Source organism: Gouania willdenowi, chromosome 18 (genome assembly GCF_900634775.1).
Source record: "Gouania willdenowi chromosome 18, fGouWil2.1, whole genome shotgun sequence".
Classification (NCBI taxonomy): Eukaryota; Metazoa; Chordata; class Actinopteri; order Blenniiformes; family Gobiesocidae; genus Gouania; species Gouania willdenowi.
Window position 1 is genome coordinate 9,644,585 of NC_041061.1, and position 101,403 is coordinate 9,745,987.

General features: G+C 39.3%; 5 protein-coding genes and 1 long non-coding RNA gene across 11 annotated transcripts; 3 read left to right on the forward strand and 3 right to left on the reverse strand.

The window, feature by feature from the left end:
* Positions 1-6,394: 6,394 nt before the first annotated feature.
* Positions 6,395-16,767, reverse strand: capgb (capping protein (actin filament), gelsolin-like b). 4 transcript variants are annotated; one of them, XM_028475017.1, is made up of 10 exons: positions 16,259-16,767; positions 14,309-14,593; positions 12,450-12,643; positions 9,949-10,103; positions 9,727-9,885; positions 8,816-8,965; positions 8,646-8,732; positions 8,441-8,573; positions 6,910-7,001; positions 6,395-6,748 (listed from the first exon to the last, which is right to left on the reverse strand). In XM_028475017.1, exons 2-10 carry the CDS (start codon positions 14,356-14,358, stop codon positions 6,683-6,685), a joined length of 1,086 nt encoding a protein of 361 aa, XP_028330818.1. In that variant the 5' UTR covers positions 14,359-14,593; positions 16,259-16,767; the 3' UTR covers positions 6,395-6,682. The 4 variants fall into 4 exon arrangements, with proteins under 4 accessions (XP_028330818.1, XP_028330817.1, XP_028330820.1 ...); XM_028475016.1 differs by having other exon boundaries at positions 16,254-16,767; XM_028475019.1 differs by lacking the exon at positions 14,309-14,593.
* A 3,774-nt stretch (positions 16,768-20,541) lies between these two features.
* On the reverse strand, positions 20,542-37,715 carry polr2a (RNA polymerase II subunit A). The gene is made up of 29 exons (XM_028474226.1): positions 37,387-37,715; positions 36,540-36,672; positions 35,626-35,762; positions 35,356-35,529; positions 34,245-34,526; positions 34,002-34,163; positions 33,681-33,901; positions 33,466-33,598; positions 33,258-33,382; positions 31,855-32,065; positions 31,564-31,773; positions 30,942-31,110; positions 30,774-30,868; positions 30,460-30,663; positions 29,280-29,502; positions 29,019-29,202; positions 28,760-28,931; positions 28,056-28,161; positions 27,767-27,972; positions 27,423-27,686; positions 26,699-26,906; positions 26,491-26,591; positions 26,311-26,415; positions 26,052-26,234; positions 25,763-25,966; positions 24,375-24,561; positions 24,183-24,296; positions 23,953-24,102; positions 20,542-23,341 (listed from the first exon to the last, which is right to left on the reverse strand). Exons 1-29 carry the CDS (start codon positions 37,471-37,473, stop codon positions 22,191-22,193), a joined length of 5,901 nt encoding a protein of 1,966 aa, XP_028330027.1. The 5' UTR covers positions 37,474-37,715; the 3' UTR covers positions 20,542-22,190.
* Positions 37,716-54,596: 16,881 nt separating this feature from the next.
* zbtb4 (zinc finger and BTB domain containing 4) lies at positions 54,597-69,880 on the forward strand. Of its 2 annotated transcripts, XM_028474896.1 has the most exons (3): positions 54,603-54,749; positions 54,907-55,002; positions 61,453-69,880. In XM_028474896.1, the coding sequence occupies exon 3, from the start codon at positions 61,469-61,471 to the stop codon at positions 66,944-66,946; it is 5,478 nt and encodes a 1,825-aa protein (XP_028330697.1). In that variant the 5' UTR covers positions 54,603-54,749; positions 54,907-55,002; positions 61,453-61,468; the 3' UTR covers positions 66,947-69,880. The 2 variants fall into 2 exon arrangements, with proteins under 2 accessions (XP_028330698.1, XP_028330697.1); XM_028474897.1 differs by lacking the exon at positions 54,907-55,002 and having other exon boundaries at positions 54,597-54,749.
* A 2,168-nt stretch (positions 69,881-72,048) lies between these two features.
* Positions 72,049-77,382, forward strand: shbg (sex hormone-binding globulin). The gene is made up of 8 exons (XM_028475238.1): positions 72,049-72,120; positions 73,679-73,776; positions 73,887-74,076; positions 74,472-74,633; positions 74,702-74,858; positions 76,468-76,604; positions 76,702-76,907; positions 76,979-77,382. Exons 1-8 carry the CDS (start codon positions 72,049-72,051, stop codon positions 77,106-77,108), a joined length of 1,152 nt encoding a protein of 383 aa, XP_028331039.1. The 3' UTR covers positions 77,109-77,382.
* A 1,819-nt stretch (positions 77,383-79,201) lies between these two features.
* On the forward strand, positions 79,202-98,312 carry neurl4 (neuralized E3 ubiquitin protein ligase 4). 2 transcript variants are annotated; one of them, XM_028474899.1, is made up of 29 exons: positions 79,202-79,384; positions 84,323-84,845; positions 85,526-85,591; positions 86,706-87,193; positions 87,894-88,005; positions 88,085-88,173; positions 88,253-88,325; positions 89,014-89,287; positions 89,481-89,662; positions 89,742-89,827; positions 90,363-90,525; positions 90,605-90,815; positions 91,291-91,367; positions 91,437-91,515; positions 91,716-91,885; positions 91,968-92,096; positions 93,144-93,286; positions 93,370-93,588; positions 93,663-93,761; positions 95,111-95,263; positions 95,343-95,510; positions 95,600-95,758; positions 95,878-96,057; positions 96,142-96,235; positions 96,317-96,424; positions 96,501-96,645; positions 96,736-96,848; positions 97,138-97,297; positions 97,383-98,312. In XM_028474899.1, the coding sequence occupies exons 1-29, from the start codon at positions 79,220-79,222 to the stop codon at positions 97,585-97,587; spliced, it is 4,833 nt and encodes a 1,610-aa protein (XP_028330700.1). In that variant the 5' UTR covers positions 79,202-79,219; the 3' UTR covers positions 97,588-98,312. The 2 variants fall into 2 exon arrangements, with proteins under 2 accessions (XP_028330700.1, XP_028330699.1); XM_028474898.1 differs by having other exon boundaries at positions 79,220-79,384; positions 93,141-93,286.
* On the reverse strand, positions 85,364-100,623 carry LOC114480614 (uncharacterized). The gene is made up of 3 exons (XR_003676135.1): positions 100,581-100,623; positions 90,357-90,773; positions 85,364-85,621 (listed from the first exon to the last, which is right to left on the reverse strand). It is a non-coding gene; the product is annotated as an uncharacterized LOC114480614 (long non-coding RNA).
* Positions 100,624-101,403: the final 780 nt, after the last annotated feature.

Below are 101,403 nucleotides of genomic sequence, written 5' to 3' on the forward strand. Positions count from 1 at the left end.
TATGTAGTAACTGTGTATATATGCACTCACTTTCAGCTTTGTTTTTTTTAAATGATACTTTCTTAATCCTTTCTGTAATTTATTCTGTTTTTCAAAGTGTCGAAATATCATGTGGTGCGACTGTCTGGCCATGACTGCTGTTTTTTTTTTATTAAAAAAACTCTTAAATCTATTGGTATTTCAGAGTATTTCTATTTTTATTTCCCTCATAATATTCATGCAAACATTTGCCAACGATGCCCATTGCGGTGACAATCCTTATACCACATATCTATGAAATAAACAGTCTGCTGTGTGTGTGTTACCTGTGTGTGCTGAGGGAGGCTGTTGACAGGCCTGCTGGGAGCTGAGCTGTAAGGCTGCTCTATCTCCTCGTGCAGAGCCCAGCGTACGGCACCGATGGAGCTGCTCTGGTGGATGGTGCTGTTGTTCTCCATGGTAAGTAAACCCAACCCTGGAAGGTGAGGATTCATAACTAATCAGGTTGAAAGTGATTAAATATTTATACATACATATTTTTGGCTCGGGCTACCGGACTCAAAACGCCACTCACTATGTTGTTGTTGTTCTTTTTGTTGTTGTTGTTGTGTACACTAGTTAAAATCACTACTTCTCTGTTATTCGTGAACGGATCGGGCTGAAATTTGGTCGGTATAATCTATGGATGTGTACGCATCGTCACTCGTAGCCAGATTTTTGATTTGGGGCCCAGGAAAAAAAGACAAAACTCAATTTCCCATTTATTTGCCAGTCAAATAATATGAAGGTTGGTGGTACCAAATTATTGGCACATACTAATATATAAAAGGGGCCCATTACCCCGTACATGTCACGGGGGCACCAGGGGGCCCTTTTTTTTAATTTTTTTTTTTTTAAATGGGGCCCGGGAGCCCACCCCCCATTTCCGGTCGGTAATTTCCAAATTTATGGGAACATAGTCATGTGATATATCGTTTCAAAGTTAAGTCAACATAGATTACGATTATGCCTCGTACAATTCGATTTAGGGCATGAGGGCCCAACCCCACTTCCATTAAAGTTGTTTCCTCATTTATTTGTGAGTCAAATATTGCGACAGTTGGTGGTACCAAATCATTGACACAAACCAATATATGAATGGGGCCCATTACTCCGTATGTGCCACGGAGGTGCCAGGGGGCCCCCATTTTTTTAATCAGTGGAACCGAGTCATTTGACTGAATTCTCGGGAACGTGGTATGTGCTATTCAGCGCCAAGACATTCCGTGGGCCCAGCTGTAGTTCATCCAAAATTGTTTTTATAAGTATTTGACAGTATGCAGTAAATTCAAATCATTGTAGGACAAAAACATACAATAACTACCACATACGTAAGATAATGATTCTGATACCTAATTATAAAAAGAACAGGTTTATAGCGAAGGTATTAAACACATGTCTTGGAGACACAATAAGGCCAGTGCAAAGGTTTGATTGGCCCTGTTAGAGCTCGATATATAACAACAAACGACCCAAAAGAAAAGTAATAAAACCCAAAATGTAATGATTGGTCAATAATATAACAAGATGCTTAGCTCAAAACATAAAAACGTTTTGTGGTCGTTATTACATTATGGGGCAAGCAACATTTTTTCCCCCCAATATTTGTATATATACAGTATATATAAATAATTAGTTTTGGAGAACCTTGACATTTTAGTGTTTTTCCTACCTTTACATAAATATATACATAAAAACTATTTATATTTATATAAAAAAGGCAAAAAGTTTTTACGTTTTTGGTTCATCTTGTTACATTATTGACCATTTAAAACATTTTGAGTTTTATTACTTTTTTCAATTACATTTTTGTTACATTATTAACCAGTTATTAAGTTTTGGGTTTTGTTAAAAAAAAGTATAACATTTTGGGTCTTGTAACATTTTGGGTTGTTGTTAAAGATCAGGCTTTAACAGGCCCCCCAAAAAATAAAGAATAATCCTGTTTGTTTGATAAATATGCATGTTTTACAGTTACAAAGGTGATGACGCACATGGGCAAAAAATTATAAACTGGCAAAACATTGTAGGGATTTGACAATATTAGTTTGGTTTTTATGTGTTAAAAAAAATAAATGTCAACATTTTTAATTTTTCTGATGTATAGGCAATACACGATGAGTAACTAATAAAACAATGCAGGCAAACTTCTATAAAGAGAAAAAAAAAAAGAGTAAAAATAAAATAGAGTAGAATATCTTTATTCATCCCGCAGTGGGGAAATTTATACAATACAATTAAATTAAATTATAAAATGGACAATAAAACTGTGCTAATGTTATTATAGCACTACATTTACAGTCACAATGACAGTGATTAATTAATTATACATTGAAAAACTTACTATTAGCAGACTTTAGGATCCCTTTCTTCTCCATGATGAGTTAGAAACTCCACCTGTTCAAAAACACCCAAAACATACAATTATAAGGACATTTACTTACAAAAATCATTAAAAATATAAATCTCTTTAAAACCTTTACTGATTGAAATACAAAACGTCAAATAATTCTTACACCATTACTTTCTCTATATTCGAATTGGATGTTTGTCTCTTTAAACAGTTACTGAATGAAAACACGTTTAATATCTAATTTTAAAAAAAAAGAAGAAATAAATGTCAAATTAAAACAACACAATGCTAAAACATTCCATTCTGTACTTTCACTTTCTCAAATATAAATCTAGTTTAAATAAAATGCAGTATAAGAAGAAAAAAAAGAATAAATAAATAAAATACAGTATGAAAATTTTAGCTGAAACCTCTTGTGATTAAAAGCTATTCTATTAAATAATGATGAGACTGAATGAATGAACAGTAAAACTCTCTCAGCTGCTGTTCCTACCTGCTCTGATGGAGCTGCTGCCGTACCCAGTAGAATGCAGTCTATCTTCACCTGGTCATATCTATCTGAGGGTCTCCCCGACCTTTGGACCTTTTTTTTTTTTTACAGCCTCTGAAGATAGTGAAGAGAAACTTTATGCAAAGCAAACCGTGTTCGCTTCTCGGAAGCTGCGTGAACTTTTATGGCAGCAACAACGCCTTGGATATATACGGTCAATCAGAGAGTCTGTGACGCAGGTCTGACTCTGCACCGTTCTCATATAAACTGTTCATATAGTGAGGGGCCTGCTGTAAAGGGTGGGAGCATAAATATTAATAACTGTGGGATTTATGGGAAACATAACTTTTTTTGGACACTCAAAGACGCTTTACATGGGGAATAAAACAAAAAAGGGGATTTATGGAAAAGCCAGTTTGAACAGGTGGGTTTTGAGTAACGATTTGAAGTTTGGTAGTGAAGTTAGAATGTTATATATTGTATTGTTTTAGTTTTTTTTCTCACTTTTACTTTTTATATAGCGTTTTATAACTTTTATGCTTTGAACCATTTGGAATGTTATATATTTTGTTATTGTTTTGCTTTTTCACTTTTACTGTTTACTTAGTGCTTTTTTAATCTTTATGCTTTGAATTATTTAGAATGTTTCCATTTCCATTTATTTATTTGAATTAGGACATTACATATTAATCAATGTGTCAGCAAACAGCGTCAACATACGTAAATATGTCGGAGTTAGTGCAAAAACTAAATTTCACCCGTTGCCCTAAGGCAGGAAAAGTATCTGTTCTGATTCTATTGGATCAAAGTGCTGCATTTGACACTGTAGATCATACAATTGTGTTGCACAGATTGCAAACATGGGTTGGACTGAATGGAAAAGTAATGCAATGGTTTAAGTCCTACTTGGAGGAGCGAAGTTATTTTGTAAGCATTGGAAACTTTGAATCTGTCAGATTACCAATATCCTGTGGGGTTCCTCATGGTTCTATTCTTGGACCCCTTCTGTTTAGCCTTCATAAGCTTCCTTTAGGACAAATTTTACAGAACTGTAAGGTTGATTGTCAGAGCTACGCAGATGACACAACTATATCTATCACTGAACCCAGATGACGATGGTCCCATTGAGGTGTTGTGTGACTGCTTAGAAAAAGTAAACTGCTGGATTAGTAAAAACTTCCTTCAACTAAACCATGACAAGATGGAGGTGATTGTCTTTGGTAACAAGGAAAAGAGGACTGCTGTCAGCAATTATCTTGAGTCTCGATCTTTAAAAGCTAAAGACCAAGTCAAAAACCTTGGTGTTCTGATTGACTCAGATCTTACATTCAGCAGTCAGATCAAATCTATCACAAAAACATCTTCTACCACCTAGAGAACATCTCCAGAGTGAAAGGTTTAATGACTCAGAAAGATCAGAAGAAACTGGTCCATGCTTTTATCTCCAGCAGACTGGACTATTGTAATGGTCTTCTGACAGGAATCCCCCAAAAGAGCATCAAACACCTACAGCTGGTTCAGAATGCTGCAGCTCGGGTCTCAACCAGAACAAAGAGGTCAGAACACATTACTCCAGTTTTAAAGTCTTTACACTGGCTCCCAGTCAGCCTCAGAATAGACTTTAAAGTTCTGCTGCTGGTGTATAAATCTGTGAATGGGTTTGGTCCAGAATACATCAGTGAGATGTTAGTCAGGTATGAACCCAGCAGGTCTCTCAGATCTATGGACACAGGTCAGATAGTGGAGCCCAGAGCTCACAGTAAACATGGTGATGCTGTTTTTAGTTGTTATGCTGCAAAGAAGTGGAACAAACTGCCAGCAGAGCTGAAGTCAGCATCTAATGTGAACATTTTTAAATCAAAGTTAAAGGTTTTTTTCTCTACTGCGTATGATTGAGAGAGATTTTTAGTCATGTTGTTGATGTCATGATGATTTTACTGATGATTTTAATTGATTTCACTGATGATTTTAAATGTTCTTATTGATTTTAAACAATTGAATGTTTTATCATGTAAAGAAGATTGAATTGCCTTGTGTATGAAATGCGCTATACAAATAAATTTGCCTTGCCTTGCAATGTGATTTAACATACAGTGGTTAAATATTCTACTGATTTTTTTTTAATGCAAATTTTAATCTTCTATATTTTATAAATTACTCCCTTTTCTGCTTTGTCATTTTTAAAACAATTTTATTAAATTACTTCTCTGTGTATTAGTCTCTAAACCTTTTTATATATATAATTTTTACCTTTAATCAATCAGTTTTTAAAAAAAAATTATGATTGATTTAAAATATTTCTATAGGATGTTGTTATTGGCATTTGTCTAACTCATTCGCTAAATAAACCCTCATAAAATCAGATCACATCATTGATCCTCACAGGGAGCGACTCAGATTTATAAGCATAAAGTATTGATTGCACTGATATCACACAGTAGCTCGATTACACGCACGTTATCACCCTGAGCACTTTTCATTGTCTTTTATGGTCGATTTTAACACGTGAGAACTATTCAAGATCAATAAAGTATAAAGAGAAATGATCCAAAGATCATTCATCCACCATAATGTCCCTGGTCCCATTGGAATGAAACAAGGGCTAAAACATGTGTGAAAATCATTTTAGTTCAGGGGCCAAATACGGAGCAGATAAGATCTAAAGTGGGTCACAGAATTCAACATTACTGTGCCCTTGTTTGCGCTTACGTATAAATTAATTGTAAAGTATGTGAGGCACCAACAATATCCTTAATAAACCTAAATTCTCTCTAAATATCCTCAATTATTTGACCGTTTTATATTTAATTTGGGGATATTTTGTAGATAATTTTGCAGGATTTTGGAAAACATGGGATTTCTTTCAACAATTTGAGATTAAAAATGACTGCCGTCATGTGACATAAGCATGGGAAAACTGTAAACCACGCAAACATTGTGAAATTCACTTGAATTTGTGTGTTTGGAGAGGCTGAGAAATATACAGCTAAATTAGTTGGTATTTTCCGCAATAATTCATGTTTTCTCCATCATTGGTACTTTTCCTGCGGGCCAAATTGGACGCTCTAAAGGTCCGGATATGGCCCCAGGGCCTTGAGTTTGACACATATGCCATAGATTTTCTATGGAAGTGAAAATATGAAGAGTTAGCCTGAAGCGACGTCAACGTAATGCAGTGTGTGAACACTAACTGGCTGAAAACTCTAAAATGGTACATGTGTTTAAGGCTAAAAGTTGATATAAATGACACAGATTACTGAAAAAGTAAAATTATTCCACTTAAGACAGATCATTTAAAGTTCATTCATGTAATGGTTTTGTATTTTTTAAATTAATGATAGGTGATTGGTTAGAATATGTCTTTGTTACGGGGTTGAGTGAAGGTAATCAGAGCAGCCGTGACCAATACATGAGACTTTAATCAAGTGTTATGTAAAGCCTTCTGTGTCGGGTGGAGACGCTACTCACTGTGGACTTTAACCCTGACGCCAACATGAGGAAAAAAAATGAAACCACCTCACTTTTTCCAAAGGTCTCGATTAGAGTTCGATTTATTTTTTGAAATGTCACATTAAACAAATGTAAAAAGAAAAACACAACTTTTAACTTGTTTAAGTTCTTTGTAAGTTCTTTTCTGCGTAATGTTTTAGTTTGATTTTTATAAAAATGGCATTAGATCTCAGATTTTGGATAGCTGCTGTTCACTATCTTACAAATATGTACATATTAATAAGCTAATATATAAAAAAGGGAATGTATTTTGTATGAGATGGTGTTAACAGTGCAGCCTCTTCTTAATGCAGCAAATAAAGCCTCTTGGTTTAGTTCCAGCTCTTGAAAAACTGCTTAAAGATGATGGTTTCCTTCCCCTGAGGCAGGATTTCCACCTGAAACAGAAGCAGGTGAAGTTTTACAGGTGACCTGAGCTGCACGTAAACCTGGTGAATGACCTGTGTGACGTGTTTGAAAGAGGCTGTAGCTTTAATGAGCGCTGGATGTTGCTGAGTAATGCAGACGAAGCGGTTTGTGTGGGAGTTCCCAGCAGTACCTGAGTTTTCATCTTGGGGTAGTTCATTTGTTGGATGAAGTTGTCCGCCATCTGCAGGGCCGCACTCTTCTCCTCAGCGTTGGCGCCTTTTCCTGACAATAAACCAATAAAAGTGAGATTAAAACCTTTAAGAGTAACTAAACCCCTGCTTTCTGCTGACCTGCCACTACAAGGGAAATTTAAAAAATGCCTTGATTATGGGCGTTACTGCTGTAGCAGTAAGACACGCCCACTCCTCTGTGCACAAAGACACATAATACACACAATGATGTGTCTGTACACACACACGTCAAGTGCATAAGCTGAGATGTGTCACTACAACCACACACAATCACATAGTGAAGCTCACACACAGCCTTACAGACACCACTCAGGGGCAAACAGACCTGCTCTCCCACTACATCACACACGCAGAGACAGACGGGAATACACACATAGCATAGATGTGTCTGTAAATACATACATAGTTTGATGAACCCTCTGATTAGACCAGAATCTAGCCAAAAACATCACCGCAGGAACACACGCAGCATGAGACTTCCTTAGTGAAGCTGTCAGTCAATGCTCACTGAGGGCTGTGATTGGAGGAAACCCTCCTCTCTCCTCTCAGCTTTTATAGGAGGGGCGGGGCCAACAGTGAAAGTGATGATACAGGAATCTTAAAGAATCCATTTCAGCCAATAGCAAAATTAAACTGTAATACCTGGCGTTCAACCCTTAGAGACCTGACTCTGACATTTTACAGCTAAATATGCAAAAATAAAATACTTTTACTAAAATGTGAAGTATGGGACTAAGATTGATTAAGAGCACTACTTAATACCTAAATACATATGTATTCAGTTGAGGTTTAGTTACTCTTTAAGGTTTTCCTCTCAAGGCTTTTAAGAGGCTCTTCCAACATATACTTTAATTTGTCTTTTAATGCAAATAGATTATCCTTCTTTCTAATAATATGAAGCATAAAACTTTAAAGTCAAAATTGAAATGAATAAATAACAACATACAAGTAAAAATAAACTATATAAAAACAATTCATGACTAATTAAACAAATGAAATAAAAACCAGTAATGAACAAATTAAATTAAATCACTGAAAGAACAAATTTGAAATAAATATTTGAAATTTATTCAAATAAATTTCTCGACTTTAAGATGTTTCCATTATTTTATTCCTAAAAGCACTTTTCATACAAAAGAATGTAAATTTGGTGCAAATTCCTCCTTTTCATGGTTGCACTTGATTAGACTCAGATGCTAATTCCAGCAAGTTCATTTTGTCTTCTTTTTGAATAACATATAAAGGTTTAATTTATTCAGAAAATTTTTTTTCAGGACACTTACTTTGATCTTCAGAAGATCAAAGTACATTTCCTGAAAAAAAGTTTGATCTCCTGGAGATCAAAGTATATTTTCTTGAAAAAAATAAAGTTGTCTGAATAAATGAAACCTTAACTCGGCTTGGATGCTGCTGGGGAGCAGATTTACTTCATATCTTTCTAATATCAAGAAAGGCTTTGAACTTCCTCACCTTTCCACACAAACACCTTCCCGTTGGCGCCGTTGTCCAGGATAAAACAGTCGTCTCTGGCCAGCAGCTCCTTGGCAAACGGGCTCTTCCCCGATACTTCGGTGGTGGTCATGGAGCCGGTGGCGTCAGACACCTGAGGAAGGAAGTAGTCTTGAGAGAAAAAGAAGACAAACGCAATCCAAGGTGGAGAAAGGTGAGGCTGAACCTTGTATAGGGAGGCAGAGTTGGAGGCGTCTGCTTTGCTGTCCTCTTCTGATGTGCTTTCTGCCAGCTGAGGCATCGAACCCAAAACCTGCTCAGAAGCACAGCACGTCTCACTCACTGCAATTGAAAACCTACGGCCTAATTTAATGGCATTCCTAAGTGTTTAGTAACCTTCAGCATCTCTTCTGGCTCCTCCCCCTCGCTGGTGTCCACAATACGAGCTTTACCGTGGCGATCCGTGTCGCGGATCAGCGAGGCGATCTCACGGACTTTCTGCTTCTCGAAGACATTGGCCTGCGATCCGATCCACGACACGATAATCTGAGTGGCAGGAAGTGATGTCATGTCAACCTTCTGGATGTTTCACAACCTGCTCGGGAGTACTTTCCAACAGGGTTGGGGTCAATTATAACTGTAATCGCGTAATTGATAATTAATTACAATTATGGCATCATTATAATTTGAATGTTGTTGTCGTAATCGTGATGAAATTGTGTTTGAGTTCAGAAAATTAAGTTTGTAATAGTAATTGCCATGAAAATTCGATAAATATTGTCAATTATAATTTAACACAAAACTGTTACAGTTCTATACACAGTTCTACACATATGTAGTTAACAACTATTAAAATATGTTTCATATCAAGCTTTCCCACATTTTACCATTTAAAAAAAAATTGAATTCAAGGGCTACAGATGCCCACACCAAAAATATTAAAACATATATTTTCATTGATTAGGAAGCCAAACAAGGTAACCACTAGATAGGAAATAAATTAGATCATAGATATTTGTTTTTTTGTGTATTTTACAGCTGATTTAGGACCTGTTATCATCTGGGATGCTAACAGAAAGCCAACACAAGAGGAAGATTAACTTTCATTAGGTTATTTATTTGAGTAATTTTGAATAATTGTAATTTAACTTTAGTAATTGAGAATGTAAATTGTCCTTCTGAGGATTAAAAAATTGTAAATCAATTGTAATTGGAAAAAATGCTGGTCATTGTAATCATAATTGAAATGTAATTGAACTGAAAAATGTAACTGACCCCAACCCTGCTTTCTGCAGTGTGGAACTCACGTCTCCAAGGTCGAGGATGAAGCAGTCGCCCTTGTTGAAGCTGCTCCAGGACAGCTCCACCTCCTTGGCACGAATGTTGCGTTTCCCTTTGATCTGGTACAGACGGTGCACCGGCCCGGAGCCCTGAGACCTCCTGAAACCAGACTCCACTCCACCCTCCTGCAAAACAAAACACGTTTAAGTCAAGTGTAACATCTTTACGTTTTTGTCTTCCTGCCTCACCTTGTAGCTGACTCCTCTGGGGAAGAGTTTCATGAACTCTGGGGACTCGTAGCTCTGGACGTGTCTGTGCTGGATGGGATCACCTCCCAGGAAGTTGTCCAGCTGAGTGGCCAGCATGGCACAGGCCACCTGCTCATCCCGGGATGACTTCTCTCCTGCAGCAGAGAGAACACAAGACACTTTAGAGAAAAACACCTTCATAATAATTCAAGGCTTTGTGGGTCAAGGGAAGCAAATGAAGTAATATTTTAAGGCAGTGGTTCCCAACCTTTTTCGGGTTGTGACCCCATTTTCATATCACAGATTTCTGTTTCTGTTGGAGATTGTGTGCAGTGTTTTCATTTAAAATATAACAATAATGTTTTGAGCTTTCGGCCTCTTCCTGCACTGTATGTTTATTAAACATTAAAAACTGTAATTTTAATCAGTAATTTTTTTTATTATTAGACATTTCAGGCAACCCCAAGGATGGAAAACCCTGTATTAAAGCTGATACGGAGGATGAAAAAAGAGAGAAAATTCTAAATCGATGTCCCTCCCTAAACAGCTCCCCTTCCCCCACTGCCTCTGCCAATCTACCAGAAGCCACGCCTCTACTTTTGTGCACGTGCATAGCAGAACATAACAAGGTTGCATCGGGTTTTTGATGAAGTTTTATACGTTGGCAATCGTGGAATGGGTAACTTTGGATTTAGGAGCGCTCCTCCATGATGCTATGCTGCTCAGAGCGATGCCTTGTTTATGCACGCGCATTCACTTTGATTGACAGTGTCCGCTGCAGGAAGTCAAACCCTATTGGCTGGGCGATCGCGGCACAATTTTCTATTTGTATAGGGGTCTATAGGATGAAGGCGGTACTTACATTGAGGTATATGAATGACCACCGGCAGTAGACCATTATAAAAGACTAGTTAGGCATTTTTCTGCATTTCAAAAGAATGATACATAAACATAGATTTCTCAGAAACTCTGGATATCAGCTTTAAGGCTTCATTTATTCAGACAACTTTTTTCAGGAAATTTACTTTGAAATGTACTTTGACATGTTTCGACTGCCAACTGTCAGTCTGCCTCAGAAGCATCTACTGATTGCTTTCATGTGCCCTACAAAGAAGACAAAAATTAATGAGCTGGAAAGCAAAAGAATGGTTGCTCTGACAAATATCTGACCACAGCGAGTGTTCTGTATTACCTGAGCGGTACATACATACCGCAAACAACAGCTGTAACAGCCTTCTGCATAATTCAAGAGCTCCGCTTCCCCTCCTCATCCTCCTCCCATCCTGCTCTGCAGCAGGTCAGCTCTGGATCTCATGTGTCATCGCTGTTAGTTAGAAGCTTATTATCTTTACAGGAGCCCAATGGGGTCGTGGTTAAGCACCAAACAAGGGTTAGGCTCTTGTGCTTTACAGAAACAGGAGAGGCGTCCATTCAGGAGGACAACGTTAAATCTGAGTCCTGACCTGAACCACTTCTCCTTTAATCCCACATTCTACTACAGGCGTCAAAGCACTGGGCCTATTCATGATGTGAACGAAGGTCGTATTCATCCACAATCACCTGTTCTAGATCAGGTGTTCTCATCCCCATTTGGGGTTGCGAGACACTGGGAGGGGGTGGCCAGATTCCTTTTAGAAACTAGGAATATTTTTTAACAAAATGAGCCCCTTTTTGCTTATTTTTACCCTTTTTCTGCAACTACACCAAACTTGCCATATTTTAACCTATATTTATCACTTTTTCTAAATATATTTTTGCTCCATTTAATGTATTTTTGCTACATTACTCCCATTTCTGCCACTTCTCCATCAAATTGCCATGCCTTTTCTGCACATTTTTCTATTTTCAAGACATTTTCACCACTAATAAACCCTTTCCACCACTTTTCCCACCTAATGTCGCATATGTTGACCCATTATTGTCACTTTTGACCTCTTTTCACCATATTTAATGCCTATTTTTTGGCAATTTAACCACATTTACAATTTGTCATGCCTGTTATTTGCCAGTTTAAATTAATTGTTCTAATACTGACACTTTGAACGCTTTTTTGTCCATTTTTGGCCACTCTAATTTGCAACTTTTCATAAATTTCTGTGGTTTTTAAAATCCCATTTCACTACCTTTTCCATCATTTTTGGTCACTTTTAACCTAATTTATTTCTGATTAAAACAAGGATTTACGTAAAGATGACTATACACTGGGGCACAAATAATAAACTTTCTGTATAACAGTGGATACTATTCAGATAAATAAATAAATGTGGTTATCACAGATTCATAGAACAATGGACCATCATTTTGCTGACTTTATTGATGAGCCCCAAAAATATCTCCCCTTTATTCCCCCTTATAGATGACCCTGTCTCCACATGAATGTTCTTCAATGTTCAGGTCTGTGTTCAACCACCTTCAGGTAGAGTGGGGGTCCCAAGGTTTCTGGCAATTTTATTATTATGGTCTTGGTAACCTGTTAAACATTAAAGGACTTTTTCTCTCACCAATCCACATGTGGATGTCTGCTCCCTGGTCCCCGCGGTTATCCAGCACTAGATAAGAGTCTCCATTAAAGAACGCTCCCACCTCGGACGCATCCAGCGGCACTGCCTTCATTTTTTCCACCCTCCACACACGCAAGCCAGGCGCTCTGGCCTCTGGTCCGAACTGACCCTGTGTTGCCTGGAAGGGGAGCATGCTGGAGGGAAAGGGGAGGAAAGTTAGCGGAGAACATTTCTATTAAACACATTACACAGCCACGCCCTTCCACACCCTAATTGTCCTAAAAGCATCCCGGAGGGTAGAGTCACATCATGAGTGCTGCACCACAAAAACCACAGCTTGTCTTGCTACTTGAATTATCATTACGTCACAACACCAGTGTCACAGCAAACAAGTGGGATCATGTCACATGTAGCAACAAGCCAAGTTCTGTTCAGTCTTCATCTGACACTTCTGTTTTTTTCCTTCACAGAAGAAGCAAAAGTGATTCATACAACCACAGACTCTGCCTCTTCCTCTTGTCTCAACATTGGTAGAAGTTTCCATAACCTCTTATTTCACTTCCATCTTATTCTAAAAGCTGCAGTGCTTTACTTTGTCTAAGTTCCTAAAGTGTTGAAAGTGGGTGAAAATCACCAAGAACTGTTTTTGTGACTCTTTTAAAGGTTCAGGAAAAGGTTTTTAAAGGCACGTGCTCCAAGGTGGTAAATATGTCAGACGTCATCACAACGATGCTGTAGCTGTTGCTCACGTTCGATAAGAGAGCTGCAGCAGATTTATGAACGCCAACAAAGCCGTCATCATTAGCCGCAAAATAAATAAACAACCTGTAAACAGAGCAGTCGATGGGAACGTGTCAGGGAGGCTCCAGACTGAAGCCATAACTGATAAAAGGAGAGAAAAATCAATGATGAGGATTTCTGCACACGTGCTGACCTCTCGGTCACTCCGCTAGACTGTACTTACAGTATATTTGTGTGTGTGTGTGGCATTGCTCTCTTAAAAATGCAACATTAGCCCAAATGAGATAACCTAAAGGAAATGAAGATGAAATAAAGAAAATTAACAAAATGATATACAATCATTACCAAGCAGGCAGAATATTTAACTATTAGTGATCATAGTCAATGACGTCAGCATTAGCATAAGCAGAGGCTTTAGCCTGGTGCTGTGTTCGAAATCACACACTAACATACTCATACTAACTCTGATGCCAAAGTTAGTATGTCGTGCATTCACATTAAATAGTATGAAAAGATTGAGTACACGAGAAATAGTCAGATGTATACTCTATAGGGACATTTTTGAAGCATGCACGGTGGGCACACAAGTAATACTCAACCGCCTCATGATGTATTACGAGCAGAATGAATAATCATACCAATAATATATAGTAAACAGTATATACACAATGAGTTTGTAGTGTGTAGTACGGAATGTGCCATTTCGTACAGCCTTGAAAATAACCATTGATTTCCAACCAGGGGTGCGCATATCCCTCATGGTACACATGCACATTCCTAAGGGTCAATTAAGACAATATTCCCTGTAATTTTAGAAGCTTGTTGTGAACAACATTCCGTGGACCTGAACCCATCAATGATAACTCTATGAGTCAGAAAATCTGAAACAGGAAATGGCTAGGGCAACCTGCTGCTCACACATAAAACCAAAATAGAAGAAGCTAGTGATAATTATATTAACACAAAAAAACTGAGGGAGGACTCAGAAGAAACCACTGCAGATTCCACCTGCCAAGACCAACTAGAGAGAGGCTGGAGCCGCAGACACAAGCAGAGGCCTGAAGTTAAGGTTACTGAGCTACACACACTTAAGGAGTAAATAAGGAGGCCGCACTCACTGCATGATCTCCTCTGGTACCTCCGCCATGCTGTCTGACTCCGGCTCCATTCTGCGTGTCCAATGAAGTGTGTGTGTGAGTGTGTGTGAGGTATGGAGAGGTCTGCCCCGGCGAAGTGCTTGAGCTTGAGCTCACCTGGGCTGGTCAGCTTAGAAGTGGGACGTAACTGGAGCTGCCACGATGAAAGCCAACCTGTGGCCCGTGGAGTCAGATTCCTACATCCGAGCTAACGCTAAACACCACGCTCAGGATTGGTGTGTGTGATCGCATGGTTTTCTTCTCTCCCTGCAGCGGTTTGTTGTGTTAAAATGAGAAAAAAAACTTCAATGTTCCTTATCAGAAATGGGAGTAATGGAGCAAAAAATGCCTTAAAAGGAGCAAAAATATGGTAAGAAAATTATTGAAAACAAGTTCAAATATGGCAAGTTTGGTGTAGTTGTAGAAGAAGGGAAATAAGCAAAAATGATCTCAAATTGTTCAAAAAACATTTTTGTTTGTCTAAGTTTTTTGAAGGCGTATGGCGACCCCCTCCCAGTGTGGGTCCTGACCCCAGGGTTGAGATGAAAAACCCTGCTCTTAAGGCTCAATTCTTCAACATCTTATATTTCCAGTTTAATATGCTCAGGGTCTTGTCTGTGAAGTGACCCCCATCCCTCTACAAGTCAGCCTAAACCTCCTGTTCCTTCCTGCTGCTGCACGCCTCAGTGAGGAGGAGGAAGAGGAAGGTGATCAGGCAGGTGAGGTTAGAAGGTTCCCACATAACTTCCAACCACAGATACAATTGGTCTACCGCAGTGTTTCTCAAATGGGGGTATGTGTACCCCTTGGGGTACGCAATGGCACTACAGGGGATACTTGAGAGAGAGAGAGAGAGAGAGGAAAATTAACAAATAAAGTGTTAGTCTTGGTCCCACCCCAGGTGTGAGATGACCTGAAGTGATAAAAACTATAGAAATACATCTATTCAGGAGCCACTAAATCAGTGATTTTCAACCTTGGGATTGGTCCCCCAATGCGGAGTCGCATTGAAATCTTGCACAATTGGAACATAATGTATTTATTCAATGCTGTTTTGGCATGGTGCATTCCATTTAATCTGGTTAGTCGTCTATGATGTGATGCATTTAATTGTTGTCTGCTCATTTCATTTTTAGTAGTTTCACAATGTCCGTTGATCATTTTAAAACAAAAATTAATCATATACTTAGTAACGGTTCAGTGTAAAAAATGCAGCAAATGTCTTTACTTCTTTTAAAGTGTATTTAAGTACAAGCAAAATTACTGATTTATAAAAAGACTCAAAAAAGTACAAGTACCAATAAAAGCAATTAAATTCCAGTTAACGTGTGTACTTGTAATCTGTTACTTTCACCTCTGCATTCAAGAGATTTTCACAACTTTTGTTGTTTGACTTTAGTAACAAGTTTAAATTCACACCCTTTTTATTCATTCACTCCTGAAATAATTCAGTCATTTAAGAGAGAGCGGTCCCTTCTACTGTGGTTGGATGTTTAGTCTAGTTGGATGGTTGGATGACAGTGAGAGGCACAAAAGTGTGGGAGGACAATGGGTTCATGGAGCCAATAACTCATTCACGTTTTGTTGAACAGAAATACAAGAACAGACCGGCTGGAAATAAGTGTTAGTTTGAAGAATCTGCAAACAGGAAGTAAGACTGGAGCGGAGAGGGTGGTGTTCTCTAAACAGTTTGAAACTAAATAAGTGTAGTTTACATACAGAGTGCTGCCTTTCCAAAAAAAAAAAACAACATTATGTCACTAGGAAATTCCACAGATTATCTCAACCTGAAGAATGTGAAGAGAGCAAACGGTGCTAAAGTGAAAAAAAAAAAAAAAAAAAAAAAAGCAAAAATAACTGAAAAACCTTGGAACACTAAGAGAAGCTGGCTGTAAAAGCAGACATGCAGAGGAAAGTGAGTACATACCTTACAGTGTATGCTGGTGGGAAGGAGCAGGTCTGAGCAGAATGATGCAAAGAGAAAAACCAGATCTCTGTTCTTTTCTCTCTCTCACCCACCTACTGCATATTTCCTGACTGTAGCCCGGCCCTCCGACACCACCACAAGACAAGAACAAAAAAGAACAAAAACTGAGTGAGGAATGACGACAGAGGCACAGCTCGGTTTGATGGGTGTGCTCCAAAAGAACTGAAGACAAAATAGTCTATTAAAATGAGTAAAGTACTGTTGATTAATTCTGTTCATGCTGTCAAACTAGCAATTCTGTATTCTTGAAAGAGACAAAGACAGGAAATAAAGCAACTAAACTGAAAACCAACACTGAACCACTGAATGCAATGTGAGACCTGAAATTTAAAATACAACAATGCTGAACTAAAACAATGTCCAATCCAAAGGCCACAAACTAGAATAATGACCAATCACAACATTAGTACAGGAAAGAACAATGGTGTGTTTTTTTTTTGGTGTCCATTAGACGTTTTTGTTCTCGTTTTGTGTGTGTAGAGTCATTAAGTGTATTTTCCAGTCATTTTGGGTATTTTTTTGTTGTAATTTGTGTGTTTCTGTTGTTGTTTTGTGTGTTTATAGGCAGTTTGTGTGTTTTTGTTGTGGTTTTAGGCATTTTATGTATACCTTTGTCGTGGTATTTTACGTCTGGAGTCCTTTCATGCATTTTTGTAGATTTTTTTTTTGTATTTTGTGAGTCATTGTGTTTTTCTTGTCATTTATGGTGTCTGCTTTCATTTATTGTGCTTTTTGTGGTCCTTTATTGTTGTTGTCTTTCTGAGTCATTGTGTTTTCTTTTTGTCATTTATGGTGTTGTTTTGGTCATTTAATGTGTTTATGTATGGAGTCATTTTGCTTATTTTTGTTGTATTTTTCAGCCATTGTGTCATTGTTATCATTTATGGTGATTTTGTTTTAATTTATTGTGTTTTTGTTGTCCTTTGGAGTATTTTTGGAGGCATTCTTTGTGTTCATTTTGGGGATCCCACAAAATTATACCAAGGGCCACATGTGACCCCAAGTCCACCAGTTGCCCATGTCTAGACGACAGTGTAGGGCTGAAAAATAGCAACTGCAGAACTAAAGAAAACGAAGAAGAAAGAAAAGTCAAATAACAACTGCAAGCTGGACAAAAAAATAAATCCTTTTTTTTTTTTTTTTAAGATCGGGAGGAGATCCCAGTATTTCATCATAGTTTTTATTGTTTTAAAAACACTTAAACTCAAATCACGCTCTTACTGACTCACTTCAGCCTTCCCTACAGTTGGTAAACATCACCATGGCAACCGTTCAGACACAGTAATCAGTGCAGCGCTGATTCTACCAGTGATTCATGTTTCCACAGGCAGGAGTTTGTTACCACACTGAAGAAGGATTTGCTGACTAATCATTAACAACCACATATCTGCTGATGAGAGTTGTGACACAACACAGGCTGAGCTTTTACACAGAGGTGCCAAACACACACACAGAGAGAGAGAGTGAGAGAGAGAGAGAGAGAGAAACTTTGTAAGTTCAGTTTGAGTTAAAAAGAGACATTTCTTAAATGTATGCAAGGGGGAAGTTATACAGTGTCTGATACATGATCAAAATTAAAGATGCATCAAACTGATACCAAAAAAATACTTTTTTTTTGTTTGCACTATTTATTTTTTTATCGTTACCATGAAAAGAATATATGTCAAAATATATTTATCATTTATATTCTATATTTAGTTTGACTTTCTTTCGATTATTCAAAGGTGGAAAATATTAAAGTGGTTATAAATGATTTTTAAAATTAAAATCACTATTAGGTCTTGTTTTTTTTAAATTATTATTATTTTTTATTTTTTTTATCTATAGCGGTGTCAAACTCATTTTAGGGGCACATATAACCCAGTTTGAACCCAACCAAGAAAATCCAGATGTTCTGTTGTCATTTCAACAAGATCGTGATTGAGTTTAAACTTTTACAAGTAAGAAAAAATGTGTATAATTCACTTACAATTTTATATGTTGCAGATATTAGTAACTTTTGGAACTTCACTTCAATATTCCTTTTTTTTTTGGAAGCAATTTTCTTGTAAATTCTAATACAATTTCCAGGATTGTTTGGGGGGATTTTTGGTGAGAAATTGGAGGGTTTTAGAAAAAAAAATATTTGTACAACAGTTTTTCTTTGCAAAATGAGATTTTTAGTTATTTATTCTGTCAGAGAGTCACTTACAGATAAATTATCATTTTTTTTTTTTACAATTACCATGCAAAAGAAAATCTACGTAAAAATATTTTTATTATTTATATTCTGTATCTAGTTTGAGTTTCTCTTGGTTATTCAAAGGTGTAAAACTTTATAGTGGTATTGAATGATTTTTAAAATTATTAAAATGAAAAATCAGGAACAAATAAGTACCAGTAGGTTTTATTTTCCTTTTTTTTTTTTTTTTTTTTTAAATCTAGAGGTGCATGTAACCCAGTTCAAATATCAACTGGGCCGGACCCCAAAAAATCCAGATGTTTGCCATCATTTTAACAATATTGTGCTTGAGTTTCAACTTTGACAAGTAAGAAAATGTGTATAATTTGAACACATTACTGTCTTTAAAGACTTTGCAGCTTTAACCAAAAGGTGTAAAATGTACACCTTGTGTTGCCAGGATAACGTTCATCCTGATAAGCATCACAAGCAGAGTAAAAATGACGACTTTGTTATCTTTATAGGGTCGAGGGAGCAATTCTAGGCGAAAGGTAAAGACTGGATAAAGTTTAGTGTATTTAGCTCCTTATTGGTAAAAGGACTGATAAATGACATATTTTGCTCGAATGATATTATATTTTATCACTTAAATGGTTGGAAATAATAATAAAACCTGATTTAATGTAAGTTATCAAAGTTAGCTTTAGCCATAGCAGAGCAGAAAATCACAGGTGTAGCTAATCAGGTTTAGAGGCTGACTTTAGATTATATGAACAGGAAAATCTGATAAAGTGCACAAAATTTAGTTACAAATGTGTAAAACAAACATAAATGATGGTTTGGTAGCATTCCATTTAATCATTTAACAAATTAAGAACTTTATTGACTCACTCCAAGATGGCGGAAACTCATCCAATCTGGCAATCATGAAAAATGGCTCCTCCGTGTTGGTCTGAAGAGGAAACAAATCAAAAACATGGACACATATTAAAACATAAAGGCTTTCTATCAAATATTTTCAGGTTTATTTATATATATATATATATTTATATATATATATTTTTACTTACCTTTACTTTTGTTTGGAATTCTTCTTCTTCTTTGCACAAACTCATATTTTGTAACGGTTTAATTCGTGTGTTCGTGTCATTTTAAGTTGAGCCTAGCGCGCCCCCTGGAGGCGCTGTGCGGTATTTCTGCATGTAAAGATTATTATTGATACCTTTCAAAATAAAAGAGCATAAAGGCATTGATTGATGTTTAGTGAAGATTTTCTTCCATCCATCCATCTTCAAACCCACTAATTCCCGTTTATCAGGGTCGCGGGGGAAGATTTTCTTAATGAGTGTAATAGTGTTGTGTTATTACTGGAGGTGAACCATTCATACAAATACAATATAAGAAAAAGTTGTTGACTAAAGTATATCAAAAATTCTAAATATATGTATATGTCTAATGCTGAATTCTACATTAGAATGTAAACGGTATGTATTGTGAACACGTTCCAATGATACGTTGAGGTTTTCTTCCTATTGTCAAAACAAATAAAATTACCGAAATGTGTTTATATTGTAAAAAAAAAAATAGAAATATTAATATATGCCTCCTATGATTTTGGGAGGACAAACATGCATAACATGACAGAAAAACCGACAAAATGACTCTTAAAAATACACAAAAGGACAACAAAAATGCATTAAATGTAAACAAAATGACTCAAAAAATTCAAAAACTAAAAATAATCAAAATGACTTAAAAAATACACAAAACACATTACATGAAAACAAAAAACACAAATGACAAAAAAATAAATACAAAAAATTAAAAAAAATAATCAAAATGACTCCAAAAATACACAAAAGTCCAACAAAAACATTAAATGGAAACAGTGAGAACTGCTGTGATTTTATCTCCAAGTCTTACTTATTACATTGTCCAAAAATGGGTGGATTTACTGTATATCTGTAGTATCTGATGAACTGATTCATAAGTTTCATCATCTGTTGATTTGTTCCATCCTTCAACAATGCAATAGATGGAAAAACAAAATGCACCCACACGCACACGTTTAGTAAAACTTTTTATTCGGTTTCTCCAAATCAGAAAACAAACAGAAGATACAGAGAATAACATAATGACTTGATTTCTATACAGTGGCAACGTTTAAGTTAAACCTTCCTTTGAGCCTTTTTCTCAGTTTGAAACCCTGCTTTGCCTTCAGACACACATAGTGGGACATTCGTTCTTTTAAAATGTCCCCAGAAGTCCCAAATGATCCAATACTGACCCCGCCCTCCTCACGCTTCCCCTCATCACAGGTACATACATTTAGTTAGAACTCAAACACTGACTTCAGAAACAGGGATTATTTCTGGATGAGGCGAAAAGATGTCATCGCACCAATTCAAAAACGATTATTACAGTTGAACAAAGATATTTTATACTTTCGTTAAGCCTAAAGACAATTTTCTTGACAGAACCCATGTGGAAAACATCATTCACTAATGTAGTGAGAAATCTTTTTTGTAAAGAAACTCCAGAATTGGGAAAGAAGAGGGCTTGCCCAAACGTACATTGAAAAGAAACGTCAACGTATGGACATTATGGAAACTATAAGGATTTAAATCACAGCATCAGCAAGTCGTGAGAAAGTTTGCTTCTTCCAACCTGAATATAAACGACAACTTTCTGTCCGTTTGATCAATAGTGTCGGAACAGAAGCGTTCTATAAATGGCTTTACAAAATGTCACAAAAAAAGCCAACCAGAAAAATGCCAAAACGATCAAAGAAAATTCTTTTTTTTTTAAACTTTCAGTTTTCACAGAATCACAGCCTGAAATAAACCAAATACCCCAAATATATAAGCAAGCCTGTAAACAGATAAAAAATGAATTAGCAACAAGTGGGAGGGAAGTTTCAACCCAAAGCTTGATTTAAATATATCAACATGTTGCTACTTATTGCATAGAATTACAAAAGCAGCAGCTCAAACTGGGATCCCTCACCCACATCATTTTAAATTCAATCAAAACATTTACTCTGATAAGGGAAGAAAGTTTTTTTTTCTGTTGCTGGTGGACATTTTTATGACATCTTACAGATCTCTGGGGGTGTAAAAGATGAAGTCGAAGACGATGAGTACATATATATTTATGTAGTTTCTTGATTAGATTCTGTATCCAGTAATGTTTGCATTCTTGCTCATACAATTCTAACCATTTCCTCCACAAAAAAGCTGGTCAAGGGATCTTAACACAAAAGATTCTAAAGTTTGACCCTTTTTCTGATTTCCTTTAGAAACGTATGTATCTGTGATGGATGGAATACACGTTTCGTTTTTTCTAAAAGGCTCTTTGCAGTTATGTGCACTCGAGAACAACTACACGGCAAACTTGTTACAGAATGGAGCGAAAGACTGGATGCAGCGAATCACACTGTAGAGTTAAAAAGCACTTCCTCCTCCTCAAAATGTTCACATCTTCCTTTACCCGGGATTAAACAGCCCGTTGTGAAAATTAAAAAACTATTTCAAAAGGCAGCCTTTTATTTGTTTCCTTCAGGCAAAAACAGTTCAAGTCTTTTACGTGATAGTTTCGAAAGGTGTTTTTGGGGCGTAAAAGATGGCGGAGAAGCAAAGTCGCCCCCTCGAGAAGAAACTCCATCTCCTGCTGGTCCGTCTGACCCTCAGCCACCTCGCCTTCTAGCCCGCCGCTCATCAGTTGTTCTCCTCGTCGCTGTCGTCGGGGCTGATGGCCGGGCTGTAGGTGGGCGAGGTGGGGCTATAGCCGGGCGAGGTGGGGCTGTAGGTGGAGCCTTTGGGGCTGGTTGGTGAATACGTGGGGGAGGTGGGGGAGTACTTGGGAGAGGTTGGAGAGTAGGTAGGTGAAGTTGGGGAGTACTTGGGGCTGGTGGGGGTGTAAGTGGGTGAGGTGGGCGAGTAAGTGGGAGAGGTGGGTGAGTACTTGGGGGTTGTTGGGGAGTAAGTGGGAGAGGTGGGTGAGTACTTTGGTGATGTCGGGGAGTACTTTGGCGAGGTGGGGGAGTATTTTGGAGAGGTGGGGGTGTACTCTGGTGAGCTGGGGCTGTAAGAGGGCGATGTCGGGGTGTATTTGGGCGAAGTGGGGGAGTAGGAGGGGGAGCTGGGGCTGTAGGAGGGAGAGCTGGGTGTGTATGTGGGTGACTGGGGGGTGTAGCGGGGGCTGGAGGGGGAGTAGGAAGGAGAGGTGGGGGAGTATGAGGGAGAAGTCGGGGAGTAGTTGGGGCTCGTCGGGGTGTAGTTTGGAGAAGTTGGAGAATAAGAGGGTGATGTGGGAGAGTAGGATGGGGATGTGGGCGAGTAGCTGGGGGAAGTAGGGGTGTAGTTTGGCGATGTCGGGCTGTAGCTCGGACTGGTTGGCGAGTAGGAGGGAGAGGTGGGCGAGTACGAGGGGGAGGTTGGAGAATAGGACGGAGATGTGGGGGAGTACGACGGCGAGGTAGGGGAGTAAGACGGAGAGGTGGGCGAGTAACTAGGCGACGTCGGGCTGTAGCTCGGCGATGTCGGACTGTAGCTGGGTGAGGTGGGCGAGTAGGAGGGAGAGGTGGGTGAGTAAGACGGGGAGGTGGGCGAGTAGGATGGAGACGTTGGGGAGTAAGATGGAGATGTGGGTGAATAGGAAGGAGAAGTCGGGGAGTAGCTGGGTGAGGTGGGAGAGTATGAGGGGGACGTCGGGCTGTAGTTGGGGCTGGTGGGGGAGTAGGAGGGAGACGTGGGAGAGTAGGAGGGAGATGTCGGGGAGTAGCCCGGGCTCTGTGGGGTGTAGCCGCCTGGAGAGCGAGGCTCGTAGGCAGGGGAGGTTGGAGAATAGTTTGGTGACATCGCTCCACCTGCGGAAGAAAAACCAACAAAATAAATATTTTTAGGGAGTCTCTCAGGGCTCAGTGTGAGGTCCATTACTGTTCTAATGTCAGAGATGGATCAAAGCTTCCAGTATCAAATGGTTAACCCGTTTATTTAGTGCAAACACACTGAAGTATATCTAAGAAAATATTATGGGGGTAATTTTGGCAACCGTAGTCTAAAAATGACATGGACATGTTATAGCTTCAATACTTTTATAGATAAACACACAGTAGCTCCTGTCAACGCAGAGAGGATTTGCAAGTAGTACGATAGCCATTAGAGAAACAAGAAGACAGAGGTGGGGAAACTACGGGTGTATTTATCTCTTAATAACCTATAAATATTACACAAAACAAAACCTTAAAAACAGTGCAATACAAACATAAGTATAATAGAAGTTTAGTAGATCTACAGTTTCTAAAGAAATTTTATATATATATATATATATATATATTTATATATATTTATATATGTGTGTGTGTCTTGAGAATACTTAATTAAAAACTTGGGGGCAATTTTGGCTCATGAAACAATGTTTTTGGGGGCATTCTTGGCTAAATTGATTAATGGTAAATTATTTTGAGCAGTGTTTAACCTGGTGATGGGATGTATGGGCTGGCAGGTCCAGGAGATCCTGGAGACCCAGGAGTAGGAGACCAGGCTGGAGAGTATCCTGGTGAGAAGCCGCTTGCGTCCGATGCCGCACTGGGAGAGAAACCAGCAGCTCCTGGTGTCATGCCGCTTCCTGGAAGACCCCCCAACATTTAACAACTCTTCGTAAAGAAACTAAAGAGCTCAAATACACAGAAATGTAAGTATACGGACCGACAGATGGGGACCAAGCGCCGTAGGCCGGGGTGGCTCCAGTGTTCCACGGGGTCATGGCGGGAGACATGCCGCTCATTGGACTCGGCACCGTGCCGAAGAACATGCCAGTGGCTGCAAACACACGCACAGAGACGGTTAAGCAATGCTGCAGAGGAAGCACCGGTAATAGAAAGCCATTCGTCCACTTACGTCCAGCCACGCTGATGCCCGGTATGTTGGTGGGGATCTCCATGCCGTATTTACACTTCTCTGCATCAAGCAGCAGGTCAAAGCAGCCGGTTCCTGCGGGGGCCAACTGGCCAAGCATGATGTTCTCCGACACACCCTTCATGGGGTCGGACTCGCTGTGGGCCGACGCCTCCATTAGAACGTCCACCTGCACAGTAGAAAATGTCAAAACTATTATATTTGGAGCCATAAAACTGAGGACTGTGTTTGACAAGAGAAAGCAGGTGAAAAATGAGGACTCAGAAAATTGTTTGTTCAATTTGACTTTTTAGATAGACATATTAATGCTGGGGTGTCAAACTCATTTTAGTTCAGGGCCAAATACGGACCAGTATGACCTTAAGTGTTTGACAGATTTTTGGATGGAAAAAAGGGCAAATTCAATATCAATGTACCCTGGTTGGCACTTCCACATATAAATGACAAAGTATTTGAACATATTAGTCCCTGCAGGATCACTTAAATTTGCCAGATTTTAGGAATTGGGTTATGTTCAAACTCTGAGTATTCCGTTCCTGAAAGTGAGGCAAGTTGTATTATGAGTATGTCACCAATGGTAACATTTCTCAGTAAACCTAACCTGCTCGCTGGCAGGTTTTGTCTAAGAAACCCTGAGTTTCGACCTGGCTCCGGCCACATGAACACCGCTTCTCAAGGAACACTTTAATTTACCATGACACTCTTCTGACACACATTAGTAACATACACCACAGATGTGCGCTCACATCATTACAAATGTGTGCTGCTTTACGTTTTTTTTTTGCAAACTGTAGTTTTCTTTATAACATTGTGGATGCAGAGCATTTAGTGAAAGGCTTTGAATGCAGAGCAATCAGAAAGGTTGATCTGCATTAAATCCGCTACTGCCGTTTGTAGTAAAATCCCCTGTATACATACCTGTGGCAAATGCAAAGGGGGAGATGTAAATTTAAAGGAAAGACCAAAAAGCAATATATAAATAATATTAAAATGGTGACTTTCTGTGTGAAAGCACCTTTAGAACAGGCTCATATTCCACAAACACCTGCTTATTTCACCCATCGGGATGAAATAAATTGCCCTCTTCCGGGTGGTTGCCATGGTAGTTTGTGTTGTTTCGCTCCATTTATGATGGTTTTTTAATGCACTCGTGCACGAAAGTAACCCAAGGTTTACATACTCAAGGTTGATTCACACACTTCATACGAGCAGTAATGGAATCGGATACCCAGAGTTTCCCATCGTGGGGAATGTTGACCCAGAGTTTATGCATAGACTCAGAGTTTGTTGAACCTCCTTTCTGGAATACCCCTCTGGACAAATGAAGCCAAACACAACAACAGAACAGAGTCTCCTGTAGAGTTACTTACCGTCTCCTCAAAGGAACACTTCATGAGTGGCCCTGTGTCCTGACGGTTGATGCCGTGACGTGTGATGGCCATCAGGTGACCGCGGCAGGTCATGGTGTCACAGAGCAAAGCCAAGTGACGGTAGTTGACATAGGAGCCGTCAAAGGAGATGACGTGATACAACTCCCTCTCCAGAGCTTTTCGCACAGCTTCGATGCCCAGCACCTTCACACAAATGAGAATTAAAAGATCAGATCGGCTCACATACAGAACTTTGCTCTGTGGGAATGAACAAGTTTGTCTTTTGTACCGTAAAGATCTCAACAATGTCGTTAGACGTGGTCCTGACGGGATCCACGTCCTTCTCGCTGAGGACTCTCATGAGGCTGACTCCGTCTGTCTCCAGGATCCACTCCTGCAGGGCCTTGAACTCTCCGTCCTCGGTGATAATGATCTTTTTCTTATTATCAGTCTGAGGTAAGTGCATGTACACCTGAAGGCCGAGAAGTGATTAGGTTAATCTTTGTCTAGTAAAGATATGTGTTGTGTTGACAAACTTCTCCGTTTACCTTGCTGATCTGCTCGATGCCCTGTAGGGTCATGTCCGTCAGCATGTTGGACTCGATGCACCTTAAAAACACGTCGTCGTCCATTTTGTCCACGACCTCCTCGTCCTGGACAAATAAACCAAGGTATTATTCAGCAAAGATGAAATAAAACCTAGTGCCTTCATTGCTATAAAAACTGACCTCTTGGAACTTGTTTTCATCACTGTTCATGATTCGAATTCGCAGCACTAGTTTCTCAGCGTTGTCGTCGTTGAAGATGCAGTTCAAATCGTCTCCAAAACCTTTAATAGGAAACATTGTCATCATCAGTACACAATGAAAGTTGCAGGATTAAAAAGATTAAAAAAATATCAAAAAAAAAAAAAGATTTGGTTTGTATTACACCCACCTGCGTTGATCTTTTCTGCGATCTGCTCCATGGTCAGCTTGCGATCAGTCATGTGTTTGCGATCAAGCTCGATGCGCAACAGCCACGGCGAGATACGCGTCACGTCAAAGTCGGGCATCTCATAGTAGACGTTCACCCACTCCTGGTCCTCAGACACTACAGTGTTCTGAGGGTTGGGGTCGTAGTGGATAGCGGTGTTGGCTGTCACCTAAAAAGAAAAGGAAAATGTATGAAGCAAAAACAACGATGACAAAGGCTGTGTTCGAAATCGCATACTAACGTACTACTCATACAAAGTCTGCCTTCAAAATTTGGATTTAGTGCTTTCACCTTTGATAGTACGCAAGAAATACCCGGATGTATACTATATTGGGACATTTTTTTATGTATGTATGGTGGGTACACTAGTCATACTCAAACACTTTTGTAAATTGGGCTCTTTGTTTGAAGCTAACCAGAAGTTTTGTCAGTAGCACAATGGCGGGTCTCCAAAAATTCCCGAAATGTCGGCATGAAATGTGTTTGTGAGTTTTATGGATCAAATGACCACATGTTGATATTCTACTTGGTCACGTTCTCACTTAACATGTTTTCAGAACTTTCAAAAGTGGAGAATCAACGGAGATATTTAGCCTCTATGTGCTTTGGTTTTTTTTGTCGTAGGTTCGAAATACATTTGGGAAACTTGGAAGTATAATTTGGTGTCTGATATATTTGCCCTTACTTTTCGTAGCGTGGTGTGTTCCAGTCGACAGAGGATGTCTTTCGCCCTCTCAGCATCGCGTGCAGCCTGACCCAGCAGGAAAACGGTCAACGAGGGCGTCTTGGGCCGCTTGGAGATGTTGATCAACTCCTTGAGACGAGGCACGCCCAGCGTTACGTTTTTAGCAGACACACCGGCGTAGTGGAAGGTGTTCAGGGTCATCTGGGTAGCTGGCTCTCCCAGCGACTGAGCAGCCAAAGCGCCGACCATCTCCCCCGGGTGAGCCTAAGACACCACAAATAACTACAGTTCAGTATCTAAGCAACAAGGGCTGAAACCACTTTACATGTTGGCGTTCAACTCACGATGGATTGATTGAACTTGGTCTCGATCTCTCCCAGCAGCCAATCGAAAGCCTCTGTGGACAGGCGGAACTCCTCGGTCATGCGCTTGGAGCAGAGCGTGGAGCGAAGGTGGATGTTAAAGAGCAGAGTGGCGTTCTGCTGAGCTTGTCTGCTCAGAGGGTCGTCACCGTTTACAATCACCAGCTTCTTGCTAAGTTCGTGAACTCCTTCACACAGAAACAAACAACAGATTGGAGCCAGGAGCACGTGACAGCAGGTTAAATTATGTTCAACTGGTTATTTAACGTACCCTCCACCACTCTCAGAGGGTTCAGGTCTGTCGGAGTTCGAGTGTTGATGCGGAAAATCTTCTGAGCATTCCAGATCATCCTAGCCAAGTTGCACGGCAGCACCACCTACAGATGGGGAGAGCCAGTAAAGCAGTGGTTTCCAACCTTTTTGTTGTTGTGACCCCATTTCTATATCACATTACTTGTAACCCCAGAGTCTCTTTCTTTCTAAAATTAGTTTTTTGATCATTGTTATACTGTGTCAAGTATTAGTGCACAAAGTAATAAGCCGGGCCAGCTCAGATTATTTTATACTGCATTTTATTTGAGAAAGTGAAAGTATATAGAATACAGATGTTTGAGATTTCTTGTGGCATTTTAATCAAAATACAAAAGAAAAAAAACAATTATTAGAAATTTCCGGGGAAAGGGGTCACGACTCCAAGGTTGAAAAGCCCTGCAGTTAAGGGTTAATATGTTATGGTTTTATTTATTCAGACAACTGGGCCACCCCCACACATCAAAGCAATCAGCAGACGCCTCGGTGGAAGACTGACAGTTGGCAGTAAGTAAATTTCCTGAAAAAATTTGTCTGAATAAATGAAACCTTAACAAATTTAACTTACTGGAATCAGTACAGGGTTGTTTTAGGTTTTTTTCCTCCCAATAAAATTGTCTTTAATTTAAATCAGGAGAAGTGAAATCTACGGCTGTAATTGCACACCTTGCTGTCCCCGGTGGGGAAAATGGCTCGCAGAATCTCCCTGTCCTCCTTCATCTTGTCAAACTCCCTTTCCAGAGCCCCCTGCACTTGTGCGTTGGTCAGAACGTCTTTCACCACATCTTCCAGCAGCGTCCGCCTCAGTGCGCGCTCATTGGTGCAGTCGAACCTAAACCTATTGGACGATCGATAAAAAAAACAAAACAGATCAAGCACTCATTCATTACCTCTGTGGTAAACGTGAGCCGTGTGGAAGTCGTACTTTTTTTCAAAAGCCTTGTGTGAAGGTTTGAGCGTGGCCAGGTTTTGAAACTCTACGTTCTCTCCCGCCAGGCCGTCCTCGCCGTAGCGCAGCTGCACCACTTGGTTGATGGAGTTCCTGATGGTGCCGTCGTACTTAACCATGACGGACTCCATAGATTTGATCAGTCGGCGCTGGATGTATCCTGGACAAAAAGAAAGGATTAGACTTCCCTTATATCTTCAAACACTTTTCTTGTGTTTCAATTGTGCCTGCACTCACCAGTCTCAGCAGTTTTGACGGCTGTGTCGATCAAACCCTCTCTGCCTCCCATCGCATGGAAGAAAAACTCGGTGGGTGTCAAACCAGCCAGGTAGGAGTTCTCCACGAAGCCTCTGCTCTCAGGCCCGTAATCGTCTTTGATGAAGTGCGGCAGCGTTCGGTGTTTGAAGCCGAAAGGGATTCGTTTACCCTCAACGTTCTGCTGCCCCACCACAGCAATAACCTGAACGAGACGATATAAATAATGAAAATGACCAATCTGAGCATTAATACAGGAAAGAACAAAAGTTTTGTTTGTGTTTTTGTGTCATTTTGTAAATTTTTTTAAATCTCAAGTTGGTTTTTGTGTGCTATTTGAGTAATGTGATTTTTTTTTGCTTATCGTTTTGTGTATTTGGAGTCATTCGTGTAATTTTGTCATCTGTGTATATATTTTGTCATTCTGCATAATTATGTTTTATATGATACAAGTCATTTTGTGTATTTGGGTCAATGACGTGATGGGCAAATATTCTGTCCAACTGCATTTCTTTCAGTTAAACAAAATTTAAATGCATAAAAATATACCAAATATGTAGTAACTTATTTTGAGGTTTCATTTATTCAACAACTTTTTCAGGAAATTTACTTTGATCTTTTTTCACTTTTATCTACTTTTAGGACATCAAAGTAAATTTAAGAGTACATTTCCTGAAAAAAGTTGTCAGAGAGAAAATGAAATCTAACTTACTGGAATTATTATTACTTAGTATATCTGCGCTCACTTTTATTTTCTATTATTTTTTAATTTCTTACTAAATTACATGTGTAATTTATTCTGTTATTTAAGGTGTTAAAATATCATGTGGTGCAAAAAATCTTTAGAATGAAAATCATATTCATTCTGACCTATTTTAGTTACATTATAATCCTGTGTAAGATTTTATAGTATTTCAATTTCTATTTTCATCATAACATTCAATGCAAATCTTGCCCGATGATGCCTATTTTATGAAAAACCATGTGGTGAAAGTCCTTATACGTCACTGACCCATTTATGTTGTATTTCTTTGTTTTGGAGTCATTTTTGTCATTTTATCAATTTTCTGTTACTTCTGTGCATGTTCATAGTTGTCTTTTTCCCTGTTTTTTGGAGTCATTTCGTGTGCATACTTTGACTGTGTTAGTTCTTCTGTTTCACCTGTGAGATGTTAATCTTGGAGCCTTTGGATCCGGCCACCACCATGGACTTGAAGTTGTTGTACTCGGACAGCGATTTCTGAGCTGAAGAACCAGTTTTGTCACGGGCATCGTTCAGGATACGATTCACCTGGTTCTCGAAGGTCTGCCTCAGTGTGTTACCAGGCGTGGGCTCCAGCTCATTGTTGTGAGCTTTCTCGATGACCTAACGGAAGAAAGAAGATATTTCAGAAGACAAGTCGACTTAAAACCTGCAGGAATTGGCATGATTATCACAGAGTAGGCTTTAAAAACAGCGCTAATGCTGTTCATTACCTCTATCACATCCTGTTTGGCTTTCTTGATGGTATTCTGGATGTCAAGGTATGTCTTGGCATCAGCGATGGAGTCACCAATACCAATGGAATGACCTAATGTTACAATGCAAATAATCAAATAATCAAAATATGGTTCCACAAACAAACTAAACTTCAGTTTTCTTACCCTCGATCAGTAGCCAGTTGTTGACTACTGTCTGAATGTTGGAGTAGAATAGTCTGGTAATGTCGTGACCCATCTCTAGGTAGGAAATATGGACAAGGGACCCAGCCGAGGTCCCCAGAGACTTTTTACACAGGATTCCCATGATCAGCTCTCCGTTCTCCACGATGACCTGTGAAAAAGAGTTTTCTTTATTTCATTTTTTTATTTATTTTGCACAATTAAAAAATAATACACATCACATAATAAATGGATAAACGGTGCAGGAATAAGTCCTTAAGCTCTTCAGGCTAATTTGAAGCCTTTATCTAATTAGATATCTCTAAAGAACAAAAACAACAGAATATATATATATATATATATAAAATAAAAGATAACCTCAGATAAATGGTGAAAATTACGAATTACTTAAAATATCATCAAAAACACAAGTGATTGTAAAGGGTTTGTGAATACCTCAATGTCAAATAGTTCAACAGAATACTCATCCAATAATTAGGGCTTAGATTGAACAAAAAATAAAATATACCACTAACCTAGTTTTAGGTGCAACCAAAAACTTCTTCAACTTACACTCATAACTTCCCCTTACTATCGATGCATAAATTAATTTCTGCGTTTATACCTTGGTGTCACCAGGTGAGATGTGCTTGTAGGGGCCGCTGTCTTCATCATCGGGGTGGGTGCTGTGTGTGCGGATTACGTTGATGTGTCCTGGAATGATGAGGCTGAAGATTTGTTTGCCAGTCCACAAAGGTCGAGGTTTCAGGATGGCCGGTTGAGGCATTTTGCCGTCCCACGTGGAGAGGAACATGAGGAGGTTCATCATCTCCCCCTGTGATATACAACATGAAATAAAATGCATTAATTAAGGGACTGCTTAGAGACAAGGAAACAGCTGTGTTGATCCTCTCACCCTTTCTAAGAAAACGTCTCTTTTGGTGAACTTGCGAACCGCTGTGAGTGTGTCCTGCACAATACCCATGACGGGCCTGTTGGACTGTGGGGTAACGATCATCCTCGGCACCATGGCCAACTCCTGGATTTCTGCCCTCGTCTCCAGGGACTGAGGAAGGTGGAGGTTCATCTCATCGCCGTCAAAGTCGGCGTTGTAGGGCGTGGTGACACTGAATGGAGAAAACACAACAAGGATTTCCTTAACATTGGGGGTTTGACTTTTAGGAGCTTTTATCCTGGGGCCACAGAAATGTGATTGTATCTGATCAGAGGTCCACATGATCAACATTCCTGTCAGCATTTAAAATAATGTTTTGACAGTTTTTAGTCATGTGTGTTTTTGGAGTCACTGTGTGTTTTTTATTTTTGTGTTCTTGGTGTAATTTTGTCTATTTTTCCTCTCATTTTCTGGATTTTTGCTGTCGATTTGTGCTTTTTTGGGGTCACTTTGTATTTTTGTTGTGCTTTTCTGTATTTTCTTGTCATTTTGTGTAATTTTGTGAACAGTTTGTGTGTCTGGAGATATTCTGTAATGTGTTGTTTTGTGTGCTTTTAAAGTCGTTTTGTTTGCCAAAGTGGTTGTTGTGTCTATCTTTGCCATTTTATGTTTTATGAGTCATTTTGTGTATTTTGGTTATTTTCTGTGTGTTTTTGTGCATTTACGTACTTTGTGTATTATGTTGGGCTTCATATTCCATCAACTTCTTGAAATACAATTTTTGGGGATTTACTCTGGGGGTCACAAACAATTAGACTGAGGGCCACATGTCACCGGGCCTCCAGTTGCTAATGCCTGCTGTAAGCTGTTGCAAGTTACTTTTAGATTGATATTTTCGTATTTAAATATCCACAAAGCTGCTGCATTTGGAATTATTTTCCTTTTTGCACTACAAGAAAACCTAAAAGTCTTGACACTTTTTTGGTGGTTTAAGATTTTGTTAATTTATCCTGTAGATTATTATTAACTTATCATCTACCTCAAACTTTGACTTTTTTTATTTGTAAAACCAAAATACTACTAAGCACTTTATTTTTGGCAAAGAGCTTGAAACATTTTTGCAGTGTAACGTGTTGCACATTTTGTTTGCTTTTACAATGTAAAAAAAAATTAAAGACTAAAGGAACTGATATAATTTGGTATTTTGGATGGCGATGCTCTAAACTTTTAATTTATATTTGAAAAAAACTACCTCATGTGCAATTTAAAAAACGTTTGTATTGTTTCACAGGTATGTTTTACAATGAAATACGATTGGAACATTCAAGGTGTATGTCAGTTCGAAAAACCTCTGGTTGAGCTTCATTTAAGGACTTGAAGGTTTGCATTTCAAATGTTTAGAACTGCCTGAAACTCTAACTTACCTGAGGTTTAGTCGAAAGGTGGACCACGGCAGGATCCTCACCCTGTGTCCCATCATAGACATTTTATGTAGCGTGGGCTGTCGGTTGAAGATGACAATGTCGCCATCACACATGTGTCGCTCCACCTACAAAGAAAACATTTTTAGAGCAATGAGGTCATAAAATATTCCATATGAAGACCTTTGTGGTGTTCTGGCTAATTACGAACCTTGTAGCCAATTTGTAGATGAAGATCGCTCGGCTTTGGATGGAATCGGAGGTCAATTCTGTCTCCGTTGTCACGAATGATGTATTTGGCTCCGGGGTACTGGCTGTTGCCTCTTCGTACAAGCTCCTGCAGTCTGAATAGAACCAGAAAGGCAAAATTATTATCTTTTAAACCTTGAGAAACCAAAATCTTATTTGCTTACAACTCTGGCGCACCTGTCTATGTTAAAAGGTGTGACGATCTCAGGGAAGGTCATGTTGGCAGCGATGGATCGAGGCACCCCGACTTGGTCGATCTGTAGATTGGGGTCTGGGGTGATGACGGTTCGCGCTGAGAAGTCCACACGTTTCCCCATCAGGTTTCCTCTGACGCGGCCCTCTTTGCCCTTCAAACGCTGTTTGACGGACTTCAGAGGACGGCCAGACTTTTGCATTGCCTGGAATTAAAAAGAAAGAGAAAAAAAGGGTTGTTGTGAGCAAGTTGTAAAGAATACTGATTGGATTTATGACAAAGCAACAAAATTAAAAGTCACAAACCCTGGGCAGGCCTGGTAGCTCATTGTCCACCATTGTGGCCACATGAAACTGAAGCAGCTTCACATCCTCTGCAATGACGTGAGCAGCCGCCCCACTCTGCTCGTTCCTCCTCAGCTGGTTGTTTATCTTGACGATATCCGCTAGTTTGTGGGTCAAGTCATCCTTTTAAAAAAAAACATAAGCAGCATGTCAGAGACCAGAGTCAAAGTTTGATAAAAGAAACCAGATGCTGTTTGACTTTACCTGGTTGCGAGCTGAGCCCTGCATGACCACAGCAGGCCTCACAGCCAGCGGTGGGACTGGTAACACGGTAACAATCATCCACTCCGGCCGGGAGAATTTGGGGTCCATCCCAAGGATGAAGTCCTCTTCATCTGAAATGCGTTTGAAGATCTCGTGCACGCGCTCGGGACTCAGGAGGATTTTCTTCTCCTGCGAGTCCTCGTTCACGTGCTTCCACTCAGCGTAAAGTTCCAAGCCAGAGCGTCTAATGCGGGGCTGGTAGCGCCCACATCCTCCATGTCCCTGTTAAACAGCACAAAGAAAGGAAGGATCAGAGTGGGAAACTTCAAAGACATCCCAAATAGGGCCGGGGCATTATGTTGAGATTCAAGATCTATCGAGTTTTCTATTTTAGCGATATAGAAAAGTACAATATCACCTATATCGATATTGTGTTTTTTATTACTGAATTTGTATTTTTGTAGTTCTTTCGTGTATTTTTCCAGTAATTTTTTATGTCTTTGAGTCGTTTTCTGTATTTTTCGGTATGTATGTTCTTGGATTTTTTCTGTCCCATTGTGTATTTTCTCTCCTCTTGTGTCTTTTGTTGTTTTTATGTTTATTTTTGCTCTTTTATGCATTTTTGTTGAGCATTTTCTCTCTTTTTGTGTCCTTTTGTGTATTTTTGTTCTTCCTTTGTATATTTCTCCTTTTGAAAGTTTTTGTAGGTTTTTTTTGTGTGTATTTTGCTGTTCATTGTGTTTTTGTCCTTTTGTGTATTTTTTTTGTCCTATTAAGTATTTATCTTTGTTTATGTAGTAAATGTGTGTATTTTATTGCTGTCATTTTGTGCATTTACTGTTGGGGCCGCTAGTTGCCCATGTTCATGATACACGCACAAGCCATCAGTTTTTTGCCAATCTTAAAGCACTGTGACGTTATTGTAGCCTGTGGCATTTTGCATCAGCAATTTAACCTATAATTGTATTTCTGGTAAGACATTATTTGAATTAAAATTATTGAGATTTATATCATATATCGCCATTTTGAGTAAAGATATTCAGATGTGAATTTTGGTCCATATTGCCCTGCCCTAATCCCAATCCTATACCGATGGATGTAGATCTGTTACCTTCTCCTTGGTGATGTCCTCCTCCGTCTCCTGCTGCTCCATTCCAAATTTGTTGTCCATCTCCTCGCCTCCCTCACAGATGTTTTTTCCTTTGCATAGCTCGTAGACGTGTGTCAGTCGTTTCCTGGGCTGCCCTTTCGATTTTGTCAAGATGTCTTTGATTTTGGGATTATTCTAGACAACAAAAACACAACAACTGTAATTCATCCATCAAAATCTGAGATTATTCTTACATTTAATATGTGAAGTCTGCAATGTGACAATACTTACAGAATCCACTAACAGCTTGGAGCAAAAAAAGCAAACACATCGAAGAACCTTCATTATTTTTGTTACGAAGCCGACATGAAAAACTGGCTTCGCCAGCTCGATGTGGCCAAAGTGCCCAGGGCATTCCGTCATGTTGCCTGAAAGAGAAAACAAAATTTAATTACATCATATTTATTACAGAGGGAAAACAAGATGGGGAGAAATTATAGAATACAACTAAAAAAGTACTAAAAGTTGAACTTTAGCATTTGTTTCTACGTTTTTGTTGTCAAGGCAAGTTCAAATGTCTTTTTCGAGAACAAAAGAAACCCTAAATTTTGCTATTTTTATTAATTGCGTTAATTTCAGTTTTTTGTTTTCCATTGATCAAACAATGCACCAAGTTATGTATTCCATTTGTTGCTCACTATATTATAGAATTAGAAAGATATATCAAACAAGGTCCTACATTATATTCAAATAGATAACTATTTATTTGTTCTTTGCTATCTTCAAACATTTACAATACAATAGAAAAAATAAACAGCATTACAAAAAAACACAATAGAAACAACTCAATAACAGCACAATTCATTAGCTTATCAACGTATGCTTCCATAGGAGCAAAAATATTGTTTTTTAAAGATTTTTTGAACATAAATAGTGAACTCATTAACTTAAAGTGATCCTCAAGATCATTCAGAACTTTAACACCATGAACAGAAATGCATCTTCTTTTAACATTTGTTCTAAATTTACTTTTAACAAAAATAAAAACCCCTGTTAAATTATATTGTGCTTCTCTTAGTTCAAAAAGTCATTGTATATACAAATTGGAATGTGTATAGAATCAAAAGAGAGTAAAATAAATGTTTTTTTCACTATTAAATAAAGACAAGAAAATACAAGCACAGATTGTCAAAAACGTATCATACCTGCACATGTCTGACATCTTCCACTTCGTTCTATGACCCCTTGCCTTGGGTCCATAAGGCCCCCAAGCTTCGGTCGTCCCCCCTCAGTTGTTTCGGGGTATCTGATACCCCCTTCCGTAACGGACATCTTTTTCTAAACAGAGAAACACAGTGCGATAATCTTCACCTCTAACAGTTAAAGGTATCACTTAATAAAATCAATAAGTATGAATAAATTATCACTTAGATATTTTATTAATTTGTAAATAAGATCAAAACGACAAACAATAACGTACATATTTATTCAGTACAGGGAGAACATTGGTTTGATAAACAATGTGTTAACACTAAACTGTAAAACACTCAATGCATGTAAAATACCAAGACAAAAGGTGTAAACTGAACAGAAAAGATTAGTGGAAATGACTGAAAACAGGTAATTTCATGTGAACTGTGTCCCTGAAGTTGCTCTTTATTTGTTTGTTTGTTTTTCTTATGGTAGAGAAACAACGATGCTTATATATCCGTGTCGAGATTTAACGCACCAAATCACACTAACGCTGTGAAAATATTCACTAAAATGTGAGACTAAATGCGACAACATGATAGAAAAAAGGGAGTTTAATTGGTGAGTTTGGTAGAAAACTTTCATGATGTTGTGCTTTAAGGATTTCAAACTTCCTACAACATGCTAGTTAGCCGTAGCTTAGCTATGCTAGGCTAAAAGCAACAATCTCCGGCTTGTACACCGTAACTGGTCTTTGTCACATTCATATATAAATTACACAGTCATTACTCTGTTAAACGTATTGAGTGATGTAAAATATGATTTATGTATTGCAGTCCCGCTCCCCAGGAGTAGACCTACAAGCTCATCTGGGCTGATGATGCCGAATTGAACTCTCTTGATCGTGCGCAATGGGCATGCGCTGTCGCCGGAGGGCGGTCCATGCATCCTGTCTATTCAAAGAGACGCGTCCTTCCTCGGCACGCCGCTTTGTGAGCAGGAACAGCCTCTCAATTGCCACCACGACTCTGGTCAGGGCCGCCAACAGTGACCGGAAAGTCTCCGGAAGCGATATTCCAGGGACCTCTGTAGTCAGTCGCCTTTTAAACCGCGTATTTCACTATTTGTTCCAAAGTGTGCTGGCTAGCGACTGTTCCCCTCCCTCTTTCTGATCTACCCCGTGGAGCGCTCTGAGCGCTTCTGAGCAAAAGCCTGGCCAACGGCCGCTTTTATAGTCTGGACGGCTGCTAAGGGGTTACACAGTGAAGAATCCAGGGGCTGGCTCATCTAAGGGCGGGACTTTGAGCTTGATAGTAAAGCGCTCATTGGTCAGTCAAGCGACATACTTTAATATTCAATGTATTCGTACTCACGGCCAATGAGAGTGCACGTTTCTGTTCTTAACCAATCACAATTAGAAGGGGGGGTTCATTGTTCACTGAAAGAGCTCCTATTGGTTCTGTTAAAACAGATCAGTTTATTTTACATACTATGTATAAATATTCAAGTAGATGCTGTTTGATTGGTCCTCCTTTACGTCAATAAATAAAGCAAGCTAAAATACAGCCAATGGCTGGGCAGAAATCCCCCTTCTTGGAATAAGTCGAACAGAACCCGCCCCGATTCCGAGGTTTGCCGAGAACAGCCGATGTGTGCTTCATCCCTCAGAGCAAAAATAAAAAAAAACCTCTGTGCTGCCCTTCGTCTGGAGCTGGATCAGCCTGAGCTCTGAAAAGAGACACAGAGCCGAGGCCTGTACAGGGCGCACATTGAAACGAAAAGACTGGTCAAAAATATATGACATTTTCACATTCAAATTACGGAGCGGTGGATATTTTTCGAGTTATTTTGGAACTGCGTCGAATTTTTTTCTTTTACTTAGAGTGTTTTTTGGATTTCTGGGAGTGAAACGGAAGCCTCAGACTCGCCTGCGCAGCGCGGCTGGGACAAAGGACTGCATTTTCAGCACGGACTTCAGGATAATCGGGCGGAAGCCTGAAGTCTTTAATATAGCTCTTTCTTTGACGGATTTAAACATTTTTTGCCATCAATGCCATCATTCATATGTCATGTTACTCTCTGTACATTTGCATTGCTGATATTTATTTTAATTCTTTTATTTAAAGGATATCATTGTTGAAGGCCCGGCATAATGGGACAGTTTTTGGCGGCTATCTGACATTATGTGACTTATACTGTCTAACTTTAACATTAGCAACGGTCTTGTTATTTTTAAAATATATGTTTTGGCCGGGATCGTCCAATATTGCTGGTAGATGTTTACTATTTTGCCTATATTCCGACATTTCAGTAAGCCTGCTACATATCACCATTATAGGTTTATTTAACTCGTTTAGCTCTTTTTTTATCCTACCGATTTGTGTTATGTACTCTCTTTGATAGCATAATACGATGTTATTCGGTTGATTTGCCGCTCTGCGTTTTTAGAAAGTGTCTTCATTTTTACTCTTATTCGCCGGCTGGCTCAGTTACCTAAGAAACAGTTAGCTTCTTAGCAGCTAGCCACTTAAAAGCTAATTTGCGTGTTTAAATCTCGCTTGTTACACGTAGTTCTGCCTTTATGGTGTCTGTTATTGTATTATCCATTGAATACCACATGCTATTGGTTGTAACTGGGGTTGTATGGACGATATTTTGCTTTTATTGGGATTAAATATCGACGGTGTTGTCGTGCTCAACATGGCGGTGCTTTGACTTCTAGTGAAAAGATGGAGTCTGGAATATTCTTGTTTGCTAACTCGACGACATTACTAGTCAGAAGTGTGAAATAATCCTGGTTTTCAGTAAAATAAATTTACATTTTAAGGTAGTTTGAGTCCTTGTGTAGTAAACCGTTGGATTAAAAAAGCATTGGCGGTGTCTTACGGTTTAGCAAACTTGGTTAATGTAAGTCATTTTGTTTCCGTAAACACTGCACGTTTCACACGGTTAAAGATTAGTTTATCTAGATTAAGTCACCATGTAACAATGAAAAGTCTTTAGCTTGTTACACAGTTGAAAAGGAACAACTAAAAGCCTGCTCAGGACTAATGTTTCCTAATGTCCTCAGCTTTAAGCTGACCTGTGTTTATGTGAGCCCAAAATATCAGCTTGTCTTAACTCTGCTGCTTTTTTAACTGTGTACTATGAACCTATAACCATGTTTACAATTTAAATATGTATTTTGGTCATGGAAGTGAAAGCTAAATAAGTTTCGTTTCTTGGCTGTATAAAAATCAAGCAGAGGGCGTTTAATAATGACAGGCTGATTATATAACATTGCTTTGTTTCTATGTATTGTTACGTCTATGATATATTTATTATTTGTTAATAAAGACACCAAAGCAACACATTGAACTGTGGATTGTTTTTCCCTTCTTTTTCTTTGTCCAAATGTTGTATTTGTAGTGTTTATTTTTAACATATATTTATATATATATATATATAGTTTACATCTTATTTCTAAACCTTGGATTTCAAACGCATATGAACCAGGTTTGAATTAAGGACAAAAACATCACTTTGTTCATTATGTGCCATGCTATTCCATTATTATACAAAGGAGCCATTATTTGTCTCTTTGACGCCCTCCTCTGGTGTGTAGTGAGACTGAACATTGCAGACGTTGCACAACCATATTTCCCAAGTGGGAGACAATACTGTAAGTGTCTCCCTCTGCTGGTTTAAAGATGGTGCTGCAGAACCAAATTCACAGTAAATGTCCCTCAGAATCAGTATTTATAGGGTCAAATGTTTCATGATACCTGCTTATAATGTTCAACATCGCTGAAATAATATCCAAGTGTACTCCTGTAATCTGTACAGGATTTAGTTGGCTAAATGATTTCTATTTACTTTCATTAACCAGTACTATCCTCCTACCACTAGGGGTGACCCACTGAGCCCCATGTGCAATTTTTTTTAATGCATATTTAACATCATGTCCTATACTTTCATATAACTTGATTGAAATGTTAATTTGAGATATTAGGAGCCGTCCTGCAAATAAAATATTACTTTAGATGCATTTATTATATTGAATACAATGATACTGCAGGAGCACACCAATGTGGCTACAAATATTGAATATTTTGTAGGCAGAACCTTCTATCATTCCAAAAAGATCCACTTAAACTAATCCAGGTTTAATTAGGAAGGCTTTTAAAGTTACACACGAGTCAATTCACTAGTTAATCAGAGGTCAAGCACACACATTCAATTGTAACGTCGGTTTAAAAAAGTAAAATAATCAAAATGTACATGTTTATTTAGCTGTGGATAAAACCAATTCCTGCATTTTCAATCCAAATTTCAAAGGCAGCAAATTTTCCATTATCTTATCTTATTATAGAAGCCTTGCTATTTAAAATCAAAGGATTTGAAGAAACATTTTCGTACAATCTGACATCTGAAATTTAATATTGTAATAGATACCTCCATATATTTGTTTGCCTGTTTGCAGGATTACGTCAAAAGTACAAAACAGATTTTAACCAAATTTTATCCAACTGTAGGCCTTACACCATGGAAGATTCCTAGAAATTTGGAGGGGATCAATATAATGATCTACTATTTTTTAGTATTGACCGACAAAAAAATCTCGGGTGCCCATACATTTTGACTCACCGTATCATTTTTATTGGGGATAGACATTTCGGTAACACTTTACTTGAAGTTTTATACATCAGGCTGACATTACGCTGTCATTAGCATTAATAAAGTGCCATGAAGGCTGTCATTAAGTGTCGTTCACTAAAATATGACACCTTTGGAGCTATGTTGGCATTTGTTTTGGGTTAGATGGAGGGATTTGGTGGGGTTAGGTAGGGTTAGGGGTTAAGGTAACGAACGACACTTAATGACAGCCTTCATGACACCTTATTCATGCTAATGACAGTTGTCATGTCATACCATTGACAGCGTAAGGTCAGCCTTACGTATAAAACTCCAAGTAAAGTGTTACCGACATTTCTTACAAGCCTTTAATGTTTTAAGTGTGATTTATCATGGTACCATGATCGGGTTATATGTCAAAGAGGAATATTTGGTACTTGGTGGAGGTTGTTTTATGTATGAAATTTCAGACAAGACTCAACCTTTAGTGAGCTGTTCAATCTGCACAGTCAGTAATTGTTTAGTCTAAAGTCAGTATATAGTCATGGTTGTGGGTTTTTGACGAAATGGTGGAAGGAAATGCTTCAGTATCCCTGTTCTTTTGATTTCCCTGGTGTGTGTGCATCAGCCTGCCTGCTGGCCCTTTGCAGGATGTTCCTCCAATGAGGTGGTGGAGATGGTGTAACCAGGGGGGGAGCTCCTGTTTGCTGCTGCCAGCCTGACAGTGAGAGGTGTGGGCGTGTGAGCAGGCAGAGGAGAAACAGGGAGACGCTTCTACAGGCAGATCTATTATCTTTACAATTTATTTACCGATTTTAAAAACAACACAACATTAACTTGTAAACTCTGACTCTGCATATATTAATGTGAAAAACTAAGAAGTTTAAGCTAATATGTCAATGTTTCATTTACTAAGACTGTTCCTCAGGAAATCCACTTTGATCTCCTGACATGTTGTGACTGATAACTGCCAGTCTTCGTCACAGGCGTCTGCTGATCGCTTTGACGTTTCCTTTGAATTTTCCTTAACTGCCTGAGGAACAGTTGTCTGAATAAATGAAACTAACATATTATTCAAAAACAATCTTGCAGGGATTATTACACGGAAGTCAAGGAAACTTCAAGTGACACATCAAAGTAATCAGCAGACGCCTCTGACGAAGACTGGCGGTTGCTAGTCAAAACATGTCAAGAGATCAAAGGGGATTTCCTGAGGAACAGTTGTCTGAATAAATGAAACAATGACATATTATTAAAAAAGAAGACAAAAATAATCTTGCTGGAATTAAGTTCAAGCTAATCTGTTAGTTTTGTCTAACTTCCGCATGTAATCTCAGAATTAACCTTTTCAAATGTTTAAAGTTGTAATTCTAATTAAGTTGTATGGCAGGATGTTGTTTTGTAAAAACCTTAAAATGTGACGCAGAGTTGGAGGCATGTTCGAGAAAACCCAGTGTGTAACAGGCCGGCCCATTTTTGTCCTTAAAGAGAATGTCTTGTTCTTGCACTGTTTGTTTTGGCTGACATCATGCCTGCCAAGCCACTTCATTTATTCTTTTATCAACCAGCAGCTCTTTGAAGCCCCCCCCCTTTTCCCCCATGTCTTCGGCCATGCAGGCTCTTCCCACCACAGCTCATTGGCAGAAAACATCAGTCACAAGCAGGAGGGTTTTACGTTGGGCCTCGATCACAGGACACAGCGGAGATTTCGCTCGAGGTCTGTGTTTTGTTAGAGCTCTCTCTCTCTCTCAGCCTCTTCCTGGAACTATCTGGGTGCTAAATTAATTGCTCTCTATCCCACCTCGCTCTGAAAGCAGCTTAGTGCTAATCTTGGGTTCTGACTGTACAGCCAAGTCACGTCCAGGGTGACGCCACCGCACTGAGCTGCACTGTCTGCTCCTCTAATTTTTTTTTTTTGGTTAAGTTTTGACCACTCACTGATCAGAGAGAGGGGGGAGGAGTTACACTGGTTGTATTCTCAAAAACTTCAAAGTAAATTTCCATATGATCAAAGGAAAACTCATCAATGCAATTTTTCACCGTTCATCATTGATCTCATATTTGAGGAACTTTGGTAGTTAAAGTTTGTTTGTGCACTCTCGTTTTAGTTCACGCACTACAGCCCAGTGTGACCAGTAAATACAAGGATTTTAGCCCATAAATAATAAGGGTGTAAGAAAAAATCATATCGCAATATTTCGCCGCAAGATTATTATATCGATCCAAAAAAATGATCAATCAATAATAATAACAAACTAAAAACATTTAATTGCGCTAACATAAGAATAGCACGTAAATACCTGGTCACTAGGTGTCAGTGAACCACATCAGACCTTGTTAAACTACATCACTCCTCAACAATGTTGGGAACGTTACTTTAAAAAAGTAATTAGTTACAGTTACTCACTACTTGTTCCAAAAAGTAACTGCGTTAGTAACTGAATTACTCTATAATAAAAGTAACTCATTACCAAGGAAAGTAACTATTTGCGTTACTGTTAAAAAAATAAAAAGTTGCTATATGTCAAAGAATTCAGATTTTTTAGATGCGTGTGTCATGAGGTGCTTCATTAAATTTGAGTTGCTTACAACAGATGTGGACAAAGTCTTCACTCCTGGATATAATGAACACTTCACATGTACGTTCTTGTTTTTGACCACAATTAATTTAAAGTAGTGTTTGTATCGTCACCTTAAAAATGACAACTTTTCATCAGATTGCTCCACGCTCACCATCTATGCTGTTCACACACACACACTGCTCCAATCTGCAGTGTGTGTGTGTGTGTCGTGTGTGTGTGTCGCGTGTGCTGGCATGTCGCCTTAGCCAATCATAATCTCTCACCTTGTTTTTAACCCACCTCCTCACTACAGCTGAGTAAGAAGCCAGGGATTCTTTCGGATAACAGTTTATTTAATCAATGCATGTAACGCAACGCATTTAACGTTCAGTAACGATAACGGCGTTGTAACGGCGTAAAAAGTAATTAGTTAGATTACACCGTTACTGAAAAACAAACGCCGTTATTTTAAACGCCGTTATTCCAAACACTGCTCCTCAATGCATTTTAGCTTGGAAGTTGATTGCACTTTTTTTTTATAAAACATACTGGATACTTTTATAGATGTATATGGTTACTTAAGAACTTAACAGAATCAGAATCTTTTGTAGAAACAAAAGTTTAACTTTTTTGAAAAATTTAATTTGACAGTTTGATAAAGACACTACTTGTTTTTGATGATGGTACTTGAATTACAGTTATTTACCATTTACTTGTTCTCGCAAGTTAAAAAAAAGAAATAAATTAAATTTCATACAATTTTGTACTTGAAAAGGTAAAATTTGTAATTAGAGATACTGCGATATATCGCAATGTATATCGTATTGTCTAGTATAGGGCTTTATCCTATTGTTTGTGACATGCAAATCGTGGATCGTATTGTCAGATTCATGGCAATGTACAACCCTAATAAATAATTAAACTTTTGTGTGCAAATTACATGTTTGAGCTATTCGGTTAAGACTTTCTATTCACCAATAATTCTTTCTACAATCTTAAGTTTACCACGTACACATTGATTCTTACAGATCACAGATGTTCTATAAAAGGTGCAAAGCATATTTGTACATATTATATGTTAAGGTTTCATTTATTTTTACAACTTTTTTTCAGAAAATGTACTTTGATCTCCTGACATGTTTCGACTGACAACTGTCAGTCTTCCTCAGATTGTCAATTTCAGAGGCGTCTGCTGATCACTTTGATGTTCTCTTGACTTCTGCGTAATAATTTTGCGTAATAAGTCGAAACATGTCAGGAGATCAAAGTCAATTTCTTGAAAAAAAGTTGCCTGAATAAACGAAGCTTTAACGTAATATGAAAAAAAGACAAAATGAACTTGCTGGAATTATTATGCGGAAGTCAAGAAAAAATCAAAGTGATCAGCAGATGCCTCTGAAGATGTTTTTAATCACAGGCTTTTCTACGTCACATTTTCTACAGTAAAAGTCAATAAATATTTTATTTCTGCCCTTCTCCTTTCTGAGACGCTTCTTATTAAAGTGTCTCTGTGCTATTTAAAGCAGTTGTTTACAGGCCCCCGAGCCCTTAAAACACAGGCTGTCTGGAAACAGGAAGTAGCATCGCCCCTGAGCACAGCAGCACAGCAGCACACAGCGTCAGCTAATGCTCAGCCACTTCCTCCTCACGGCTGAGCAGCAAAACAGCCCACACGCTTATCAGAAAATTATGCCCCCTCCCTTTTTTTTGCTGGACGTCCTGAATGGTGCACATACACGGCAGGCTTTTCACCCATCCACAGTCCTCTCTGGTTCTCACCCTGCATTCACCCTCCCAAACTGCCTCTCTTTGCCAGTTCAGCATGCCTGAGTAGCTGCCTGGAGATGAAGGAGCTAATTAATTTAATTTAGCCTTCCCCTCTCTCTCTCTGGCAGTGGAAAACCCAGCCTTCTCCCCTCCCCTCTGCTCCTTCCTTCACACCATATCAGGCACCCCCTCCCTGTTGAATTTCCACCTATCCAAAACCTCTCCTTCATCTTCTTCTCTTGCTCACAACACTTACATCCAAATGCCAGATTGAGCATCTACTGTTGCTGCCCTGCACATGTTTATGTCTCAGTTTTTTAAGCATACATCGCTCATGTGACAATGCAGTTTGTGTGACTCAGCGGTATCTTACTGATCACACAAACATGCTTGTCATAGCTCCCTGGTTTGTGTCACAGGATACAGCAACGGATCCTCCTATTGAGTTACAACAGGCAAGTGTAGCACGAGTGGAAAACAGTCACACATAAGTCATCATTATCATAAGTGAACCCGCATCATGAGCGTTCATCATCATCATCATGTCTGCGGGACAAACTCAGAGCCCTGCAGCGGTTTGTGTGTCAGTGTATGTTATGATATAGAACATTTTCTGTGGCCTCCAAAGTAAACACACTTAATGACTCCAATAATACACAAAATTACATCATAAAACATATAAAACAACAGACAATAAGTAAAATAACTCCAGAAACACACAAAAGACTCTACAAAAACACAATAACAACAAAAATAAACTGACAAACTAAAAACTAAAATAATGGACAAAATGACATTAAATCGAGCAAAAAATACAACAAAAATACACAAAATACACTAAAGACAACCACAATAATGAAAATTACTCCAAAAACACACAAGACCCACGAGAAAAAAACCCCCCAAAAATCAGCGTACATTTACAAAACAATAACAAAAATTGGCAAAATGACAATACACAAAATATTCCAAAATACACAAAGTAATTCTATAAAAACATGTAAAATGATAAAAAAAAAAATATAACAAAAATACACTTAAGACAATAATGAAAATTACTACAAAAACACAAGATCACAAGAAAAATATCCAAAAATAACAGAAAAGTTACAAAAATAGACAAAATGACAATGAATTGCACAAAACAGCAACAAAAATACACAAAACAATGAAATTATTTCAAAAGCAAACAAAACAACAAGAAACGCACAAAAAAAATGAAAAATACGGTACAAAACAACAACAAAAACACAAATACCTTTTTGTTATTTCGTGTGTTAATGATCAGATTGGTCATTCTTTCAAATAGTGACATAAATGTTGATAATGTGGCCCTCGGATCAGACAATCACATTTTTGTGGCCCCGCTGTAATAAAAGTTGCACATCTCTGGTTTAAACGTTCTAAAGTTCGAGGCCATGATCCATCATTATATTTAGCTGTGAGGCTGAAGAAATATTCATTATTTCTCTGCATGTTATTTAACTTCTTAAAGTTTTTGTTAACAGCAATTCTTGACCTCAATTATATATACAAGCTAGATATAGATCAGGGGTGTCGGACTCATTTTGGTTCAGGGGAAATGTACGACTCGGCTTGATCCTAAGTGGGCCAAACCAGAAATATACATTTTATTTAGGAATAAAAAATATTTTCAGCATTATTGCACCACTTATGAATAATTAATTTAAGTAGCTTAAAATATTTAATCAATAAGGTCACACCTCAAGGATTCCTTGATTTAGCAAACACATTTCCCTAAAATATAATTGCAATTTTTTTCTCACAATTATTCCATTAAAATTCCTGAAAATTTTAGAGTTCATGTGACAATTTTTGTTTAAAATGTCTGCAATCATTTTTTGTTTTTTTTTTAAAGGCAGAAAAATTGACAGCCTCTTCATGCATAGGAGAGTTTAATTGAATTGGTAAGACTGAGATATCTGGAACTGAATTAGATGGTGATTTACACACTGATGGAGAACGTATGCTCTCACTGGTTGTGAGTTTGACAGGACTGATACGAATGATAAGAAGAAATAGACAATTGGATTTTTATATTATCTCTTAATCAACCCATACATCTGGCCCACATTTTAGTATTTGCAATGTTTACTCATTTTTATTGTTATAATACTCAAAGCTGAAGAGTAAAGATCCATCTATCCCTTTTCCAACCCGCTTGCACCTTGTCAGAGTCGCGGGGAAGAGTAAAGATGGTTAGCCTCAAAGAAAATCTGCTCGTAATACCTTTTATTATATTCTTTATTAGTGTTGATCGACACCATTGGTCTGGACTGGTTTGAATGGTTAAATAAAGTAGTCGGTAGACCAAAAAAACAATGATGTGAACCTAGTTTTCCTTCTTCAATATATATTAACATCTTTAAAGATCTTAGTTTGTGCAGATGAAAGTTTTCTTTCTGTGGCAGAAAAGTTGTTTTTTAATGTGATCACTGAGGAGTGAACTTGGAGTGAACGTCTTGTGGGAGCTGCTTGTTGCTTGGCTTCCTGTTTTTATAACCAGGTTGCTGTCCTGATGTTCCTTTTTTGCATAAGACAGAGACGAGTGTTAACTAAGGACATGCTCCGGCACGCTGGCCTCTCTTTTTGTCTGCCGCGGTTTGAGCGACTCGATCAAAGCACCGCCCCTGTGTCTGAGAGACAATGCTGTGGGATTTAAACCCACGGTAATCTACGCTCCTGTTTCTCCACAAGGAAGCATCTGTCATCTAGGTCAATTTATATACTCTATCAAAAATGTATTATTGGGTTTTTTTTACATTTCACCCCATACCATTGTAAAAGTGCTTAGTGGTCCCCGCGTCCCCTTTAAGAAAACTCTGACATTTTAACTCTTTGCACTGTGTTTGACTTTCCACTTTGATCTCAATCCAAGTCAGCTGGAAAGCAGGTTAGTCATCTCGTTCTGAGGTCACGGAGGATGTTTACTTACTTATGCCAGAACATGCCCGGGGATGAATTCCCACACGAGTATCTGTACGCCACCTTAAAGGGGAAGTAAAACACACCAACTTCCCTGAATTATGCTCATTGGGGTCTTTGTTAAACAGGTTGTGCATTAAAACCAGTCTTGCATTTATATGGAAATATTCATTAACTAGTTTGCCATGTATAAACTCTTTGTACTGTGTGCGGCCCCCTAAGTAAACGCACAAAATGATATTAACATACACAAAACAACAGCAAAAATACACTAAAATATACCTTTTGTAGTGTTACTTTGTAATACTACAAAACAATACAGTAAAAGACAAGAACAACACAGAAAATACTCCAGAAACACACAAAATTATACAAAAAACTCAAAATAACGCAAAACGACAACACAAATACATAAAATGACTTCAAAAACATACATAATTACGGAAAATGACAACAAAGAGTACATAATAAGACAAGAAAAACAGCAAAAAAAATGACCCACAGCACTACAAACAAACTAAACGAAAACAGAAATGCACAAAAAAAGACTACAAAAAAACACACACAAAATGACAATGACTCCAAAAGAGGAAAAATACACAAAAGGTTTCTGAATGCTGACATGAATGTAAATAATGTGGCCCTTTGGTCAAACAAACACATTTTTGTGGCCCCCGCTCTGATGAAAGTTGTCCACCTCTGCTCTAAACTATTACGCAATTTTGGATGTGACATCACAGGCTGGACTGCTGTTGTTTGCCCTGCTAGGTTAGCTTAGCAGGTGGTTTGTTTGCTCAAAGATTAAGACATGGAAGTCCAAGTACACACAGCCACTAAAGTAAAACTGTGAATGACTCATGAAGACGCCATCATTCAATACCAAATTTTTCTTTCCACTTGTCCATGTGTGCACGTTGCTGGCCATGTCGTTATAGTTAAAAACAGTCACAGTGAACAATGTTCCCTCCCACCTGTGACATCACACACACACCGGATGGTAAAAAAACAAAAAAAAACAAAATTTTTCAGAAGGCTCGCATTATGCTAATAAACAACAACAAAAACCACACAAAACTACCAATGGAAGATGAATGCTTTGTTAACAGTTTTTTCAAAATACATCAATTTAATTTGTTAAAGTGTTTCACTTACTCTTTAATTTGGATGGTTATTGTCCAAATTATCTTTTACAAGCTGGGATGTAAAGATGATAAACCGACCATACTTCGGCAGCAGTTTTTCATATTCTTTTTTTTTATACCAAGCAGGGTTCAAAATTGGACTGATTTAAAATAATTAATTATTAATTCATTAATACATGTTTTTGTTTTGAGCAAGTCAACTGGAAAAACCAAGAGTTTGTATGCGGCGCTGACAGTAGCTGGGTTTCCGTTACCCTTGGAAATGCCAAAAATCTGAATAGCGCAATAAAAACTGCTAATGGAAACACGGGAATCAGTTTTATCACTTTTGATGTTTCTTTGGATCGATACGATAACCATGAGGTGAAATACTGTGATATATCACCGATTCCTTACACCCTTATCGATGGGTCAATGAAAGTTTGCTTGTGTGGACAGCGCCTTAACACACGCACACGCACACACACACACACAGAGAGAAACTAACTGGCATTTAATGCTGTTTTGGAGCCGTGCATTACGTTTAATCTGATCATTCGCTATGATGTGATGCATTTGATTGTTGTCATTTTATTTTTTGTAGTTTCACAATCTTTAGTTCTTTTAAAATGTACTTAAGTACAAGTAAATTTACTGATTCAGAAATATACTCAAAAAAGTACAAGTACTGATAAAAGCCACTCAATTACAGTAACATGGGTACTTTCACCACTGAAGATAACACACACACACGCACACACACACCAGACGTTGTCAGTCAACGTTTTCTTTCCTCTCCACTCATACCTTGCATTCTTTAAAATCGTAAAAATTATGCATGTTTGCATTAGAGTGAACAGAAAGGGTGTGGGTTAGTAAAAAAAAGAAGAAAGTTGGCTGAACTCCGTGTGCCAGAGAGGTCACAGGAACAACACCCAATCCCACAGCGGTTTCCATAGAGACAAGTGTGGCAGCGTACAGAAAGGGTAAGGGAGAGTGAGAGAGATGAAAGAGAGGGAGGGAGGGAAAAGGCAATGGAGGGAGGGAGGGAGGGAGGGAGGGCTGTTGGCGTTAAGGTTCAGTGGGTGATTCTGTGGGAAGAAGGACGGCATGAGGTGTGCGTGTTTGTGTCCACGTAAAACAAAGTCGATAGTGTGACGCAGCTTTTTCACCACAACTGATTACTCATCTACCCCCCAAGTGGCGTTTTTCCACCGTCTCCACCAGTCCATAGAACACTGCGGCTGCAGAGTGATCATGGCCGTTAACGGGGAACTCGGATGTAAGGAATTTCCACTGACCATGACGCGCATGAGGTCAAAAACTGTTATTGTGAGGAGATTATTACTAGCATAGATGAATCAGAGGGGACATCCAGCTGCACGATTCTGTGGTTTTCCAGTGAAGGCCGTGTTTTCTTTACGCACAGATAGTCGTGTGAAAACCAGTCACTGCTGTCCGGACGCTCTCAGAGGCAGAAATCTAGCTAATTGACCCTTTGAATTCCTTTCATTGACCGCCCCTGTTTACATGTCACTACTGTCCTTCTATATAGAGGCACTTCACTGATAAAATACCATCAATCTTATGGACCATTTTCTATGCTAGAATAATATAGCTGTCCCCCTCAGCTTTAGGGACTAATACACAGAAGCAACCATATGCAAACGTAAAGCAGCTGGAGATAAAAAAAAAAAATGTTTTTATCAGATAAAAACATAGATGATTAAATAAAACATAATTTGCTTGAAAAGAGTTGTAAAAGGTTGAAATTGCTGCTCGAAAGTTTGTTTTTATCTTCACTGTAAACCAGGGGGGAAAATCAGACATAACCTGTGTCCCCCCCTTCAATGAAGTTGTCCCCCCAAAAAAATTTAATTGTAAACAATTTTACAATATAGTATAGTAACTTTAAAACGTTAAAATATAAGTCAAAAACACATTGTTTGACAATTTAATCAATTGACATGATGAATATGTCAGATTATTGTCAATATTTATTAATTGATTTATGTAGGCTATTACCACCTTGAGCTATATTCTAGATTTATTGATAAAAAAAGAGTAACTTTAAATAGAAGTTTACTTGAATAGATGCAGTTTCTATTTTTTCAAATTAAATTCTGTTAATTTCAACTTTCTTTTGTCCTCCAATTAATTTTTTTTTTCTCTTCTTCAATTAAAATCTTAAAATCAACAGTTTTTACATACATTTTGTAGTTGATATGTAGTTCACAGTTCGGGTCTTAACCAGAACAAAGAGGTCAGAGCACATTACTCCAGTTTTAAAGTCTTTACACTGGCTCCCAGTCAGCCTCAGAATAGACTTTAAAGTTCTGCTGCTGGTGTATAAATCTGTGAATGGGTTTGGTCCAGAATACATCAGTGAGATGTTAGTCAGGTATGAACCCAGCAGGTCTCTCAGATCTATGGACACAGGTCAGATAGTGGAGCCCAGAGCTCACAGTAAACATGGTGATGCTGCTTTTAGTTGTTATGCTGCAAAGAAGTAGAACAAAACTGCCATCAGAGCTGAAGTCAGCATCCAATGTGAACATTTTTAAATCAAAGTTAAAGGCACTTTTTTTCTCTACTGCATATGATTGAGAGAGAGATTTTTGGTCATTTTGTTGATGTCATGTGTTTGTTGATGATTTTAATTGATTTTACTGATGATTTTAATTGATTTTACTGATGATTTTAATTGCTTTTACTGATGATTTTAATTGATTTTACTGATGATTTTAAATGGTCTTATTGATTTTAAACAATTGAATGTTTTATCATGTAAAGCACATTGAGTTGCCTTGAGTATGAAATGCGCTATACAAATAAATTTGCCTTGCCTTGCCTTCTGTGGACTTGTAGCTACACATTCATGCCAAAACATTATTAATTTACTTTTTTTTTTGTATATTTCTAAGATTTGTAACACATTCATTGACACATTATAATTTATGTGAAGGTCTGTGTATTCTGTAGCTCTAGTTTAACATATATTCTGAGTGGAGAAAGTATAGCATTTATTTGTATGTTCCCCCCTGGAATTACTACTGATGTCCCCCCCCAATAATGACAGTATTTTCGCCCCTGCTGCACACACTCTTTTGTTGACATTGTGGGAAATGTTTCGCGCATTGCATTGTGGGATGTGGAGTCCCGTACTGAAACACTATCTAACAAATTGGCTGTCTCATTTTTACATGTTATGGTACACTCACAGATGTTCTAATTACAACTCAAACTTTATGATTACAAGTCACAGAGGTTATGGGTAAAAGTCTTGCTTTCAACTTACAGCTATGCATGTGCAACTCGTTTACTTTCATTAACTTTGCTGTGAAACTACCCGAAGCTGTGGAATTCCTTCTGTGAATCATTTGGCAATAATCTGGTAAATTCCCAACTCAATCTGGCTAAATTGGATGTTATTGAACTGTTTTGCTGGCGCGCCTCAATCACAGAACATGTTGTGTTGTTATTTCTGCATCTGAACAGACGTTGTGGATATTAGCCAGACACAAAGAGTCAATACAACCGGAACAAGTTACAAAAGAGAAACATTTTAAAATATCAGAACGTTTTTTAGCTGAGGCGGTGCTGTAACAGATTTATTACAAGCATGTAACTCCATTAGACACATATCATGTTGTAATGTAACATTGTTACGTACATTGATTAGTTATACTCATAAACTAATATGTTAAGACAACCAATGAAATTGAAAAATGTAAATTGTACAAGCAATCTAAGCCAGGGGTTCTCAACTTTTGGTTCAGGACCACATTTGAGTTTGCAAAACTATGGGAGCGGGTCACCGGATGCCTCCAAGTAATTAAGAATATTTTTTGAAAAATTTGAGCTTATTTTTACCCTTTTTCTGCAGCTACACCAAACTAAACTTGCCATATTTTAACCAATTAGAATTTTTTTTCCCATATTTTTGCTCCATTTAATGCAAATTTCAAAATTCGTTGATGCACATTTTTTCCACTTTCAAGACATTTTCGGCACTTATAAACCTGTTCCGCCAGTTTTACCACCAAATGTGGCATGTTAACCCGTTGTCACTTTTAACCTCTTTTCACCATATTTCATACTTATTTTTGTCAATTTAACCATATTCATGATTTGCAATGCCCATTATTTGCCAGTTTAAACTAATTGATCCTACTTTTTAAATTACACCTTTCAGGCACCTTTATTTTGGGGGTTGCGGGCTGAAAAATTTGAGAACCAACGTTTTTTAGAGCAACTTTTTGCCCATTCTGCAGGTTTTCAGCTTGTGTGTATTGTCCGGCTCACTCATTTCCACAACAGCTTATTTCGCTCTTATTTGTAGTTTAGACAAATACGTTTTGACAACACAGAAGCTGTCATTATGCAACTAGTGCATATTTCATAGCCAAAATTAAATAACTGATGATACAAGGCGATACGATTTCTTGATAATATTAATTATTCTACCCCATATTCAGCCAGTTTTGTTTGATTATTGGTCATGACTATCTTGAGTTTGAGTTGCATGCTTTAATCATTTAACATCTGCGATGTCAGCAGCGGTAAGGCCCGAGGCCAGAATATCTCAGCCTCTGGTGCATATATTTTCTTTGACCTTCATTTTTAATCGTTTCCACCACAAGTTGAGAAGCGTATCAAAACTCAACTCACTGATGAGCCCCTTTGAAGGCTTAACTTTGCTTTATTTCACTTGTTTCAGTGAGTGCTCCCATCTGCTGTCTGATCATCGTCACCGTGTCCTCTCCCTGTCTCACTAAGGCGGCGTTTCTCCGCTCTCTGCCTCACTCGTCAGTCAGTCAATCTGTCTGTCTTTCTGTCTGTTCTTGTGCCCAGGGGTTTTTCAGAGTTGGCATTGTTCCTGTTTGTTTTCAGCCATTTTGGGGACTTGCAGTGCTGGTAACAAACTGCTTAAATGGCGTCCTCTTGCTTGCTTGCTTTCCTCTCTTACTCTGCCTCTCCCTCCCTCTTGCCTGTCGTTGGGCTTTGTGTATATAAAGTAGCATGTCTATGTGTGTGTAGTAGGAAGGGAACAACACTTCTAAATAAAAAGAGGATTGGATACGGTGGGGTGTCAGTTGAGAGGGAGCAGAAAAGGGTGCAGGGGGATTCACTTGGTGGAAATAAGAGAGCAAAAACTCTGAAAATCATGTGTCAGAGGAGCGGACGGAGGGGAAAGGAAGGAGGGAGAGACTGAGTAAGTTGGAGTGTGAGAATGGCTCCTGCTCTGTGTCTTCACACACTGCTGCCTGCCTGTATGTGTGAGCCCATATGTGTGTTTGTGCACCGCCTCACTCTTCTCTCTCTCTCTCTCCCTCTCTTTCTGTGTGTGTGTGTGTGTCACACACACACAGACGTGCGCATACACAGACCCAAGGAGAGAGAGAGAGTGAGTGAGTGTGAGGGGAGAGAACACATCGCAGCAGAGATGCAGCAGGAGGTTTTCCGAGGTATGTTCTCTTGTATGCTTTGCCTTCCTAAAGAGAAACACAGAGAAAATGAGAGGAAAGAGTGGCTGAGTTCTGGTTGGGTTTTTTTTTTTTCTTAGCGGTTATCGCTCCACACATGAAGAGGAAGAAAAGGTTTTTTCTATTTTTACAGAGTGTGTCGGGGCGAGAGGGTTAGTGGGTGTGTGCGTTTATGCAACGTGAGCTAGTGGAAGCGTATTGTGGATGCGTGTTCATGTTTGTGTTTGTTTACCGGACGTTGTCTGTGTGTGTGTGTGTGTGTGTGTGTGTGTGTGTGTCTGTGTACCAGTGAGAGGCCTTGTCTCCCTCATCCCCCCCTCTCTCTCTGTCGCTGGCGCACCACCACGCAGTTCTTTTTCCACCAGCAATGACTAGTTTTGAGATGGTGATGAAACTTTATATTTATCCAAAGCCTTTCAGTTCACTTGAACGCATTAGAGCAAGCGTCAGGCGTTACATGGAGAAATTAATTATAATTTTTATTTTCTATCTGCATGTGAACTTACAAACAACTCAATAGCAGATGTTTTTTTTTTTTTTTTCTGGAGACAGTTAACATTTAACTAACTTGTGTTTTGGGTTTTTTGGTTGAGCGGCCACCCAGACTGTCCTCCATTTTCCACAGCCTGCTGTTTCTCTGGAGGTTGTGTCACGTAGAGCAGCAGAGGGCATATTGATGTCTCCAGCCGCGCTCTTGTTGCTGCCCTCAGCCTTTACTTTCATTCTTTCTTTTCCTCCAAAACAAGAGAGTAACTAACTGCTGCCAAGTATTCCACATTCCTGGATGTCACGCTAAGGCCCCTGTGCTCATTGTATAGGAAATATTATTCAAGCTGCCACAGCGTGAATAATATGAAAGGTCAGAGGTCAGATTTTCGCTATAGGGCTTGTGGCTTGCGTGTTGAGGATGCTGTTGTCCCAATTATTGTTCACATGGTTGTTTACTTTTTTGGATGCTTCAAACTTACAGCATCTGGATGCATTCGGGGAAGCGGGATGCAGAGGTGAAAGTAATGGATTACAAGTACTCACATTACTGCAATTGAGTTAAGTACAATTTAAAAGAAGTAAAGTAATTAATTACATTTCTACACCCAACCGTTACTGAGTAAATTATTATTTATTGTTTTAAAAATGATCAAACTACAAAAAATGAAATGACCAGATAACAATCAAATACATCACATCATAGTCGACCAACCAGATTAAAAACATAATGCACGGCGCCAAAACAGCATTTAATGGAGGTTATTTTCTCAGTTTTAGAGTTCATAAATGTAGCTATTCTGAATTAAACTAACTGGTGTTAAGTTATTTAATAAAGAATTGTATATTCTGACAAACATTTTATTTTATACAGATGCCTTTGTGGAAAATATATTAAGTTCCAATTGTGCAAGACTTGGTCTCTTCCTTTTTAAGTTCATACATGAGATGTTTACTGTATGCAAGGGAACTGTGGCAAGATTTATAACCAATAATAAATGTGGGGGGTGAAAGTAACTAGTAACTTTTACCTTGACTACTAGTAAATTAAGTATTTTATTGAGTACAATTTAAATCAAATAACAATACTTATAGAATATATCAGTACTCTTTACAACTCTGGCAGGTTGTGCTTCTCTCCTCAACGCACACACACACACGCACACACACACACACACTAATTATAACAAAAGTCATCTCAAAGCGCTAATCACAAGTGTCCGACGACCCCAGAGACATTTTTCTTTTTCTAGAATTAGTTTAATAAAGTGTGTTACAAATACAGAGTAGCCAGGATTAGTGCACAAAATGACAGGTGCGCCACCTAATATTTTTACACTGCATTTTATTTGAACTACATTTATATTTGAAAAAGTTTAAGTATACAGTTATTTGATATGTATTGTCTGTGATGTGTATCTGAAAAATAATAATTAAGAAAAATGTAAAAAAATTTAATTTGAATCTGTTTTCATTACTAGACATTTCAGTCGGCCCCATTTTGAATCCAGGCAACCCCACATGGGGTCCCGACCCCAAGGTTGAAAAACACTGTCTTAATGGTAGCAGAGCGTGGAGAGTATGGCACTTTAGACACAGGATAACGTTAAAGTTTGGATCATGGAGTGACATTTTATATTACTATTTTTACTCATAGGAGCAGGCAGTCAGTGGGTCATACTGATGTTTAGGATGGATGGAGGTTGGGGTGGAGTGGGGTGGGTTGCTTGGAATACAAGGGAACCAGAAATATAAACATCAGATTAATGTGTTTAAAATGACCCCCGCCTACCTGTGCTCTTGCCGCCGCAAAAACCTCAACTACTGTAGTCGTACTCCCCGACCCAAACCCACTTCTCTTGAACTCCTCCCTTCCTCATTCTATTCTATCTGCATTGCTCCACCAAACTCTCTGGGCCGGGGGTTGTAAAGAGTTCAGATGAAATTTTGCCCCTCGCAATTACCACACACACAAACACACACACTAACAAGCTGCTCCAACTGCTGCTTGGGCAGTTGGGCCCCACTGGCTGCCCCTCACTTGGGAAAAAGTAGAACCAATACCTTCCTAATCGCACATGCTCCTCATTGCTGGCTCACCAGCTGGAACACTAAGCCCCCCCGCCCCGCCCCACACACACACACACTCTTCGCCTTTGAGGCATTTCTCCGAACACACCAAAACACACACGCGGGCTAATGCCATCATTTCATCTATCGAGGCTCTGAACAATTAAAGCTGATTTATATGTAACTAAAAAGGTATTGAGTTTATCATCTGGATCATTTGTGTAATTTTGCTACTGGCCGGATTACATTTTAACCTAAGTAAAAAAAAAAAAAAAAAAAGAGAGAAAAGTTTATTATTAGGTTTTATTTCACTTTCTGTGTTTCACGCAACAGTTTAGGCGACCCCCTGATGTTAATGAACTATTCTAATTTCATGCACTTCTATAAAGACAATCTTCCAGATGCACCACATCAGATTGGTGTAATTTGACACCAGCTCCATAACCTCTTGAGATGCAGTGTACGGAGAGCAAATGACAGACTAACGATTAGTGAGCTGATGTTAGCTTTTCCGAGCCAAATCTTTCTATCATGAAACAGCACCTAATGCATAAAATTGGAATTCAAAATTAAATTAAAAGGATGAGACAATCAGCAACAGCAAGAGCAGCAGCACTTCCTTTACCCTCGAGTAGTTGCATAAAATAAGAGTAGCAATAAAATACTCATATTTAACTAAAGCAGTTCTTTCATAAATTTACCTAAAGATTTTAATCAAAGCCAAACCATAGGTTCAACAAACAACATTGTTAGATAACTGATCTGCCAGTCACAGTTAGGCTGTGTTCGAAATGTCGTACTAACGTACTACTCACACTAAGTTTGACGTCAAAATCAGTATGTAGCTGCGAGCGGAACGCAAAGTAATCCAGGGACCGGTTCAAAGATAAAAACGACCCCTTTTCAAAACAAAAGCATCTCTTCTTGTCTTCCATTAGTTTTTTAACATTTTTTTAAATAGGGCTCTTGTTTTGAAGTTAACCTGAAGTTTTGTCAGTGGCACAATGGCAGGTCTTTGAAAATCTCTGAAATGTTGTAATGAAACATGTATTTGCAAGATTTATGGATCAAATGACCACATGTTGATATTCTACTTGGTCACTTTCTCACTTAAAATGTTTTCAGAACTTTCAAAGGTGGAGAATCAACAGAAATATTTAGCCACAGTGTGCTTCAGGTTTTTGTCGTAAGTTTGAAATGCATCTTGGGAAACTTGGAAGCATACTTCAGTGAGAACGGTCATCATCTTAATCATACTGATAGTATATAGTAGACAGTATATACTCATTGAGTATGTAGTGCATAGTCCGGAGTGTGCCATTTCGAACACAGCCAGAGTTTCTGAAAGGAAAAGACAAGGAATGCAGTTAATCTACTAAACGTTTCGCTTTTGAGGGCAATAAACTTGATATAGTTTGATAATGGCATGATCAATGTCTTTGCATGTGTTTTTTTTTTTCATTATTACTCAACATAAAGAGATTTAGTTGCTCTCAGAACAATCGTAGCTTTCAGGCCTGTTTTTTGCTTCCGTGATTGAGTTTTTCACTCTCTCTACAGTCATTTTGTTGATAATGGGTGACTAAATCAAAACGCAAGAATTAATAATGAAAGAATGACTGCTGCACATGTTCAGGTCAGATCTAGGGAACATTTTACACAGCCCCAGAGACCATTTGGCACAGCCACCAAAGCAGGACAAGTTGATTATACCTTAGTTGTAAAGCTCAGCTTGCTGAATTCTACCACATACCACTAGTACCAAATCCCTGGTTTATAGAAAAAGGTTTTCTATTGATTAAAAGTCTACCAGACTAAAATGTTTGTTTTTTAGCGACACTGATGAGAAAAGGCGTATCATAAAGCAACACTTTTCATTTTAAATCTGTGCCAACAAATGTTAGGAATAATGAGCCGAACAGAAATTCCCATGCCTCCAAAATTAGTTTTGTAAAATTAAACCGTGCAAAAAAGTCTGCTTGCGTTATCTAAATCGGCAGAACAAAGTCTATGTAATCAAAGCCAATCAGTAATGCATAATTGTGCATGTGAGGGGAAAGCATTTGTTTCTCCAATGCCAGTGCCTGCACCATGTGTGAAACGTGTTCAGAACCTGAGTGAAGCCATGCATTATGTCTACATTCGTAAATAGACAAACACCTGATAAGCCACTCAGTTTGTTTGTTGTAGAGAGCATCATGTTGTTATAGAGACGTGTGTGAACACATTTTTAATAGATTCTCTGTAAGATGTGTAGAAAAAGGCATTAAAAGAGGAGTATTTTCACATGCCTCATGTGGGTTCAATGCGTACACATAAAGTCAGTACATTTAGTGCGTACTTGAAGTCGGCTGTCACAGTCAGACAGCGTGTCGTGCTGGCTCTCTGACTGGTGCCGTGTCTGTGTGCGTCACAGGGAGATAAAGAGAACGAGTTGAGGGGGCGTCAGACGCATTTTCCTGTTCGCCGCGCGAGCATCAGATGAGACAGTGAAATTTTTAACCCTAGCGTCGACTCGTCTCTCAGTGTGTCCGCCCACTAGCGAGCTGGCACTAGCAAACGGCGGATTTCCTACACAAGATGTATTGCTCAGCAAATGTGAGTGACACATATGATGTGAGAGGATTAAAGCACCTGTTTGTTGTTTCTTAGATTCTACATATGGAAGAAGATTTTTCTCTTCACATGCAACGCAGTCTTTCCTCTAAGTGTATCATTAGTACACACGTTTTGGTTATTCTTAAGCACTGCCTTAGGATAGGTAAATTGAGATTCCCATTTGATTTTGAATATGATTTACATGAAGGCCCTTTTAACCACTTGGTTTTTGCTTTTCTGAGTGCAAGCAGGGAATGTAAGTGTAATGTGCGGGAGTTGGGCTCGTGTGTGTGACGGTGCAGTTTGTCTGACGGTTCCTCTGCTTCAATACACCCCTCCCTCTGCTCCAACACAACCCTCACTCTCCTCCTCGTTCCCTCTTTCTGTCACCCTTTCACTCTCTCTCATCCTCACCCTCTCTCTCTCTCTCTTGCTCCCTCCTCTTCCCTCTGCAATAACAGTGCTGACCTAGTTTCTGCCTGTTCAGGGCTGCCTGTGGAATTTTACAGCGGCCTGCCTTCCTGTCTGTTTTTGCTGCTTGAGAAATAAGGCGGAAAAACATGACAGAGTATTTTATTTTTCATCACACCATTACAGCCCTTTTCTTGCTCTGCTCTTCAAACCCGTTTGACCTTATAAAGAGGCGACTCATCATTAAGTGTTTAGTGAAAGCTAAGTGAATCTGCAGCTTTTGAATGTTTTGTACCACGACTCTGCTAACCACCATCATAGCACTCCAATCAGAATGAAAATGAGAATAGCCTCCGGTGCATCACCCACAGCTTAGCGGAGATTTTACCCAATGAGGTAAAAGTATAACAAGGCTTTCTAAAGCACATGTATGCAACTGTGCTTAAGAGACAACAAGACACGTATTAACTATTAAAAACTATGTGAAACAAAAAATGGCTTGTTAAGAAAGCTAAAGAGGCATTATAAATGGGCGGGGGGGGGGGGCAGTCTTTATTCTTGATTAAACTTGAACGCTTCCCAATTAAGTTAAAGGGTTTTTGTGTCACAGATAGATCTCTGGAATGCCTTTGTGAAAGCTTGGATGTGGCACTCTGAAATTTAAACCAGCACTGCTTCAGATTCATTCCTTCACCCTGCCGTTGCTTTTCTTTTACAGTTGTGGGCCAAGTCTTTTGAGTTTAGCGTCGCTCTCTTTAGATCCACTTTTGTAAGAAGTTTGAAATGTTTTTTCACTTGAATGTGTCAAATTAAATGTGCATTTATATATTTGCATGATACCAACAATTTCTCTGATTTTTCCTTTAGACTGTGGCGGCAGGTCATGGTGTCCGGTGAGAAGGCATGGGACCCCCTCCATGCGGGCCTTATTCCGTCACGTCTGAGTGGACAAAGCCTGGCTCCTAGAAGTGGACCTGCTTGCAACTCAACGTATACTGCAACTACGGACACTGCATTTAACCAAAGTCAACAAATTTCACTGCCACTGTCATCAGTGGTTCGAAAGACCTTTCATCCAGTTCAAGTCTCGTCATTTTCACTTTTTCAAGCATCTGGTCGGACTGAAGCACCACACAAACAAGTCCTCAGTCAAAGTGTGGACTCTCAGTGTGGAAAAGAAAGGAAGAAAGCTGAAGTGGAGCGCTTGCAGATGAAGGGCAAACGACTTGTTCAGGGAGAAGCCATGATGGAAGACCAGCTGGATAATATAAGTGACGGACCTAAAAATGCAAAAATTACCCTGAGCTTTCCGCTGAGTGCAGCTCCCCTCCCAACATCGCTAAGATCACCAAACCACTGTTCCAGCTCGTCTTCAGCCTCACCTTCTCCCCAACGAAGGCGGCCATCCACCAAGAGCTCAGATAAAGGGTCTCTGTGGAAACTAGATGCCACCACAGACGTAAAGCACAAACTGTACAAGCCCCACAGACACGATAGCTCTCCGTCCTCTTCACCTTCCTCCTCTTCATCTCCCATGACTGTTCATACATTCATCAAGAAGGACATAAAATCTCCACCTCCAATGAAGTGCTCCAAATTCAATTCAGATACACAGCTTCAAAGGTCACCCCACAGAATCTTGAGCGGGTCTTTAGGGGGCTGTTTTAGTGGAGATGGGGGGGAGGAAAGACATAGGGTATCAAACGGGACTGTTTCACCCTCCCAAACTGCGCAAATCCTTTTCAGTATAGGCACATCAGCCTATCAGAGAGGCAGGGATGCAGAAAAAAGGGAGAAAATAACCAAAAGACCAGGTGGTAAAGGGGTCAGTCCGCGTGGACCAAGCCTTCATCCACCCACCCTCCATCATCCTCCTCCATTACCACCAGCTCCTCCTCCCCCTTCTGAGGGCCTAACCGTACCCCTGCACTCACCCTCCTACCCCTCCAATGATAGCCTGAACCAGCCCGAATTGATATGCGGGGTGTGTCATCGCCTTTTCAGCTCAGCAGCCTCCCTCACAGTTCACATGCGACTGCATCGTGGCAGCCGTGCCCTCTGTTGCAGTTATTGTGGCAAGGTCTTCATCCACAGCAAGCGACTGCAATCCCATGAGGCCTCCTGTAGGGTGCAAGGCCTACCCTCTAAAAACCTGCATTCTCCCTCTCTTGCTGTGCTGCCAAAAGAGGAGCCGTTAGAGGAGGGAGAGGTGAGAGTGGAGGGTGGGATGATTGTTGGAGGAACAGACATCAGCAAAGCGAGGCCAGGAAAGAAAGCACGGAGCCTCTTGGCACGTATCCAAGATGATGATGCAGCAGGCACAGATCTACTGACGGGTGATGAGCACCATTTTGTGAAGGTGGTGGATGGCAATGTAATTTACTTCTGCTCGGTGTGTGAGCGTTCCTACATGACTCTGTCCAGCTTGAAGCGTCACTCTAATGTGCATTCATGGCGCCGCAGATATCCGTGTCATTACTGTGACAAAGTCTTTGCTCTTGCAGAGTATCGTACCAAACATGAGGTGTGGCACACAGGGGAACGTCGGTACCAGTGCATTTTCTGCTGGGATGCCTTTGCCACGTACTACAATCTCAAAACGCACCAGAAGGCCATTCATGGGATCAATCCCAGTCTCATCTCCAGTGAAAAGACAGCTAATGGGGGCTACAAACAAAAAGCTAATGCGCTTAAACTCTACCGCCTTCTTCCCATGCGCTCCCAGAAGAGACCCTACAAGACTTACAGTGACAGTTTAAATAATGGACTGCTGCTGCCACCAAGTGAAGCATCTCCTCTCTCCATGTCCGGCCTGGGCTGTGGGTTGGACCCTGGGGACCTACAAAGCTTCATCGAAGGGGCCCACGCTCAGACTTTAAAGCCTGATCCAGATGCCTTCTCTGACAGCATCCCCATTTCTGTGGCTGATGAGCACACAGACCTCTCTGCACTGACATCCCACCCACAGATTGATGAGCCCCAAGTAAAAAAGAATAAGAGTAGGGCCCATGAATCTGAGCAAAGGAAAAACAGTGGCAGCTACAAAATGTCTAACAGCAGCAAAACTAAACCACTTAAAACATGTAAAGACTCAGAATCAAGTATGCCATCTGTGATAACATATGGCCATACAAAACCCTCAGTCATAGTTCATGGGACAGCAATTTCAAACTCTGTCATTGTGCACAGCAACCACGTTTCATCCGGCAGTGAAAAGAGTAAAGAGGACTGCTTATCTGAAAGCTGTAACATTCCAACTTTACTGCAGAGCTGTCCTATATCAACCAAAAAGCAAAGGGATAGTGCAGATGGTCATAGGAAAAGGTCAAGAGAGAGTTATGACACCAGAGATGAAGCTTCACAAAGCAGAGAAGATGGAGAGGCAGGCAGGTTATTACACAAGTCACGCAAGTCCCACAGCAAGAGTTATATATCCACCTCCAAGCAGCAGTCAGCATCTGTAGGATCACAGGTCAAAGAGACAGGGCCACTGTGCCAGATTACAGTACGCATTGGAGAGGAGGCCATAGTCAAGAGAAGCATATCAGAGACAGATCTAAGAAGAGACAAAAGCCTATCCCCTCCTAAAACCAAGCGAAATGAAGTATCTGTGCGGGAAACTAAGGATTCCCGGCACTCTCATTCTCATCACCACCACAAACACCGCCCCCAGAGCAAAGCCATCAGAGAAGCAGGGGAGGACAAAGAAAAGGGAGATTGTGATGGGAAAGAGGCAGACATGGAGGAAGAGGAGGAGGAAGAGGAGGAGGAAGAGGAGGAGGAGAAGCAGGAGGTGGAGCATGAAGAGGAGCTCCGAAAAAAGAGTTCCAAATCACGCCCTGAGGTACGCGAGTACAACTTCCGTCAGGAGGTGCGAGAGCAGGAAAGCGACATGGAGGACAACTTATGGCGGCCTTACTACAAGCCTAAAAGAAAGGTCCAAGCACACTTACAGAGGGTAAAGAACTGGCAGAGAAAGCTGAAGTACAAACGTTCCATTCGAATAAAGAGGAGGGCTGAGAGACTTAAAAGTAACGAAACCCAGAAATCAAAAGACAGAAAACAGGAAAGAAAATCTGAAGAGGCAGAAAAAATCCCTAAAACACACAGAGACGAGGAAGAAGAAGAGAAAGATAATATATCTGACACCCTAACAAAGAAAAATATGAATGCAGAGGAACACACAGAGGAGAACCGTTATATTTCATCCCCTCCCCTCCTTTTCCCAAAACCCCCTCAATCTACCTCAGCAGTGGCTGCAGGAACAAAGAGAAGGCCTTGGACTAACACTAATGCAGCAGAGTGTGGTACATGTGGCCGCTGGTTCTCAAGTTCTAGGAAGCGAGACAAACACGAGCTGAGCCACCTGCTTGAATTTGTATGCATGTTCTGTCGAGCCACTTTTCCCTCAAGAGATAAATTAGAGGACCATCAACATGCACAGCATCCCAAGCCTGCTGAGGGACCCAGTGTTCCCACTAGAGTTGAAAAAACTGAAGGCAGCACAATCAAATCCATCCCAGAGGTTGCAAAGAATGACAAAGATAAAGGGGGACAAATACGTTTCACTGAAAGAAGTTCCAGCCCAAGTCAACTCAACAGAAGAGCACTATCACGGCACATGTGCCCCCAGTGTCATAAGGTGTGCAAGACATCCTCAGCTTTAACTCGACATATTCGGCGCCACGAGCTAAGCAGTGGTTCAGAGAAAGAACAGGAAGATGAAGTCCAAGAAGGAAATATAACAAAGACATTTTTTACTAACACAGAACAACAGAGTGAAAACAGACAAGCGCCCAGTACACAGTCTGTTTCAGTTATCAACTATTTAACATCCCAGCCACCCACCAGTAGCTGTTTGACATCGCAGACGCCAAAAGACCTACTCGTTGAACCCAGGCCTGAACATCATTTGTCAGAATCCAGCCACAAATCAGAAGGAAGACCCTCTCCAGTTCTAGAGTCAAAGGCACAAATCGCAGACCCCCCATTAGATAGCCTGGTTAAGCCGACTGTAACTCAACATAACTACACACCACCCACAACATCTCCTATTCAGAGTGTGCTCGTGATGAACGAATCAGAGTGTCTCGACTATCGCACCAACAGCAAAATGAACGTGGACCGCCTGTTTTACAGAGTACCCAGCCCTGGGCACAACCTGCCATCCGCTGATGAGTCTCTGAATGTGCCAATGACAACCGAGACCAGAATAACTATAGAGGGTGCGCCTTCCGTTTCCATGACAACTGTTTCCAACTCCGAGATGGGTTTCATGAAACGGGATGGGGTAATTATGGACAGAGAGAGGAAGGACGTGAATAATGTTTTTCTGCATGCAAGTTACAAGGAGGCACCTCAGGTCCAAGACCTCCGGGTTCAGCCTTTATCCAGGAGTCCCTCTCCTGAACAAGCACAAGATCTCACCATGTCGTCAATACTTGCCAGAGAGAGGGAGATAGAGAGGCAAAAAGAAAAGGAGAGAGAATTAGAGAAACAGCTGGAGAAAGAAAGGAAAAAAGTGAACAATAGGGTTCAGATATTTAGTGGGGAGACTCACACCCCTAAGGAACAGACTGCACTCTTGGTCCCCAAAGAGGAACCTCTGAGCCCTGTACCATCTCCTCAACATATCATTATTCAAACCACTGTCAATGGTGCCCCTTCACAGAGGCACACTACCAAATCCTCCTGCAGGTCCCCTTCTAATATTGGACTGTTATCTCAAGCCAATCGTCATATTCACTCCACTTCACATGAACTTGACCGCCTTACACTGCCCACTGTCCCAACTGGTGCTGGTGAACGGCCATCGGCACATGCTCTGCTACTTCCCAGAGTTCCACAGCCACCAGATTTAAAACATCAGGATAATGTTTCTTCCAGAGAATTACTGCAGAGAGATGTCACCCCGATGGACTATCTGGCCCATGACTACCAACTACCACTTATCGTTCCCGAAAGCTACCACTCTGGTAAGAAGCCAGAAGAAAGCCTGATCATGTCCTCCTATCCCCATGAAGCTCTTCCCTTTGGCGCACTGGGAAAAATGATGGTTCCAAACAGTGGGGACTTGGCCAAGATACCGTTCTACCCAGACCCATACCAACTGCTCTACAGGCCTCAGCTCCTGGCCTACCCATACAACCTGGCAGCGCTTCCTGTGGCTCTGAATATGATGACACCAGGAACAGACAAAGTTGAGCCTCTTCCATTCCTTCCTGCTATCTTCAATTACACCACCACTGCTGGACCCTACATGGGTGCAGGTCCTCACCCCCTTGTGGCCAACCCAAGTCTCTACACAGGGAGCAGCAGTGCTAAGAAGCAAAGAGAAAGCAGCAGCAGCAGCAAACCGTAGAAGCACTACTAAAAGGAATATCCTTCAGCTGGGACAGCTCGGGGGAGGGAGGAGAGCACGTGTTTGATAGGTCAATGAGCACACTTGCATGACACAACTGTCTCTTCAATAATCTGTAGAGATCAGGGTGTTGCAGCAGGAGGTTAAAAGGGAGGAGATGGAGGACAAATTGGAGAGAAGTGGCCGATGTATAGTATCATTACTTCCTTCTCTTTAATCATGTTTAGTTTTCTCCAGATCTCACCTGTCTGGCTGTGGTGTGTTGTAGATCTAGAGCTTGAATAATCTTTCTCTCCGAGTAATTACATCACCTATTATGAAAACAAGAACTGGTAACAGGGTGTGTGTTTTGTGAAAATTTAGCTCAGTCTGCTTCCCTTTATAGTCACTGCATAACAAGACTAAATGCTCTTCTTGGCAGACTTGTGTGGGCAAAAGTAAACGACGAGGCAGGCGACTCTTAACCATGAGTTAGAAATTGTGCATTTAAGCAATTCTGTGTATTTTTGTAGTTTGGAACGCAGGTGTATCCTGCCTGTGAAAGTTATACGTGTGAGCATGTACATGCACATATTACTGGGCATGCAGAGTTTGACTGAAGCAGGTATTCCTGAGAGTGTGTGTGTGTGTGTGTGTGTGTGTGTGTGTGTGTGTGTGTGTGTGTGTGTGTGTGTGTGTGTGTGCATGAGTGTGTATTTGAGTGCAATTGGGTGTGTGAATGGCTAGTTCATTCCATGTGAGACACATACAGCATTCCTACTGCAGGTTAGAGAAGCTACTGTAGGGAGCTGTGTAGAAGTGCATTTAGAAGAAATGATTCTTCATATCCAAATGAATAAGAAAAACAAAGCTATGGATGGTTTGAGTGTGTGACAATGAGAGGTTATCTGATCTTCAGAAGTCTCGATAAACCTGGCGACGTCCTGGCCGGTTGACACTGTATGGTAGGTTTAGCTTTCATTATAGTTTATAAATTATGTGCACAAAATAGAGAGGTAGTGGTCACTTATTTGAGACACTTGTAGCTGCTTTGGACATGTAGCTGGCCACTGGGTAAGAAGAAGTAACGGCTGGTAGAACATTGCACTTCTGTTTTTCATCTCAATTACTCCAAATAAAGAAGAAAACCAACTAAAAAATGCCAATTAGCCTTCATCTTGTACTTTTCTATTATTGGAAAAGTCTTCAAACACTAATATATGGATTCAGGGTATTGCATTGTTACTTGATAGGAAGATAAATTAAGAATGAAAAAATATGGGTATAAAACTGCCAAACTGTAAATCAGAAAGCTGGACAGATAGATGAGGATGTTGCCCTGCTTCCATAAGCCTTCCATTTACCAAGAAGTAGGAAAACGGCTGAGCTTAGCAGCCAAAGTTGTGGCCAAAATTCTCCAATGTCCTAAAGGGCACCTTTTTTGTTGTTATTGTTGAGTGTTATACATTTGTTTTGTTAAACTATGTTGTTATTTTTTGCTATTTAGCCCTCTTACCCTGAATAAGTGTCGTCAGTGGAAAAAGGGGGGGCGTGAACTTAAAAATATGAATGTAAATCTAGTCATGAGGTTGATGAAGTACAGCTGCATTAATGGTAGAAATGGTCTGAGTTCATTTTTTCTTTGTGTGTTTCGTTTCTGTTTTTGACACAAATAACCTGTTTAAGAACCGTGTAATGTCTGGTATGCGCATATATATATATACAGTAGTCCTAGGAACATGTCAAAAAAACTTGGGTTCTGTATACACACAGCATGAGCAACATGCACTTGCTTCCTAACCGTTTTATATCCTCAGCAAATTAGGTATTGTGTGCACAGCTTTTAGTTTCTCGTTATATTTTTTCTGGTCTTTCAAATCTTCCATATCTGTGTTTATTTTTTACTTCTGTTAATAGACTGCAGGTTGGAAAAAACCCTCAACTCTAGCTGCTGTATTTGTATCACACAAACGAGGAGCTGTTTGTTTCTCCTTCACGCTCTGCGCTCCTTTTTCCGTGTTTTTCGATGTGCGTGATGGTACAGAGCCGCGCTGTGGTTCGGGAGTGTTAAAACACCGCCTGACTGGCTGCAGGGGTGCACGAGCATCCCACTTGGGTGTGGTTACAAGCCTTTTTGCGTGTGTAGGTACATGCTTTCAAGAGTAAGCGACTGCATGAAGAAGACAAACCAAAATAAATCTGCCCCAAGTAGCGCATCCCTCTGCAGCAGTCTGTGAGCCACCTGGTATTATTTTCCTGTGTCTTCTCTGTGGGTTAGTCTCTGCATACAAAAAAAAAAGAGAAAAAAAGCCTTGCTGTCTCCAACACACAATCTTAAGCCATTTTTAATGGACCATTTCTTATGCCATATTTGCAATTATGGCTATCATACCGACGAAAAGCATGCAAATTGACGTATCGTCGTGACTGGTCTGGAATCTGGTGGTGATAGACAACTATTTACCATACCTTTTAGTTTAAATGAATGTGCCTCTGCTTTGATATCAGAATAATTATCTACTGCGCGATGTGAATCTACCAGATTTCCACTGTTAAGGTGCCTTGTTATGGCATAAGAAATTGAAACAAAAACTGAGCATTTTTTCCCTGATTTGGAGATAGCTTTCATGGCTTTTGTTTGCTATGAACCTTTTCATAGACGTAGGAGTGTGTGGCTAAACTGTTTTTTGGTATTGTGTACATGTCTAGGGTTAAACTGTGCCATATAGAGCCCATAAAAATATGTTCTGTTATTTTTAAAGGATGTTTTAATGTTGCCTGATAACTTTTGTCTTTAGATTTGATACAAAGGCTTGTAGCCACAGCTCTCCCAAAGTCTGTACTCTCCTCTTCCTGACATTCTTCCTGTCTCTCTCTCCCTCCCTCCTGTTTCCACCTCTCTCTCTCTCTCTTTGCTGCAATCACACAAAATAAAGTATTAACCTGATGACCCAATGACAGCAATTCCAGTTTGATCTCGTCATGTCTATTGTGAAAGGTTTTTTTTTTGTGGCAGCATCTTACTGAGAAGCTAATTCAAAGACAATGGTAAATATTACAATAATATACATTTAGAGACATCTTTCTTTCTCAGTTTTAGTTGGGAAATTAGAAAGCATTAACCTCTTTGCTTGCTACAATCAAATTTTGTGAAATAGTCTTGTTTTGATCTGTGTTGTAATGTACTTTCTATCACGTGTGTAGGAAAAAAAAACTGTTACTTTTTAAACCTATAAACGACATAAAGCTTAAAATTAGTTAAGTTGTAAATGAACACAATATTAGTTGGCGTCTGTATGTCTTAAGACTGGTTTATCATCAACATTGACTAAAATTTGTCTCAATAATGACATCTAGTGGTTAAAATTGGCATAAGCAGGTTACACACTTTTTTCAATCAAGGAAAATATTCAATTTGTTCTAAAAATTATAGAATTGGTATCGCACAATTAATAATTTGTTACGATAGGGTCATTCCATGTCATTTCAACACATTTTCAGGACATACCACTAGTGAAAAACTAATGAACAACAAATGATTATCAGACACAGAGGCAAGCTAATGGCGTTGTGTAAAGGATTTTCAATATTGGCGAGTGGTTAAATAACCCAAAGTTGGGGTCCAAAATAAAAAGAAAAAAGGTGAATAAGGAAAATTTGTTTTATATTCCAAGAAAGAGTAATCTTTATACTATAGATTAAAATGAATCAGATTGTTTTTTCTTACATTCCTACATGCAGTTATGTGCCAATGAAAATAGTAAAGTTTTTTTTTTGTTTGTTTTTTTGGATTTCAAGAGACTGTCAACCAAGAACCAATGCATATATGTGACTAATCATTAGTAATATGAACAGCCCATGTATATGGTTCAAAGCTGATCAAATTACAGGGAGCTGAGGTACATGCTAAGTTGTTTACTGAAGGCCCAAACATGTCTAAGCCCCAAAACCCGACAAACTTTTTTCCAATTTTGAGGATCTGGCATGTCCACCAGATAGGATGTATAGTGGATCTTTTTGTATTTTCTCAGAGAGTAGGTGGAGCTGTATTACTATATTAAATTCCAGTTTTCTATGTGATGTAGTTGCAAGGATATTAGAAGCTGAAAATGGAAAAAATGAACGAGCAAAGAAAGACACATGCCCCCCCTCGCTAAATTGGCCAAATCTCAAAAAGTGTTAATTCAATTAAACTAAAAAATTACAGCGTCTATTGAATAAACATGGAACAATTTTTTTTTAGACCCAAGTGCGTGGGTCATTTGTGAAATGACATGGAATGACCCAGTATATAGTATAAATAAATCCTGGGGTTACTTTTGTAAACATTTTTGCAATTGTCCACCATTACATTGACTGTGCATTACATCTTTGGTCTGAAAAATCTCTGGTGAACAACAGTAAACCTACACTAAAAATCAAAAAGCTGAAGTACTGAGTCTACAAGCAGCAAAACGGAAAGCATCCATTGACATTCCAATCATTTGAACAAGCATTTGCCGCCTGCTGAGGCACAATTGTGTGTGTGCGATTCGGTTCTTCATAATTCCTCGCCTTCCTAAAAGGACACTGTATAAAAGGGATGGCATCCAGCAGAAGAGGCCAAAATAAGCAACGTGCTCTCTTTTCTCCCTGACCTCTTTCCCTGCTGAAAACACACGACACATGCATTGAGTGGCTGCCAACACGGGGGAATCAAGGTTTTTTGTGTAATAGGTAAACACACGTACATCAGTGAGTAAGGTCACTCACCCAGTGTGTTGTCAATTCTCTGCAAGGCTGGAGACTAACTGGAAAATACAAGTTTGATTAAAAATCCCTGATTACATGATTTCATGACACTGTCCTCTACCTTCACACTCACGCAAACATGTCATTTGGGAAAGCACAACTGCCATTAAGCCACCTCTGCTGATAATCGATCACCTAAACTGCACTGAGCATATAGGTCCTCATATTGTCCTCTGGACCTGTAGGGCAGTGTCCCATCAAACACCCCCGCTCCACAAACAGACACACACATACTGCTTTATCCTGCAGTACCACTGACAAGTAGTTGGGAGTCTACAGACCACCTAAACCCTCTGGAAACTACATGCTGGAGGACTGTATGGGGGAAAAGGATGTCGGTGTTATGGAAAGTACTTGCAGGTGGACTGTTGTTCTTACTAAGTCCGGGATACGGACATGGTAAGGTACGTTATTAATATAAGTCTAAATAAAGACTAAGAAGTAACTGAAGTTAACGAAAGATGACTGAGAAGTCTTGTTGATTGTTGGAAATAAAAATGAAAGCACGTGTGCACTAATTTAACAAGATTTCATAGAGATAATTAGGTATGTCAGTTTGTGTGGTGGCTAGGGGTGTGCATTGCCATGAATCTTACGATACGTTTTGCATGTCACGATACAAGATATCCCAATACTTAACAATATTAAATACATCACGACATCAATAATTACAAATTTCACCTTTACATGTACAAAATAGTATGAAACACAGTTGATTGATTTTTTTTAAACTTGCAAGAACAAGTAAATGGTAACTAACTGTAGTTGAAGTACAAATATCAAAAACAAGTGGTATGTTATGCTATCGAAATGTCAAATTAAAGTTTTCAAAAAAATTTAACTTTTGCTTCTACAACAGATTCTGATTCTGTTAAATTCATAAATTTACATATACTTACAATATTACTTTTTAAAAAGTAAGCACATACATCGATAAAAAACGTGCCCAGAATGTTTTATGAAAATAAAGTACAATTAACTTCCAAGCTAAAATGCATTGAGGAGTGAAGTAGTTTAACAAAGTCTGATGTGGTAAAAAAAAAAAAAAAAAAAAAACATGATTAAAAAAATCAATTTGGATATTTTTTGGGCTCTATGAAATATCGCGATACATCGCCAAATCGATTTTTTCTTACACCCTTAGTGGGGGCACTAAGATTAACAAATTAAATAACTAGACGATTAAAAGAAATGACATAATTGTGATGTGGAGATTTTTGTTGACAGTGTGAATAAGGTCAGCGATAGAGCCGTAAATAGGGATACCAGTCATTTGTTTAGACATTGGATATAAGCAAAAAAAACAGATGTAATAGAAAAGAAATGTGAATATAAAGACAGGGCGACATCATAAATGCTCATAATACAAATTCAATTGGAATGATTGTGACTGGAGAAGATCTGATCATAGCAACTTTTTAAAAAGTGAAAATGAATTATTAAGTCTTTATAGAATAGATTATGTAATTTAATAAAGGTCACTTAAGTTCATTATGAATTAATGTGTGTATCCGTGCACATTACTATATACAATATGCAAAAAAAAGACAAAAAATTATTATTTTAGGATGTAGAAAGATCTGAGGAGGTTTACATCTACAGAGGATTTATGGTCTGTTCTCCAAGATGTTTAGAACAACCATTAGAGAAAATCAGAACATACTGAATTTACTTAATTCATGACCCAAAATTCAAGGACCAAAAAAATTAGATTAAATCCATCAAAATACTGTAAAAAAAAAAAAAAAAAAAAAGGTTTTAAGAATTTCATCCCATCTTCTTTGTCTAAAACCCTATATTGCTGTGAATCAGTACTAAAATCTGTCTCGCACTTTAATAGAGTTAATTTGTATTCTCATATTCAAGACACTTGCCCATAAGCACAGATTGGGCGACTGAACAGATCAAGACCAATGATTACAGATAGGTCTTTAAGTGACTTATTTTGTGTGTTCTCTTCAGAAAGAAGTAGCCGGCAGTTCTACCTTCTACCTTGGTCAGAGGAGAGAGATCTGGACGCCGCTGGTCCAGACAACAGTCAACTTCAGTCAGATCAACAGGTTAGTAAGCAGAAGAATATCAAAGCAGCATGGCAGGACATCTGCAGACGAACAAAGGGAGAGGGTTTCTTTGACAAACTGCTGTGTTTTTGTTTGGATTATTCTTGCAGCATCAAGTCATGTTTTCAGTTTCGCACATTTGATCCGGAAGGTGCTATTTTCTATGGCGACACCAAAGGTGGCGAAGACTGGTTCGTTCTGTCACTGAGGAAGGGCATCCCTCTGATGCAGATCAGTAAACTGGGAATGCTGGTCAGTGCAGCCGGCGGCCCCAAGCTAAACGATGGGAGGTGGCACACTGTGAGTTTTTTTAATCGTCTCAAAGTTTCCTGTTGTTTAATTAAAGAAAGTGTCTATTTGTATGGTTGCCGTACAGACAACCCCCGGCGCTACTGGTACAGTTACCAAAGTACAAGTACGTAGCGTTTTAGGGTTTGGGTATAACCCAATATCGCAACAATTTTTAGGGTTAGGGTTAGGTTTAGGGTAAGGTTTAGTCTTAGTCATGCGACCTAAACTGGCCAATGACTGACCTATGACTGGCCAAATAGGGGCGCTGCATACGGATAGAATGTTGGTATATTGATACGGCAACCGTACGGATAGCCACTGCCTTAATTAAAAGACTCAGTACCAGTACATACCAGTTTAAAGTGAACTGGACTTTGCCTCCTGCTTTTCCTGGTGCAAACAAGCTGGAGGTGAGCAACCAAGGGCAGTTTGTCATCCTGGAGGTGGACGGCTCTGACGGGCTAACGGTGGGGATGCAGTCCAAAGACTACCAGGATGTCATTGGAGGTCATCTCCGACTCGCAGTGGGTGGAATCCTGATCAGTAGGGAAGAGTTGAGCATTCAGGTACAGTATTTAAAGCCGCTTATATTTGGTGGTGATGAAGGAATAACTGATGTGTGCTCTTGCTTTAGTTTGAGCCGCAGATGGACGGCTGTGTGAGGGAAGGAATCTGGCTGAACCTCAGCGTCCCCTGGGAGACTGAGACAGAGGAGCTCTGGCCTTGTTATCAAAACATCCAACCTGGCAGCTACTTTCCTGGCACAGGATTAGCTATTTTCAACACCTCAGGTCGGAAAATTAAGCAAAACAGAGATAAAGGAAATAGAGAGTCTACTTAAAAATTATAATTTTTCTAAACAGCAAAGAGTTTAGCTTCTAAAATTAAGTAATAAACACTGAAATTCCCAATTGCCCATTATTTATTTTAAATTTAACTATATACCTCAGACTTAAAAAAAACAAAAAAACACTTCACATTCTGGTGCTGTTTTCAATTAATACAAATTCGGATATCTATCTTCCATTAACTGATATTATTCAATACAATATCTAATGGTATTATCTAATATATATAATTAGATATATAATATAATAACTGAGATATAGGAAACAAAAAGACTACTTAAGGAAAAAATAAAGGTTTTAGCTTCCAATAAAAAGCAATAAACAATGAAATTCCCAATTGCCCATTCATTCATTTTAAATGTAACCATCTTCCTCAGACTTTGTAAACCAAAAACATGTTATATTGTGGTGCTGTTTTCTGATTGATTAATGCAAATGAAGATATCCATCTTTCAATAACTGATAATTATTGTGCTTTATACTGTAACTTATTCTCTTCTTTCCTAATAGGCAGTCTATTATGTTTCTCTATCTACATTTACCTTGTAAGACGTCATAAACTGTTCGAAATGAAATGTAAAAAAAATGTGTCATGATAATCATTGTAATTTACGTGACAAATTAAAAACCCATAAAAAGAAAACATGTCACTGAAGCTCGAATCTACATCCCACATAATGATCCTCATTCAGGAATTCAACAAAGATTTACATTATGTTTTTGTTTTGTTTTTTGATGCATTTTATTATAACAAATACATTTAAAAATGTAGGCACATAACTATTTTCCTCCATATTTCATACATTGTTGTTGTTGTTTTAAATAATGGAATTAAAAACAAAATCGTTGCGTTAATTAAAAAATAATTGTAGTGTTGTGCGGTTCGCTAATAAAGCCACCTTACCTCATGTAGCTTGGAGCCACGACGGGAAATTTGTCTAAAAAAAATAAATAGTACAAGTAATGGTTATTAATTGTGTAATATATTATAAGGTGCAGTGTTTTGGTGCTATCTAAGATAATTTAAGGAAAACAATGCACAAACAATCATCAAAAGCATAATTAGCACGTGACTTCCTTACCAGAGTTCTCACCGCGGGCTAGTACGTATCGTGTTGCCAGATACAGCTGAGAAAACCGTTAAGAAAACTGTTGTTAAAATGCGCACGCAAGGTTACAGTTTAGATGAAAAATGATACACTAAATAAAACAGTTTTTGCTTGTTAAAGCCAAGTCTAAACAAGTCAAAATGATGGAAATCGCCAATTCTGGCAACAATCTGGACGTTTAACCGTATTCACACGTCACTATGCAGGCGGGACTTAGCCATAGTAGTTGTTTTCAATAATTTTTAAACATAGATATAAACACGTATCTATGTGTATATTTAAGAGCAGGTGTGCATCAATGTTTTCAAAATAACAAGTGGTGAAAAAAAATAACAATGTGAAAAATCATAAAATAGAAGATAATGAATTAGGTTTTAATGGTTATAGCTGTGCATTCAAAATATTTATATGTTTATTTCATTTTTTTTGGGTTGTTTTTACAGTTTTCACAATGAATGAAGACAAGGAGGTCACGATTGATTTGAAAGGCGATTTCTCAATGATGAATGGAACTATTCTAAGCATCTTGGTCCCTGGACAGGAGGTGATGTTCACTTTAGTAGCTCATAACCACACACAGGTATGTGCATTAAACTCTTTCATGATAATTTGCATCATATTGTAATTCAACATGAGATTATTAATAATTCCCCCAAAAATATTTGTTATTTACAAAGGATATGACCATTACTTATGGGGAATGGAAAATGAATCTGAAAAACAACCTTAGAGGACTGAGCATAAAGTTGGGCGAAGATACACTATTTCTGCATGGAGATGAAGATGATTTAAATAGTTTTGTGAGTTCCACCCCAGTGAGCCATCCTGCATATCCTGAATTATGGAGAAACAGTCTGCTTGCCATTGGAGGTCTTTTAGGTGAGGATATGCAGCAAAGATACAGTATGCTGCATGTTTTATTATTATTCTGACCTGTGTTTTCTCTTTGTTTCCAGGCAATGATAACGTTGGCTCCCAGTTTTTGACAGGATGTCTAAAGGAGATCAAAATCCAAGGTGTGGATTTAGATCTGGATTTAGCTGTCAGACATGGGTCAATTTCTTCCCATAGTTGCCCTGCATAGCCCATGAAAAACTTGATACACTGCGTTTGAACTTGATATTCATGGTGCACGAAACAGCTAGATTGCTTTTAAAATGCTCGACTGTATACTATTGTGAGGTTAGGTGATGATATTGGACAGGAAGGCCTTCATTTTCTACTCTTTTATTCATTTCAAATGGTTTCTATCTGGTTGAAGTCATGAATGTGCAGTCTAGGCTAGGGCTGGGCAATATGGACCATAACTCATATCTCAATATTTTTTCTCAAAATGGCAATATACAATATAAATCTTGATATTTTTAACTCAATAAAGTCTTACCAGAAAGACAATTCTGTGTTAAATTTTTTTGCTGATTCAAAATGCCACACAGGCACAATTATTAACAAACAGCTGCACAATATATGCCACATTTGGCTTTTTCTCCTCTAAGGGACAGCACGTGTGAGTGAGTTCTGTCGTGTAGCTCGTTCAGATGAAGGTCTGGGTTAGGACGCACTCAGCAATCCATCTAACTGTGCTTCTCATGCTGTTCTGAGAAGTAGTAAATGCAGCGACTGCTATAATGAGTATTTTAATACAAAATAAGGCGACATTGTAATGTTCCATATCGCCAAAATAAATCTCCTGGTATATTGCCCAGCCCGAGTCTATGCCTTGATTTGTGCATTAGTGGGCAGTCATGTTTAAATAGGAAAAAGAAGGGAATCATCTTCAAACTATGTACACAAATTTGAGGGCATAAAATATAAACATTAAGTATTTTTCATCAATTTGATGCAGATTCAGACTAGGGTAAAATATGGAAATGTTGGTCAGTTAACATACCTGAAAGATGCATTTTGGTACAATGTGTCATGACACTATATTTGAAAAAAGGATGCATGTGATAATTGATTGTATTTGATAATTTTTCACAAGATTGTGGGACAATACAATTTGTCACACACAGCAGATCAATAGTGTGTCCAGTTTCCTTTTAATCTCAGTGGATTAAAGATGGTTTTGATCAAATATGGTCGTATTTCAACATGATTTTGTGTTTCAAGGTGAATATAACAAGATGATTTCAATTGCTGCATAATTCACCTGGATTCACCCTCCATGAACTAGATCATGTAAACAGGGAGCTGCCGTCTGTCTCTATGGTCTGTCTCCACATCTCTGTCGTAAAGCCGGGATGTCGCAAACACTGAATGTGTTGCCAGATCAGGCGTGTTCCCGCTAAACTGGACTTGGATTGAAATCTCATTCTGAAAATAAATAAAAAATATTAGTCCGTTAGAAATGTGGTCATGGTTGGTCCCTGTAGTATATAATTTTAACAACCTATACAATGTATTTAAAAGGTTGGAACCTCCTAAAAAAAAAAAGATGCCTAAAATTATTAATGATTATTCCACACAACACATAAATGGGATTTATGTTGCTGGTGATGGTTATACACTTATCTAAAATATGACAATAAAGAGAAGCTTTATCACTCAAATATTAAAAGTTAACAAAACTAGTCACAGAACAAATAATCTTTGGAATATTTAAATTAATAAACAATCTGATGTTTATGGAGGACGAAGCCTGCTGAAATTATAATTAAATTAATAAATAAATACATGTGAAAAATAAGAAAAGGAAAAAGAAAATAAAAAATTAAATACAAATAAATGAATATAAGTGGAAAAAAATAAAATATATAAATACAAATATCATAAAAAATGCAAAAAATAAAAAATGCAACAATATTGCCCAAAATTTAAATATACGTAGATTGATAAATAAAAGTGGAAATAAAAAAACAAATATCATTTATTTGTCTTTCATTTTAAACTTTTATTCATTTAATCATTTATTCTATACACACAAAAAATATTTCTATTTGTACTGTTATTCTTTTATTTTAAATGTTGGCAGGTTTGGTCCTCCAGAGCATTACAACAATTTAGCAGTAGTACAACTAATAATAAAATGTATACGCATATTTGTTAATGGTGTTGCTGGTGATTATTTATCTGTTATTGCTAGGAAATTTTAAAATGTATCACATTTCTGGGTGGTGTTTTCCCAACAACATTCCTGTGGCGGAAAATCCCCCAATACACCTGGCAACCCTGAACACTGGCCGCCCAGTGAAGATGGCGGCGGAGCTGCATCCGCGGAGCGGAAAGCTGATCGGCCTGTCCAACTCCAACAGGACCGCTCGGCGCAACCAGCCGGTCCAGGAGTTCAATCACGGCCTGGTGCTGAGCAAAGAACCGCTGAAGGACCGGGATGTCTTTACCGTCCGCATTGATAAGAAGGTAAACACCGAGGGGGCCGCTCTGCTGCTGCTGCTGCACCAGGACTTGAGGACCGACCGAGGTCCGACTATGTCCTCATTGAAGTGGGGCTGTTTAGACAGGGGGGTCGGTGTGTGTGACAGCGGGTCATGGAGGGTAGAAAAAAAGGCACCGAGTGAGGTTTAGCGCAAAGAGGTGGATACTGTAACGGAGCTGGACTTCTAACCAATGCAATGGTTAGCCGGGCTAACGAGCCACTGACAGCAGCAGGGGAAGCGGCTGGACCACGGACTGTTCTCGGTCATTTCTGGGTCCTGACATCAGGTTGGGGATTTGTGGGAGAGGCTGTTATGTGTTTTTCGGTGACAGACGTGAGTGTGTGGTCTGTGGAGGCTACAGTTTACTGGACTCATCAGTGGGACACTCACTCACTGACAGCATCAGAGCCACGCAACCTTCTACCAGGGCGGATCGATAGGGAGTTATAGGGCCGATACCGATTTTAAGGGTTTCAAACGGCCGATATCCGATATATGAACTAAGAACATTGATATACCCAGTGTGTGCTGTGTGCATGAACACAAATTCTTATAATACCAAAATATGAATCAAGATAATGAAGTAGAACACAACTAAATTAAAATAAAATAAGGAACTTAAAAAAATACATTTTTAAAAAGTTACTCAAATCACAAACAGTAAACATGAATAAATATAAAAAGTAACTGTACACAATAAACTTGTGTTGTCATTTTGTAATCATTACTGCTGATTAAGGGTGTAAGAAAAAAAATCAATTCGGTGATATATTGCAATATTTAACCACACGATCGTCGTATCAATCCAAAATTGCCAATTTTTTAAAATAAAATTTTTTAACAACAAAATTATTTAACTGCGCTAACGTATGCATAGCATGTAAATACCCGGTCACTAGATGTCAGTGAACCACATCAGACCTTGTTAAACTACATCACTCCTCAATGCATTTTAGCTTGGAAGTCAGATTGCACTTTATTTTACTTAAAACATATTTCACACATTTATAGATGTATGTGGTTACTTTTTTTTTTTTTTTTTTTTTTTTTTAAAAACTTGAGAACTTAGAATCAGAATCTGTTGTAGAATCAAAAGTTAAACTTTTTTGAAAAATGTATTTTGACAGTTTAATAAACATACCACTTGTTTTTTATGTTTGTACTTGAATTACAGTTAGTTACCATTTACTTGTTCTCGCAAGTTAAAAAAAAAAATCTATTTCATGCCATTTTGTACTTGTAAAGGTGATAATTTGTAATTATTGATATTGCAATATATATTGCATTGTTTAGTATCGGGATATATCGTACAGTGATATGTAAATCATGAACGATATCGTCAGATTCATTGCAATGCTCACACCCCTACGGCTGGTTCAAAAGTGGACGTTTATGATCCAGAAAGCACAGAGATATAATTTCCCTGCAGCAAAAAAAGGTAATACATCAGTTACATATTACCGATTAATCGGTGGGCTATTGACTGATGTCAATTAATCTCTAATAGCTAGAATCGGCCACACTAATTACCGTAATCGATCGGGCTCTACCTTCAACCACAGGCAGTTACAAATGGATATAGTTGCATGTCTTTCCTTGTTTACTAATGGAAAAGTCGACTAGTATCGGGTATTTATATACAATATTAAAAAAACTGGAAGTGTAGTCATCAGAAAGGCACCAAACCCACACATGTATCAGTCTGCTTTGGTTAAATGAATCAAGTCGATATCCTGAGGGAGATTTGGGTAATCTGTTGTGGTAGCCCAGAGGAAAAGCACTGAATGTAGTCATTCATGTCCAACAATCCTCTGAATGACCTGAATTTGAGTTGTCAGGCATTAAAAGTTGCCTTTTTTAACCTAAAATGTAAATGTCCAACATGTCAGTGTTCACAGCTTGTTGTGTCGATGCCTGTGCAGCACTGTGTTTACATGTAGGCTGTTATCAGCGAGGAAAAGCTGCTCTTTAGTAATGGCTCCTGGCTCTGCAGGCTGCTAGCCAACGTTGCTTGTCAACAATATGGCAGCTGCTACACACGCGCACACACGCACATTCTGTAATTAATCATCAAGTAATGTGGCCTTGACGATATGCAAGCTTACTAAAAAAATTGGCTCTGTGCAACTGAGCTTGTAGCCTAATATCACCTCACGACCCATGTATATGGAGGACTCGGCATCAGTTTGATACTGATAAGAACTAAAGACTCTCATTACAGTCTGTCTGTAAATCAATAGTTTCCCATCATCACACTGGTATGACTGCTCACCCTGTGCACTGGAGGCCGCCAGGCTACAGAGAACGTTGGACAAAGAACAACAGCAGAAGACACGAGTAATTTACGGGACATAATAACGATCATCAGCTACAGTGGTCGGGGGCTATCATTAGGGATGTTGGAGGAGGGTTCAGTGCTGTGAGAAGATCCAGAAAAAACTATCTGTGTAGAAATCACAAAGCAAGACTATTTAAATAAAAAATATAAATCTCGCACAGTGCAAAGCGACATGGGGCCATGAGTGTAGGGCCTCTGACTTTCCATAATCGCTAAAAACGGATGGGAAAAAACTTAAGTTCACGTGATTGAATGTCTAGAAAGTTTGACAAGCTGACAAATACGTCCAATTTCGCCCATTTGAAATCTTTTGTAACGTGTTACGGTTTGAGTAGTGATTGTTATTCTGTGATTGAATCCATCTGAAGAATGATGTGAATGATGATCATGCGGTTCAGATTATTATATCTGCATTCAAATCTGAAAAGGCGAAGACAGGTTTAGCTTTTGGTGTATTAGCTGAACTGGTTTTAAAAACCACAGAAATTGGTTAAAATTTGCAAATTAGAGTAGCCAAAAATGGAGAGAAAAAGTGGTTTAAAAAAAAGGTTCCAAGTGTCATTATTGGCTTAAAAGTTGCAGAAATGGGGGGAGGGGTGGTTGGGGTAATGTAATTTAAAATATAGGAACAATTAGTTAAAACATGAAAAATCGTGAATGTGTTTAAAACGGCAAAAAATAAGCTTGAAATATTGTGAAAAGAGGTCAAAAGTTACAATAATCAACATTAGGTGGGAAAACTGGTGGAAAGGGTTTATAAGTGCTGAAAATGTCTTGAAAGTGGAAAAAAATGTGCAGAAAGACAAAAATATTGCAAAAAACTTATCAAAATAGGTTAAATATGGAAAGTTTGGTGTAGTTGCAGAAAAAGGGTAAAGATGAGCAAAAATTGGCTCAAATTGTTCAAAAAATATTCTTAGTGTCCCAGTATCTCGCAACCCCAAATGAGGTCCTGACCCCAAGGTTGAGAACCCCTGTTTTGGAGGATGTTGTGGAAAGTAGTGCAGACAGTTTTTTGTCAGTAAGTTTAATACCAGTCATGTGCAGTAGGTGGCTCTGGTGAGATATTGGTGTGGTCCAGTCCAGATTCTGCCTGTGAAATTAACTTGTGCAAAGTGCTACTACAAGTTACAATGTTTGAGCTTTTTTACAAAGTTAAAAATTTAAAGGTAGGTTTGAATTTTTTATTTTTTTTTAGACGGTTACAGAACAAATCGATTGTTACTAAAATGTTGTACATTTTTATATTGAATGACACCGAGCTGTAAAAGGTGAATTTCTTTGTAGTTTTTGAAATGAGTGTCTCTTCTGAGAGCTGAGAATCTCTTCCATCATTCCCACCATGAAAGTGCATTTACGCTATTAATTTTTAACTCCTGTAAAGGTGCCCTGAGGCTTGTGTGGCTGAATCTCATAGTTATGAGACTTTTGAGTTGAGGGGAGAGACAGAGGCAAAAAAAAAGGCCTACGGGCTCCTGTTATGTAAGAAAATAGGCAAAGGAAGGAGATGTATGTCTCCTCCACAGTGACCTGGTCAGACTGAGCTACTACTAAGTCTTGTTAACCCAGATAACCAAGAGCTGATGTAGAACACTGCTTTATAGAGCACCTGTCTGGAATAAGGGATACATGGTAAAAGTCTGGAATTTAGTAAAATAAAAATGATGATAATTCAGTCACAGATTAAGAGTTTTTGTGTGTGTTTGACACTACTGGTGTTTAGGTTAGTTAAAACTCAGATCACAGCATAATTCTGTTTAAAAAGAAGCAAAGTTATTATTCAGAGGTTTGTTGATAAATAATTAGCATAAGGTGCTCACTTGTTATTTGGAGTAAAAAAAGTTGCAGGATGTGGTCCATTATGTAAAAAACAATTATTGCATGGTTTGTGAGTGAGTATTATATTGCATTGATTGTTTATTTACATTATGGTTAGTAAATTGAGACTTTAACGTTTAAGTTAGGAAATCTAGAAAAAATTAAAGGGGTAGGATTAGATAAGTTTATACTTCTTCCTACTCCTCTTCATTCATGTAAATTGAGATATGTAAAATTTTGAAGATGCAGGATATTGTTTTGTTGTGTTTTTAAGTTGTCATTTACATGATCGAAATAATCAAATCCTCCGTCGTAGAAAAGCAAACAGGACAAGTGCTCGGCTGACTTTCTCCTATCAAAATAAAGCGTAATGAAGTCCTTAAATGTGCACGTTCATGCCGTCCTGCTTTTATTTTGTGTAACCACCTGATCTACATGAAAAGGAGCGACTAAAAATAACAGACACCCTTTGTTTTCTGTCGAATTCTACCTGCTGGAGGGGTTTTTTATAGCACAGTGAGTGCTTCTGTAATCGTATGATGAGTCACAGCACATCGGAGCTCTGCAAATTTCACACTCTGGACATATTTTTGTTGATTTAACCTTTTTTTTTCATTAATTTAAAAAATGAATTTTTCATCAGTAAAAGCATTTTTTCAGTGTTTTACCCAATGCTCGTCACACATTCAGGCTGCGGTAAAGTGTCCAACTTGATAGATGAACATAATCAAAAAGTGACCTTACATTTGCATTGTGACCCCTCAGGTGAACTCGTGGAGCGGCTCCATTGAAATCGGTGTGACTGCCCTGGACCCGGCCGCCTTGGACTTCCCCAGCAGCGCCACTGGACTGAAGGGCGGCTCCTGGATCGTCTCCGGCTGCTCGGTGCTGCGGGACGGCCGCTCCGTCCTGGAGGAGTATGGCCGAGACCTGGACCAGCTGGCTGAGGGGGACCGCGTCGGCATCCAGCGCAGCTCCCGCGGAGAGCTCCACCTCTGGGTCAATGGGCAGGACTGCGGCGCCGCTGCCAGTGGGTTGCCGCCCACGCTGTGGGCTGTGGTGGACCTGTACGGGAAGTGCACCCAAGTGACAGTGGTGAGTTGCGAGCCGCCGCCTGCCGCCTCCACCGAGAAGGAGAGGGAAACGATAGAGCGGGAGGAAGATGATGAAGAAGCAGATGAAGATGAGGAGGAGGAGGAAGAGGTGGTTGAGTGTGAGCAAGGAGATCCAGGGATCATGGCTCTGATGAATGTGGCAGCGATGAATGGAATTAACAGTGGAAACGAAGGTAGGTGCTCGGTTATTAGTGAGGATGCAGGAGTAGAGGCTTAGCTCGTTAAGCCAGAGTGGAGATGCTCCAGTTTTTACCTTAAAATCTTTGCAAACATTCAACCTTTAACATGTTCAGCTAATACATTCAACCCATTTCAACTTTTCAACCTTATTGCTAATGTTAAGCTATTTTTAGGTTAATACTTAGTTAATGCTATTGCTCGGTTAATGTTAACGCTAGGTTAATGCTATTGCAAGGTTAGTGCTCATACTATTGCTAGACTAATGCCAATGCTATGTTGATGCTCGCTAATGCTAATTCAATTGCTAGGTGAATGCTGATGCTATGTTAATGCTAGACAATGTTAATGCTAATTAATGATAATGCCAACTTATACTATATTAATGGTAGTTAATGCTATCTAATGCTAAGCTATTGTTAATGTTAATGCAAGCTAATGCTATTTAATGTTAATGCTCGCTAATGCAAGTTAGCTAGCATTAACGAGCATGAGTTAATGTTAACTGATGCTAATGCTGGTTAATGCTAATGCTAAGCTAATGCAGTGTGACGCGGGCCAGCACATGCATCCTCACTTGCATTTTCTTCAGGAAATGCAAATATTCTAGTGATGTGTTATTCAGCCTGTGGCCCTGAGTGTAACTGCTGTCTGTCTGTCTGTCTGTCTGTGTTAGTGCCTGAACTCACCTGCAGCCACAGCAGACCTGATAAGTTCCCCAACAACCTGGAGCCGGACACAGGTGAGAAAATCTCCTCAGATCAGACACTTCCTGTGTGACAGGGTTGGGGTCGATTACATTTTTAAATTACAATTACGTCTTCAATCATGAGTAGGTTGACCGGTGTGTTTTCCAATTAAAATTGAAATGATTATTTTTTCCCTGAAAGTCAATTACAATTACGTTATCAATTATTAAAGTTCAATTACAATGAATCACAATTAATGAGCCTTTAATAAACAAGCCCATAAAACTCTTATGATAATGGGTCAGTTTTGAATCAGCTGTAAAATACATAGGGCTGGGCAATATTCAAGATATAGAAAATTGCAATATCACCTATATCGATATAGATAATTTTAATAGCTTATTTTGTATCAAAATACTGGTTTTAGGAGTCGCTGCCACACTATAAAACTCGCTCATACGTGCTGTGAGAAAAAGCCAAAAGTGGCTAATATTGTACAGCTGTGGTTAATAAATGTGCCTGTGCGGCATTTTGCATCTGCAAATACAACCTAGAATTGCCTTTCTGGTAAGACTTTGTTTGAATTAAAATTATTGCCATTTATATCGTATATTGACATTTTGAAAATATTGAGATTTGAGTTTTGGTCCATATCGCCCAGCCCTAAAAATACATAAAAAAACTATCATCTAATTAGTTTTTCATCTCTTGGTTACCTTGTTAGGCTTCCTTATCAATGAAAATATTGGTTTTATTATTTTTGGTGTGGGCGTCTAAGCCTTTTTTCTGTCAGTATACCTCTCGATTCCAATTTGTATTTATTTTTTTAACGGTAAAATGATCCTCGAGAGAACTGATGGGTTAACTTGATATGAAATATATTTTAATTGTTAACTACGCATGTGTAAGCCATAGAATGGTAACATGGTTCTCTAGGTTTGCTAATCATTAAATTGTAATTGACAGTTTTTCTAAAATTTTCATGACAATTACAAAGTCAATTTCCTGAACTCAATTAAATTCAATTACAAGAGCAACAGATTTTTCTAATTATGATTACAATTATAATTACATCATAATTGTAATTAATTACCAATTACGTGATTACAATTATAATTGACCCTAAGCAGCTCTGTGAAAACCAGTCCGATCTCTGTTGTCCTCTAGTCCTGACGGAGCACCAGCTCTTTGACGTCTTCAACAACGCAATGGTCTCCTTTTACCGTTCTGAAGACGAGGGTGGAGGGGAGGAGGGTGGGGGAGGAGATGGAGGTGGAACAGGAGGTGAAAGTGGTGGTGGGGGAGGAAACACAGGAACGGATTCCACTTCTAGAAACGACAGGCGGAGTAACAGCGGAGGAGGAGGAGTTACGAACAGTGACAGCGGGTTAGGAACCTCCACAGGAGGAGGAGGGACTGAAAACAGCAACAACACCAACAATAACCCTGCAGGCGGTGGCGGGGCAGTGCCTGGAGCTGGAGTTTTGTCAGGTGGGATGACCACCAACGACGCGCTGCTGTTCCACGAGAAGTGCGGCACGCTGATCAAACTGAGCAACAACAACAAGACGGCGGAGCGGAGGAGACCGCTGGACGAGTTCAACAACGGTGTTGTGATGACCAACCGACCGCTACGACACAACGAAATGTTTGAGGTATGGTCTGTTCAGCTAAAGGTCATTCCATGTCATTTCACAAATCGCCCACGCAGTTCGTTCTTAAAAAATTCTGCATATTATACAATTTGTTCCATGATTGATTATTCAATAGGGACACTGTGCATTTTTGTGTGATCAGATGAATACTTTTTTGAGATATGGTCAATTTAGTGAGGGGGGCATGTGTCGATTTTTGCTCGTCTTTATTTTTCGGCTTCCACAAATCAACAATAACAGATCTTTTTAGGAAAAATGAAATTAGAATTTTATTTTGGTTTTATTTCATTGTTTTAAAACAAATTGCATTGATTTTATCTCATGATAGCATGTGTATAGCTTTTGTTAATTGCTCTTTTTTTGAAAAGCTGAAAGTGGAAGTTGTGTTTGGTCACTGGTGCTCTATTTAATGATCATTGAATCAAATTAAAACATAAGGGGACTCATTTGGTGCGTGTCTGCTAAGAAGGAAATACGTTATTTTAAAACTTAAATGAATCTTTTAAGAGCTTCTGTGTATTTTATTTTGAAAACTCGCCACTTTGCTTGTTCGCATATCACCTCCGCACTTGGTTATGTTTTTGGTGGCCTGATGCACACATTTTTAATTGTAACAAATCTACATTCTAAAACTTTCATTGTGGTATAATCCATTTAATGAAGTGTTGGAGAGATAAACAAATGTTTTTTGTGTTGCTAGATCCGCATTGATAAGCTGGTGGACAAGTGGTCCGGCTCCATAGAGATTGGTGTGACCACACACAACCCCAATAACCTGGACTATCCCGCAACTATGACTAATCTACGCTCAGGTAACGCAACATAAAAACAATGTTGACCCTAACTGAAGCAGCCGTGTGTTAATGCACATTTGATATCATCCTCTTTAAGGTACAATCATGATGAGTGGCTGTGGGATATTAACCAATGGGAAAGGGACTCGTCGGGAATACTGTGAATTCAGTCTTGATGAGCTTCAGGTTTGTGATATAACATTAAGTTTTGTGTTACATTTGTAAATATTTGTCTTTAACTTCTTTGACGCTGCTCGTGTTTTAGGAGGGGGATCACATTGGGTTGATGCGTAAAGCCAGCGGAGCTCTCCACTTCTATATCAATGGCATTGATCAAGGTGAGATGATTCAAGACCCTTCAGGAAGTCAGTGTTTCCCAACTTTTTTCGGCTTGTGACCCCATTTTGATATCAAAATTCTAGCGACTCCAGACACTTTTTTTTTTTAAATTTTACTTCTTGATCATGTTTGTGATATAGTTTTACGAGATGCACCTGCTCAGATATTTTCATACAGTTTTTAACTAGATTTATATTTGAGGAAATGAAAACATAAAATACATTTTTTTGAGGTGTAAAATAATTTTAAAAAATTACAAAAACATAATTTTAATTTGTATTATTTAATTAACTATTTAATCATGTACTTTTATACTGTATTTTCTTTAACTAAATTTATATTTCAGGAAGTTTAAATATAGAATACATTTGTTTGTGGTGTTTTAATATTACATATTTTTTAATTACAAAATATATTTTTAATTTATATTATTTAATTATATATTTAATCATCTAATTTCTATACTGTATTTTATTTAACTAGATTTATATTTCAGGAAGTGAATGTATAGAATGAAGCTGTTTGAGATTGTGTATGGTGTTTTAATTTGAAAAAAAAATTACAAATATAACTTTAATCAGACGTTTTTAGTCGGTTACTAGACATTTCAGGCGACCCCATTTGAATTCCAGGAGGCCCCAAGGTTGAAAAACCTGATGTAACTTAATGATCCGTGTGTTTCCTCAGGTGTCGCTGCAGCTCAGACCCCTGGGGTGGTCTACGGCGTTGTCGACCTGTACGGCATGGCCGTCAAAGTCACTATTGTTCACAATCACAATCACAGCGACCGCCTCAGACGCAACAACGCCATCATGAGGGCGCTGTCGCCCGATGTGGGCCGACCTCGACCTGCTCTCTCCCTCACTCCAGACTCGGAGGGGCCCGACCGTCTGCTCTTCCACCACAACTGTGGGCAGAAAGCCGCCATAATCAGTGATGGCAGGACGGCGTTGCGACCTCAGTGAGTCGTTTAAACTAGATCTGTTGTGAAAATGTAGAATAAACATAATTCTCTGGCAGATTTTGTTCGTTTTTTATTCATGAATTATTGTAAATTGAATTCCTCTATTTAAATAACCCTGATCTTGAAGCAGTAATATTTTTGTAATTTGACACCAGGCTCATTTTCTCTTTACCCAATGCTGCTTTTGTAGCGCGACGGATGACTTCAACCACGGTGTGGTCCTGAGCAGCCGACCACTTCGCTCCAACGAGGTGTTCCAGGTCCGCATCGACAAGATGGTGGACAAATGGGCTGGCTCCATTGAAATCGGTGTCACAACGCACAACCCCGCCTACCTACAGCTGCCCTCCACCATGACAAACTTGCGCTCAGGTATTTTAAAATGACTTTAGGGTTGGAACAAGGATACTTTAACACCACTGGCACTTCATGGGACGCTGTGGTTTTTCAGGGACGTGGATGATGACGGGAAACGGGGTGATGCACAACGGAACGACGATACTTGATGAGTACGGACACAACTTGGACAGACTCAAAGTAAGATTTGTTTGTTTTTAAAACCTTTTCCTTCATTTATGGCTACCTTTTCACATTTGAACCAATACTCGATACCTAAAAATTGGTATCGGTACTCAATGGTACCAATTTTTGGTACTTTTGGGCGATATTAAATAGTAATTAATATAATGTCAAAATGTTCTAATTTACCATATTTATATCTCATATTAATAATAAACAACTGACAAATATATCAAACCAACATCGAACTGTTTGTATTGTAGCAACATTTTTTTCTACCTACCAATAATGCACAAATTAAAAGGGAGCTTTATGTGACAGGGCTCTATATTGCGAGTATTTCACTTGCATTTGTGTACGTAGGTGCCTACTCTTCCACTCCCTCGCAGTTACAATAATGCGTTTAGGTAACGAAACATGGTACAGTTTGATTTTACGTGAATCGGTACCAGGAAGTACCAAAGGAATTTGGTCGATACCTTAAGAAACTATCAAATTCGGTACCAATCCCTAGTCACGATTGTTCCATTCTTGTTTATTTCCTCACCTGCAGGCCGGTGACACAGTCGGTGTGGTGCGGAAAGAGGATGGCAGCCTCCATTTCTTTGTGAATGGTATAGCGCAGGGCCCGGCAGCCTGGAACGTCCCGCCCAGTGTCTACGCTGTGGTGGACCTCTACGGGCAGGCCGCTCAAGCCACCATCATGGACGACATGGGTGAGACACAGAGTAGAAAAGAGAGAAAAATCTGAACACTATAAGAAATCACACTTGAATGTTCTTTTTTTGTTCTCAGTGGACCTCCCACCTCTTCCTGAGGACAGCTTGGATGGTCCCATTGCTTTGTCCCCTGGGAGCCCCTGCTCAATCGCTGGGGCCACCACCACCACCGACCTGCGCTTTCACCAGCTGCACGGCACCAACGCTGTCATCACCAACGGCGGGCGGACTGCGCTACGCCAGAACTGTCGTAGCGAGTTCAATGATGCCATTGTCATTTCCAACAGGTCAGAGAAGTTTAACACAATATTTCTCCTTAACATTATGGGCAAAACATTGTTAAAGTCAACCCTCACAGCAACTTTTGGACACTGGAAGACTGTCCAGGATTGGGGGCAGTTAGATGAACAATTGTGATATGTAATTACAGAACTTTATCCTGGTCAGTTCTGGCCAGATATCATCTTACACTGATGGCACACACCAAGGCCACTGCTCCGCTATGTTTTGACTATCACTGTCAGCAACTTACATAACACTGAGAGCACTGAGCACACATGCTAAAAGCTGGTTTGCTCGCCCCAAAACCCTTTGACATAAAAAAACCCTGTGTCGGCATCTGACCAGCAACCCTAAAGCTTGACTCCGTCTCTTTCATCAAAATGGCCACAACAATTTCTGCTACAAAATGATGAAGCATGATGCTAAATCTTTTTTTCATTTCCTGTGATTTGAGTGAATCTGGAACCTTTAATGCTGCAGGTGCCTTCGCGATGCAGAGCTGTTTGAGATTGTTATTCAGAAGATGGTGGACCGCTGGTCGGGTTCAATAGAAGCAGGTGAGATGTTTTACTGTAGCATTTACATTAAAGATGTGTTATTGACTGATCTCCTTCATGCGTGTCCAGGAGTTACAGCCATCAGACCTGAGGAGCTGGAGTTTCCAAACACCATGACTGACATTGACTATGACACCTGGATGCTAAGGTATTCATTCTGCCTGTACAGTTTGCAAATAATTAAAAAGTACCAAAAATCCTAGTCAAAAATAGTGCTAAAAAAGTGCAAGTCAAATTAGTTGTTTCTCTAAATGCCAGACATTCTATTGCCAGGATTGTTGGGAAACCAATATAGTTTCCTTCTGTTTTCATATTAAACATAGCGCTGTGCCTTACTTTTCCCTACAGCGGAACGGCCATAATGCAGGACGGCAACACAATGCGCAACAACTACGGCTGTGACCTGGACTCCCTGACCACAGGCTCAAGGATTGGCATGATGCGCTCGGCCATCGGCGACCTGCACTACTATATCAATGGTGTAGATCAGGGCGTGGCCTGCTCAGGTCTGCCACCGGGTGAGTTATTGAGTACAACAGAAGGCAGACTGGTCTGTGTACATGTCGCCATCGTCTTGACGTTGACCTGTGTTTCCTTCAGATGTTTACGCTGTCATTGACCTGTACGGTCAGTGCGTTCAGGTGTCCATCACGAGCTCCTCAGGCCCACTGGATAACAGCCTTTGTACCAGTAACATCACGGAGAAGAGCTTCCCCATCCAGTCTCCAGGTACACATAATCAGGGCCACCCCTCCCTACACGCACTGTGCGTAGGGCATCATCTTCAATGGGGGGGCCACATTTGAGCATGTGCTCAGAGAGCTGTAATGTGATCGCCCATTCATCGGTGCAATGACCAATCAGAGGATAGTGCTTTAAGAGCTGGAAAACAACAAGTTGTTTATATCACGAGTCAGTACTGTATGGACTGCTGAGTGAGTAATAAAGAGCTGATGTATGTTAACTAGCCAACCATTGGTTAAGGTCTCTATTTATCTAGTGACACAATTGTATGTGGAGGCTGAAAAGCACAAGCAAAAAAAGGCTTAAACTACTAACATGCTCACTAGTCCTTTTTTGCCCTTACTAGGAAACTAGGTGGACCCAATATGTTAATGAACTTGTAAAATTTAGATATCTACCAGTAAGGCCCTTTTCAGCAGCACTAATGAGCTAGTGATGGTATAAGTGTAGTAACTTACTAGTGTAGGGAAAATAAGTACAAGTTTACTAATTACAGAAACAAAAAAGCATACCGGTAACTTGGGAAAAGTGTACACTGACTTGAGGCTTCCTATTAGCTGTTCAGTCCAAAATGAAATACGACAACCAATGAAAACTCAGGATTTTGTTTTTATCCCCCTGCTTCAATTGCTCTATAGTTTGCTGTAAAAGGCACACTTGCATGTTTAGTTCTATTTGTGACTCAGATTTGTTTTTTCTATTTCAGTTTGATGTTATTTCTCTTTAATATTAATCTATTTCTCTTTTAATGGTTGATTTTTTTTTTTATTAGAGCCAAACTACTGTATCTATACTTACAGACAGTACTTTATTTATTACTTATAAGGGTTGTCAAGTTCAATGCATGTTATACTATCATTTTGTAGCAATGATACATTCGGAATGGGGTGAGTTGGGGGCCCTGGGATCCAAACTCACTAAGGGCTCCAATTTGGCCCTGCACACAATGGTTCACATTTTGTTCAAAACAGTGTGTTTGCTATGCAAACCTGAAACTTATAAGTTGTGTTTATTTATTTTGTGTTACAGTAGCAGGCGTTGCTCATCGGCTCCATGGTAAACACGGTAAAAATGTGGTGCTGCTCGGCGAGGGCTGCCAGGCCGTCAGAGTTGGCGGCTACGCACATGGCATCGTGTTCAGTGGGAAGGAACTCCGGGCCGATGAGTTGTTTGAGGTGCGTTACAGTCTCGGACACTTAACTCGTGCCTTCACTATTTGGTGGACTTAGGTTTTTTTTTGTTCCTCGTCTCTGTGCAGGTTAGGATTGATGACGTAGACGAGCAGTGGTGCGGCTCGCTGCACATCGGCCTGACCACGCTTTCACCCCCTGAGCTGCCGTCTTGCCCGATGTCGGGCCTGTCTCCTTCTCTACCGCAGCTTCGCACCAAGGTCACATGGCTGCTGTGCGGCTCCGAGGTCCGTCGCAACGGCGTGCTGCAGCGGCAGAACTACGGCTGCTCATTAAATCGACTGACGGTGAGTCCAGACAATTTCTGGGACTGGCAGTTGTGGCCAAAGATGTGACAGGCCTTAAGACTCTGTGTATTCAGGTTGGGAATCGCATCGGTGTCAAAAGATGCAACGATGACACCATGCACATTTTCATTGATGGAGAAGACATGGGACCTGCTGCTACTGCTGTAGCCAAGGTAAACACACACACAAAGATATATTACATGATAATGATGATAATGAATTTTAAAGTCCAGAACTTTGTTTATCCTTCTGTAATTGTATATTTTGCATTTTCCTATTAAATAAACAGACACACAAAGGCACAGGCTGTGTTCAAAATCGCATACTAACGTACTACTCATACTGTGTGACATAAAAATGGGTTTGTAGTACGTAGATCTGTGTTATTCAACCTTGGGGGTGTGACCCTATGTGGGGTCGCCTGAACTGTTTAGTAATTGATTAAATATTAATTACTGATTAAAAATATATCTTTAAATTATTAAATTTCAATCTATATATTCTTGTCTAATAATCTACATGTTAAATTCTTATTTAAATTGAGTGCTACAAGACTATTGTTGTATCTAGCGTTATATAAATTAAGTTGAATTGAATCATTATTTAATCATTTTAATACTTAAAACAACAATTTTAAACAATTGTATTCTATACTTTCACTTTCTCAAATATAAATCTCGTTTAAATGAAATGCAGTATAAAATTATCTGAGCTGGCACAATTTGTCACTAAACTCGGCTACTCCGTATCTTTAACACATTATAACAAACATTATCATAAACTAATTCTAGGGGGAAAAAAATGTTTTTGGGGTCACCAGAAATTAGTGATATGAAAATGAGGTCACGATCCAAAAAATGGTTGGGTTCCATTGCATTAGATGGTATGGAAAGATTGAGTACGTGAGAAGTACCTGGATGTATAATATATTTGGAGATTTAAGTATGCACGCCTCGGTGGGAACACTAGTCATATTCAACCGCCCCGTGATGTACTGCGAGCGGAATATAAAATTGTCCTGGGACCGGCTTCAAGTTAAAATCCAAACATCTCGACTTGTCTTTCATTAGTTTTAACACTTGTAAATAGGGCTCTTATTTTGAAGTTCACTGGAAGTTTTGTCAATAGCACAATGGAGGGTCTCCAAAAATCTCCGAAATGTTAGTATGAAATGTGTTTCGGCGAGTTTTATGGATCAAATGAGCACACGATGATATTCTACTTGGTCACTTTTTCACTTAAAATGTTTTCAGAACTTTGAAAGTTGGCGAATCAACGGAGATATTTAGCCGAAGTGTGCTTCAGGTTTTTGTCGTTGTAGGTTTGAATTGTATCTTGGGAAACTTGGAAGTATACTTCAGTGGGAACGGTCACCATACTAATCATACTTATAGTATGTAGCAGACAGTATATACTCATTGAATTTGTATTGTATAGTATGGAGTGTGCCATTTCGAACAGCCACACACTTACTCACAGGCATATTTTAACCCTGCCAACATCCTTGTGCAACTCCTGGCAGAATGTCTATGCAGTTTTGGATCTGTACGGAAGGGTAACGGCGGTGTCCATCGTCAGCTCATCGCTGATAGAGGATACAGAGAGCGTCAAAGCCCCTTCGCTCTCCTCAGACAGCTGCAGTGAAGGAGAGGAGGACAGCAGCCCCATCAGAGAGGTAAGAGTCTGAAGCTGCCAGATTACAGACATGTCCACTCTGATCTACATCACCTTTTTCCCCTCTGTGTTTCCTCCAGTCTGAGAGCGAGTCCAGCGCACTGGTGCCCACCGTCATCGCCTTCCTGGAAAACCACGGCAAAAACATCCAGCTGTCCAACCAGAACCTGACAGCGGCTCGAGTGTCGAGCTACAACCAGGGCCTGCTGGTGACCGTCCAGCCGCTGGCTCGGCTGCAGCTTTTCCAGGTTTGCGTCGCATGAGTGTAGCACTTCCAGCTTTGAAAATAGTTAATTCAACAAAAACGGAAGCTAAAACTTTTCTTTTCTCTCACCAGTTTCAGATTGATCGTCTGAACCCGTCGTGGACGTCGTCGCTGTCATTAGGCGTGATAGGCCACTCCCCCGACCGGCTCAACTTCCCCTCCACAGCGTGTTGTCTGAAGCGCTCCACGTGGTTGCTGCAGCGGGACTCAGTATTCCACAACTCCCTCAAGGTACACACACAGTGAATCTCTGTGTCAAGGCCATTGATTTTGTGTCTTTCTTGATTAACTGAGTGTTTTCTCGCTGATGGCTGATTGAGCTTCTTCAAACACCTCTGTTTTGTTTCCAGATATGTGAAAACTATGGTCCTAACCTGGACACTTGTCCGGAGGGGACTGTGTTGGGTCTGCTGGTGGATTCTAATAGTTGCCTTCATCTTTATGTAAACGGAATGGACCAGGGTGTGGCAGCACAGGACATCCCATCACCCTGCTATCCCTTCATTGACCTCTACGGCCAGTGTGAACAGGTCAGCACTCATCTCATTCTCTCACACAGAAACAGAGCCGTTTGACATGTGTTTAACCGTGTTAATGCCACATCCCCATGGTAGGTTACCATAGTGACGAATAACGTCCCGGCTGTGGGTGGAGAGAGTGACGAGGCTCGTTGCCAGGGTGACATGGAGAAAGCTGACATGGTCGATGGTAGGAGACGAACCGTCGCTGTATTTATTTAGAGTCACTGTTTGGATGTGATTAACCAGCGGAGGGTTTTCATCTCTGCAGGAATCAAAGAGAGTGTGTGCTGGACTCCGCCTCCAGAGGTGAACCCCAACAAGACCTGTGAGTACCAGGCTCTGTGCTCGCGCTTTAAGGACCTGCTGACGTTACCAGGTGGGTTGATTCGTCCTCGACTGCCTGACGTCCAGAAGATGTCCTTTGTATTCTAAAACCATCATCCTTCCTATAGACGGATACTTCAGTGAAGATGCCAAATACAACCTGTGCTACTGTGAGTCCTGCCACAAGCTCCGTGGAGACGAGGCGTACTACAAAAGAGGAGAGCCGCCACGGGACTACGCTTTGCCCTTTGGATGGTGTCGCTTTGCTCTCAGGTGAGAACATTGATCATCTATATTTAACCATTTAATCCATCTTGTCTTTAGATGTGGATGTATATGATTTGTTGTAACCCGTCTGCGCAGCGTCAAGCCTCACTGTGAAATGTCTAACGCACTAAAGAAGTGGCACATTGCGTACCACGGTACCAGTGTTGGAGCCCTGCGACGCACGCTGGACCACAGCCAGTTACTGCCAGGTAAAAACATACTTTAGTCTTTAAAAGGATCCTCCGCTGTTTATACAAATGTGGCCTATAACCTTTAAAATGTACTTAGAAAGAGCAACCAGAAGCAGCACAAGTTGGCATTTTGACCGAAAAAGCTATTAAATGATCTAAAAAGCAGGCTGAATGTTTCACTCCAATAGAAAACAATGGGATGTTTACAGGCAAATGGGGCTGTGTGGCATCATCGATTACATGGTGGTGGAACACAGGTTCTAAAACGGTCAAGTAGTCTGCTTGAGTCTACATGTTGTTGTTGCAGGGACGTCGTCCATCTTCTCCGTGTCTCCTGTGAAGACTGAAGGGCCCAATGACTACAGCGAGCCAGAGGAGAACTGCGCCCCTGGCAGAGAGGTTCCCAGAGTGCGCCTCTCTCCTACCATGCGCTACTCTGGACTAGAAATATTTGCCCCCAAAGTGCAGTAAGTCTACCTACTTACTAGCTCGTTTTTTCACCGAGGATTTAGAGCTTGTGTAGCTTATATTCATATAAATATTTTGCCGCAGATTTCGGGATCCTCGCTCTCACCGCTGCCATCAAGCTCAGGTGGGCTTCCAGGTGTGTGTTCGTCCAGGGTCCTACAAGGCAGGGCCTCAGACGCTCGGACACAGCGAGGCGCTGGATCCCCGTTTCAGCAACTCCGAGATCGAGTGGATCACCAAGGAGCAGGGGGGCACGCTGCTCTATGGACTGCTGGTACGGGTGGAATAGGAGGAGGCGCAAAAAGACTGGAGGAGGCTGGAGGTCCAAACCCAGCCTCTGCCTTTGAGAGACCCCTCTTCGTTCCAGCTGTTCCTGGTGTGGACCAGTGACAACTCAGCGTTTTTGTCAAGTTTTGGTTGTTAGCTTTGGGGACTTCCTTTACCAGCTGGGAGCGACAGCAGCTTCAACACACAGACACTGCCTGCACTTTATGTTTGGGACACTTGTTGTAGGCATTTTTTTAACTCCTCAAACACACACACACCGTTTTTCATCAGTTTGTTTCTTTCTTTTTTTAAATCCTTCCCATCGTTAACTTATTTTTCTTCCACAATCACTTTTTTGTTAGCACTTATGTTACTTTCTGCCCTAAACAGTGTTTAATGGGATAAGCTGTATCTTGCAATTCTGCACGATAACTAATGAAATATTGGGTTAAAGCAGTGTCAACGTTTTTACACTAGAAGAAAATACAAAAGACTGTTGAATACAAGAATGAACCCGAAAGTGCGGAACTTCTTCTTGAAGCTTTGAAACTGGAGGGAAAAAACAATGTTTACACATGTTTGTATTTGTCAATTCTTTTGAGTAGTCTGTTTCGTTTTTGTTTGCTATGTTATTTTTTTGTTCTGGCCCAGCAACACTTTTGTCTCAGAAACCCAGGCCTTCCAACTGGACAAAAACCTGGAGCATTGGCAGAATATGGACCTTTAAAAAAAAAAAAAAAAAAAAAAGAAAGAAATTCTACTGCTACTTGACAATGCTGAATGATAAAAATTAAATTATAACATAACCTTGCAGCTTATTTGGTTCATATCAGTTGATTTACCTGAATTCATTCTGGGTGGTGACATATACACAGATTAAGGAGATAAATTATAAAATCAGTTCGATTGTAAAGGTAAGTCTCAATTTAAGAAGCAGGACTCAGTTCTTAGGATATTTGAGGGAAAATATAACTTTTTCTAAAAATAAAAAAAAAGTTATGCTCCATTCTCTCTTTTTCTAAAGATATACATATTGTTACCCTTATAACTCCTGTTGACATATTGTTCAAATGAAGTTATGTGTAAAATATTGATGATAAAACCAACTTTTGTTTCGAACTTATTATATATATTGATAGAACAACTTCACTAAATGAAAAATTATTAGATATTGGATAAAACTAAAATGAAAAAGCCAATCAGACATAAATAATACTGAATTAGCAACTAGCTAAGTTAGCTTGGAGACCGCTAAAAAAAATAAATTATGACTGACCCAGTCTATCCTTCCAAGCGTGTCGGACCTTAAAGAATAACTAAACCTTGGTTTTGGCTGACCTGCCACTAGGGGGCAAGTTTAAAAAAGCCTTAATTATGGGTGGGGCTAAGGAAAGATATGCCCAGTCTATACTAATAAAATCTCTAAAGAACAATATATGCTATGCTAAGCTAACTACCTACTCAATATTTACAACACCCCTCTACTCACAATTCTCTCAATCCAACCTACTCACCACAGATTGTAGAGTCCACAGATGCTAGTTTTATAGGCAGGGGCGAGACTAACCAACGTAAGAAGCAACCAAAACATCACAAACTACCATTCTAAGCCAATAGTAAAATTTGATTGTAATAGCCGGGTTTCAACCCATAGGTCATTTTTTACAACAACATACTCGAAATGTTAATACGTAAACTAAAATTTCAGGGGTTAGACAAGAATCAATCAACGATACTACTTTATACCAAATACATTTTTTTTAGCAGAAAAAAGTGTTATTTTTTTGTTTTGGGTTTAGTTACTCTTTAAAATAAATTTTTAGTTTTGCAGTATTTTTAGTTTTTCAGTACAAAATGTGTGCATTAAAAAATATTTTGAGCTAAGAAATTAACCACCTACACTTAATTACCTCCGCCAAGGAGGTTATGCTTTTTCCGGCATTTATTGTAAACAAAGTAAAAAAAAAAAAAATAGACATGATGAAATTTTCAGGAAATATCCGAAATGGGATAAGGAACAATCGATTCGATTTAGAGCATGATACAGATTACGAGTGTGCATTGCCATGAATCCGACAATACGCATTTTGCTTGTCATACTATATATCCCGATACTGTACAACATGATATACATTGCGATATCTTGCATATTAATACAAAATAGTATGAAATACAATTTCTTTTTTTTTTTTTACTTGCAAGAACAAGTAAATTGTAACTAAGTGTAATTCAATTACCAATGTCAAAAGCAAGGGGTATGTTTATCAAACTGTCAAATTACATTTTTAAAAAAAGTTAAACTTTTGCTTCAACAACAGATTATGATTCTGTTAAATTCTGAGGTTGTGGTTCACTGACTCCAAGTGACCGGGAGTTTTTGTGCTACATATATGTTAGCGCAATAAAATGTTTTTTTCATCATAATAATATGACTTAAAAAATCAATTTGGAAATGATTTGGATTGATACGATAATCGTGCAGTGAAATATCGCGATATATATCGTGTAATTGATTTTTTTTTTTCTTTTCTTACCTCCTTAATACAGATCAATAACTTGGATCAGTTTGAAAAATCGAAAAGTCATACATCTTTCTTCATTGGTGAAATTTCAAAAATTCATATCTCGGTTCGTAATTGACCGATGTTCAGGAAATTTCACACTTGACAGATTTCCGCGCTTTGTAGCCATACATTTACAGAAAATAAATGAAAATAAAACACTATACAAAGCATGGTCTGTTACTTTTGCAACAAAGTAGTGTATTCAATATATTATGACGGTTTTAAAGGCAGTGTCGAACCAGGAGAGGGCACTGAAATATCTCAGCCACGCATTGCATTGTGGGATGGGGTTTTCGGTAAAAACTAGTGACTGACATCCATCGATAACAACGCTTTTCGTGCCATTAAAGGAGGGAAACTGTTCTTTGCTGATAGGAAAAATAAAAAGGACTTCCTCCCCTCACATTTAGACCTTCTTTTTACTCTCTAACCGTCAAAACACGCAGTTTACCTGCTTGGACCTCCATCTCGGACCTGAGTCATCTCACCGCGTTAGCAGCATAGACATTATCTATACGTATATAATGTCTATGGTTACCAGGGCTTCACAGGTGGACGTGATTGATTAATGTTTATCTGCACCACAGCGCCCCCTTTGGATTGTAGAGGAACTGACCAGTCAGCTCAAACCTTCTACATAGTTTTTATAAAACTTAAGCTCTAATAACGTTTCAATGGAAATATGATATAACGTGAGTAATTCTGTTACATCATATTTACCTGCATTATAAATGAACTGATGGATGAGTGTCATTCTAAAGAGGAAAACCAAACCGGGTGGTGAGTTAGTACATTTAAAAAAAAAAATGAAAAATGTCACAAACATGTATTTACTAACAGTTTCTGCTGCATATTACAAGAAGGCAAATGTTTTGTAAAATGTGGAAATAAAAAAAACAAACAAAAGAAAACTAGGAAAAGTAAAATACTATCTCGTAAGATACAGTTTCATAAATATGATTTAGTATCTCATAATTATGACTTAGATTTTTTATTATTAATTGACCTTTCCTGTTTTTTTTATTTTTGTTCTGTTTTGTTGTTTTCAATGGTGCAAATGGGTTGCCCTACTAAAGTGACAAAACTAAATTGGAGGGGCCAAAATGTCCAAGTCTCACTAATGTACCATGCTCAAAAAATAATAATAATGGTGCAATTTTTGTTGTGAAAAATGTTATCAACAATCATGAGGGCAAACTCTACTGCTGTTTTATTGATTTAAAAGCAGCATATGACTGGATTGACCAAAGATACTCTTTTCAAGATCCTAGAGT

Excerpts from the sequence above, each read along its gene's own strand:
- capgb (XM_028475017.1), bottom strand. The coding sequence starts at position 14,358 with ATGGAGCCGGAGTCAGACAGCATGGCGGAGGTACCAGAGGAGATCATG. Across the intron at positions 12,644-14,308 it reads GTACCAGAGGAGATCATGCA|CATGCTCCCCTTCCAGGCAA; the intron begins GTGAGTGCGGCC and ends CTTTCCCTCCAG. Across the intron at positions 6,749-6,909 it reads ACCCCAAGATGAAAACTCAG|GTGGAAATCCTGCCTCAGGG; the intron begins GTACTGCTGGGA and ends CTTCTGTTTCAG.
- polr2a (XM_028474226.1), bottom strand. The coding sequence starts at position 37,473 with ATGCATGGACCGCCCTCCGGCGACAGCGCATGCCCATTGCGCACGATC. Across the intron at positions 33,599-33,680 it reads ACACCTTTTAACATAGACAG|ACTGCAGGAGCTTGTACGAA; the intron begins GTGCGCCAGAGT and ends GGTTCTATTCAG. Across the intron at positions 24,297-24,374 it reads GGGCATCAGCGTGGCTGGAC|CCACTGGCATGTTCTTCGGC; the intron begins GTAAGTGGACGA and ends GTGTGTTTGCAG.
- zbtb4 (XM_028474897.1), top strand. The coding sequence starts at position 61,469 with ATGGTGTCCGGTGAGAAGGCATGGGACCCCCTCCATGCGGGCCTTATT.
- shbg (XM_028475238.1), top strand. The coding sequence starts at position 72,049 with ATGTCGGTGTTATGGAAAGTACTTGCAGGTGGACTGTTGTTCTTACTA. Across the intron at positions 74,634-74,701 it reads GGGAAGAGTTGAGCATTCAG|TTTGAGCCGCAGATGGACGG; the intron begins GTACAGTATTTA and ends CTCTTGCTTTAG. Across the intron at positions 76,605-76,701 it reads TAGCTCATAACCACACACAG|GATATGACCATTACTTATGG; the intron begins GTATGTGCATTA and ends TTATTTACAAAG.
- neurl4 (XM_028474898.1), top strand. The coding sequence starts at position 79,220 with ATGGCGGCGGAGCTGCATCCGCGGAGCGGAAAGCTGATCGGCCTGTCC. Across the intron at positions 88,326-89,013 it reads TATCAATGGCATTGATCAAG|GTGTCGCTGCAGCTCAGACC; the intron begins GTGAGATGATTC and ends GTGTTTCCTCAG. Across the intron at positions 90,526-90,604 it reads CACCATCATGGACGACATGG|TGGACCTCCCACCTCTTCCT; the intron begins GTGAGACACAGA and ends TTTTGTTCTCAG.